This window comes from Felis catus, chromosome C1, assembly GCF_018350175.1.
Source record: "Felis catus isolate Fca126 chromosome C1, F.catus_Fca126_mat1.0, whole genome shotgun sequence".
Taxonomy (NCBI): Eukaryota; Metazoa; Chordata; class Mammalia; order Carnivora; family Felidae; genus Felis; species Felis catus.
This window is the reverse complement of record NC_058375.1, coordinates 82,154,877-82,299,055: the sequence shown is the minus strand read 5'-3', so window position 1 is coordinate 82,299,055 and position 144,179 is coordinate 82,154,877. Positions and strand designations below refer to the sequence as shown.

Sequence of the window (144,179 nt, the reverse complement as noted above, 5' to 3'; positions counted from 1 at the left end):
AACAGTGAAATCAAGAGTTGGAGGCTTAACTGACTGAGCCACCCAGGCAACACTGTTTAGAGATTTTTGATTACTGATTCAATTTCTTTGCTGGTTATGGGTCTTTTCAAATTTCTATTTCTTCCTTTTTCAGTTTTGGTAGTTTGTGTGTTTCTAGGAATCTGTCCATTTCTTCCAGATTGCCCCTTTTCTTGGCATATAATTTTTCATAGTATTCTCTTATAATTGTATTTCTGTGGTATTAATTGTGATCTCTCCTCTTTCCTATGTGATTTTATCTATTTGTGTCCTCTCTCTTTTCTTTTTGATAAGTCTGGCTAGGGATCTATCAATTTTATTAATTCTTTCAAAGAATCAGCTCTTAGGTTTTTTGATCTGTTCTACTTGTTTTTGTTATTGCTGCTGCTGCTGCTGTTGTTGTTATTGTTGTTGTTGGTTCCATATAGTTTATGCTCTAATCTTTGTTATTTCCCTTCTTCTTCTGGCTTTATGCTGTATTCTCTCTTCCTTTCCTAGCTCTTTAAGGTGTAAGATTAGGTTGTATACTTGAGACTTTTCTTGCTTCTTGAGGTGGCCTGTATTACAATGTACTTCCTTCTTAGAACCGCTTTTGCTGCATCCGAAAGGATTTGGACTGTCATGTTTTCATTTTCACTTGCTTCCATGTATTTTTTAAATTTATTTTTAATTTCCTAGTTAACCTATTCATTATTTAGTAGGCTGTTTTTTTAATCTTCTTCTATGTGTGGTCTTCCCAAATTTTTTCTTGTGGTTGACTTCAAGTTACATAGCATAGTGATCGGAAAATATGCATGGTATGATCTCAATCTTTTTGTGTCTGTGGAGGACTGACTCTTGATTTCAACTCAGGTTTTGATCTCATGGTTTTGAGATCAAGCCCCACATCAGGCTCTGTGCTGATGATACAGGCTCTGTAGCGTTAGCTTGGGATTCTGATTTCTCTGCCCTTCCCCCACTCTTTTTCTCACTTTCTCAAAATAAATACATAAAGAATAAAAAAATAAAATAGTGTTTGCATTTCATTTGGTAAGTGCCTAGTGGAATTACTGGATCACATATTTCTAGGCTAATTTGGGGGAAAAGCCTCCATATTGTTTCCCACAGTGGTTGCACCAATTTACATGTCCCACTAATAATGTGTGATAGTTCCTTTCTCTCCACATCTTTGCCAACCCTTGCTATTTCTTGCCTTTTTTTATTTTACCAATTCTGACAAGTGTAAGGTGACATCTCATTATGGTTTTGATTTGCATTCCCCGATGAGTCATGTTGAACATCTTTTCATGGTTCTGTTGGCTATCTGTATCTCTTCTTTAGAGAAATATCTGTTCATGAATTTTTCCCATTTTTAATTGGGTTATTTGGTATTGTGTACTTTTTTATGTATCTTGGACACTAACCCTTTATCGATTATGTCATTTGCAAATACCTTCTGCCATTCAGTAGGTTGTCTTGTTATTTTGTTGATTGTTTCCTTTGCTGTACAGAAGCTTTTTATTTTCATGTAGACCCAATAGTTTATTTTTGCTTTTGTTTCCATTTTCTCAGAAGAATTATCTAGAAAAATGTTGCTATGACTGATTTCAGAGAAATTACTGCCTATGCTCTCTTCTAAGGACTTTTATGCGTTCAGGTCTCACATTTAGGTGTTTAATCCATTTTTAGTTTTTGTGTATGTGCATGGTGTAAGCAAGTGGTCCAGTTTCATTCTTTTGCATATGGCTGTCCAGTTTTCCCATCACCATTTATTGAAGAGACTATCTTTTCCCCTTGTATATTCTTGACTCCTTTGTTAAAGATTAATTAACCATATAATCATGGGTTTATTTCTGGGATCTCTATTCCATTGATTTCTGTGTCTGTTTCCATGCTGATATCATACTGTTTTGATTGCTGCAGCTTTGTAGTATGTCTTAAAATCTGGGGTTGTGACACTTCCAGCTTTGTTCTTTTTCAAGATTGCTTAGGTTCTTGGGGTCTTTTGTGATTCCATAGAAAAATTAGGATTATTTGTTCAAGTTCTGTGAAATATTCTGGTGGTATTTTGATAGAGACAGCATTAAATCTGTACATTGCAGGGGCATCTGGATGGCTCAGTTGTTTGAGCGACCAACTTTGGTTCAGGTGATGACCTCGTGGTTCATGAGTTCGAACCCCACATTGGGCTCACTAGTGTCAGCATGTCAACACAAAGCCTGCTTCAGATCCTCTGTCCCCCTCTCTCTGCCCCTCCCCTGCTTTCACTCTCCCAAATAAATAAATAAATAAATAAATATCTGTACATTGCTTTGGGCAGTATGGACATTTTAACAACATTGATTCTTCCGATCCATGAGTATGGAATATCTTTGTTGTCTTCAGGTATTTTTTATCAATGTTTTATAGTTTTCAGAATACAGGTGTTTAACCTCCTTGGTTAAGCTTATTCTTAGCTATTTTTTAAATGTTTATGTGTTTGTTTTGAGAGAGAGAGCACAAGTATGGGAGGGACACAGAGAGAGATAGAGACACAGAATCCAAAATAGGCTCCAGGCTTCAAACTGTCAGCACAGAACCCAACATGAGGCTCAAACTCACAAGCCATGAGATCATGACCTGAGCCGAAGTTGGACACTTAACCGACTGAGCCACCCAGGCACCCCAGCTATTTTCTTATTTTTGGTACAAATGTAAATGTGATTATTTTCTTAATTTCTCTTTCTGATACTTCATTATTAGTGTATAGAAATTCAGTGGATTTCTTTATGTTAATTTTGTATCCTGCAAACTTAATGAATTTATTTATTAGTTCTAGTAGTTTTTGGTGGAGTCTGGTTTTTCCACATTCATGTCATCTGCAAATAGTGAAAGCTTTACTTCTTTCTTACCTATTTGGATGCCTTTTATAACTTTTTCTTGTCTGATTGCTGTGGCTAGGACTTCCAGTACTATGTTGAATAAATGTAGTGAGAGTGGACTTTCTTGTCTTGTTCCTGATCTTGGGGGAGAAGCTCTGTTTTTTCACCATTAAGTATGATGCTAGCTGTGGATTTTTCATTTAAAGCCTTTATTATGTTGAGGTATGTTTCCTCCAAACCTACTTTTTCAGTGTTTTTAACATGAATGGATGTTGTATGTTGTCAAATGCTTTTTCTGCATCTTTTGAAAAACATATGATTTTTACTATTTGTCTTGCTGATATGATGTATCATATTGGTGAGAATGAAAGAATTCTCAAAATGGAGAATTTTGAAACACCCTTGCATCATAGGAATAAATTCCACTTGATCATGGTGAATTCTTTTTTAAATGTATTGTTATATTCAGTTTGCTAGTATTTTCTTGAGATTTTTTGCATCTGTGTTCATCAGGGATATTGGACTGTAATTCCTCCTCCCCCCCTTTTTTTGTAATGTCTTTATCTAGTTTTTGTATCAGGGTAATCCTGACCTCATAGGATGAATTTGGAAGCTTTCCTTCCTCTTTTATTTTTTAAAATAGTTTGAGAATAGATATTAACTCTTCTTTAAATGTTTGGTAGAATTTTACCTGTGAAGCCATCTAGTCCTGGACTTTTGTTTGTTGGGAATTTTGTTTATGTTTATTTATTTTTGCGAGAGAGAGACAGAGAATAAGCAGGGAAGGGGCAGAGAAAGAGAGAGAGAGAGAGACAGAGTATGAAGCAGGCTTCAGGCACTGAGCTGTCAGCATGGAGCCCGATGCAGGGCTCAAACTCACAAACCATGAGATCATGACCTGACCTTAACTGACTGAGCCACCCAGGCACCCTGGGAAATTTTTTGATTACTGATTGAATTTCAGTGCTAGTAATCAGTCTGTACAAATTTTCTATTTATTTCTGATTCATTTTTAGGTTATATGTTTCTAGGAATATATATATTTCTCCTTGTCTAATTTGTTGGCATATACTTTTTAATATTCTCTTATATTCCTTTGTATTTCTGTGGTGTCAATTGTTATTTTTCCTCTGTCATTTATGATTTTGAGTCCTCTCTCTCTCTCACTTTGATGCATCTGGCTAAAGGTTTATTGTTAATCTTTTCAAAGAACCAGCTCCTGGTTTCTTTGATCTATTCTATTTTTTTGTTTGTTTCTATATCATTCATTTTTGCTCTGATCTTTATTATTTCCCTCCTTCCACTGGTTTTGGGTTTGATTCTTTTTTATTGTTTTTTTTTTAACCTCCTTTAGATGTAAGGTTAGGCTGTTTATTTGAGATTTTTCTTGCTTCTTGAGGTAAGCCTGTATCACTATAAACTTTCCCCTTAGAACAGTTTTTCCTGCATCTTGAAGATCTTGGATCATTGGGTTTTCATTTTCACTTGTCTCCATGTATTTTTTACTTCCTCTTTGATTTCTTGGTTGACCCATTCATTGTTTATTAACATGTTATTTAACTTCCATGTATTTGTTCTCTTTCCAGATATTTTCTTGTGGTTGATTTCTAGTTCCATAGTGCTGTGCTCAGAAAAGATGCATGATAGTATGACCAGTCTTTTTGAATTTGTAGAGATTTTTTTGTGGCCTATTATATGATATATTCTGGAGAATGTTCCATGAATGTGTGTACTCTGCTCTTTTTGGATGAATGTCCTGAATGTATCTATTAAATCCATCTGGTCCAATGTGTCATTCAAAGCCATTGTTTCTTTATTGATTTTTTTTTGTTTGGGCGACCTATCCATTGATGTACGTTGGGTGTTAAAGTCCCCTACTATTATTGTATTACTATTAATTACTTCCTTTATGTGTGTTATTAACTGATTTATGCATTTGGGTGTTTTCTTGTTGGGTGCATAAATATTTACAATTGTTATATCTTGTTGGATTGTCCACTTTATTTTTATACAGTGTCCTTCTTTGTCTCTTGCTACAGTCTTTGTTTTAAGGTCTATTTTGTGCAATATAAGTATAGCTACAAGGGCTTTCTTTTCACTTCCATTTGCATGATAAATGCTTTCTATCCCCTCACTTTCAATCTGCTTGTGTCCTTAGGTCTAAAATGAGTGTCTTGTAGGCAGCTTATAGATGGGTTTGCCCTTTTCTCTATTTGGTCATCCTATGTCTTTTTTTTCTTTTGGAACGTTTTTCCATTTACATTCACAATAATTATTGATAGGTATGTACTTATTGGCTTTTTTACTTGTTTTACACTTGCTTTTGTAGGGTTTTGGGGTTTTTTTTGTAGTTTTGTAGTTCTCTGTTCTTTTCTTCTCTTGCTCTCTTTTCTCATGATTTGCTTGCTTTCTTTAGACTTATACTTGGATTTCTTTCTTTTTAGTTTTTACATATTTGTTACTAGTGTTTGATTTGTGGTTACCATTAGGTTTATATACATCATCTAATGCCTAGAGAAGTCTGTATTAAGTTGATTGTTCCTTAAGTTTACCAATTCTTTACTCCCTCCCACTGAAGGTGGGAGGTTTTAGGTATAAGGTGTCATACTTCATTTTATTTTGTGAATCCCTTGACTGATGTTTATAGATACATTTAATTTTATTGTTTTTGTGCTTCCTACAACTTTCTATTTATGGTCTTTCATTTCTACTCAAAATATCCCCTTTAACATTACTTGTAGGGCTGGTTTAATGGTCATTGATTCCTTTAACTTTTGTTTATCTGAGAAACTCTTTATCTTTCCTTTTATTCTCAAAGATAACCTTGCTGGATAGAGTATTCTTGGTTGCAGGGTTTTTTCTTTCATCACTTTCAATATATTGTACCACTCCCTTGTGGCCTGCAATGTTTCTGCTGAAAACATCAACCGAGAGCCTTATGGGGTTTGCCTTGTAGGTGATTTCTTTTTTTCTTGCTGCTTTGCAATTCTCTCTTTATCACCATTCTTTGCCCTTTTAATTACTATGTGTCGTAGTGTGGACCTCCTTGGGTTTATTTTATTGTGGGCTCTGTGCCTTCTAGATCTGGATTTCTGTTTCCTTCCCCAGATTTGGGAAGTTTCCAGCTATTATTTCTTTAAGTACATTTTATCCCCCCTTTTCTCTGTCTTCTCCTTCTGGGATCTCTATAATGCAAATGTCATTGACTTGCTGTCACTGAGTCTCCTAAGTCTATTTTCATTTTTTTTATTATTTTTCCTATCTCCTGTTCATCTTGATTGCTTTACATTACCCTGTCCTACAGGTTGTTTATCTTTGTTTTGCTTCCTCTAGTCTACCATATATTCTCTCTAGTGTATTTTTAATTTAATTATTGAACTCTTCATCTCTGATTGGTTCCTTTTATGTTTTCTCTCTGTTGAGGGTCTCACTGAGGTCTTCCACTCTTTTCTCAAGTCTGGTGAGTGTTTTTATTACTTTACTAAATATCATGTCATAGTATCTATCATTACTTTAAATATTCTATCAGTCATAGTGCATATCTGTGTTTTAGCTCTCTTGCTGTGGTTTTGTCCTATTCTTTCCTTTGAGACATGTTCCTCTGTGTCCTCATTTTTTGTAATCTCTGTGTCTTTTTCTATGTGTTAGGAAAGTCAGCTATGTCTCCTGCTCTTAAAAGTAGTGGTCTCATGAAGAAGAGTTCCTGCAGTGCCCTGAAGTGTAATGTTCTCTGTTCACTAGAACATGGTGTTTGAGGGATGTCTCTTCTGTGTATTGTGTTCACTCTACTGTGGTGGCTGAGCTGTGTTTACTTTTTGTCCAGTCATCTGCTATGGCTCTCTTTGCCTGTTGTGGGCAGGATTTTATCCCCGTGTTGTTAGTGGCCAGTCTGAGGCTACCCTGGGCTTGAATTGAATCAGATCAGGCATTTGTCAGAGATACAATAGCACTGAACTACAGGGCACTTTCCCAGGGTTGTCCCCTGAGAAGATTTCATTGGTGGACAGGACCCGTAGTCAGACCAGGTGTCTGGTCCAAGCCCACTGCTGGCATCACAGTTGGACTGGTATGTGTTATTATCTTTCCCTCTCCCCAGAAGTGGTGTGGACTCCTACCAGGGCTGCTTGCACACTGCCAAATTTGTGGCTCCATTTGGATGGGCTCCGGCCAAGGATGTATTAGAGAGGGAAGTCTGCAGGAGAATGTCGAAATGGAGTACGTGTGTTATTAAGGTTTTGCAGGTCTGTTGTGGGAAGAGACCTGGAGCTGCTTTAGAAAACTGCAGTGAGGCTGAAGGGGGTTGATCTGCAGAAGAGGGGGGAGGAGCGCGGGGGGTGTTCACAAAGTTTACAGGAGTCGGCTGTAGGAGGACACCTGGAACTGAAGCTGGCTGGAGGAGGCATGTCCACAAGAGAATGTGAGGGCAATGTGCACTGTTAGCAAGTTAGGTGGAGAAAGTTGGCTATGTACTGCTTCTTACAAGTGTCAGTGTGAAGTGTCAGTGTGTCTAGGCTGGGAGACAGGGGAGGGAAATGGAGCCTTCCAGCTCCCTTATTCTTGTAGAAGTCTCCTAAGGATTTCTGCCTATCCAGTACATGATCTGAGATTAGTAAGTAAGTCTCCTTTCCCTATACCCTGGGTGTTTTCCAAACCTATTTCTATTCTGTATCTCTGTGGGATGGTTTGTTGTACTGTCTCTTTAAGGACAAGGACTCAGTTTCCTCTCACCCTCTAGCTCTCCCTGAGCTGAGCCTGCTGATTTCTAAAGTTCCAGGTGGTAAGCCCCAGTGATTATAAGTACTCATGAAATTAGGCCCCTCTGGTTTTCACAGCCACATGTTATGGGGATTTGTCTTCCCTATGCAGGTTCCCCTTGCCTGGGGTGCTAGGTTTGAGGGTCTATTTCTCTCCCTTCTATGTGCCTGTGGCATCCCTCCCTCCTATGGACAGTCCCATGGATCTGTTTAGCTCCCATCCATGGCTCTGATCTTCCTACCCTCTTTGATATGGCCTCTTCCCTATGCTTAGCTGTGACGAATCTGTTCTGCCAGGCTTTGAGTCATTTTCTGGGTTATTCTCAGTGATAAGTGTGTTATCTAAGTGTATTTACAGTATGAGGTAAGCTTAGAACCCTCATACTGTGCCATCTTCCCAGGAAGTCCCCAGTGAATGATTTTTTCAATATATTGTGTTTTTTTTTCTTTCTTTTCAACTTTTTTTTTTGGGGGGGGGGGTGGACAGAGAGAGACAGAGCATGAACAGGGGAGGGGCAGAGAGAGAGGGAGACACAGAATCGGAAACAGGCTCCAGGCTCTGAGCCATCAGCCCAGAGCCTGACGCGGGGCTCGAACTCAGGGACCGCAAGATCGTGACCTGGCTGAAGTCGGACGCTTAACCGACTGCGCCACCCAGGCGCCCCTTCAATGTATTGTTTAACTTGGTTTGCTAATACTTTGTTGAGGATTTTTGTATCTTTGTTGATCAGAAATATTGGCCTATAGTTTTCTTTTCTTTCTTTCTTTTTTGGTAATGTATTCTTGTGGTTTTGGTATTAAAGTAATACTCATAGAATGTATTTGGAAGTTTTCCTTTCATTATATTTTTTACAATAGTTTTAAGAGAATAGGTATTAACTCTCCTTTAAATATTTGTTAGAATGCAATGTGAAGCTGTCTGGTCCTGGACTTTTGTTTGTTGGAAGGTTTATTATTATTATTATTACTGATTCAGTTACATTACTAATAATAGGTCTGTTCTAATTTTCTACTTATTCCTGATTCAGATTTGGGAGATTATGTTTCTAGGAATTTATCGACTTCTCTGTTGTCCAGTTTGTTGGCATATACTTTTTCATAGTATTCTCTTATAATCCTTAATATTTCTGTGGTGTCAGTTATTATTCTCCCTTGTCATTTCTGATTTTACTTTAGCTCTTCTTGTTTTCTTGGTGAGTCTGGCTAAAGATTTATCCATTTTGTTTATCTTTTCAAGCAAGCAGCTCATGGTTTCATTGACCTTTTCTATTATGTTTTAGTCTCCATTTTATTTTTTGTGCTGAAATCTTTTTTATTTATTTTCTTCTAGCTTTGTGAATTGTTTCTTTTTTCTTTGTTGTTTTGTTTTTATCACCTGTAAGTGTAAGTTTAGGTTGTCTGAGATTTTTCTGGTTTCTTGATATAGGCCTATATCTCTAGAAACTTCTCTCTTAGAACTGGCCTTTGCTACATCCCAAAGAATTGTACGATTGTGTCTTTATTTTCATTTGTTTCCATGTATTTTTTTTTAATTTTTTTTTTCAACATTTATTTATTTTTGGGACAGAGAGAGACAGAGCGTGAACAGGGGAAGGGCAGAGAGAGAGGGAGACACAGAATCGGAAACAGGCTCCAGGCTCTGAGCCATCAGCCCAGAGCCCGACGCGGGGCTCGAACTCCCGGACCGCGAGGTCGTGACCTGGCTGAAGTCGGACGCTTAACCGACTGCGCCACCCAGGCGCCCCATGTTTCCATGTATTTTTTAAAATTTCTTAATTTTTTGATTGACCCACTGGTTTTTTAGTAGCATGTTTAATCTGCATGTGCTTGTGTTCTTTCCAGATTTTTTCTTGTAATTTATTTCTAATTTTATACCATGTGGTGAGAAAAAAAAAATGTTTAACATTATTTCAAGCTTCTTAAATTTATTAACACTTGTTTTGTGTCCTGACATGTGATGTATCCAGGAGAATATTCCCTATGCACTTGAAAAGAATATGTATTCCGCTCTTTTTGGATGGAATGTTCTGTATATAGCTGTTAGGTACATCTGGTCTAGTATATCATTCAAAGCCACTGTTTCTTTTTTGATTTTCATCTGGATGATCTATCTATTGATGTAAGTGTGGTGTTAAAGTACCCTGCTATTATTGTATTATTGTCCATTTCCTCTCTATGTCTGCTAATATTTACTTTATGTATTTAGATTGTCCTATGTTGGGGGCATAGATATTTATAAGTGTTATATTCTCTTGTTGGATTGATCTCTTTATCGTTATGTAGTGCCCTTCTTTGTTAATTGTCACAGTCTTTGCTTTAAAACCTGTTTTGTCCAATATAAATATTGCTACCTTGACTTTTTTTTTTTTTTTTTTTTTTGCTTCCATTTGCATGGCATGTTTGTCCATCCCTTCACTTTCAATCTATATGTATCTTTAGGCATAAAGTGAGTCCCTTGCAGGCAGTATACAGGTCTTGCTTTTTGATTCATTCAGTCACTATTCTTTTGTTTGGAGCATTTAGTTCATTTTTATTTAAAGTAGTCATTTATAGGTATGTACTTATCAGCATTTTGTTCATTGTTTTCTGCTTGTTTTTTTAAAAACTCTTTCGGGGCGCCTGGGTGGCGCAGTCGGTTAAGCGTCCGACTTCAGCCAGGTCACGATCTCGCGGTCCGTGAGTTCGAGCCCCGCGTGGGGCTCTGGGCTGATGGCTCAGAGCCTGGAGCCTGTTTCCGATTCTGTGTCTCCCTCTCTCTCTGCCCCTCCCCCGTTCATGCTCTGTCTCTCTCTGTCCCAAAAATAAATAAACGTTGAAAAAAAATTTTTTTAAATAAAAAAAATAAAAACTCTTTCTATTTTTTCTTCTCTTGCATTCTTCCATTATCATTTGATAGATTTTTATTTTTAAGTGTTGTGCTTGTATTCCTTCATCTTTATTTTTTATACATCCATCATAAGTTTTTCATTTGGGATTACCATTGGGTTAATGTATAATATCTTATGGGTATAGCAGTGTATATAGCAAGTTGATGGTTCCTTACATTCAAACACATTCAGTAAATTTTTACTCCCTGTTCCACATTTTATGTAGATGTCATATTTTACACCTTTTTTATTTTGTATGTTTCTTGCCTAATTTTTATATTTATACATGATATTACTTTTGTGTTTTAACCCCCATCCATTACTGAATTTCCAAGTGATTAGTCTACTACTTTTACTATTTGTCTTCTTTTAACTGAATTTTTTTTTCAAAATTTTCTTACTTCTAGCTACGACCCTTTTTTTTCCACTTAAAGAATTCACTTTAACCTTTCCTGTAGGCTGGTTTAGTGGTGATGAACTCCTGCTTTTGTTTAGGAAACTTTGTCTCTCCTATTCTCAATGATAATCTTTCTGGGTATTCTTGGTGCTGAGGGGTTTGTTTGTTTGTTTGTTTTTTCTTTCAGCACTTGAAATATATCATGCCACTCCCTTCTGGCTTGCAAAATTTATGCTGAAAAATTAGATGATAGCCTTATGGGGTTTCCTTTTTGTATGTAGCTGTTTTATTTTCTCCTGCTGCTTTTAAAATTCTCTATTGTTACTTTTTACCACTTTAATTATTATATGTCATGGTGTGAAGCTCCTTTTGATCATCTTGTTAGGGGCTCTCTGTGCTTCCTGGATTGAGATGTCAATTTCCTTTCCCGGTTTAGGGAAGTTTTTATCTATTATTTCTTCAAATAAGTTTTCTACCCTTCTCTCTCTCTCTCTCTCTCTCTCTCTCTCTCATTTTCTGGGGCCCTTATAATGTGAATGTATTACACTTGAAAATATCACAGAGTTTTCCTAACTTATTCTCAATTTTTATTCTTTTTTTTTTGGTATAAAAAAGTTCATAGCATTAAAAAATCATAACAGTTGTAAAGGTGGTAGAATTTCTTTTGGGATAACACCTTTTACTGTTCTATGTGTTGAGGATTCCAGGGGTGGAGAAAGTTATTCAATCTTGATGGATCAAAGCATCAAATTCCTGTCTGCTGTGATTGTTTCCAAGATAAACACACAACCTCAATTTGCCCAGGCAAAGAAATTCTATCCTCTGGCCATGGTATTCAACTCATGAGTCAGCATGTGAATCAAGTTGATCCTATCAGGCTAACTTCTGAGACTTGAAAAATTACCAGGAAATGAAGTTCCTTGTCTGAAAAACTGGGATAAGACTATACACTTAGGATGTTAGCAGATAAAATGCAATGATACATGTTAAGTAAAGTTGGCAGTTAGAAGGTCATTAATAGCGACCATTAATCATTTAGTAAGAGAAGTTTCTGTGGAATGTTGGTGGCAGAAGTCAGATTGCAGTTGACTAAAAAAGAATAAGTCATGTGAAATGTATAAATGACACCTGCAAGTGGTGTGATCATGAAGAGAAGATGAGATTAAATCAGTTAGAAGAAAACATGTGATCAAAGAAAGTATATATGTGTGTGTATTTGTGATTATTTTATACAATTTGCATATGTGTATAGGCTGAGACAGAATCCAAAGGCACGATCTAGAGATAGAGAAGAGAGAGTAATTCATAGAGGAGTTTCTAAAAGGGAGGAAGAAGGACATTGAGAGGAATTATTCTTGAATAAGATGGACTCATTTTCTGAGACAGAAGAGAAGGCTATCTGTGATTGTTATGTTGTCAGAGAGAGGTTGGAAGTTTTCACTTGACAATTTGAATTTTGATTATTAAGTGTTTGGAAGGGGGAGGGGTAGCACAGGATCATTTTTTCCCTCTAATTCAATAAATATTTTATTTAAAAATATCCTTTTAATTTAAGTTTAAATAAAGTGTAAGTGAAAAAATTGTATGGTATTTAAAGTGTACATCGTGGTAACTTAATATATTTATACATTGTGACAAGATTCACCCCGCCTAGTTAATACTTCCATTACCTCACATTTTTCTTTTTTCTTCTTTTCTCCTCTTCTTATACTTCTCCTCCTCCTTCTGGTGAGAACATTTAAGTTCTATTCCCTTTGCAAATTTCTATTATACAATACAATGTTGTCAACTAACCATGCTTTATATTAGATCCTCAGACCTTATTCATCTTATAGCTAAAATTTTGTATCATTTACCACTCTCTCTCTCTCTCTCTCTCTCTCTCTCTCTCTCCCTCTCTCACACACACACACACACACACACGTATGCATAGGTGTATCACATCTGTTTTATCGATTCATATGTTGATAGACACTTAGATTGTTTTTGTATTTTGTCTATACTGAATAATGCTGAACATAGGAGTGAAGATACCTCTTCAATACCCTATATTTGTTTTCCCTGGATATATACCCAGAAATTAAATTACAGGATTATATGGGATTTCTATTTTTAATAATTTCAGGAAGCTCCATATTGCTTTCCATAGTGGTTGCACCAATTTACATTTCCATCAATAATGCACTAGTGTTCCCTTTTCTCCACAATCTCATCAACACTTATATCTCTTGTCTTTCTCATGACATCTTGAAAAGGTGAGGTGGTGGGATGCATGGGTGGCTCAGGCAATTGAGTATCCCAATAGGGATAAGGGTTTATCGATTTTGTGTATTTTTCCAAGAACCACCATTTAATTTCATTGATCTATTCTACTGTTACTTTTTTATTTCAGTATCATTTATTTCTGCTCTAATCTTTATTATTTCCCTTCTGCTGGCTTTAGGCTTTATTTGCTGTTCCTTTTCTAGTTTCTTTAGGTGTAAGGTTAGGTTGTGTATTTGGAACCTTTCTTGCTTCTTGAGATAGGCCTAAATATATACTTTCCTCTTAGAAAAGCCTTTGCTATAGCCCAAAGGGTTTGGACCGTCATGTTTTCATTTTAATTTGCTTCCATGTATTTTTTAAAATTTCTTCTTTAATTTTCTTGTTAACCCATTCATTATTTACAGGCTGTTACTTAACCTCCATGTATTTGAGGGTTTTCAAATTTTTTCTCATAGTTGACTTCAAGTTTCATAGCATTATGATCCAAAAATATGCACGATATGATCTCGATCTTTTTGTACCTGTTGAGGGCTGATTTGTGACCCAGGATATAATCTATTCTAGAGAATATTCCATGTGCACTCAAGCAGAATATGTATTCTGCTACATTAGGATGAAATGTTCTGCATGTATCTGTTAAGTCCATCTGGTCCAGTGTATCATTCAGAGCTATTGTTTCCTGGTATATTCTCTGCTTAGATGATCTGCCCATTGTTGTAAGTGGGGTATTAAAGTCCCCTACTATTATGGTATTTTTATCAATGAGTTTCTTTATGTTTGTTATTAATTGATTTATATATTAGTTTCTTTCAAGTTGGGGGCATAAATATTTACAATTTTTAGATATTCTTAATGGATAGACTCCTTAATTATGATATAATGCTCTTCATTTCATGTTACAGTCTTTGCTTTAAAATCTAGTTTGTCTGAATAAGTGCAGTTACTTTGGCTTCCTTTTGACATCAATTAGCATGATAGATGGTTCTCCATCCCCTCACTTTCAATCTGCAGGTTTCTTGTATCTAAAATGAGTCTTGGGGTGCCTGCGTGGCTCAGTTGGTTGAGCGTCCAAATTCAGCTCAGGGCATGATCTCATAGTTTATGAGTTTGAGCCCCGTATCAGGCTGTGTGTGGACAGCTCAGAGCCTGGAGCCTGCTTCAGATTCTGTGTCTCTGTCTCTCTCTCTACCCCTACCCCCACTCTCTCTCTCTTTCTCTCTCAAAACTAAAAATAAATAAATAAACATTAAAAAAATTAAATGAGTCTCTTGTAGGCAGCATATCGATGGATCTTGCTTTTTAGGCATTCTGAATCCCTATGTCTTTTGATTGGAGCATTTAGTCTGTTTACATTCAGAGTGATTACTGAAAGATATGAATTTAGTGACTTTGTGTTTTTTTGTAAAGTTGGTGTTTCTGGTGATGTTCTCTGGTCCTTTGTAGTCTTTGCTGCTTTGGCCTTCTTTTTTTCCCTCCGTTAAAGAGTACCCCTTACATTTTTGCAGGGCTGGCTTAGTGGTCACGAACTCCTTTAGTTTTTATTTCTCTGGGAAACCCTTTATCTCTCCTTCTACTCAGAATGACAGCCTTGCTGGATAAAGAATTCTTGGCTGCATATTTCTCCCCATTCAGCACATTGATTATTTCCCGCCACTCCCTTCTGGCCTACCAAGTTTCAGTGGACAGGTCTGCTGCTAACCTTATGTGTCTACCCTTGTAGGCTAAGGACTTTTGTCCCTAGGCACTTTCAGAATTCTCTCTTTATCTTTGTGTTTTGCAAGTTTCTCTATGATATGTTGTAGTGTTGACCTATTTTTGTTCGTTTTGAGGGGAGTTCTCTGTGCTTCTTGGACTTGAATGTCTGTTTCTTTCCCCAGATTAGGGAAATTCTCAGCTTTAATTTGTTCAAATAAACCTTCTGCCCCTTTTTCCCACTCTTCTTCTCTGGGACTCCTATGATACAGATATTGTTTCATTTCACAGAATCACTAAATTCCCTAATAGTTCATGATCTAATAGTTTCCTTTCCCTCCTTTTTCAGCGTCATTATTTTCCATAATTTTATCTCCTATATCACCTATTCTCTCCTCTGCTTCTTCAATCCTTTCTGTGACTGTATCCAGTCGGTTTTGCATCTCAGTCATGGCATTTTTCATTTCTTCTTGACTGGTTTTTAGGTCTTTGATCTCTGCAGTAAAGGTTTCTGTGGTGTCTTCTATACTTTTTTCAACCCCAGCCAGTAGTCTTATGACTGTTTTTCTAAATTCTTAATCAGATATATTGCTTGTATCTGTTTTGAGCAAGTCTCTGGATGTAATACTTTCTTGACCTTTCTTTTGGGAAGAATCCCTCCATCTTGTCATTTTGGCTGTTTCTGTCCTTTGTGTATTTTGAAAGCTTATGTTCCCTGTATCTGAGAGTCATCCTATATTAAAAAGGGGTCATACACTGTCCAGGACCTGGCACTTCAGCAAGTGTTTTTGGTGTATACTGTGTACATTCTGCTGTTGTGGTTTTGGCTGCTCTTTCCCACTGGTCAGTCCTCTGCAGATCTCTTCCTTGCTTGCAGTGGGGGAGGAGGAAGGAAAGTTGACCTTTAACTTGTTGTGTTCTGATTTGTTTGTTAAAGTAACCCTGGAAAAAAGTGGGGGAAGGAACCTGATCCCCAAAAAAGTAAAGGGAACAATAAAAACAGAGAATCAAAAAACAAAGAGCCTGATTCCAAAGGAAAAGAAAGGGAAAAAAGGAAGAAAGAAAGAAAAGTAAAAGAATAAAAAAGGCTGATCCAGAAAGAGAGATATGGAAATGAGAAACAAACAAAAAAACCCAAAACAAACAAAACAAAAAAATAAGAAACTATAAGCTTGATTCCAAAAGAAAAGAAGAAAAAAAGAAAGAAAGAAAGAAAGAAAGAAAGAGAAAGAAAGAACGAACTTCAGGTGTCATTTTGAAGCACTCGATTTTCAGTGCACTTGGTACATTGGCGTGCTGGCTGTGCTGGTCTTCTGGAGGAGAGGCCTCTTGCATTGGCTCAGAGTCAGTCTTGCTCCAGTAAATAAGCAATTGCCAGGCATGGGGGGGTGGGGTTTGGTGTAAGTGGGTCCTGCCTCCACTGGGGGCCACTGTTTTGCTCTCAGAAATCCCACCTTGCTTGTATTCAGGGTGAAATGGGACCACCCAATCTCTCCTCCCTGGACCAGGGATCTCACACCCCTCACTGGCCTCACAGAATAGCAAGGGCAGTCAGCTCACCCTGCACCACAACTCTTCTGAATTTTTTCTTTGGCGCACAGTAGGGATTCAAAACCTGAAGTCTTAAAACCCAGCACTGCATGGATCTGTTCCCCTCTTCTAGAATATAGCCCCCCTATACTGTGTCTGAAAAACAGTTTTACACCTGCATAGTGGATGGAATCTATGGTATAGCACCACTAAAATCAGCAAATGTTATAGTCCCTCTGAGTACAACTTTGTTCCATGCTGATGAAAGGCTTATTGGTGTCACCTGCATGATCTTTTGTCCTTGGGAGGCAATATACCTTCTTCTAAAAACACCAGGAAGGGTAATGTTCTCTCCCAGTGTGCTCCGTGTATCCCTACACCATGCTGTGCACTCTAAAGCCAGCTACCTCCTCCCAAGGAGTGCACACCACAGCTCCACTCCAGGAAAGTCACACACTGCCAAAACCTCAGAGTTTGAACTACAAAAGCAAGCAAACAAAAAACCGATGGCAGTATTTCTTGCTCCCAGTCCATGGTCCAGAGAGGTTTTCCTCTTGTGTGAACTCAGTGGCACATCTTTTAACCCCTTCCTCTTTCTCTCCTTTTTGTCTCTCCATGGAAAGGGTTCCCTCCCCTTCACAGCACCACCGTTTTTCTCTCCCCAATTCACTTCCGCCCACCGACACCAGTTGTCTCCCTCTAGCCATGGAGATCCTTCTTCCAGTCTTCAGATCAATTTCCTGGGTATTCCAAGTGATCTGACCTCAATATAGCTGTTTTTGAGGGAGGAGGAAAGCCCAGGGCCACCTACTTCACCATCTTAACTCCTCTCCTAAAGATTTTATTTTTAAGTAATCTCTACACCCAGTGTAAGGCTGAGACTTACACCCCAAGATCAAGAATCACATGCTCTGCCAACTGAGCCAGCCAGGTGCCCTGTGCACTTTATTCTTTTTGAAGAAGTTGTGAATGGGATAGTTTTCTTAATATCTCTTTCTTATAGTTCATTGTTACTGTTTAGAAGCACAACTGATTTTTGTATATTGATTTTCTATCCTTTACTGAATTTATTATTTCTAACCGTTTTGTTTTTGGTTTTGTTTTTGGTGGAGGCCTTAGGGTTTTCTCTATATAATGTCATGTCACCTGCAAATAGAGACAGTTTTACTTCTTCCTTTCCAATATGAATGCCTTCTGTTTCTTTTTCTTGCCTAATTGCTTTATCCAGGACTTCTAATATAATGTTGAATAAAACTGGTGAGAGTGGACATCTTTGCTAGTTCCTAATCTTAGAGGAAAAGCTTTCAGCTTTTCACCATTGAGTATTATGTTAACCGTGTGTTTGTCATATATGGCCTTGTTATACAGAGGTATGTTCCCTTTATACCCAATTTGTTGAGAGTATATATTATGATTGGATATTAAATTTTGTCAAATGCTTATTCTGCATATATTGAGATGATATAATTTGTATCTTTTGGTTAATGTGGTGTGTCACATTGGTTGATTTGCAAATGCTGAACCACCCTTCCATCCCTGGAATAAATCCCACTTGATCATGGTGCTTGATTCTTTTAATATATTGTTGAATATCATTTGCTAATATTTTGTTGAAGATTTTTGCATGTATATTCATCAAGGATATTGGCCTGTAATTTTTTTTTCTTGTAGTGTCCTTATCAGGTTTCGTTACCAGATAATGCTGGCCTCATTAAATGAGGTTGGAAGGGATTCTTCATCTTTTATTTTTCAAAAAAGCTTGAAATCCAAACAGAAAACTAGGAGACAGAGGAAAGAAGATACTTCATAGAGGAGTTTCTAAAAGGGCATGAAGAAGAGTATGAAGAATTATCCTTAAATAGAATGGATTTCTCTGAGGCTGCAGAGAAGGGCATATGTGATGATACGTAGGCAGGGAATTGAGAATTTTCAGTAAGTGATTTCTATTTTGATTATAAAGTTGGGATAGGAAATGGGAGAGGTATCGTAAGATCACTTATTGAGTGAAATAGCACATGTATTAGGGCTGTGTATGTGTATATATATACATTTATTTATTTATTAAGTGGGGGCCTTGAGTAAAATGTGTTGAGGACAAGGGGAGGAAGAGTTCATCAAGGTCAATTAAAATGACTGATAGGGAGTATTAAGGACCAAAGTGAGTCCAGAAAGCTAAAAATTGTGAAGGCCGCAATCTGATAGTTGTAAGCCTGTCTTCATCTTTAAATCCTCAGCCCAGCTGTGTGAATAGAGAAATATGATTATAAGACTTCATTAACAGTGTAGGAAAACATACTATTAGACAACGGATATTTACAGTAAGTTTTGGAGAGACTTGCCATTTGGATTCTGTCTAATATACTCTTTAAAGAATCCCATGTCTCTGAAACAACTGTGTAGTAATGTTTCAAGGAGCTCTCTATCATCATTTTGTATTTAATGTATTCTAGGCCTCTGATGATATTAAGTTATAGATGTTAGATCTTAAAGTCCTGTAGAGGTGATTCTTGTTTTTTGGGGTTTTTTGTTTTTTGTTTTTTTTTTTCCTTAGGCCAATCATGATTTTAGAGATAAAAGCGTAAATTCTCAGAGTCATTACGCTAGTTAAGTGTAGAGCCCATTTTAGGGACTCAATTCTTCCAATCTAGATCAGTATTTTTCCCATGATATTGTAATTGCTTTCTTCTATTTACTGAATCTTTTTAGCGCTTTTTTCTTCCCAGAGATCAAATCTCCAAATAATTAAAAGCATTTCTTATTTTTCCAAGATAGAGTGATGTTTTAGCTTCTTGGCAACTGCATGAGTTAATTATAGTAATTGTATTCATAAGAAAATAGATCTCCTAAATGGTTAAATGATCTATTCAAAGTCAGACTTAAATCAGTGGCAATACTAGCTCACTCTCCAGGATTTTTAAATGTGTGTGTCGGGGCGCCTGGGTGGCCCAGTCGGTTAAGCGTCCGACTTCAGCCAGGTCACGATCTCGTGGTCCGTGAGTTCGAGCCCCGCGTCAGGCTCTGGGCTGATGGCTCGGAGCCTGGAGCCTGTTTCCGATTCTGTGTCTCCCTCTCTCTCTGCCCCTCCCCCATTCATGCTCTGTCTCTCTCTGTCCCAAAAATAAATAAAAACGTTGAAAAAAAAATTAAAAAAAAATGTGTGTGTATACTTAATATGTATAATATATTAATATAATATGTATTATACACATGTATATACACATATATACACACATATAATATATGATATATACACATATATCAAGTTCCAGTTTTTTTTTTTAATTTTTCTTTTCAATGTTTTTTATTTATTTTTGGGACAGAGAGAGACAGAGCATGAACGGGGGAGGGGCAGAGAGAGAGGGAGACACAGAATCGGAAACAGGTTCCAGGCTCCGAGCCATCAGTCCAGAGCCTGACGCGGGGCTCGAACTCAAGGACCACGAGATCCTGACCTGGCTGAAGTCGGACGCTTAACCGACTGCGCCACCCAGGCGCCCCCAAGTTCCAGTTTTAAATCTAAGAATTTTTCCTGATAGAACAAACATTTTGTAGATGGAAAAAATATATAATTGAAATAAATAAATGTAGTAAATTAAAAGCCGCAAAGTCTTCAGTTTATATAAATAGACTTCAGTATAGAATTAAACGTCTCAATAAATAAGCATTTAGTTAGGAAGTATTTATTTACTTTTAGGTTCAATTAATCATTTTTAATTATATCTTATTTAATCAGTTAAAAAAAAGAGTTTAGTTTAATACAATTATCTATGGGAGAAAAATGCCCTACGTTTTTACACTAAGTAAAATCCTTCCAGTTTGTCCTTTCTTCCCCATTGATTTTAGAAATTATATGTTCATTTTAAACTCTGTTATTTCAAACAAGTAGTCTTTTTAGGCCTCACAAAATTTTGCTACATCAAATATAAATGTAATGGAACTAACCTATACTTAAGAAAAGGTTTAGAATTTGACAAAAGAACTTGCACAGGCTTCTAGGAACAAAAACAACATTTAGGGGTGCCTGGGTGTCTCAATAGGTTAAGCGTCCAACTCTTGATTTCAACTCAGGTCATGATCTCACAGTTTGTGAGATTAAGCCCCTCATTGGACTGTGTGCTGACAGCATGGAGCCTGCTTGGGATTCTCTCTCTCTCTCTCTCTCTCTCTCTCTCTCTCTCTCTCCCCCTCTCTCCCTGTGGCCCTCCCCACTCATGCACACTCTTTCTCTCTCAAAACAAATAAGTAAATAACTTAAAACACACACACACACACACACACACACAACAGTTAGATAAATGCACAGAGAAATCCTGTTTTATTTTCAGTATTTTGGTGCATATTTTTGAAACAGGTCAGATTCCTCCATTTAAGAAAAGTACTTTAATAGTAATAAATAGCAGCATGTAAATTGTTTATATAATCATGCTTTTTTTTGAAAAGTTGTTTCAGTTTGAGAAATTAACAGAAATGAAGAGATTTTGTATGTACAAAAGAATCTCTTTTTTTAAACAAAACAGTATATAAGATTTTGAGCTACCAGTGAACAGTTTTAAAAGAGATATGTGTTTGTTCTTATTTTAGTAAATATTTGTCCTAACATTTTCATGGATATATCAAGTATTAGACTTGGCATCAGTAAATCATGGTTGTTATGATAATGAAGTTAATTCCACACTGGAAAACATTTTTATACTGAATATAATATTATCTCTTACCTCCATTAAATGGCTGAAAATCATCCATAACCACAGATTTTTTAGTTAATATGTATTATATTCAAATCTTTTTACTACCACAACACAACCAAAATGTGTGATATGCAGGATGTGGTAAACTTCCTGATGTATCTATAGTTAAATAAATGAAGATAAACATATGATAAAAGTAGCAATACACAGAGTACTTAGCCTCAGAGAATGTTAATTGAAATTTATATTAAAAATAAATATATAGGCAATAAAACTTCTGTGATTGACTGATAGGCATTCCCCAAGAGTAATGTGAATAAATTTGAACCCCAAAGTCAGAGCAGGATTTTAGCACTGAATGATTTCCTCTGATAAAATAGGTTTCCTGAGATTTAACTTGAGAATAAATGAAATTTCCAGCAGCTTCATTATAGCAATAAGACAACTTTAAGACAGTGCTTCTTGAAATTATAATCATGTTTGTGAATTTCAAACAAAGCTCATGTTGAAAATGCCTCAAGGTCATGATTATATCTTTTCCTTTAAAGTAATTTTAAAGATTGCATGAAAACCTGAAAGTCTATAATCTGAATGTTGTTTTGATGCCATAATATATATCTTAAAATATACTATCCTCAGAAAAACAGAATGCTGAGTAGGACAACTGCAAAGTTTTCAAATATTTTATAAATCAAATCACTATTAATATCAATTACACACTGTGAGTAGTCAATAATGGTAAGAAATGCACAGTTACTGGCCCTCTTTATTGGTTTGAAAAGTATGCAGTAACTAATGGTGAAATGCTTATTACAAACCTGATAGTTATACAGGTATATATTAAGAACTGGCACAAAAATGATAAACTGAAACATAGAAAAGAGATTTTGAAGCAATTACTAATCAGGAAAAGATTCTAATAAATCAATCAGCATTAAGGTTGCTCTTCATCAGCTAGATTCATGGTATTGAAAATTATTTACATTTTTAAATGGCTCACCTGGCTTAGCAATGATATTCAAATAATTTCCATAATATCTCCTGACAAGGACATCTTAGAAAATTGTTTATTTAACTCTAAGATTCTAATGGAACAAGGAGGGTGTGGGGGAAAAATAAAAGAAGGAAAAAAACAACCCCACCAAACCAGATAAGAGGAAAATATAAAGGGAAAAATACCAAATCTACAGGAATAAAATGTTAAGTATCAGCAAATATAGATTCAACCTATCTACACAGAATGTAGGTATAGATGTAGAATTGTGTAATTTCTTTATGGTAGAATATCTGTAATTTACATCACTACAGAGTAAACACTGGTAGTCTAAGCCCTTTTTCATACAGTTGGTGCAAACCATATAGTACATAAGCCTATTTGTATTTTTTAGCCTTTTTGATTAGGATATATTTAAGTCTCAAAGAAGAACAATAGAAGTAACAATACGTCATTAATATTGCTTTCCAAAAAAACTAGTAATTTTTCTATGTTCTTGAAAAGCCTCTAAGGTATAACTGTGTCTAGCATTGTATAGTAAGTTCTACAGAGCATTCAAATTTTTCCCTGTGGTGGAATTTCATTATATTATACACCTTGCCAGAAATTACTTTCCAAATTACTCTCTGTGCTGAATTGAACAGAGAGTACATAAGCAAAGCAAGATAAGTTCTTCCAAGATAAAAGATCAAAAAGGGGGAAAACTTAAGTGAATACTCATACTGTTTTCTTCTGCTGGGCTCTCAGAAGCATATGAAATTTGACTTAATCCCAACCCCCAGTGGGCACATGATTTGCTTGGACAAGAGGACCAATAGAACAAATAAAAATAAAAATCTCTTCCAACTCTCTGTACATGATCTTATCCACTCCTATTGCTTAAACTGTCATATATAGGGTATGGCCAAAAGACTTCCAGAATAGTATCTGTACTCCCGTGCTTCTTATATGCTTTTACAGCCTAAGTGGGCATTTCAACAGTTCTTTCAACCAATAAAACCATAATACAAGAGCTAATTCGTTTCCTACTTTTTTCTTAATACAAATAATAGCACAACACACTGGTTGTCAACTCTTCCTTTTCCTTCACATCCTTTCATTTAATTGGTTCCCTAGCCCATCTCTGAAAATATCTTCAAATTCTCTCTACTTACACTGTCAGGGGTCACAACATAATCTTTGGCTTACAATGTTCTGAGAATTTTCCCAACTGATCTCAATTACTCCATATATATATATATATATATATATATATATATATATATCACGTCTTCCTTTTTCACTTATCTATCCATGGATACTTATGTTGCTTCCATACCTTGGTTATTATAAATACTGCTTCAGTAAACACAGGGGCACATACACATTTTCAAAATAGTGTTTGCATTTCCTTGAGTAAAAACTCAGTAGAATTGCTGAATTATGTATTTCTATGTTTATTTTTTATATATTTCTATGTTTATTTTGGGGGGGAACTTCCTACTGTTTTCCACAGTGGTTGCACCAGTTTACATTCGCAATAATAATTCACAATAGTTCCTATCTCTCCACATCTTCACCAACACTTGTTATTTCTTGTCTTTTTGATACTATCCATTCTGACAGGTGTAAGATGATATGTCATTGTGGTTTATTTTTTTATTTAAGTTTTTATTTAAATTCTAGTTAATATATATTGTAACATTAGCTTCAGGAGTAGAATTTAGTGATTCATCACTTACATATAACACCCAATGCTCATCACAAGTGTGCACCTTAATATCCATCACCAGTTTAGCCCATCACCACCCCACTCCCCTCCAGCAACCCTCAGTTTGTTCTCTATAGTCAAGAATCTCCTATGGTTTGCCTTTCTCTCTCTCTCTCTTTCCCTCTCTTCTCTCCTTTTTTCCCTTTCCCCTATGATTCATCTGTTTTTTTTCTTAAATTTCACATGTAAGTAAAATCATATGGTATTTGTATTTCTCTGACTCAACTATTTTGCTTAGCATAATACACTCTAGCTCTATCCACATCATTGCAAATGGCAAGATTTCATCCTTTTTGATGGCTGAGTAATATTCCATTATATATTTTATATATATAAATATATATATATAATGTGATACTATATTACATAATTGTATTATATAGTTATATATATATGTATATATATATATATGTATCTCACATCTTCTTTATTCATCAGTCAATGGACATTTGGGTTCTTTCCATAATTTGGCTATGACTCATTGTGGTTTTGATTTGCATTTCCCTGAGGATTAGTGATGTCAAGCATCTTTTCATGTGTCGGCCAACTGTATGTCTTCTATAGAAAAATGTCTATTCAGATCCTCTACCTATTTTTTAATTGGATTATTTGGGTTTTTTTGTGTAGAGTTGTATAAATTCTTTATACATTTTCAATATTAATCCCTTATCAGATACATGATTTGCAAATATCTTCTGTATTCATCAGGTTGCCTTTTCATTTTGTTGATGGTTTCCTTTGCTGAGCAAAAGCTTTTTATTTTGGTTTAGTGTCAATAGTTTATTTTTGTTTTTATTTCCCTTGCCTAAAGAGACATACTTAGAAAAAATGTTGCTAAGACTGTTGTCAAAGAGATTACTGCCTATGTTTTCCCTGAGGAGTTTTATGGCTTCAGATTTCACATTTAGTCTTTAATCCACTTAAAGTGGTCCCAGATTCATTCTTTTGCATGTAGCTCTCCAGTTTTTCCCACACCATTTGTTCAGACTGTATTTTCCCTATTGTATATTCTTGCCTCATTTGTTGTAGAGTAATTGAAATATAAGCATCAGATTATTTCTGGGCTCATTATTCTGTTCAGTTCATCTACATGTCTTTGTGTCAATACAATACTGTTTTGATTACTATAGCTTTGTAGTGTATCTTGAATTCGGAGATTATAATACTTCCCACTTTGTTCTTTTCAAGATTGCGCTGGGTGTTTGAGGTCTTTGGTGGTTCCACACAAAATTTAGGGTTATTTTTTCTGGTTTTGCAAAAACTCTTATTGGAATTGTGAAAGGGATTGCATTGAATCTGTATATTGCTTTGGGTGATGTGTTAATTTTAACAATATGAATACTTCCAACCCAAGAGCATGGTGTATCTTTCCATTTGTTAGTGCTGTCTTCAATTTCTTTCATCAGTGTTTTACAGTTTTCAGAGTACAGGTCTTTTACCTTCTTGGTTAAGTTTATTCCTAGATACTTTATTCTCAGTACAATTGTAAATACAGTTGTTTTCTGAATTTTTCTTTCTGCTACCTTGTTATTAGTGTATAGAAACACAACAGATTTCTGAATATTAATTTTGCATCTGGCAACTGTACTGTATTTATTACTTCCATCAGTTGTTGGGTAGAGTCTTTAGGATTTTCTATGTATATATCATGTCATTTACATATAGTGACAGTTCTATTTCTTTCTTGTAAAGTTCATTATGTTTATTTGTTTTACTTGTCTGACTACTGTGGCTAGGACTTCAAGTACTATGTTGAATAAAAGTGGTGAGAGTTGACATCCTTGTGTATTTCCTGACCTTAGAAGAACAGCTCTTAGTTTTTTACCTTTGAAAATGATGTGAGCTGGGTGTTCATCATATATGGACTTCATTATGTTGAGGTGCATTCCCTCTAAAAATATTTGTTGAGAGTTTTTATTACAAATGGATGTTGAATTTTGTGAAATGCTTTTGCTGCATCTATTGAGATGATCATATAATTTTTATCCTTCATATGGGTTAATGTATTATGTTGATTGAATTTGCATCCTTGCATCCTCAGAACAAATTCCACTGGATTGTGGTATTATGGTAAATGATCCTTTCAATGTATTGTTGAATGCGGTTTAGTAATATTTTGTTGATGATCCCTGCATCTTGTTTATCAGGTATATTGGCCTATGATTTTCTTTTTTTGTGGTATCATTGTCTAGGTTTGGTAGCAGAGTAATTCTGTCCTTTTAGAATATATATGAAAATTTTCCTTCCTCTTCTATGTATATTTTTAATAGTTTGGTGACAATAGGTATTAACTCTTCTTCAAATGTTTGTTAGAATTCACCTGTGAATCTATCTGGTCCTGGAATTTTGTTTTTTGGGAATTATTTTTATTACTGATTCAATTTTGTTACTAGTAATTGTTCTGCTCAGATTTTCTATTTATTCCTGATTCAATTTTGGAAAATTATATTTTTCTAGGAATTTATCCATTTCTTCTAGGTTTTCCAATTAGTTGGCATATAATTTTTCATAGTAGTGTCATAATCTTTTGTATTTCTGTGGTGTTGGTTTTTACTTCTCCTCTTTCCTTTCTAATTTAATCTATTTAGTTTCTCTCTCTCTCTCTCTTTTTTTTTTTTTCTTGATATGTCTGGCTAAAGTTTTACCAATTTTGTTTTTTGTTTCATTTTGTTTTGTTTTCAGAGAATGAGACCTTGGTTTCATTAATCTTTTCTACTTTTTTATTCTCTGTGTCATTTTTCTGATCTGATATTCGCAATTTCATTCTCCTATTAACTTTGGGTTTTCTTTGTTTTTCTTTTTTTAGTTCCTTTAGGTGTAAGATTATATTATTTAATCAATATTTTTCTTTTTTCTTGATGTAGGCCTATAATGCTATAAATTTCCTTCTTAGAACTGATTTTGCTATGCCCCAATATTTTGGACAACTGTGTTTTCATTTTCATTTGCTTTCATGTATTTTTTTTTCTTTTAGTTATTGGTTGGCCCAATGATTGTTTTGTAGCATGTTGTGTAGCTCCATGTGTTTGTATTTTTCCAGTTTTTTTTCTCTTATAATTGATTTTCTAGGTTTATACCATTGTGGTCAGAAAGATACTTGATATGGTTTCTATCTTCTCAAATTTATTGAGACTGACACTGTGGCCTAACATGTGATCTATCCTGGAGAATGTTCTGTGTGCACTTGAAAATGTGTATTCTGTTGTTTTTGGGTGGAATGTTCTGTATATATATCTTATGTCCATTTGTCCAGTGCATCATCCAAAGACACTGTTTCCTTATTGATTGTTTTTGCCTGGGTGATTTATCCATTCATGTAAGTGGGGTGTTAAAGTACTATCATTGTGTTATTTTCCATTTGTCCCTTTATGTCTGTTAATATTTGCTTTGTGCATTTAGGTGCTTCAATTGTGGGTACATATATATGTACAATTGTTTCATCTTATTGAAGTGATCCCTTTATCATCTTGTAATGCCATTCTTTGTCTCTTATTACAATTCTTATTTATTTGTTTATTTTTATTGTTTTAGAGAATGCATGCATGGGCAGGGGAGAGGGACAGAGAAAAAGAATCCAATGCTTAACACAGAGCCTGATGGAGGGCTAGATCCGACAACCTAGGGATCATGACCTGAGTTGAAATCAAGAGTTGGATGCTCAACCGACTGGGCCACCTAGTTGCTTCATAGCCATGTTTTAAGGTCTCTTTTGTCTGGGGAGGAGTTAAGATGGCAGAGAAGTAAGGGGATCCTGGGCTTTCCTCATCCCTCAAATATAGCTGTATTAATGTCAGATCACTTGGAACACCCAGGAAATTGATCTGAGGACTGGAGAAGGATATCCACAGCTGGAGGGAGACAGAGTGGCAGGTGCAAGGTGTGGAAATGAATTGGGGGAGAGAAAAATAGTGGTGAAGCAGAGGGAAGGAAGCTTTTCCATGGAGATATGAAAGGGAGAGTAAGAGGAGTCTAGAGACTGTGGCATCAGGCTTGCACAAGAAGAAAACCTCTCTGGACCATGGACTAGGGAGTGAGAGGTATTGAGTGTTTTTGGCAAACAGCATGTGGAGCTCAAACTCTGAGGTTTTGGAAGTGTACCACTTTCTCCAGAGCTGAGCTATGGCTCCCACTCTTGGGGAGAAGGAGGGCACTGGCCCTGAAGTACATAGTGTAGTGTAGGAATCTCCTGAGTCACACTGGGAGAGAACATTCCCCTTCTGGAATACATTTGGAAGAGAGTATAATGCCTCTCCAAGGACAAAAGACCCTGCAGGCACCAGCAAAAGGCCTTTCATTGGCAGGGGACAGAGATACAGAGGGCAGAAAGCTGGTTGCTCCCTTTTTCAGTGCCTCACTATAGATTCCATGAACCTTTCAAGTGTAGGACTGTTTTTCTGGGACAAAGGACATAAGAAACAGCACAGAAAAGTCTCTAATAATGGGAGGGGGCAGGTCTGCCAGGTCCACTAAGATTTCAAGGTTCGAATCCTACCAGAGTGCTGAAGATAAAAGGGGAACTGTGGTACAGGGTGGACTGGCAACCCTACTTTTCTGTGAGGGCTTCCAGAACAGCAAGGGGTGTGAGATCCCATTTTCCTCCTCAATACTAACATGGTGGGACTTCAGAAAGCAACACAGAGGCCCCCAGTGGAGGTGGGACCTGCTTACACCAAACCCACACGCTGTGCCTGGCAACTGCATATTTACTGGGGCAGGACTGACTGAGCCAGTACAATGGGTATCTCCTCCAGAAGACCAGAAATGGCAGCACACTGCATGCACCAAGCATACTGATCGTAGAATGCTTCAACGTGTCACATGCAGTTCTGGTGTGAATAGGACTGGGCTTACTTTTATTCTTCTTTCTTCTTCCTCCTTCCTCATTCCTTTCTCCTCCTCCTCCATCCACTCCTCCTCCTCCTCTTCCTCCTTCTTCTTTTACTTTGGAATAGGATTATAGTTTTTTGTTAGTTTTTACATTTCATTTTTGCTTTTTTTTCTAAGACCAGGTTTCTTTTTTCTTTTCTTTTCTTTTTCTTTTTTTTCCTTTTTCTTCCTTTTTTTTCTTTGGAATAAGGCTTATGGTTGCTTGATTGTTTGGGTTTTTGTTATTGTTCCTTTCCCTTTCCTCTCTCTCTCTCTCACTCTCTTTTGATCAGGCTTTCTTTTTCCTTTATTTCCAGGCATACTTTAAAAACAAATAAAAGCTAACCTAGTTAAAGGCTCAAATATTTCCCACTGCAAGCAAGGAGAAAATCTGCAGAGTACTGATCAGTGAGAAAGAGCAGCCAAAACACAACAGCAGGGTGCACACAGCATGCAGGGATTCTCCTCAAAAGAAAAGTCAAGAAGAAATCATAGCCAGAAACTTGTTCAAAACATATACAAGCAATATATCTGAATAAAAATTTAGAGCAACAATTTCGAACTACTATCTGGGCTTAAAAAAAGTATATAAGAAACCAGAGAACCCCTTGTTGAGCGGATCAAAGACCTAAACCCTAGTCAGGCTGAAATAAAATATCCCATAACTGAAATGCAAAACTGACTGGATACATCACAACAAGGACTGAAGAAGCAGAGGAGAGAATAGGTGATATAGAAAATAAAATTATGGAAAATAATGAAGCTGAAAAAAGGAGGGAAAGGAAACTATTAGATAATGAAAGTAGACTTAGGGAACTCAGCCTTCCATAAAGTGAAACAATGTCGATATCATAGGAGTCCCAGAGAAGAAGAGTGGGGAAAAGAGCAGAAGGTTTATTTGAACAAATTAAAGCTGAGAACTTCCCTAATCTGGGGAAAGAAACAGACATTCAAGTCCAAGAAGCACAGAGAACTCCCCTCAAAACGAACAAAAATAGGTCAACACTACAACATATCATAGAGAAACTTGCAAAACACAAAGATAAAGAGAGAATTCTGAAAGTGCCTAGGGACAAAAGTCCTTAGCCTACAAGGGTAGACACATAAGGTTAGCAGCAGACCTGTCCACTGAAACTTGGTAGGCCAGAAGGGAGTGGCGGGAAATAATCAATGTGCTGAATGGGGAGAAATATGCAGCCAAGAATTCTTTATCCAGCAAGGCTGTCATTCTGAGTAGAAGGAGAGATAAAGGGTTTCCCAGAGAAATAAAAACTAAAGGAGTTTGTGACCACTAAGCCAGCCCTGCAAAAATGTAAGGGGTACTCTTTAACAGAGGGAAAAAAAGAAGGCCAAAGCAGCAAAGACTACAAAGGACCAGAGAACATCACCAGAAACACCAACTTTACAAAAAACACAAAGTCACTAAATTCATATCTTTCAGTAATCACTCTGAATGTAAACAGACTAAATGCTCCAATCAAAAGACATAGGGAATCAGAATGCCGAAAAAGCAAGATCCATGGATATGCTGCCTACGAGAGATTCATTTTAGACATAAGACACCTGCAGACTGACAATGAGGGATGGAGAACTATCTATCATGCTAATGGATATCAAAAGAAAGCTGGTGTAGCCACACTTATTTCAGACAAACTAGATTTTACACCAAAGACTGTAACAAGAGATGCAGAACATTATATTATAATTAAGTGGTCTAGTCATTAATAATATCTAACAGTTGTAAATACTTATGCCCCCAACTTGAAAGAAACTAATATATACATCAGTTAACAAATATAAAGAAACTCATTGATAAGAATACCATAACAGTCAGAGACTTTAATACACCACTTACAACAATGGAAAGATCATCTAAGCAAAAAATCACCAAGGAAACAATGGCTTTGAATGACACAATGGACCGGATGGACTTAACAGATATATGCAGAACACATTATCCTAAGCAGCAGGATATACATTCTTCTTAAGTGCACATGGAACATTCTCCAGAATAGATCGCATACTGGGTCATAATCAGCCCTCAACAGGTACAAAAATATCAAGATCATACCGTGCATATTTTTGGATCGTAATGCTATGAAACTTGAAGTCAACAACGAGAAAAAATTTGGAAACCCTCAAATACATGGAGGTTAAGCCAGGAAATTAAAGAAGACATTAAAAAAATACATGGAAGCAAATGAAAATAAAAACAGGACAGTCTAAACTCTTTGGAATGCAGCAAAGGCAGTCCTAAGAGGCAAGTATATTGCATCTCAGGCCTATCTGAAGCAGGAAAGGTCCCAAATACACAACCTAATCTTACACCTAAAGGAGCTAGAAAAGGAGCAGTAAAAAAAAGCCTAAAGCTAGCAAAAGGGAAATAATAAAGACTAGAGCAGAAATAAATGATAGGAAAACAAAACAAAAACGAGTAGAACAGATTAATGAAACTAAGAGCTGGTTCTTTGAAATAATAAACAAAATTGATAAACCCCTAGTCAGACTTCTCAAAAAGAAAAGGGAGAGGACCAAAATAGATAAAATCATGTAGGAAAAAGGAGAGATCACAACCAACACCACAGAAATACAATTATAAGAGAATAGTATAAAAAATTCTATGCCAACAAATTGGACAATCTGGAAGAAATGGACAAATTCCTAGAAACTCACGCACTACCAAAACTGAAACAGGAATAAATAGAAAATTGGCACAGATCCATGATCACAAAAAAAAAAAAAAATCAGTAATCAAAAGTCTCCCTAGAAACAAGAGTACTGAGCCAGATGGCTTTCCAGAGGAATTCTACCAGACAAATAAAGAAGAGTTAATACCTATTCTTCTCAAATTGTTGAAAAAAAAAAAAGAAAAGAAAGAAATGGAAGGAAAATCTCCAAACTCATTCTATGAAAACATCATTACCTTGATTCAAAAACCAGACAAGACCCCACTAAAAATGAAAATTATACACCAATATCCCTGATGAACATAAATGTAAAAATTCTCAACAAGATACAAACAAATCAAAATCAACACTACATTAAATAATTATTCACCATGATCAAGTGGGATTTATTCCTGGGCAGCAGGACTGGATTAATATTTGCAAATCAATCAACGTGATACACCACATTAACAAAAGAAAGGATAAGGACTATATGATACTCTTAATAGGTGCAGAAGAAGCATCTGACAAGCATCCATGCTTGATAAAAAAACCCTCAACAAGGTAGGGATAGATGGAACATACCTCAAAATCACAAAGGCCATATAATAAGACTCACAGCAAGTATCATCCACAATTGGGAAAAACTGAGAGCCTTTCCCATATGATCAGAAGCAAGACAAGGATGTATACTCTCACCACAACTATTTAACATAGTACTGGAAGTCCTAGCCACAGCAATCAGACAACCAAAAGGAATAAAAGGCATAAATTGTCAAGGAACAAGTCAAATTTCCTATTTGCAGATGACATGATACTCTATGTACAAAACTCGAAGACTACACCAAAAAGTTGCTAGAATGAATATGTGAGTTCAGAAAAGTTGCATGATATAGAATTAATGTGCATAAACCTGTTGCATTTCTATACACCAATAATGAGGCAGCAGAAAAAGAAATCAAGGAATCGATTACACTTATTATTGCACCAAAAACAGATACCTAGCAATAAATCTAACCAAAGAGGCAAAAGATCTGTACTCTGAAAACTATAGAACACTTATGAAAGAAATTGAAGAGGACACAAAGAAATGGAAAAGCATTCATAGATTGGAAGAAGAAACATTGCTAAAACGCCTACACTAACCAAAGTAATCTACACATTCAACGCAATCCCTGTGAAAATAATACCAGCATTTTTTCACAAAGCTAGAATAAACAATTCTAAAATTTTTTTTTAATTTTTTTTTCAACGTTTTTATTTATTTTTGGGACAGAGAGAGACAAAGCATGAACGGGGGAGGGGCAGAGAGAGAGGGAGACACAGAATCGGAAACAGGCTCCAGTCTCCGAGCCATCAGCCCGGAGCCTGACGCGGGGCTCGAACTCACGGACCGCGAGATCGTGACCTGGCTGAAGTCGGACGCTTAACCGACTGCGCCACCCAGGCGCCCCAACAATTCTAAAATTTTTATTTAACCACAAAAAAACCCCAAATAGGTAAAGCAATCCTGAAAAAGAAAAAAAAAATGGAGGCATCACAATTCTGAATTTCAAGCTGTATTAAAGAGCTGTAATCATCAAGACAGTATGGTACTGGCACAAAAACAGACACATAGATCATGGAACAGAATAGAAAACCCAGAAACGGACCCACAAGTATATGGTCAACTAATCTTCAACAATGCAGGAAGGAATATCTAATGGCAAAAAGAGTTTCTTCAACAAATGGTGTTGGGGAAATTGGACAATGACATGCAGAAGAATGAACCTGGACCACTTTCTTACACCATACACAAAAATAAATTCAAAATGGATGAAAGACCTAAAGGTGAGACAGGAAACCATCAAAATCCGAGAGGAGAACATGGGCAGCAACCTCTCTGACCTTGGCTGTAGCAAATTCTTACTAGACATGTCGCCTGAGGCAAGGGAAACAAAAGCGACAATAAACTATTGGGACTTCATCAAGATAAAAAGCTTCTGCACAGCAAAGGAAACAATAAACATAACTAAAAGGCAGCATACAGAATGGGAAAATATATTTACAAATGACATATTTGATAAAGGGTTAACATCCAAAATCTATAAAGAACTTGTCAAACTCAACACCCCAAAACCAAATAATTCAGATAAGAAATAAGTCATGAATAGACATTTTTGCAAAGAAGACCTACAGTGGCTAACAGACACATGAAAAGATGCTCAACATCACTCATCATCAGGAAAATACAAATCAAACCATGATGAGATACCACCTTAAACCTGGCAGAATGGCTAAAATTAACAACACAGGAAACAACAGATGTTGGTGAGGATGTGGAGAAAGGACACTTCTTGCACTTTTGGTGGGAATGCAAACTGGTGCAGCCACTCTGGAAAACAGTAGGGAGGTTCCTCAAAAAGTTAAAAATAGAACTGCCCTATGATCCAGCAACTGCACTACTATTTACCCAAAAGATACAAAATACTGATTAGAAGGGGCATGTGCACCCCAATGTGTAGAGCAGCATTATCAACAGTAATCAAACTATGGAAAGAGCCCAAATGTCCACTGACTGAGGAATGGGTAAAGAAGAAGTGGTGTGTGTGTATAATGGAATATTATTCAGCCATCAAAAAGAATGAAATTTTGTCATTTGCAAGGACGTGGATGGAGTGAGAATGTACTATACTAAATGAAATAAGTCAATTAGAGAAAGAAAAATACCATATGATTTCATTCATGTGGATTTTAAGAAACCAAACAGATGAACATATTGGAAGAGGGGGAAAAGAGAGAAGAAAGGGAAACAAACCACAAAAGACACTAGTGATAGAGAACAAACTGAGTGTTGATGGAGAGAGGTGTTTGGGAGATTGGCTAGAGGGGTGAGGGATATTAAGGAGGGCACTTGTGATGAGTACTGGGTGTTGTGTGTAAGTGAAGAATCAATGAATCCTACTCCTGAAACTCGTATGGCACTATATGTTAACTATACATTTTTTTTTAAGTCTATTTTGTCTGATACGAGTATTGCAACTCTGGTTTTTTTCTTTCTTCCTATTTACGTGGAATATCTTTTTCTCTTCCTTCAATTTCAGTCTATATGTGTCTTTAGGTCACAAGTCAGTCTCTTATAGGTAGCATATAAATGGGTCTTGGTTTTTTTTAATCCAATCTATCATCCTCTATTTTGTGATTAGACCATTGATATTTAAAGTAATTATTGAAAGGTATGTTTTTATTGCCACATCTGTCATTGTTTTCTGCTTGTTTTTGTTGTTCATCTCTATTCCTTTCTTTTGCTATTCTCTTATTATTCGATGGCCTTTTTTAGTGTTATATTTGTATTCCCTTCTCTTTATTGTTTGTATATCTATTATGGATTTTTGGATTTTGCTCACCATGAGGTTCATATATAACATCCTAAATATATAGCCGTCTGTATTGACAGTCACTGAGTTTCAAACACATTCTAAAAGAACTTGATTTTTATTTTCCCCTCCACATTTTATATATATGTTGTCATATTTTACATATTTGTATTTTTTTGAGTCCCCTTAAGTAACTTTTTAGATATAATTGCTTTTACTGCTTTTTCTTTTAACCTTCATACTAGCTTTATAAGTGCTACACTACCTTTCCTGTGTGTTTGCTTGTACTTATGACATTTTTTCCTTTCCTAATTTTCTTATTTCTAACTATGACCTTTTCTATTTTAGGAAGTTCCTTTAATATTTCTTGCAATAATGGTTTAGTGATAATAAACTTTAACTTTTTTTGTCTGGGAAACTCTTCAACTCATCTTTAATTCTGAATGATAACCTTACCAGGTAGAATATTCTTGCTTTTAGTTTTTCCTACAGCACTTTGAAAATACCACAGAACTCTCTTCTGGGCTGCAGTTTCTACTGAAAAATCAGATTATTTTTTATGAGATTCCCTTGTATGTAACTAGTTGCTTCTCTCTTGCTCCTTTAAAAACTCTGTTTAATCTTTGACATTTTAATGATTATGTGGTATGTGGACCTTACTGAGTTCATCTTGTTTGGAGCTTTCTGTGTTTTCTGAGCCTGGATATGTGTTTCCTTCCCCAGATTAGAGTTTTCAGTTATTATTTCTTCAAGTAAGTTTTCTGCCCCTTTCTCTTTTCTCCCTCTGGGATCTCTATAATGTGAATGTTTGCTTGATTGATATTGTCCAAGAGATCCCTTATTTTATTCTCATTTAAAAAAAATTCTTTTTGCTGTTCAGATTGGGTGCTTCCCATTGTCTTGTTTTCCATATCGTTGATCCAAGGTTCTGCATTTCCTAACATACTATAGATCTTTTCTAGTGTATTTTTAATTTTGGTTATTGTATTCTTCAACTCTGATAGTTTTTTCTCTTTGTTGAAGTTCATCCACTTTTCTCTCCAGTCTGGTGAGCATCTATATGACCATTACTTTGAACTATTTATCAGGTAGATTGCTTATCTTACTTTTGTCTGGTTCTTTTTTTTTTTTTTTCCTGAGTTCTTATTCTTTCATTTGCATATCTTATTCTTTCATAGAGCATAGTTCTCTACCCATTTTGCTTGACTTTGTGTTTGTTTCTATGAATTATGTGGAACAGCTATGTCTCCTAAGCTTGAAGGAATGATCCTGTGTATGGTCGTCCCTTGAGTAGACTATATGTGCCTGGTGACTTTGGGGAGATGTGGCTGACATGGGTTGGGTGTCCTAGGGCACTCTGTGCTGGAGTTTTCCTGGTGGAATGGCTGCAGCTGAAGCAGGCATGGGTTGTGGCACTCTCTATGCAGGGGACACACTGGCAGGACAGCTGAAGCTGAATTGGGTACAAGATGAGGGAGGGATCCTGTGGCTCTTCATACAGAGGGGGCCCTAGAAGGACAACTGAAGGTTAAGGGGACATGGGCTGGGGTGCTCCTAAGGCTTTCTGTGAAGAAAGCAACCTGGCAGGACAGCTGAAGCTTAATTGGGTACAAGACAGGGCTCCCTGAGGCCACAGAGCCCCTAAATATTCACAATTTCTATCTATAGGGAAGATTAAAATCTTCAGCATGAAAGCAGAAACTTACCAACTTTCCTAGACTTATCTCTACTCCCCACCTCTCATACTGTTTCAATACTGCACTATTCACATACGTGGAAAATAGCATGTCTTTGCATTACTCTGTGCCTCTGCACAAATCTTTCATCATACCTAGGATTCCTTCTTTATTCATTTCTCCTGGCAAATGCTTACTTACCCTTTAATTCTCTAGTCAAATGTCACATCCCTTGTGACATTAACTTATCTTTCCCATGTGTTCTCACAGCACAATTATATATACATCTCTATTATAACCATGGCAATATGGTTGTTTCTTCTTCATTAGAGTGTGGGTCATTTTTGTAATTTTTGCTTAAATAGAACAAATCTGGCATGTGCAGTGATAGAGATAAACAGTTGGTTAGGAGAGACAAAATACAAGTATGGGCTGAGAAATCAGGTAAGGATTTCAGTAGTACAATTCAGTTTTAAGAATAAATACAAGTCAGGGAGTCTGGCTGGCTCAGTCAGTAGAGCATGTGACTCTTGATTTCAGGGTCATCAGTCTGAGCCCCACATTGGGCATAGAGATTACTTTAAAAAATAAACACAAGTCCAGGCTAGGAACAAAGAAAGTTAGAATATCATGACAGGACAAATGTGTACCAAAAGTGAAGTTATGTTAAATGATCTCTCAGTATTTGCTGGAGGCAAAGTTGGAAATATGCAGAAAAAGAGAATTGACCTTGATCCATAAAATGATTAAAAGATGTTGCAAAGGACTCAGATAAGTTGAGCTATTATTTAAAGGTGTATGATTTTGTTCAACTATACTTGGTGAATTGAGCAATTTAGATTTTGATATGGATATGAACTGGGATTTGGGCAGGTATGGCATAAGTAGACAAGTATAAGGAAAATGAAGATTTTAGTGAGAGCAGTTCAGATGACAGTTCTTGGTTTCAGATGAGGTAGAACTGGGAAGAATCAAGGCACACAGGCTGTTTTCAAAAATCACATATACAGGGACTAAGAAATTAAAAGTTGCAATTTATGGATCTAATAGATATTTATTAAGCATTTACTATGTGCCAAATACTGTTTCAGGTACTGGAGATACAGCAGATTTTTCAAAAGACAACAATCCCAAGATATTTGTTGAAGTTCAAATTTTCAGAGGTAAAGTAGTTTTGAAGATTTAAAGATCAGACATGTCATGGGAAGGGATGACTGAAATGTTGTGGTCTGAGTCACTAGAGTTTAGGGAAGCAAGAAACTGTAAGGAAAATATATTCCATACGTTATAAACATGGATAGGAAATCAATCAGGACAAGTCAGCACTTGGGAGGTAAGAAAAAAAGCCAGGTGCCAAGTCTTCAATGAATGTGAAGGAGTTAACAGGAGGCTGCTACACTGTAGAGATGGAAACAGGCAGAAGGCACAGTGAGATGCAAAAGTTTCATTAGAGTAGTCATGTTTACTTGAAAGTAGAACATGGAGAGAAGTGGAGGTTGAGAGAAAAGAGCATGCCCTACCTTCTGGCCCTGTGGAATACATGTAAAATGAGAAGAATCAGGTTTTAATTAAGGAAGTGGAAAAAGCATTATATGAACTCTCTAAGGCTTGTTGACCATGGATTGAGGAGTGAAGTGAGGGTTCGCACTGAAAAGAGCAAGCGCAGAAAACTATGAGGATGAGTGTATTGCAAACGACAAATGACACGAGGACTTTCACTTTGGGCAGTGTTCAAAGGATGGCCCTAGCAGACTCAAGTGTTTCAAAAAGCATAGGTACAATAGGTTGAGTCCAGGTGCTAGACAGAGACTTCCTAAGTTAGATTTCTAGCTTTACCACTTGTATATAAACTCTATATGACTTTGGAAATTATATACATTATGTAGAGCTTACACAGAGCAATTCTTAATTATTAGCTATTATTAGTGTTCTGAAGCCTGAGGAAGTTGTGGGAGGTTAGACGAAGATAGTCACAGGCCTGTTTTATAACTGGTATAGGCTGAGGCCCTAGAAAACAAAGGTCTGATCAATGTCAACAGACACTGAAATCAATCTAAGGTCCCTGGTGGAAATGGAGGCAAGGGTCTTGAGAAACAGAAGAGTTGAGGCCTCAGTACACTGATGTCAGTAAAAACAGAAATAGCCAGCTTCAAAACTTAGTAGCAAAGAATCCCATCACCTGGACTCTTAACACACTCTCACTGAAAAGTGAGCCTAGTTTTGGGTTTATTTGCCCCATCACCTGCCTCTGAACTCCAGAGCCTGAGGTAGCACAGTGACAAGACAGGCTTAAAAGTATATGGGTTGAAACGATTCATATTTATGAAGGCATATGATAGTTATCATCAAGGTCTGTAGGCCGAGATGATGGTGGATTAGCATTTAAAACAGGGGCTCAGACTTTGCCATTCACTATGTGACTTTGGTAGTAACATCTGATCCTCACTTTCTCTAATGTGGAAATTATTTACTTCACACTGCTACCATAGGAATCAAATGTACAAATGTATAAAAATCATTTCATATGTAAATGTTACTAGAAAATCTTTTTTGAATTCTGCCGATGATTTACTACAGGACCACAAATCTAGACCTATTGGACGTTAGAATTGTGTTTTCTGTCACCACTGCTCCAACATTTCCTAAATGTGTACTATTTCCTAAAATCCCCCATTATCTGAAAAGGGAAAACAGATGTTCTCATGCTTGACCTGTGGGAAAAAGATGGAGGACAGCTGAGAGAAAGTTCAGGCTATCTAGTGCAAAAATTCAGTTAGACCCTATGATAAAAAGATTTACATCCAAAGGACATAAAAAATGTTAATGTAATTGTGTCAGGGGTAAGAGTTATACAGATAAATAACCAAGATGGATAGATTCAATAAAGATCTTTTCTTCATCTTTCTTTGAAGAGCTATCATACAGATAATTTGCTTTTTAGTTATGGTTGTATAGACAAATTAAAGAAATTTGTCTTCTTGTGGTGCTGTGAATCTAGCAGTTAGATTAGGTCCATGGTTGGCTCTGACCATGTCTTTGTCACAGGTTCTTAAAGAATACATAACATTTTCTCCCTTCCCCCAAAGGAAGAAAGGGCAAGAAAAGGTTCACACTGATTTCAGATCTCCATGCAGTAAAGTGTTGATTGTTGTGCATAGATACAAAACTGGAAAAAGACACACCTAACCATGTTTGTATTCTTTCAGAAGTTCTGTTACATGTTGTATGACTGCTGCTTCTGTATCTTTATAAGCTGGATTTCCTGTCATTTGCTTGCTCAATGAATTTATAAGGAACCATGTACTTCAGCTCTCCAAACCCATCAGAAGACAAGATTCTAACTCTTGAAAAAACAAAAAATTCTTGTGCTAGCATATAGTACTTGTGTATATCATGTTCAGATTTAGAATTTAATAAAAAGTGAGATGGCAAATGAAAACAAAATTTGGATTAATTTTGCCAGTTATTATGCATTTACTAGGCCACATGTTAGACCAAGATGGTCTAACTTCTCCTTAGGTGAAACACTATTAAACTATTTACAACTAAATTACATCTGTTCAGTATGAAGTCATTTAAAATATATATCAAAAGTTTGACAGTCTTTTGGAGTTTCTAAACTGGAATTTGGCCTGGATATCAACTCTATACACCATCCCAATTAGGAATAAAATAAATAATACAATAAATAAATAATAAAATAAATAATAAAAACAAAGAGAAAAAGATACTTGAGGGAGAGAGCATATAGTAGTAAGGAACCTCTCTACAGAGTTCCAGGTTAAGTATGGTAACTCAGTGATCAGAAAGAAAGCAAATGCTGGGCACTTGGGTGGCTCAGTCGGTTAAGCCTCCAACTTTGGCTCATCATCTTGCAGTTGTGTGTTCGAGTCCCGCATCAGGCTCTGTGCTGACAGCGCAGAGCCTGGGGCCTGCCTTAGATACTGCATTTTGCTCTCCCTCAAGGGTGAATAAATGTTAAAAAAATAAAAGCAAGCAAATGCTAACACAAGTATTTCTGGCAATTCTCTTTATCATGAAGCTCAATATTCCCATAGACATCTTGTTTTCTTGATTTCAAATAATTTTCATTAAACTCAATTACATACAGCTTTTGTATACAAAATGATAAGCCAGAGTAGATAGCAAATTCAGAGGCACAGGTGGTAAAGAAAAGTATGTTGAATTTTCAATCATTAAACTGGCTTTGAGTATGGTTGTAAACTCAAGAATATAATGCAAGTATAATTTTACTTGAACTAGTTAAAAGATAAAGTATGGTTAACATACTTCTATTAGGAAATAATATTTAAATTTTCTGAGACTTCAATTCCTTTTTGATTAAAACACTTTTATTAAGGGGTATTTGTCTACACCAATTCTTTTGACTCAACAAAATTGGCATTTCAGATTTAAAACTTCTATATTACTTAAGAGTAGGGATTCTCAGAGTTCCTCAAACCAAATAGCAGTCTAAACAGCAAAGGAGAGTGAACCGATATTCCTGGATTATCGTGATGCACAACCTAAAATGGTCCTTAAAGCATGGTGGCTAAAATACCATGGTTGCTTTGAAATTTCATTTTAAATCTTATGTTGTAATTTATAAGCTTTATATTTGCATTCTTCTAATGACAGAACATGATATGTCCATGTTTAATGGGAAAATATTTTTAATTACCATTTAAAAAGACAATCCAAAAACTTGCAGCATCCCATGGCTTTGTCTAATCCTTATTATATAGGAAAGCATGGGCATAGGGTTTAAACTGTCAGGATAATGCATTAGAGTAAGCGTCTTTTTAATTTATGGTATTCAACAAAAAATACTTATGGAAGCCTTAACTTTGTATTCTTTAATTCAGTATCATTTTGTTTGAGATTCTTAGATGGAACGGTTTAAATAAACTCAGTTTTTGTGTGACTTTTTTAGAATCAGAAAAAAAAAACTTCATATTTAAAAGAAGTATTTTTTAATAAGCAGGGTAAATTTACCAGTTTTGTCACATCAACCCTCTCTCCTCTCTCAAATCCATTTTACCAATAATTGTGTTTAAAAAATCACTAGTCTTAGATTCCAAATGCTTTATTTACCATGGCCCATAATCTGGCCTCTTACTATCATAACGCGTTTCTCTATTTCTTCTGTCTCATAATCTACAAACTAGTCATGTTAAATTTATAATTTCTCTAGGTGCCATAACCTTGATTCAGGTGTCTTTCTTTTAAACACACTATTTTGTCTTCAACCCTTCCCTTCCTCATTCCTCCCTCCAACCCAGCTCTTAAGTATAATTACCTCCAAGAATCCTTACCTGATAAAAGTTGAGTACGATATATATATGATAGCACCCAGTAGTTTCTCCATAAAACTCATTAAACTATGTAAGTGCTTATTTACTTATCTCACACCAGATTGAAAGCCCCATGATATGAAGGAACTGTTTTATGTGCTGTTTCACAGCATCTAAGATGGCACATGGTTGGCATGTAGTATTTGTTGAATGAAACAAATAAATGAATTCTCAAGAGGCAAAAAGATGTTAGCAGATAAAGTAGAAAATCCTTCTAAAATTGACTTATATTTCTAGTTGGTAGAAATCATAGTTTTGGGGGCTAGTATTTCATTTGAAAGCACAATACTGGATGTTTCATACTGACAATCTTTAAAACTGGAATCTCTCTTTTCAGGTGCTCTCCTGTAGTTAAAGATAAATAAATTCAGTTATTTAAAAACACACAAGTGGTAATAACCACAGAAACTTACATACATTGTGTTATTACTCACTGTAGTGTAAAGTAAAGAGCATGGGCTTTGAGGTTAAAAAATATCTCCATTAGCTCAGAAAATTTTTTATAATCACAACACCTTAAAATTGGCCCTTTTGGTAATCTTTGTACCATAAGACATCCCAAAGCTCTATTTCTACAGGAATTGGTATTTTATAAAGTGCTTGCATAAATTATCTTGGTTGGAACTAAAAATAACCCCCTGAAACAGAAAGAATATAGATGAGAAAATGGGCTCAGATAACTAACTGGCCTTGCTCAAGCTACCATGATTAGTAAATGGTGACGCCCAACATCAAGTCCTGTTTTCCAATGTCTATTGTCTAATATTTTGCCATATACTGTCTTGTCATAATGTGAATTAGACTAGAAGCTCCTTGAAAGTAGATAGTTCTACTATAACATAGCATAAACATTTCCAGAAACTTCCACATCATGCAAAATCACAAAATAAAAACTACAGGGCTATGGGAAAAAATGGGTTTGGAGAACAATACTCAAAAACTTCATCAGAAACTTTGCCAGAAAAATGGCAGTTTTACATATGGTAAGTGATTAAAAAATATATACTGTTATAAATAGGACTTTATTTTGAAAAAGACTTTACATTGCTTTTGTTCAAGTGGGGATGGCAAGCAGTTTGGAGCTCGTGAGTTATTATTGTACAGTGTTGGTTACCTCAAATTGGACAAAAAGTTGACACCAGATATGGGTTAAGTGTGGTACCTAATACATGTGGAGAACTGAGGTATCCAATAGATAGATATCTGAGGAGTGTACATAAACACATTTTGTATAAATTTCTACACAGATGGTTTAGCTGGGTGCAGCTTTTTGCTTTCATCAATGTTTCCCACGATGAAATTGCACACATGTAAATGTGAAATTCACGTAATGCTTAAATTATTCCCTAACACTTACCAAATATGTTGGAAAGTTGTTATAGAACTGACTGTATTGTGGTTCTATTTATTTTTGAATTCCCTGTAATGCACATAGCAAGTGTCCAATAAATGTCTTTTGAATAAGAAGTCCAATGTAATATTTAGGGAAAAAACTTCCATAAATGGAATGCAAAAAGTCTTTCCCAAGCAATGGAAAAGAAAAACTATCAATAGGATGGAACTGTATTCCACATACATCCCCACAGTGAACATCTGAGGTAGATATTATCCCCACTTTACAGATGGACGGTTAAGGCTTTTAAAGGTCTCACTGCTACTGGGTAGCAGAAGATAGCTTGAATACAGTTTAACTGAACATCAATGCCTACACCTTTCCCAGAATAATAAAATATAAATACCTCACATTATAAAATTCCAAACTTATGAGAGAACTACAGTAATGTTATTATCTCCCCTGGAGCTCTTTCACTTACATCTTTAAAAAATATAAGTAATTATGCCTTTGAACATACATGTTTTCTTTCTAGGTATCATGACTAAATGAACTGGAATCACCTTTTAGAATTTTACAAGTCTCCTTAAAAGAACTCTTTTAACAACAATTGACAAATTCCCCTCCACCAGAACTGAACAGTGATAAACACACCAATGCTTCCTTCATGTTTCTGAAAGACTTCCTAGTGATTTGAATCATCTGGAATTGTTATGATTCCAAAAACTAAAAAAGCAAAATAAAATTAGTTTTAGGAGCAAAAGGAGTTTAAGCTGAACCAAAAATAGGAAAACATCTAAATATTACATACAATGCACTATCATTTGTCGTTCATTAATCAGAAAAAGGAGTAATGTTAATTGGTTGGTTATGTTATAAAAATGAAAGTCACAGGAGCAAGAAGCTTAATCACAAAGGAGAGAGGAGGGATGAAAAATCAGAGAAATGAACAGTGTAAATGACAGCTAAAGCAGCAACAAGGTTTAGAGGCAGCAATAGGGGTGGTAAGCAGGAAATATTTAGCAAGACAGGACACTGGAGAAAACAGCTAGCCAAAAAACACTAAAAACTATACTAAGGGTAATAGTCCCCGAGGGCATGCTATGACAAAGCTAAATCTCTATTTGTACCACAGCTCTAACTATGGAGAGTACCAGCAACATCACTCAATGAGTGTTAGGTATTTTAACTATGAAACTGCTATCCAATTGGGAGTCGGGAAATGGATTGAAGAAGCATTCACTGAGTAGAAAAGCTATTTACTGAAATGACCCAAAGGCATCATTTTACCATTATTTTAATAGGGTCAACACTTAAAAGTGTTACTTTCTAATCATTTAAAATCAATTCACATGGAGTTTCTTTCCCTGTCCAGCTAAATTTGATGTTTAGTACTAAATTTAAAAAATTATATTGATTTCTACTATTAGCTTTTATTAGCTATTAACTTGTACATTATAGTTTTAATTAGCAGGCCTCTATGTCTTTTAATTGTTAGCACACACTGGAGGACTGGACTGGGAACCCAAGGACCTGTATTCTACGTACAGGTAAGTCAATATAAATATGTTGCTAAACGATTCATTTGACCTCTCTATAAGTTTGTATTTAAAACAAGGTTAGAAACCATATACATTTGTATCTCTACATATAGATATATGTATACTACATGTGTATTATATACGCGCACACACACAGTCCTTTTCAGTTTTACAATTATTCCTTAGTGTTACTAACAATATCTATCTTTCAGCAACTTAAAATACTAAAAATGTTCAACAATTTTCACATCAGAAAAAAACCCACATATTTTAAGCTGATCTTTATGACTGAAAAAGTATATTCTAGAGTGCTTCTCAAACTTTAATGTCCAAATGGATCTCACCTGCCAATCTTGTCAAAATGTATTCAGCGGGTCAGGGACAGGGCCAGAGACAGTTTCTAATAAGCTCCCAGGTGATACTAATTGTCGCTGGTCTGGGGACTGCATTTTGAATGGCAAGGTTCTAGGATCTGAAGAAACTGTAATGCTGACTAGTGAGGCTAGCCCAGGTATTATAGACTAGCAACTATGACCAGGAATCAAACACTACAAGGAAAATATACCAGAGAGTCTCATGATGATATAGATATGGGATCTGTATTAGTATGGAAGGTGAGAAGTTGTGGAGGAACAAGAAAGGCTAAGTTGGCAAATGAAACTCAATGATGGGGGCTAGTCTTCTTTTGTTTGTACATTTGAAATGTTTCACAATAAAGAGTTAAAATTCGTGGACTAAAAAATCTTACATAACAACACTAATGCCAATTAAGGGAATGAAAACAAAGATGCCAAGTACTCTTTCCATTGCAACAGGAGGGAGGCAGGAAGCTGCAAGGGTAGCTATAATGGGAAGCTAGAAAGGATGCATTTGTGTTTAAGACTCTTACACCTAATTTCAGCCTTTAAGATACTAACAATAGTTGTTTACTTTTTACATCTTTACATTAAGAGAAAGTTGAAACTCTAACAGCTTACTCAACATTTATTGAAAAAAGTGATTTAAAAGCCTTCAAAACTGGTTAAATGTCATGAGATTTTATAAGGGGAGTATCTGAATCTTAAAAAATTATAGTTTATGTGTTGGACAACAAAATATCATCCCAACATCATGAATAATGGGAGTATTTGCAGTATTTAGATAGAAAAATAAATTTAGGCTATAGAATACACAACAAATACCCTTTGAAAAGCAACCACTGAATAAAAAACCACCACTAAATTCAAGGTAATGATTGAATTACCTTGTGTAATTGAATTATGTTGGGTAGGGACTAGATCAGGAAGAGGTAGTTCAATCTGTAATGTTTTATCTCAAATATTAAAATTATAAAGTATGGAAAATGTCAAAAGAATCAAGTGCTAAGTGCACAGGTGTTCAATACATTTTGTCTGTATTCTTCTGCAGATCTGAACACTTGTTTGTCCTTAATGTGAATAATCTGACACTTCAACATTTATGCTTTTATTTGCAAAACCTAAAATGAAAAAAAAACAAACAAACCTGAAAAGGTGTATATTTAGGAGAATAAAGAACTGTAAAATTAAGATTTTTTTTGATGGGGCGCCTGGGTGGCTCAAACGGCCAACTTCAGCTCAGGTCATGATCTCGCGGTTCATGGGTTTGAGCCCTGCAACAGGCTCTGTGCTGACAGCTCAAGAGCCTGGAGCCTTTGGTTTCTGTGTCTCCCTCTCTCTGCCCCTCCCCCACTGGCGTGTGTGTGCTCTCTCAAAAATAAACATTTAAGAAAAATTTTTTCTAATTAACTGATACACAGATTCCAATACTGTGGCTTAAAATCAAGATTTTCTAGAAACATTTAACTACAATAGTATACAATGTATACTCAATTTCACTAAACAATACTCAGGATTCATGAGATCAAGACCCCAGAGTTGGGCTTTGCACTGAAAGCACAGAGCCTGCTTGGGATTTTCTCTTCCTCTCTGCCCATCCCGCTCTCTCCCTCCCTCAAAATAAATAAGCTTTAAAAAATCCAAACCAAAACACTCTATACCCTCTTTTCCTGAATGAACAAACATGTTTTCAGATTTATGTTCTACTTAAAATATTAAATCAGTGAGGAAACTTTAAAGTCCTATGCTACTCATGAGAATAGCCTTTCTTCCTTTCATAGCCTTTACGTGTTACAATTACCTCCACGTTTCACAGCAACGTTTAAAGTTGTACACATAAAAAAAAATGTTTTAAGCGGAGCCTATAATTATAAATACGTATCTATGTTTTTTTTAATGTTCATTTATTTTTGCAAGAGAGAGAGAGAGAGAGAGGGGATGTGAATAGGGAATGAGAGAGAGAAGAGAATCCCAAAGATTCCACGCTGTCAGTGCAGCACCCAATGGAGTGCTCGAACTCAAACTGTGAGATCATGACCTGAGCTGAAATCAAGTTAGATGCTTAACCAAATGAGCCACCCAGGTATCCCTACATATCTATGTTCAATTACATAGATATTATTATAGTAATAATAATATTACTGGGATATTAAATAGTTCAAACAAAATACAAAGCTAATAATAATAAATCCAGTCTTTCATTTGGCTTTGGGATGCATTATATATTTCCATTCTCCATCCTTTTGTTTTACCAGGCTGACACTTAAAAAATAATTTTAGATCATTAAAAATACTTCCCTGTGGCAAAAAAAAAAAGGCAGTAGGGTAAGATTTATTGTGGATAAAGTTTACTACTGGCAAATCTGGCAGTCCTAAAACTCTGGTGGTGTTACATTTTCTCCTATATAAGCAGTTTACCAATTACACAGTATTTCTGCTTTTGTTTGAACTTCACAATAACCCTGGTGAGGTGGGCAGAGCGGAATTACAGTCTCCACTTTATAAAGGCTACTGAGGCTTAGAAAGTAACTTGTCCCTCTAGAAACTATATGGTGATCCAAATAGAACTACAGGAACAAATTCAGTTTATTATAATTTGATTAGACTAACCTTAAATCTTAAACTGCCTCAAAAAAGCATCAGTTAATATATTCCTAACGTAACTAATAGAATGATTTGTTACCCTTCCTGGTTAAGTCAAACTATTCTTAGCGACTTTCAAATGCTAAATTCCATTTCTATCGTTAAATATAACATTAGATATACATATGAATCCATTCCTTTGAAACCCATTTCCAAATAAATATTAATGTCAAAACCAAGTTTTTCTAGCTCAGTTACAGAAAAAAATTCTCTTCCTAAATCTTCAAGGTAAGGCCTCTATATTAACAAGCAGCTAAGTCTTAAGAACACTTCCCTGTTAGCCAGTTCGCTGTAAAAGACTGCAGCATATAGTGGTACTACTAGTGACGACGATGACTGGGGTTAATTTAATGTACCAAATTTTAAATATTCTAGAATGTCAAAATTACCACTTCATGGACTTGGTGCTTTGGAAGGAAGCATGGATCACAGTGTACTCTTAAGAGACTGAAGAATCTGCCACTCCCTGGGTGGGAAGAACCTTGGTTGCTAGTCATGCCTGATCAGAGGTATTGTGAACTCCCCCAGCTCGGCAACTGGAGCAACCCAGTTCCTACGTGCATTTCAGGACTTCTCTTTCTTCTTCCAACTCAAACTTATCTTCTCAAACCACAGAAAACTACTTGAAACGTGGCAAGTACTTACTATCAGCTGTTTCGACCACCACCCAATATTTCTGAGAAAAAGTTCAGAGAAACTTTGTTCAATTACGATTCATTAACCATGGTGTTGGGTTTTTTATACACTTTAGGCACATCTGTTGCTCAGAGTGCTTTGGTAACACAATCCTATTTTAGGAAGAAAAGACACGAAGGAGATCATCTAGCTTCTAAATAACCTCAATGTTGCTGACTCACATGTAACTATTATTTTTATTTACTATATTCTTATTTCTTGGAGAGGAGTGAATTGTTGTATTAATATAGCACATTTAAAGTTACCTCCTACTCCAATTGTTGTTTATTCTCCTAAAGTAGGAGTTTTGCATTAATTCTCAGTTACTTTATACAAAACAAATCTATGCAACATGTATAACTCCAAAGTTACCTGACACCAACATACCTACTTTTTAAAAGTGGCCAAAAATATGCTGGGTAATGCAAATAGCACCCTAACTGGACTCCTTTAAAAAGTGAAAATTGTAACATCACAAATTACCCTGAAGTTTTTAAATAACCGGGCAAAAGTAGACTATATGTTACTGTTTTTCCCAACAATATCTAGTACCTTTTGTTAAAATCTCACAAGGTAATCTAAAATTAGTAGGAAATCTTTAGCAGACACAAAAGATGAGAGATGAAACTGCAGCGAGAGAGCATGGCAAATCCAAAAGGTCTAGTAGTGCATAAATCTACTGGAAAAAAAACAACAACAACAAAAGAGATAGAGAGAATTAACAAGATACAATAATAAAAGTTATGTCTTTAAAGCAGATTATAACAGGGTGGGAAATGTTTAATATGTGTCCTCCTGAAAAGCAGTTACTATCTTTTAAATTAAAAAAAAAAAAAACAGCTGGTATATTTTCACAGCATCTAGATTTATTTATGGTATAAAGCCATAGAATTGTAATATTATTACTCCTTTCCCACCCTGGCAGAGAATAAACATGAATTCAGAAGCACAGTGGAGTGAAAACAAAGAAGAGGAGAGAGAAAAGGCAGCAGAGAAAGACAGAAAAGGTGAATACAGAGCTACAGAAGTGTTTATTGAGCATGCTACAGAGGTAAGCAGAGTACACACAAAAGGAAATTAAACAACCATCAAACCTCCCAACTTTGTTAGAAAATTAATTTTTAATTGTGCCGCTTTCAAACTATACTGAATTTTACATTTCTAAAGATGTAAAAACTCAACTAATAGAAAATATACATGACCATTCTGTCTACATAGATAACAGAATCTATGAATCTTGAAACTAAGTACATCAATTTCAAAAAGTATTGGTCATTTAAACAGAATCAACAATTCAGATTGACAAGAACTGTTCAAATTAATTTGACCTGTAGATTCTGAGCCATGTTTTTATTAAAGTCAGATCTATTCCTAAATACAAAATATTTTGAAGATTTATTAAAACTGAATATTACAATGCAAGGTAAATTAAGACTAAAGGCACATAAACTTTGGTCCCACCTGGTTGTCAGTTTTAGAAAACTGCCACAAAATTAATCTTCCTGCAAATTTTCGCAGTACACTTTCTTTATCTTTGAAAAATACATGCACCAGTTCCTGAACTAGCTAGACCAGTCTGCACATGCTCAGAAATCCACAACCATATTCCAAATCTTAATTACAAACTAAGGATGGCAATATATATTTAAATGCACGTAAGTCATGTCAACTTCAAAAACATCTACGAAAAATATTCAGCCACAAACAAGACATTACTTAGTGCTGACATTTATATGATACGTCCCACAAGAGTGTGTACAAAAAGGTTAAGATTCCACAATGCTTTCCACATAGGGCTCAAACTTACAGAAATCACTTTGTTGTCTTAAGAAATTAATACTCTGCATCTTGTTAATTTTAACTAATGCCTACATTCATAACTGAATCTAGACCAGAATTGTGAGATACAAAAGGCCAATGTTTTTTTAAAGCAATAAAGCCTAAGGTAGTAAAAACTAAAAAATGCTGCTTTAATTCTCTCAGTATCATGTATCTTATTTGAGTAAATAGAAAGAAATGTGACAAGCCAATAATTCAAAATAAGTTCCAAGCAGGAGAAACAAAAACTTAACCTTTTTACACACCCCTGCCTAAACATATGGTAATTCCCATATAACAATGTGCCCTAGACAACCAATTCCTTTTTCCTAGTAAATGCACAATAGCAACACTAGTTTTCCTTTTTAAGGCACGTATGTCAACTAAGTTGAAAAAGGAAAGTATAATTAAACTAAAAATTTAAACAGACAAAAATAATGGCTTCCCTATAGAACAGATGAAATATAGCAGTTAACACTCTGCCTTTATGTATGCCATTTCATTTTATAACCAAGGAATGATAACAGCATGAAAAAAAAAAAAAGGAAACAAAAAAAAAAATCAAACTCTGGTCCCCACTTTTCTGAACAGTCAATAGGTGATGACACCAAACAATGTGATACACCCTCCATCTTCACCTCCCCCTTTTTAAATTGTTGACTTGGAGAAAGACACTCTCAGATGATGGTTTTCACCAAGGTTATAATTATGAAGATCAATCAAGGCCTGGATAGCTTCTTCCACTGTTGCCATCTGAAGAAGAGCCATTTTGTGATCTCTTCTGAAACAAAATTATAAAATTAGATACTTCATAAAAATTAGGAAGGGCTTAAATACTTGAATTTTTGCCCACTACAGAATCAAAAATTTCCATAAACAAAAAGAATAAAAACTACTTGAAGAAAATTTTTAACTTCTATCAAGTCACTAATTTAAAGATAAGAAAGCTTGCTTACTGAAAAAACTTAAATGCTTTCACAGTGCCCCCAGTGTTAGCAAACAGTGTTCGTAGATCCTCTTCTGCTACTGAAGGACTAGGAAAATTGGATGGAAAAAAGTAAAGATTAATAATAATTTTCAAATTTTATTTCTAAAATGTATACCCATTTAAAAATCTCCAGCTGTAATACTTACGGGATATTGGATAGGTGTAGGGTTGCAGAAGGAGGAAAAATGTTCTGAAAATTTTTGGATCCAGGTTTCTTAAAACGATGCAATGGGGAATTACCAAAATCCTTTGTTAGCCCTTGATCATCAAGTCCCTCTCGAGGTAGTTGTACAGTCTGATGTTTAGACAGAGTAACACGAATAATTTTGCCATACATTTTCTGTCCATTAAGATGGTTCATGGCTATAAAAAGAAAAAAAATATGCCTATTAAAAAACAATATTAACAAAGTTCAAAACAAAAAGAATTCTTCTTTTGGAATAGCTGAAATAACTGAATTCCATGATTTTTAAATAATTTTTTTTTTTTTTTTTTTGGTTAAGCTTATTTATGTTGAGCGAGAACATGAAAGGGTGAGGGGCAAAGAGAGGCTGGCTGCATGCTGACAGTGAGGGGCTGGGACTCACGAACCGTGAGATCACAACCTGAATCAAAACCAAGACTTGGACACTTAACCTACTGAGCCACCTAGGCACCCGATGATTTTTAAATAAATCTTGAGTTTTCAACAGTCACTGGTGACAAGATGATTTAAATTTATTTGCCCTAGGCCATTTTGGCAAAAAAAGCCAGCCTCTTTCACAGAATGCAAATCCTCATTATGAATCTTCTCTTCCTTGTCAATCCTGATAAATCATAGATGCCACAGAAAGAAACTTAGTACTCATCTGTAACAACTTCTCTCTCCTGCCCCATAACCTAACTGCCAAGTCCCACGATAATCTTTTCTTCCTAATTATCTCTCAATTCTCTACTTTTCACGGTCACAATTTTTTGATCTGCTAACTCTGTCTCCCAATTTGTCTTCCTGTTGGGATTTTTCCCTACTTTTTTCAAATGCATCCTATTACACAGAGCAGCTGGATGACCTCTATAAATTGCAAATCTCATGTTATTACCTGCTTAAAATCCTTAGGGTCAGACTAGGAAAGGTATAAAGCCATGTTGAAGAAATGAATTTGGACTATATCCTGATCTCCCCAGCATCTCTGAACATATTTATTGATGATATACAAAACCAATTACTTTGTTAGCGCTGAGAATCAAGTGGTAAGACAAGAACCATCTCACCCCTCATGGAACTTACAGTATTTTAGTACTGTACTCTTTGAACTTTACCCTCCAGCTATACAAAACCCTATCTTCCTTGAAGTGCCAATTTTTCTTACCTTTTAGCCCTGTGTGCATGCTGTTCTAGCTACAATAATTTTTCATCTGGTCATTATCCCTCCTAGTCTTTCTCACTGTTCTTCTCTGGAAAGGTTCATATTCCCCATGCAGAACTCTTTTCTTCTTCTTAAATTCATCACAATTTATTTTAATTATCTAACTACTCCTCCTTCCGACTGCAAAGGACATGAAGGTAGGAACCCCGGTCTCTATCCCAGCACACAGCACAGTGCCTAACACAGAACATTATTACATGCCTACTTTCTGCGGTAGCAGTTGGGTTATTTTTAAACTAAGCGAACTGGTCTGAGGTTACAGATAAGTTACATGTTTTATGTTTTACTCACTAGCCACAACAACTTACGACCATTTTATAAGTCATATACTTTAAACTGAAGGTCTGATTTGACTATTCCAAGTTTGTGTATTAACAGCAGAGAGATAAAGGCAAGGTGGAAGAAAAGGGAAATGAGGACAAAATCCTACTCACAACAGTACGTACACAGTCTGACACCAGAGATATGCCCAATTTATTAAATCCAAGCATCTTTTCCTACTTACTCACATAGAATATAAACCAGTTAAACCAGTTAAATATAAAACAGTTCTGAAAAGGAAAATGCTGTAGAAGTGTTAAGGTACCATTCAGAAAAGATTCAAAAGTAAATTCTTATTTCACTTACAGCTTCTCTAATTTGTAAAAACAAGTTTACTCTTCCCAATTATTTTACTGTAGTGTTATGTATTTGTAATTTTCTTTAGATTTGCAACTGAGGCCAACAGAAAAACAAACAAAAAAAAATCTCAGGCCTGAATTTTCTCACTTGTTTTACTGCATTTCACATATACTTCTAAATTTTCACTTACAAAATCAACTGCATTATTCAGAGATGGTACATAAACTCCTTTTATAAAACTTATTTGATTTATAAAATAAAGTTCTAGAATTCTATTGTTTTAAGTGAACAGTACTTTGCTTATGAAAAAGTGCTACTACATCATATAAGGCATGGATTATAAGGAATGAATCTGGGAATGAAGTGGTATAAAGAAGTAGACTAAGGTTGTTATAAGAAAGCTATCTTTGTTCATCTTCGAAAAGTCATGAAAAGACGGCATAAACAGCTGAGCTTTGAGATACTGAAGAGCAGATATAAGAAAACAATAAAAAGTCCTAGGAATAGCACCTGCATCAAGAGGAGGTGGATAACAGACTAATGGGATTAAAATAAAGCAAAATAACCAAAAAGCTATCTCTAGAAGTAGTCAGGTAATGAGAAGTATGTCGAGTCAGCTGACCTGACAAAAGAATATGAAGTGGATGAGGGCCGAAGTTGAGGGGTAGAATATCAGGGTTTTTAAGTATTCAAAAAAAAAAAGAAAAGAAAACCTTGTCAAATACTAAGGCATACATAACGATTAAGCAAAAAGCAGAAGAGTACTTGAATTACTAATTTAAGATGAATCAAGCTTAAATATTGGGACTCTGATATCTTGAAGCCTGTTACAAGAAATATGGTACAAATGGACAAAACAATCAATGAACGATAAAAGAGAAAAAGGCCAATGTCGCACAGTGGAAATGGCACTTTGGGTTGAGTATAATTTTCTACTTTTCTCTTAATCTCTGAAGAAGATATTAATGAACAATGAGAAGATGGTTAAAAAAAAAGTTATATATATATATATAGAGAGAGAGAGAGAGCCACAGGACAAGTTTATATGTGGAAATGGAGCTATGTCAACAATTATACCCTTTATAATTCAAAAAACTTAGGTGTGTTGCCTCTCTCGTTATTCCAAAAAATGAATCTTAACATCTACTTGTCTATTTTATTCAAAAACCCAGCTTCTAGCTTTTCTTTCTTTCTCTCAACTGTCTTCTATACCAGTGATTTCTAGTCTGGTCTTTATTCTTCTTTCCTTGGGTTTACACCATCATTCTTAAAGTTAACCTCCTGTCACAACACTGCTTTCACTGTACTACACATACCTAATTTTAGTATAGTAGTTTCATTATTTTACTTTTAAGTATTCTAAATTCTTATTAAAGTAACTTCTTTGATCCATGAAATACTGGGAAATATAAGTGTATCTTTTTGTTACTAGCTCTAACTTGACTGTGCAACAGTGAATATGGTCTACATGATACTTCCTCTTTGCCTTATAGAGGGCTGCTTTAGTAAATGTTCCCTATGTACTTAAAAAGAATGTGTTACATGTATAATTCTATACATGTGTCATTTGTGTTGTACCATTTGTATCCTTGTTGATCATCATTTTGTATGCCTGAAATAATTCAGAAAGGTGTGTTGACAATTCTTCCTCCAGTTTTATTCATTTATGATTTACATATTTTGAGGATATTTCATTAGGGGCACACCCACATAAAACTTTTGTTTTCCTGGTGATCTAAATTAATCTATCTTTTCTATATCCCTTTACTTTCAATCTTTCCACATTCTTGTGCTTTATATGCTTCTTGTAAAGAACTTTTTAAAAATCAGATCTGACGACCTGTCTTTTGACTGATGCATTTACTACTTTACATTTGCTGTTGTTGTTATTATTGATGTATAGGGACTTAGATTCTATCTTAATTTTAAAATTTATATTTTCCCCCATTATACTCCATACCATTTGCTATTTCCCTCCATTGGATGAGGGGAATCTCTTGAAATCTCAGCAATACCTCTAAGTGTGACTTAGAGTTCTTCACTATGCATGACAGTTCCTCTGTGAAAGCCAATATAGACATACGCTTAAAAATTGCTCAAATATCATTAACACTAGAGTTACAGGATTTCCATGCACTTTACAGCACACTTTGACAGATGTAATATAGCGGCTAAAGGTCTGTTATAAAGAACTAAATAAGTTTACTTTTGAGATGGCAGTTATATAAAAATACTCTTTGGTATTTTGTTAAAATTCTGTTAAAGTTCATTTAGGATAACACGTTACTCTTAAAACAACAATTTAAGAAAACGCTAAATTAAATAAGCCACGGTAGAAAGATTATTAAAGAAACACCTTAAAGTTTGCAAATTTTAAAACTCTGGTCTAAAATGATTTAGCATGGTCTCTGAGATTTGCAGCAATCTCGTTCACATACTATCTCTTAATGTTCTTTATTTCCCCCATACTACTTCCGAAACATAAAAATATCTGCCTAGGGGCGCCAGTCAGTTGGGTGCCCGACTTCGGCTCAGGTCATGATCTTGCGGTCCCTGAGTTCGAGCCCCGCATCGGGCTCTGGGCTGACAGCTCAGAGTCTGGAGCCTGTTTCAGATTCTGTGTCTCCCTCTCTCTCTGACCCTCCCCTGCTCATGCTCTGTCTCTCTGTCTCAAAAATAAATAAATGTTAAAAAAAAAATTAAAAAAAAAATTTATCTGCCTATACCATAAAACAATGAGTATTTCCAAATAGAGTCCTATGAAAACCAAAGGGAGAACAGGGCCCCAAAACAAAGCATACTAAATTTTTTAAATTCTAATTTTTTTCAACAGCACACCTTAGTTTTCTGTGGGATTTGAGTATGTGGGTGTGTATTTTAAAAGCATTAATGGTATGAATACATATTTTTCTGGTCATATACTTCAAAATCTACCCTAAAAGCAATGAGAAAAAATAAATTATTTGCTATTACATATGGTTTAAAAACTACAAATCATGCTATTAGACAGTCAAGGCTCTAGTAAAACATAAGTACTGTTACGCACTGAGCTGTATTCTCCCAAAATTCATATATTGAAGCTCTAAGGAGATAGTGAAGGTTAAATAAGGTCACAAGGATGAGGCCCTCATCCAGTAAGACCAGTGTCCTTAGAAGAAGAGGAAGAGAAACCCAGAGAGCTCAGAGGAAAGGCTGTGAGGAGATGCAGAGAAGGTGGCCATTTGTAAGCCAGGAAGAAAGCCCTTATCAGAAACTCAATCTACTGGCACCTGAGAAAAAAAATTTCTGTTGTTTAAGCCACTCTGTGGTATTGTTTTAGCAGCACAAACTGATGTAAGTATAGTAAAAACTAAAATGCCACTTATTTAAAATAGTCATTATATGTATATATACAAAATATCCAGAAGAATTTGATTAAATTCTACCTGAGGTACTTCTTAACCATGATAACTGTAAATCCTTTACATGAGGGTAATGTCATCCACAGCTCACACAGTGATGAGAAAAAAATGAAACATGTGAGAAATATTTTTTTAAATGCTACTTACAATGTACATAAAAGCAATGCCCATGACTACCCTTACCAGAGTACAGAAGTATACACAGCAGAGGGAGAAAAAAAGATTTACGAGGACACCCAGAACATGATTAGCACTTTTTTACAGATCTTTCATTAAAGACGGGTATCTCCATTTTAAAAAGCAGAGAGCCAGAGGTCTAGTTTTATACGTTGTCTGAGCTACCATGAAAGCTGGTAAGAAATAATAAAATTCAAATTTACTTCTATCTGATACCAAACGCCAAAAGGTCCATATGTCATGTTCAAGTTTATGACCTCCACTGGGCATAAGAGCAAAAATACACTAGTCATTACGTCATAAGTGACAAATTTCGAAATTAACGTGAAAACAACCACCCTGAGGCACCGAATGTCAATGAACAGAATTACAAGCTAAAGATCATACTGATATTTACAGTCTTATCACACTGTGAATGTGTCGTTGTATTCCAGATTTGTGATCTGACTTTGTGTATGAAGGCAAATGATGCATTAATTTAATTAAAATACTTACCTAAGTTAAGAATGTAAGTGTAATTTGACTACAGTACATTTTAAGATTCCAAAAGGGATTAACAATGGTGTATTGTATGTGGCACAAGGTTTTCATTTTGTAAAAACCTAGTACCCCTAAAATACGTTTTCCATGTGACTCTTTCCATTAAGTTTAGCAAAAATCTAGGAGAATTAAGATAACACCACATTAATCAGGACTCCATGGACTATATTTAGCATAGCAGTTAACTTCTATCACAGGGAGTAAGTAGGAATGAAAAACAGTAGGGATCTTTAATACAAATGTCATAATTCTTATGTGAAATTATTATTGCAATTCTGGAGCCTAAACCTTTTTCCACTGGATTGTACTTGAGGAATGGTAAGAGGACAGCAGAAAACCACAAACATATTCATCATGCATTAAAATACGAAAATTAACGTGCCATTTTGAGCCTTGGCTATCCAAAATAATAAATAAATGAATGAATGAATCAATGAATGAGTAAATAAAGGTTCTTACTTCCATAAAGGGGTTTGATTTTATTAACAGATTCAGATTTATAGACGTATGGGTAACTGTTTAACCTTACCAAGCTGTGATTGGTTTCCATCAGCCATCTGTATCAGAGCACTGTCTTTCTTATTGTACAAAATCTTCACACGCTGCACATCTCCATAAACACCTTTTTTGGAGCCACAGAGAGGTAATCCAAAAATGGAATTAATGTTACATGCAAGTCAGCTGAAGATTATCTTTCTGACATATTAATGAAACATTCAGACATCAACATGATCACTCATTCAAACTCATCATTCTCACAAATGAATAAAGAAGATCAAGATTTTGAACAGTGAATTTTGAAAAGAATAATTTTTGATAAACCCTCAAAGCTATGTGAATGATATTAAATTAAAGACCATGCAAAATAAATCAGCATGCATTAAAACAAATTTTGTGTCTATGGAGAGTTTTAAATAGCAAAGAAAAATAGCAAAAGATTTACTATTCAACTTTAAGCCAAAGTGCTAGCTACAAATAAGAATTAAGGTGAAACAAAAATCAAATCAATAATAAAAGTATAGTGCTAACAATAACATACCGAAGAGGGTAAACAGACTTTGGGGCGTAACCATCTTTAGAAGGAGAGAAGAGCAAGCAGCGTAAGACAAGAAGAGAGAAGAGTCGAGGAAGAGCGGAGATGAACAGATCATCCATAACGAAGGGTGGTTCCCGCAGAATGGTGAGGTGGTCATGGATCATGGTTCAAGGCGGTTAATTGGGGCAAGTTGGTCCGAGGAACATTTGTTCAAGCACAGAAGCATGAACATAGGGAATGGAGACAGGGAATGAAGACAAGGACAAGGAAAATAAAGGATAAGACAGGGAAGGGAATGGGCATTTGGGAAAAGACAAGGAAAGGGAAGGTGAACACACAAGGAAAAGGATGAAATGGGGAAGGGAAACAGCAATGCAGAAGAAAAAAATAAGGAATTGGGGAACAAAAAAAAAATAAAATATAGGTCAGTACATAGGAAATGCAGGAATTTGGTCAGAAAATGGTTGGTTTATGTACTGTACAAGAAAAACTGAGTAAAATGTAGTCATCCAAGACAAATATGGGTAAAGTACATCTATATCAAAGAGTAAATTACAGCATTTCATCTCAACATAGGGAAGGAAAGCATGCACAGGAATTTTAAACTTTGAACTTTAACTGCATAAGCATGGCTGGTTATGAAATGCAGGCAAAATTCTTAAAAGAAAAACAAAGGCACTCTGATTCAAACATTTTAGCATGCAGAACTGTGAATGACAATAGTATCAAATGATAAAATAAGCTTAATGTTCGTATTAACAGAGGCCAATTAAAAATGAAACAAATATTCAAATTAGACATTATAAACTGATACACTGAGCTTCCCACATTTCATACCAGCTTTCATAGCAATCAAAATAAAATATACCAGACATAAAATGTACAACTAAAGAAAATAACTCAGCAATAAATTTTATTTAACAAGGGGGAGGGGGAATAAAGTTGGAAAATATTTTTAGAAGACAATGACTAATAACTGCAAAGAAAAAATTACTAAGAAAGACTGGAAGAGTGCCTCGTCAAGATCTTTGGAAGAACCTTCAAAGAAAAATGTATTAGAGTAGTTCACATAAAATAAGATTTAAAAAAATGCAATGACACATAAGCATGAAATGAACAAGCAAATAATTAGAAAAGGCAAAGAACAAAATTGTTTTACAGTTAAATCTGCAAATTAGATCACATTTGCCTTTGAGAACAACAGAAAGAAAAAGCCATACTACAGTACTTCACCATATTTTTCTTAGGAAAAATAGGTAGTTAGGTTAAAATAATAATAATATAATAATAATAAATATATATATATATATAAAGAGATATGACTGCCTAGGGAAATATTACCTAAACAAATACATAGATTTTATTCAGAAATAGAAACGTACAGAAAATACTTTGACTAATGAATGTACATAAAAAGAAAGGCAAGTGCAAAATGAAATAAACATGAGAAACTTTCACAAATGAAATGGAGTTAAAGAATAAACATTACAAAATTATTTTACTAACCTCTTCATTTAAATTGCTAACCAACAGGACTGTATTGCCACCAGCTGAGACTCCAGGCATACCCACTCGGCCAGCAGCAGCTGCAGCAGCTGCTGCAGCAGCATTTGGAATAGCCAAAGGACTCAGAGCTCCTGGAACAGCTGCAACAGGAAGCCCTAATTTTAAAATAAAGCATATTTTACGAAACACACACAAGTCGTTTACAAAAACCAATTTAAGCACGATGGCTGCATGGCTTACGGCTGACCATTCCAAATGGTTCCTGAAAGTTAATTTTTATAACATTTAGAAAAATGGTTTACTGATAATGCATCAGAGAAAATTAACTGGTTTCAATGAAATCATTAAATATTAGGGCTAAGGTACATACCTGTATGTTAAAAAATTAAATATACCATATTCCATCTCCTATGAAAAAGCAAACAAAGCATAAAGGATGTAATATTTCTAAATCAGAGATTTGAAAAATTCACTTCCACGGTTTATAGCAAGAAGCCACATCTAAAATAAATATCATCTTCAACAAAACAGTAACTCACACTTTTTTCTACAAGTGCTATCATCTTCATAAACTCATACTTGAAACCGGACAGCTACAGCTTATGAAACAAACAGTTAAGTCCTTCAGTTCTTGGAGACCTATCACCCTGAACATCATTATTTCATTCAAATGACTTAAAGAAAATCTTACAGAAGTTTGTTTGCCTTAATTCCATACTCAAGCAGTCATAATGAACACAACAAATTTCTCAAACACATTTCCCCAGTAGAAGGAATGAGAAAACGTCACCGTATCCACACAGGCTTTCTCCTTCAGTATTTTCCCCACATTTTGCCTACCAGTTTTAACATTTCCTTCTCATTTCTATTGTTCTATTTTCCAGTCTTACTGTTGTTCTATCATCTTTAAGATATGCCAGTCTTCACTCTAGAGAGAATTCTCTTTTGTCTCAGCATCTTTTATCCACGTTCCAATTAAAAGAATGAACTCTAAATCCTTTCATCCCTGAAATTCTTACATACCAGCTGATTCCTCAATACATATTAGTTCACTAATGAAGTAAATTGTATGTTACTTTTATTCTTCCCATGAAAAAGGAAACATCCAACCTACATGAAGTTAATCCGTGACATACCTGGATCAAAATGGCCCTTTGTACTGTTGTCCCAAAAGTTCATGTTTTATTTCTCCTTTTCTCTTTCCATCAGCCTTCTTGTCTATGTCATAAGGATGTGCTGTTGCCTTTCGTTTCAGATCTCTCAATATTTTAGCCAAGTTTTTTTTTTTTTTAAGTCTTTTTATGTTATAGAAACTATGATGGCCTTTCACTGACAGTCTAAAAGGTTAAGATTCACAATTCTTAATCTCTTCAGTTTCTGACTTCTAATTTTTCCCTCCAATTTCTTTGTATCTCTTCTAAGCACTCCAACAGTGGAAAGATATTTTTCTCAATCTTTCTGTGGATAAGCTTATTTTAGTGCTTTTTGCCCATTTTTTGAGATTTCCCCCTTTTTTATTTCTCCATCTTATTTTTTAGATTCTACTTTTTGTGATGGAAAATATCCAACACAGAAAAAAAGAGAGAGTCTACAATAACAAATCCCACATACCCATCACACTGGTTTACCAATTACCAATTTATGGCCAATCTTGTTCCATCCATTCACCCATTTTACTTTTAAAATAGAAACTTCTCATGTTCTTTGATGCCTTTTTGGATCCATCGGTGTGAATCTTTTTAACCAATTATTCTAAAGTGTTACAAACTTCCCCATGCCAAATACTATAGCCCTCTGATTACACTTCATAGGTTGTTTCCATTTAACATTCAATAGATATCTTAATTTGCTGCCAAAGGCAAGTATGAGGATACATTCCCAATTCTTAGATATGCACTGATAGTAATTTTGTTTTTGAATACTGTTAGAAAGTGACCCCTCATCCTTTCTTTAAATATAGTATTCCTTAAGTATAGCTGTGGCTGAATGTACATACCATTCAACTAAAGTTGACAACACAATTATTTCACACTGGCAGAAACTCCAGATGCAGGCATTACACTGTCAAATTATTTCCTCATTTCCCTGACTTTAATTGGCTACTTTTCAGGGGAAAAAGTAACTTAAAATTCTGTTAAGATTCTTGGTCTTAATGGGATCCAGTCCATGGCCCAAAACAAATACTATTGAAAATACATGGTATGCAGAAGAGGTCAATATCAACCCTCAAATTCCCTTTTAGGAATAAAAGACTTTTTTTGTTTGTTTGTTTAATCCATCAAAGACATCTGAAAGCAGCTCCTTTCACAAAAAATTAAATCAGCTAAATTTCTGGTTTTTCAATTCTACCAGACAAGAAACAATTTTCAGGGCCCACTAAGCCAGAAAAATTTAACTGAAGAATTAGTTACCAACATTAATATAAAAATGACCTAATCCCTAGCATCTTCCCTGTACATCTCTACTCTTCACTGCCATCTTGTTCATTAAAATACTCCTACTTATCTACTAGAATAGTCTTGAACTTTGTATCCCACAATGAAAATGTTCTTTTAGTCTCAGGACCCCTTTATACTCGTAAAATTTACTGAAGAATACAAACAGCTTTTAAATGAGTTGTATTTAACATATCAGAAATTAAAGCCAAGAACTGTTTCAAAAAGAACAAGTATACATGATCACATATTCTATTATCCTTTAAAGCAATGTATGCTAGTGAGAATAAGTCAAAAGACAACATTTTAGTAGTGTTATGGATATATAGTTTGGACTTGTTAGAAACCCTAAGAGGCCTCCAGAGATCTCTAAACATTTTGTGAACCACTGCCATGTATTCTTGGTATGATGCTTTGTACATCTGTGGTTATCAATAAATAAAGAATCGGAAAAAAAAGAATTCACTTCCAAAAAAGAAAATGCTGTAACATATGATGGACACACACACACACACACACACACACACACACACAAAGAATGAGACATGCAATAGATTACACAGTACTGACACTTCCAGGATTAAGTTTGAAGTCATCTATTACTCGTCTTTCCTTGTTGACATTTCAAGCAATATTATTAATTCATGAAATATAAAATATCAATCTACCTAAATTCAATATATAAATCTAAACATGACAGTCTAAGCTTAATATTTCATTTTTTCAAAAAAGCTTCTTCTGAAATACACCTCTACAATGTCAATATACAATTCAATGATCTAATGAAAACTTCACCAATATACTCAAAGGTGATAGAAAATTTGTTCAAAGAAACTTCATTCAAGACATAATGGTTTTTGAAATACATTTCTTATTGAAATCTGGATGTTATAATGGAGTAACTTGGTGGCACATTATTTAAAACATGAAGACTTATCATGGAAAAATGATCACTGAGAATTAAAAGAGAACTGAAATTAATTTAAAATGGAAATTGAAAAAAAAAGTCTAGTCTTTTTTTAGTGTGACAGATCTGAGAGACTTTTTAAATGCCAGGGAGTGCCATCTTTTAACAAACAACATTGCACTTTGGTAAAAATAAGACTGCTAATTTTCTAGTGAGAAAATGGGCTCAAAGGAGATGCAACTACCGCCTTCTAGTACAGAGGTAACGGGAAACAAAAAGTGGAATGTAAGCTGTTGAGATCTTCACTGCTGTTACTACTATCCAAATGATACACGTCTCCCCACTTTTCTATTTATCACCAATCTGGGCCACTGTGCTATGGCAGGTGATAACGTTATTCTGCCAAATCATCTTTCTTCATTTTAGGTAGCCCAGGGTATGGCCTAAGAGTACTTTAAGAGATGAGGGCAGTCTGTCTTTAATGCCACTAGCAAGTAGTTCTCTTCCACTATATCCTCCCCCAGGCTGATAGAAAAGCTTACTTAAGCCATCTTTACATAGTTCTAAAATCACTGGAATTAGTCTTGAGTTTTTACTGGACTTTTAAAGTCTCTAACGACAGATTCTACAATTAATTTCTCAGTACACTCTTCTGTGAAAAATTACTATCAGGAAAAAAAAATTTCAGTTTAACCTAAATGTCTTCTACATTAAAAACAACCTACATTGGGGCGCCTGGGTGGCTCAGTCGGTTGAGCGGCTGACTTCGGCTCAGGTCATGATCTCGCGGGTCTGTGAGTTCGACCCCCACATTGGGCTCTGTGCTGACAGCTCAGAGCCTGGAGCCTGTTTCAGATTCTGTGTCTCCCTCTCTCTGACCCTCCCCCGTTCATGCTCTCTCTTGGTCTCAAAAATAAATAAAAAAAATAAAACGTTAAAAAAAATAAAAATAAAAATAAAATAAATAAAAACCTACAAAATATTTCATGATGCACTATTTACTTACACCATAATAAATTCTGAAAAATAATTCTGTATATTTATATTAATGTTAACTCCTAGTTGTAAATCAACAAATTTACAATCGCCCCTTCATAAAAATTACATAAAACATGTTATATACATTGGCTCCAGCAAATTATTTCTAGTTGTAGAAATACTTTTAATTTTAATAACGTACATCTTTAGCTATGGCAGCAGGTATGCTGGAAAAAAATATTGACACATGTTCATGATGAGACATAAAAATGCCTGTTCTACTTCTAGGATTGTTATAAGGATAAAATAATGTCAAAGAGCTTCATAAACTGCCACACAAAGGTGTAACAGGAATCCTTTTCATATAAAGTGATCTTCATCAGGTGGATCACCCAGATATTTTGAGTTGACTCAGCAATTTTATAGATTTCTCATGTTAGTTCTGACACATTACTAACCCTTCCACCACTGAAACGGATGAACACACAGCCATGTATATGATACAGGTTCAAAGTCCAGTGGGATGAAGTGATACTACTTATTTATCTTAAGGTCACACAGACATCCTTAATCTTGCTCAGAAGAATTAAAAAACCTAATTTATTTTTTTGTTTTTTATATTATGTATGTATATATGTATGTATGTATGTATTTATGAGAGAGACAGCGTGTGAGTGCGGTAGGGGCAGAGAGAGAGGGAGACACAGAATCTGAAGCAGGCTCCAGGCTCTGAGCTGTAAGCACAGAGCCTGATGTGGGGCTTGAACTCACGAACTGTGAGATCATGACCTGAGCTGAAGTTGGATGCTTACTGACTGAACCACCCAGCTGCCCCAAAAAACTAACCTTTTTGTTAACTTCCTTTAAATAATTTACAAATTTACCCATGGTTTTTAATAAGGTTTTTATTTTAGAACAGTTTTAGATTTACAGAAAAACTGAAGCTTCTACAGAGTTCCTATATAACCTGCACACTTCCTTTTCCCATTAACATTTTACGTTAGTATAATTATTGCAATTAATCAACTAATACTGATATATTATCATCAACTGAAGTCCATACTTTGTCAGATTTCCTTGGTGTGCATCTAATATTCTTTTTTGTTCCAAGAACCTCCAATACATTTAGTCATGTCTCATCCCCTTAGGCTTCTCTTGACTTGTCCTTAGGATTATTTTACCCATGATTTTTAAGGATGCACAATTTGTTTTATCCCTTCATTTCCCATTCTAAAACTTATATCCAAAGTCCATTAAATTATTTCTCTTGGTCTTACTTCTTTACCCTGTTTAGGACATCTGGTAGTTTCAAGTCTCACATACTACTGAACACAGTATATTGGAAGGGCCTTCTAATTCATAAAGTATTGGGTTTTCAGTGGGGAGGAGGTTTTAGAACATTTTATTTCCTGATTTGAAACTAAAAATTTTGCTTTTGACAAAAATGAGAAACACTATTCTATCCTCAATCCATGCCTCCTCTTCTACAAACCTACCCTTCAATTCCTTATTGTGCCTGCTGGAATCCATTCTTTTCTATCATTAACAATCAAATTTTTCTTTTTCAACGTGTTCCTTAGAGAAACTTTTTAATTAAAAGCTTGCTTTGTCCTCATGGAACTTCTCTTATAACCCTTTCAAAAAGTCATTTTTACCTCCCTAAACCCTGCCCCAAAGGAAAGAGAAAGGATGTATTATTCATCATTCTACCCCACCACCCAGTGTTTCTTTCAGACTGCTGTCCCACCATCATCAATTAAGACAGCTTCTGCACGAAATCATTTCTCATCAAAACAACCATCAGGTTACCGGGACATTTTCACTCATTATATATAGACTTTTTAAGCACCTGGCTTTATTCCTCCTCCTCTCTCAGCCCCTATTATCATCCTGTGATATGTCTAACACTCTGGTCTCACAATTTCTTTAAAACTTCTACTTTGATAATTTTTACATCAATCCATTTCAGCAACTTCTCTTGCTACATCTTTTTTTCTTTTTGTTTTGCCATCCATTTCTAACATTTAAATCTCCTTTCCCGACTTCATTCTTCCATCTTTCTCAATTCTACCCCATACAACCACTGAATCCACTTGTGGCCTTTATTTATTTTAGCCCTTTCTATTCTTCCTGGACTTGACTTCACAATGTAGCCTAAATTTCTTTGATATTCTTCAATGCCAGACTTGGATAAATCCAATTTTGTACTCTGGCTAAACTTTCATGTGGTTAAGTATTAGAGTGAACACAGAACACATAACATACCCCAAAACTGATTCACAAACATTTTGTTATTTAACATCAGCCGACTTCCTCATCTATTTTCAAGAGTTCTCTACAAATCCACCAGACTTAAGTTCAGAAAGTCTAAAATTGAGACCAGAATCCCCTCAGGTTTTCCAACCAATTTCAGAAGTCCTCCCTTCCTTCATCTGTTTCCCCTTTTCCTTTTTTTCATAAAAACACAATGGTGAGAGGAAAGAATATAGACTACACAAATGACGACTTCAGTTCTGGCTCTAGCTCTGCCCCTACATTGTTCCCTGCCCCCCCCCATTTCTGTGTGAGCTTGACAATAATCCCTTGTAGTTCTCACAGTGATCTAAACAAGTACCTCTTTATTTTTTAGGATCCAGCATTTTCACTATAATCTTGAGCCAATACACTACAATCAATTCTGGGACTTAATTCTATCTCAGCTCTCATTACTTCTTTTCTAAAAGAAACATCTTAAAGACTGAGAAATTAATATTTTGAAAATTCAGCCCTGAGAAAACAGAGGATAGTTCAATAATCCAAAGACTCGGGATCATTTTCTAAGAATGCACACATAGGGAGATAGGCATGTTCAACCGTAGTTTCTTACTTCTTAGATGTTAAGACAGAAATGAAATGAGAAAGCCAAAGATATGGGACAGTGAATTAGAACAGATATTCTCATATGATTTATGATTTATGTCTAATATGATAAAATACTGCTTTTCTAATTATATGGTTTTTAAAAAAATTTTGATGTCATGATATTCACCGATACACTTTAAAGATTTATGTAGTTTCATAATTCTGGGAAATATTTCTAGAATGTGTGTGTACTTGTAATTCTCTTAGTCTTTGTTGGGTGATGACTTGCAAATGTGTCTGCAGTAAATGAGTTATTTGGCTTGATTTTATGACCAGAATCTTCTTTGCTATAATTCAGTCTTATAATGGAATATTATAGACAGGCTTTGCTAAAATTAAGATTTTGGTATTTAAGTTTTAATGTGTATTTTGTAAAAACATAAAAGTAGAAATTCAGTTTGCTATATTTTGGATCCACTTTTGAACGGATATATGAACAATACTTTTGTTTTTGCAATCATATAATAAGCACGTTCAACACCTAATGGGCTGGGCAACAAAAAGCCAATGTCTTGGCAACACAAAACACCTTAGTATAGGAGGGACAAAAAGGAAATTAAAACTATAGGACTTACATATTTACTATATGTATGACATTATTCCATTTTAACTCCATGGGGGGAGGGGGGGGAGTTTAGTCAGACTAAGAGGCCCAACTAATCTACTGCATATTTTATTCAATTGTCTGTTAGGAGTATGAACTCTGGAGCCAGACTGCCAGCATCCCTGAATACCTCAGCCACCCACTAACTATAAGAATCTGAGCAAACTGCTCATCTTTTTGTATTCCAGTTTCTAAGTCGATAAAGCAGGCGGACAGTTAAGGGTTAACTTCATTTATGGACAATGTGAGGACTAACTCATAAGGGTTAGGAACAATGCCTGGCACATAACGCATATTCAATTAATGGCTAGTGATTAGTATCCATATGCATCAGACAATTTCATTCTAAGCCATAGTATTCCAAATATTTTTGCTACAAAATAAATGAAATGAAGAACTGCAGCAATATAGGTGGAATCTAAGTAACTACTTTTAAACTAATAATTTTCTAAATATTTATTCCTATCATGGGAATTATGCAAAAGATCTAGGCATTTTGACAGTGGAGCCATATTTTTCTAGGGAAAGCAAATAGTGTTAGGAAAAAAACAGCTTATCTCTTCTGTCAATACCCATCATCCAAAAAGACCCCACTTCTTAGAAAGTGGTATAAAGTATCCTAAAGACTCCTTTCCACAAGGATCTTTTTTAAAAAGTCTACTTAATGGCCTACATCATAATAATTAAATGAAATCAGACTAAGCTCTGAGGCTACTGAATGGTTCAGAAAAAAAACAAAAACAAAAACAAAAAAAAAACCACACAAGAATTTCTAAATAGCATTCAACTTTGGAGGATACTGTAACAACCTAAATTTATTAAGTAATATCTAAAAGACAATAATGAGTATCTCATTTTAAAACCACACACGGGAAAACATGGGCATCACTTAAATATATTATAAGAAAATAGATGAGTATTGGTCTATTGCTCATTGCGACATACTAATTAATTTCCAATTTGTCTGGATTTGTAGTTTTCCCCCTCATCACCCTACTGAAACAGCATATTGCAATGTTGCATAAAAGATGTTTGTTTTTACTGCATAGCTTATAGAACCATATTAAAAATGTATAAACAGACAGACTGCACATACCCACAGATACAAGGAAAAGAACACCTAAGGGATGTTAATCCTTTGAGAAAACAACTCACACTCATATCTGTGGGTCTTTTTTCCCTCATAAGTAGCTGCAGGAGAAGTGATTTATATTCTTTTGGTATTTAGTAAGGAAACACTAATGCTTCCCAGTTCTTTATTTTAGGGTGATGTATTATTTTTGGGGAGAAACATATTTAAATTTTAATTAGCTCTGTTTAGTCCTTATCCACCACCACCCTTTTCTTTTTTTGGGCCACTGGCTACGACCAAAATAAAAAATTATTATTACATAAATAAAACTGCTCACCTCTGGGCTAAGGCCATTATCTCAAACCACTCTGGGGCTACCAGAACCTACAGTTTCTGAAGTTTAAAGCAGAAGCAACCTACAGTTTCTGAAGTTTAAAGCAGAAGTTGGGAACAATCTAGGTTGTACCCATTCATAAACTGGTTTAAATAATTAACAAAAAACAAAAGCTGGGCATCAATTTCTTCCACCTAAAACTAGTAAATAAACGCAAGAATTTAACTGTCTAGAACAAACCAATTATAAGGTAAACAGCCTTAGTTGATGAAGGAAAATTCTACAAAGATTTTCAACTAATTAATGGAAAGGGATATGTGAATGGGGAGGAGGAAGGCAACATTTGCAACCCCCATATAGAATAAATTAAGGCAGCAATTACTGGTGGATTCTCAAACCATTAGATCAATATAATGAAGGATCATAACACCTAAACTACAATCTATTTTAAAACATGACTAAAAGTGGGATAACCAGATGTTTTATGCTTCCAATAGACATACAACATGAAACAAGAACACCTATGAAGTATTCCTATGAATATTCTTGAGAAATAGAAATAACAGAATCTAAATTTAATCAAGCTTTTGGAGTTAACTTCTGGTTCACATGGAAACAAGTTAAGATGACACTACAAAAAAAGAGCCACACCAATCCAGACTGTAGGACTTTCTCAAAATAATTAGGTTTCCTCATTAAGTCAATGGATCTGAGGGTGGGCATGAAGGGAGAGTACTACTACAGATTACCAGGGTCTTAAGAGAAATAACCAGATGTCATGTATGGCCCCTGAGAGGATATTCTGAACAAAGCAACTCTTAAAATACATTTTTTGAGAAAACCAGGGAAATTTGAAGATGGATTGAGTACTCAATGACATTAAGAAGTCACTGTCAAATTTGATGGGTGTGATAATCATATTATGGTTTGGTAAGAAAATGTCATTATTTTAAAGATATTATGGTAATGTTTGAGATGACATGACATGATGTCAAGGATTTGCTTCAAAATACAATAGAAAAAATGATGAACAGATAAAACAAGTGTGGAAACTATTGAATCAAGATGATGGGAATGTAGGATTCACTGTACTGGTATATGATGACTGAAATCTTTGATAGTAAAAAGTTTTTAAAACCTACCATATGAATAACCCATTCGAAAATAACAAAAGCTTTCAGAAATTACTTAAAAATAATTTTAAAAGAATGTTTTAAAGTTTACTTGTTGATTTTATGCATCACAAACAGGAAAAAAACCTCAATTTAACAGCTAAACAACATTCTATCAGAAAAATGCCAAAATAAATTTATTTGGCATGAATAAAGTATTAAAATACTGTTCAATAGCTATAAAGAATTTTTTTTGAGAATTCTGTTAACTTTGCTAACAAGCTAAATTTAGCATCTAAAAATTACTAACTTTTCTCTGTATTTATCAACTCCACTACAGAGTAAAACCATCTTGGGATCTTGAAAAACTACAAACTACTGGGACACACTCCTCATTATTTTCAGCGTAAGGGTAGGGCTTGGTGATTTCGACATGCAGAAAAATTTGAGAGACACTGTCCTACAGAACTACAGATTTACCTTTATGAACAAATGTTTGTTAGATCGGTCCTCAATTATCAATTATTTTGACATCAACAGATTTCCTATAAAAAGTTTTGTATTGCCTTTTGTTAAGGCCATATGAAGAAATGGATGACAATTACTTTATTCAACTCAAAATGCATGGAAAGCTCCAAAGTACTTTGTACACGGCACCTTCCCTAATTTTTTAAATGTAGACAACATGATCATGAAAAATTACTTCTAGCAATTTTTCTAAAAGTGTTCCACCCCTTAATAAATTAAATACACTTCTTAAACATGATATAATGATCATAGTAACAACGTCTCAATTTATAATCTCAAGGATTTTTATCACCTTGTTCTTTGAAGTAGAATACGTGAATAACTAATAGTCTGCTGGATTTGTGATTATGTATTTAGATGTCAGATTTCTAATTATTTACAAAGCACTAGGTCTCCCTTCTTGAAAGAAGTACATTTTCTGAGACACTGAGACACTGTAAGCCCTAGCACTAAAAGAAAAAGAGAAGCCAAGTATAAATGCTAGTCTTAATAAACCATTATGTAAAATAAACCAATTAAAATGTATAATATTGATTCCGAATTCAGCCAAATCCTTAGATATAAAATTATACGAGGTAAAGTGAATTCCCTAAATATTTGCAGAAAATATTTAGTACTTGTGTTCTTACAGAATCTTCGAAATAAAGGGTCATCTATCAATTATTTCATTTTGAACAAGTACTGCTTGAGGAAGTCTCAGCAGGAAACGGATCAATACCATCAATACCAGTTTGTTGTATGTTGAAGTCACCTGACATTAAATATCATTGCAGGCAAATAAACATAGAAAAGATTTAGTTACCATTCCAGAGGGCATGACCTTACTAAAGTAATATTGGATGTTGCTATAAAGGGTGCCTGAAAGCTACTATAAAAGGCAAAATAGTAAGTGGCTCCTTATAAAGATGACAATATCCACCAATGTGGGGGAAAAAATTAACTTCATGTCCGATAAATAGATATCTTTGGATTGAGATAAATTTAAAAATAATTTTTCTATAAACTGGCTAGTGTAAAATACTGTGTGAATCAAGTTGAAGACTCAGCTTATATGAAATATGGATAACCTTAAAACACATTTTACATGTACATCCCAATAGAAAGAAACCAATTCAGAGACTTCTGTCTAGTAAGCATTTAAAAATTACAAGCTAGCTCATAATAAAAAATTAAAATAACCTGACACATTCTTATCAAATTAATATCCAGTAAATCAAAAAAATAATACTCAATGCTAGTAGGGAAAAAAGTGGAATAGCCAGCCTCATGTACCATTCATATTAGTTTAATATCACCTTTCTAGAAAGAAATTTGCAGTAAGAATCAGGAGTCTTTAACACTTTTTTTGATTTAGTAATTCTAGCTCTAGGCATCTAGTTTAAGGGAATAATTTGAAAGACAAAAAGTTATGTACAGGGTATCTGTCACATGCCATATATACTAATAAAAAGTATAGAAGAAGATTCAATGTCCAACAAAGGTACTTTCAAAAATATTAAAATTAGTTTTCAAAAAAATTCTTACAAAATAACAATTAGAACATATCACAAAACTGCAATGTGATTTTAATTTTGTACAAAAATACATATTTACATAGAAAATAAGAGCAAAAATATTAACAGTGGTTACCTCTTATAAATGATCAAAACTATCAGAGTCCATTCCATTATCTGATTTTTGAATCTTGTAACTCCCCTAACATTCAAAAAATATCTGGGGATACTTAAACAAAACCCAGTTATAACAAAATGCAAAACCACTGAAATAGATAAACGATGAAATCATTTAGTAAAAGGTGAATTCACATATTTCCACTACAAAACATTTCCTTTTTCCTTACCAAGCAAGAGTGCAGAAACAAAGATATATTAAAATAGTCAAAACAGAGTGAAGGAGAAGACACTAGCCACATTTATTTATTAAGGAGTGAACTTTACTCATATGCTTTTAGTGCAAAAATACACAATACATGAAAAATGGATAATGAAAGTACAGAGGAAGACACAAGTTAATTATGCCAGTGCTTCATATTTTTTATGAGAAAAATGTTTTACTATTACTTAAAAAAAAATTTCATCAGGGCTATGAGGTTACAAGGAAAACAGTGATGAACTCCCTAGAAGAATCTTCATGACTTCTAACCTGTATTCCATCCAGAATCCAAACACACAGAGGCACATCTAACTATACCCAAATGAGCACACACACAAACTCCTTAAGAGTCCAAGGAACTGATTGTTATGGTCCTATGCTTGTCACTAGCTGGAATTTCTTGGTATTTTACCCTTAAATTGTTCAACGAGTTCCATGTGAATTTTTAAATTTCTCAAAAAAGAGACGTCATCTGCTTTGGTTATTTTAAGGATTAAATAATGTGACTGTACAGTGCGCTTATTAGAATGCCTAGGACCTAGAAGCTACTTGATAAATGTTGATGTTTCCTCTTCTGTAAAAATCGTATCATTTCTATCAGTAAAGAATTGAAGAATCTACAGTAAGGATTATAATCAAAGATCATGTATCACTGTCTCACTCTTGCCTTTACCTTTAAAATGGTACATTACGAAATAATCAATTTAAGAAGCCAAGTTAAGGGAGTAAAGGCTTAAAGTAGGCCCACACTGTGATAGAGATTCTGTCAGAAAAAAATATTACCAACCTTAAGACTCTGTTAAAAGTCATGATAGACAGTTAGGGCTTGTGCTAGATGTGTTAGAACATTAGAATAAAGGGTCAGTTTGGTCTGAAGTCACCAGAATTAATTTCAAATGTCAACTGCTTCTCTTGTGCATTAGGGTGTCTCTGTTCACAGATGTATCACTTATACTGCACTTTCAATGGAAAACACCATTGTTACATATCCACAATAAATATAAATCTATTTATAAGAATTACTTCATTATAATGCTTTTTCTGACTGAGGGACACAAACTAAACTGTAAGAGCTAGTTTTTAACTCCTCAATCTTGGGTTCCATATGGACACACTCTGATTTAAAGAAAATCTTACAAATATCAAATGTCAAGAACTTCTGAAACACAGCAAATAAAACTAAAATTTCATCCCAAGTTATAAATCACTCATTTTACTTACAAAGTAACATTTTCCCTTATTCTTCATTCCCTATTATCTTCATCTTTACTCCATCAACTAGTTGTTGCAAATTTTTGCGGTTTTTTTTATGGGAGGTGACTCAAATCCATTGTAGAACAAGGTGAAATATAAATGATTGAGACAAAATGTGAATACCAGAATAAATTTTCATAGCGAATTCTTCGTTTAAATTGTTTTTTAAGAGACAGATTATAATATCATTGAAAAAACCCATATGACTAATCCCATTACATGTTTCACCTGTTCACTTTTCACCGTTTCTGTGCAGTGCTAAATTAAAGCAATCAGAATTGCTAAAGACTAAAGAATATGCACAAAGACTCTAGACATAGACCAAGACAGTGTGTAATCAAGTTTAACGTGTAAATAACTCAACAGTATTTCTTTATTAGAGCTCTTCTTTTATTTTGACAGAGAAACTGAGGATGATGAAAGGAATATAGCTGATAGAACTGTAATTAACACTTTAAGCTTTTCTCCCAACAGCATTCATATACATCATAAAAAAAAAAATAACCTAACACAATTTCTTAAATTCCAAAATGGAGGATTTATTATACTTACTGTAGTTTTAATAGGCACTTTCCCATTTGGCAAAATGGGAGAAAAGTGGTATAGACAATAAAAATCATACCTAAGAGAGAGGTCTCCTTGGCAAATGCTGCAGCAATAGCTGGGTCCAATGCAGGTTGTCCATCCCCAGATGGAAGATCAGGTCGAGTATAATCCCTACTTTTATCATTGTTGTATTTTACATTCAAATTCACAAGTTTGGAAAAATCAATCCTTAGTGTACAGCAAGCATTATAAATATTCTGACCATCTAGGGCCTGTAAAAGTGAATAAAGTATATCAGCAGTCTTAAGGAATGAAAATTAGCAAGAAATAGGATTTCGACAATAAAACCCAATATTGAAGACCTGCACATAAAAGCCACCAGGAAAGGGACCAAGTATCATGCATCATTCTTCGTTATCCCAGCTGTACATTATTTGTTTCCACAAATACTATCTTCTTTAAATAGAAAGTGCTACTTAAATCTAAAATACAACCAGTTGAACACATTTGCTAATGCTTTTAATTCAAAATATCTGCAAATAATTTAAAAAAATAAACAAGGATGACAGTCCTGTCAAAGTCATACCATAATAGTCTGCATAATACTTTAATTTTATTATACACATTTTTTGCTGGATGGCAGTACTTAGAAGAATTGTTAGAATTTTGTAAGGTAACTTTTGTTTGATGACACATTTTATGAAGTGCCTCAAGCCAAGTAAGTATCACTATATGGCATAATAGCAAGTCCCATAAAACAGGGCAAAAACTATTATTTCCGTAACTTGAGGTGTTCAACCTGAATCAAAATAACTTAAATTAGAAAATCCAACATCATCCCAGGAAAGCTCTGGAATAGAAGAGTACAGGCTCTAGAGCTGAAAGTCTACATTCAATTACGTCATACTGAGCAAGTTACTTAACCTCTCTGAGTATCAGGATCTTTCTTAATCTGGAAAACAAAGATGGTAATGGCTGCCATGATCCTCACAGGTTACTTTGAGGATTAAACAAAAGATCACATATGTGTAAGTATAATGTGAGTTATAAAAGACCATGCTGCTGTTATGATTATTATGGGGTTTTTTTCCTGCTCCTATATAATCACAATTGCTACTCCAGCTGGATGTAAGCCTAGAAGAAACTAAAGAACAAGGGAATATATTAATTTTTCATTAGAAGAATAAACATTTACTGTATAAAACAATAGTTCAGAAATGAAGACTGTTTAGCTAAATCACCATGAAAATGAAACAAGTTCTTCTGATAATAGATCAATAGATTAAGCCTGATGTTTACATAGACCAAGATCCATTATATGTATACATCTAGAACTATAGTACTTTAGTAGACCAGTTTTTTTTTGTTTGTTTGTTTTTTTGCAGACGTTTGAAGACTGGACTGAAATATATATGAACCTTGGGACAAATTCAAGAGATTGTTGAATTTTTCCAACACTCACAAATGCTCCACTGTTAATCTGTTTTTTATATAGCCTTCATTGTCTTAATAAGCATAAAAATGTAGCAACTGAGGGGCGCCTGGGTGACTCAGTCCATTGAGTGCCTGACTTCGGCTCAGGTCATGATCTCATAGTTCATGAGTTCAAGCCCCATGTTGGGCTCTGTGCTGACAGCTCAGAGCTTGGAGCCTGCTTCAAATTCTGTGTCTCTCGCTCTCTCCCTGCACCTCCCCTGCTCACACTCTGTCTTCCTCAAAAATAAATAAACATTAAAAAAACTTTTTTAAAAATGTGGCAACTGAACTACAAAGTTTAGAACCAATTCACTTTGTAGTATACTGAGATATACAAGGATGACTGCAAAACAGGAAGAGATCTGTAGCACAGCAGGTGATGTTCCCCACAAGTGCTAGGAGAGTTGTGACACAGTATGAAAGTTCTAATACCTACAATGTGCTATACACCGTGCTATGTTCTAGGAATATATGTTCTAGGAACAAAGCAGAAGAGCCACCCACTCTTATATAACTTATAGGAAAACAAAATATAGACATCTCACAAGTAATTACAAATTTGATGTGTGGTAGTGAGAATAAAGGAAGGGATGTGATGTAGCTGGAAGTTTACGGAAGACTTCTCAGAGACTTCTAAACCTGAAAGAGGAAGACAGGTAGAGGTGGACATAAAAAGACAAAGAGAAAGCAGTAGAAGCAAATGAAACATCAGGTTCTAAGCCTGAGAAATCAGAGAAAATACAGCATATGCAAGCTATTTTACAAAGTCCAATATAGTTGGGGTGCCTGGGTGGCTCAGTTACTTGAGTGTCCAACTCTTGATTTCAGCTTGGGTCATGATCCCAGGGTTGTGGAAATGAGTCCCGTGTTGAGCTCTGTGCTGAGCATGGAGCCTGCTTAGGATTCTCTGTCTCCTCCTCCTCCTCCTCTGTCCCACTCCCCCACCTACGCACTCTCTCTAAAATAAATAAAAGGAAAAACTTTAAAAAAATTCCAATTTAGTTAAAAGAGGAGAGATGAGATTGGAAAGACAAACACTGAGGATTGCTTTAAAGTTCTGTAAGCCATGTTAAGGGCTGAGAAGTTTATACTAAGGACAAAAGTCACTGAAGGGCACTGAGAATGGAAGTAATAGGACTTTATGTTGAATCATCCTTAGTGCTCGGGAGAAAAATAAGTGTAGGGGAAGAACTCAAAGTGGTGAGGTGAGTCAGAGGCCTTCTGGGATTCTTGGACTAGCTGTCCAAATCACTCTGCATGAAAAGGAGTGTGTCAGAATCTGTATTAACAGCGCACTAAACACACTACTAGAAGTATGCTGACTTGTATTTTGGCAAACGCTCCTGGTACCATCAGAGACCAGCACTTTGAATAACACCTGGTTTAGACGAGGGTGGTGTGCAAGAGAGCTGGGAGACAAAAGGATAGATTCAACAGAAATTTAGGATGAGAATAAGATTTGGTGGTAGGATGAAAGGAAGAGAAATAAAAGACATGTTTTCTGGCTTGTTACTGACATGGAATTCGATACCCTGAGCTTTTTACTGACACAGGTGAGGAAGGGTTTGGTTTTTTTTTTTGGGGGGGGGGTGGGAAGAAAGGCTGAGTGGGTAGGTGACAGGAGCTGAACTGATCACACTAAGTCTGAAGGTGCTTAATGGTCCACTAAGTTCCTAGTCTGGGTCTCTCAGAAGAGATCTGAGCTAGAAAGAGCCACGTGGGCAAGTCAGAGTCATGAAGGTATAATTGAGCTATGGGAACAGGTGAAGTCCCCCAGGCAGAAAGAAGGGAAAGGATATGATGAGACAAAGAGAGGTGGAACATATCTAGGCAAGAAGTGTTGAGGCCAGGAGAAAAGAAGATTTTAAGAAAGAGAATGGCTCACGCTGTATCAAAGGTACCTAGAGGGTAAGGACTGAATAAGGCTGGTGAGATTTACCTAGTGTAGTGATCCTGGGGACACTGGGAAGAATAATTTGAGTAAATCGGGGCTGAAACCAAATTATAGTAGGTGAGGAAATAAAAAGGGAAAAAGTATACACAGCAAACAAAGAGAGCTTATTTAGTAGGTCTGGCTATAAATGAAAAGGGAGAAGAAAGGGTGATACATATGTGGAGTTCAGGGTAAATTCACTCAAAATGAGAGAAATTTAATGATGCTTGTGACACTGGTGACAAGTAGCCAACACAGAGAAAAATGTAAGAGAAAGAGGGGATGAACGATAGTGCAAAGTCTCTTGAAGGGGAGAAGAAGACAGGATCTGGTGTTTACTTGTCCTAAAGTTATCTATGCCTTTTATTAGAAGAGAATGATAGGTGTGGTATAAGTGGATTTTGTGAGAAAAGCTGATGGGCGTTTCCATCTGATACTTTCTATTTTTTCTGAGAAATAGTAGGCAAGCTCATAAGGAGGAGTGAAGAGAGTTGGTAGACTAATTTTCTGATACAGTCTTTGTGAAAAATGGGACAGCATGCTGGAGAAATGTGGTGACATTTGTCAAGCAGAATAGAGGGCCTATTTGTAATTAATGCTGATAAACTTCAACTGGTATCAACTGCTAGATTACAGGATATTCCCTAGGTACACCCAACAGTCTGGATACAGGCATGAAGAAAGATTACTAGAGTCATCAAAAGTATATGTTTTAACAAGGAATCTGGATTACAAGATAATGGGGCAAGCAAGTTCGGGAAACGACCTCTTTTTTCCTTCTCTAATAAGTGAAACAATGTTCAGTTCAGATACCAGAATAGTTAAATAACGAATATTAAATAATTACCTAATAACTCCCTCTGAATTACAACTGTAGATCTTTGTAGAGAAGACATGATTGAGTGTAACCCTCACAAATACTTGATGCTTATCATCCTACACAGACGACTGGTTAAATTTAAACCTCAAATATCTGATAACATAATTAAAGTAGAATCTTTTGTTCTCATTACTATAGATTACCTCAGACAAAACACATAAACTACTTTCCCCATTGGATTATACCCCAAATGCAGTGTAATTTCAAATTAAATTCCATTCCATTGCCTTCTACCAAATACTCTTCCCCTCTCCATCAGAAGGGATGACAAAAAATATTCCACATTAAGAAAAACATGCACTATATTTAAATATTTGGAAGCTGTGAAAAGTGCCATAAACATCCTGGCTTCTAGACCGTCTGCTACTGATCAAACCTCATACCACATGGATTTTGGTTACTCTTTAAATATAAAATATCTCCAAAGTTAGAGGTCAGGGACATGTAAAGAGAAATCAGTATTTTTGGAAAAAAGAATCCCAAGTGTTAATGTATGCCTGAAAAGGAAAATATAATAAGATTAGATCATGTAACTTAAGAACAAGTGAGTAGCAACACACTGGAGAAAATCAGACTGAAAATATGTCTACCTTACATATAGTGAACATTGTAAGTAATTTACCTCTTTAAATATTAGCATCCCCTTGTAACACAAGAATAATTCCTGTTCTGTTGACTACATATTAGGAAAAAAACGAGATAACAGCACTTGGTAAACATTTCAATTATGCCAATATAAACGGTATAGCAAAAATATCTGAAGCTATTTTTGCTCCCCAAATGATATGCTGAAGTTGGAAACACAATGAAACAATCAAAAATGGTCTGGGTTCAATACAATCTATCTTGATCTAGAGGAAGCACTGAAGTATTACAGACCATAATTATTTGAAAGTATGAGTAAAAGGGAAAAAAAAGAGGTAAGACAGAAGGTAAAGGAAGACAGCTGATGTAATGGTTTAATAATGAATATTTAATCATTTAACAACAGAATAATAATCACAATGAGATAACACGGCACAAGACGTTAAAGAGCTAGAGCAAAGGTAGATTTAAATACGATACACAAATAGAAGATTAAGGCAGTTGGTAGCAAAGATATGATATGCAGTTTTCAATAGTGGTCATGATATGGGAAGATATTTTACTTCTTTTAGTAGTTTCTTATCCTCCATATATAACAACAAAAAAAATGTAAATGATGTGAATAAAAAGCAGATCAGGAATCTATTCAAAAAAGCAGTCTTAAAAAAAAAGGCTTTAAAGAGAGTATTAAACATACTGTAGTCTTAAATACACTGAGAGCTTATCATAATATCTGAACCACGTGTGTGATGATTATTTCAGCCCAAGTGTCTTGATAGCTAAATTAATTACTCTGAAACTCCCACTGGAAAACACTCAAAATCTTTACTGGTGTTCATGCACAATATATCCTGCCATATCCTTAGGAGCATAAAACTTTGGACCTAAATCAAAAATGGACAGTAATAGAAGTCAATATTATAGATAACTATAGATAGAACTATCCTTAGAAATAAACATTTCTATCACAAATACTAAGCTTTTCTAATTGTATCTAAATGACACCAATTTGTGCCATCTACAATGCTACATGGTATTGCCAAGTTATGTCTGTATTAGTAACATCAGCAATATATGTGTTTATGTGTACCCACCATTGAAAAAGATCACTATCTATAAAAAAAAAAAAAAAAAAAAAGCAAGCTCCAGACTTACTAGTTTTGCTTGTTGAGCATTTACTGGATCACCATACTGGAGAAGAGCCTGAAACTGGTTATTTTTTGTAAATGTGATGATCTTTAATACAGCACCAAACTTTGAAAATATCTGTTAAAAAATTAAAATCAAAATATTATTTATCTACTGTTATCTTTATTTCTCCAATTTATAGGTAAACACGAAAATTAAGTTAAACTTACTTGGTGAAGAACATCAAGTGTTACAGGGTAGTACATATTGTCAATAATTATTCTAAGCACTGGACTCTGGGCTGGAGTCACTGCACTCTCACTAACTGTGGTGCCACTAAGAGGCGTATTTGCTGTCTGGACAGCTGTCACAGCTTGAAGAACTGCTTGAGCACGCTGAAAATTAAAAGATAAGCACTTTAGAAACACACTCTGTATTTTCATTTAAACTTTGCTACATGTTACACTATTAGTTCATTTTTTTCTACAACACACACAGATTAAACAAAATTTAACAATCATTCAATAAATACTTTGGAGCTCCTACCATGAGCCAGGTATTATCGGTTTATAATTCAAGTATCCTACTGGTATTTACTTCAAAACAATTATCTAAGGTTTGGGACCTAGATAATTGAACAAACGAAGAAAGGCAACGTAACTTATTTTCAAAAGAACAAAATATAGTTTGGCAGATTCATAACATCAGAAAATGTTTTAAACAGAAACTTTTAGAGAATAAAACTTCAACTTAACATTATTCACTCCATAAAAAAGGTACCCAGTAAACCTCAGCAAGGGGATTACCAGATTATCCAAAAGAACTCCTGTAAAGTTTATTAATTCTAATACAATCTTAAAGGAGGAATATTCAGGACATATATTAAGTCTTTTTCATAGTAGCATAACTTCTAAAATACTACTAATTAAACCAGACAAATCAACGACACTTAAGGCACATCTTAATTTCTGAGATTTTAAAATGTGAAAAAATATACATACTAGAGTATTACTACTATGATAGATTCACCAGTAAGGAAATAGTATTTCTACCTATCTGGGGTCAAAAAACCTATATAAAGGCAAATAATTGTTAAGTAACAACAACAAATAGTACTACATTGTTTTACAGTTTGAAAAAGCTGTACTGGGGGCGCCTGGGTGGCGCAGTCGGTTAAGCGTCCGACTTCAGCCAGGTCACGATCTCGCAGTCCGTGAGTTCGAGCCCCGCGTCAGGCTCTGGGCTGATGGCTCAGAGCCTGGAGCCTGTTTCCGATTCTGTGTCTCCCTCTCTCTCTGCCCCTCCCCCGTTCATGCTCTGTCTCTCTCTGTCCCAAAAATAAATAAACGTTGAAAAAATTTTTTTTTTAAAAAAGAAAAAGCTGTACTGGCAGATGAATAGGAATATAAACTGAGCATGATAAATGAAAAGGAAGGCGAACACAAAAGATAAGAGAATAAACAAAACTGGTAACTTTGAAAGCACATATACTATGGTAGAAATAATTTTGCAATCCGTAAGTGTGTCAAATCAACACAATATATACCTTAAACTTACACAATGTATCAATTTTTATCTCAACAAAGCTGGAAACAAAAAAAAAAGTCATTTCATTGACATGTCCCATAACCAGGAGATCACGCAGTTTGGAATTCAGAGACCACATGCCCATCTGGTCAAACCTCATTATGTAAATGCTAATTAAACAATAATATGACCTACAGATCTATATATTGGCTGAGGTGACTTGAAGTATTTTAAGTAGTGTACTGCAATATTACTTCCTTCACTAGTGAAGCATGTCCTTACATATATTTATGTTATTGCAAGCATGGGAATATCACAACTTGGGAAAATACTAACATCTCCTACTTCAAATAATGGAATGTCTTTTTAAAACAGGAGTCACATGATATACTATCCAAATGGAACAAAAGGTTAAAAGTTTCCTCTGCAACCCTGTCACCCTGTATCCTTTCTCATACCCATTCCATACCGATATTATCATGGGTACCCTTCCATATATCACCTAGGTGTGTGTGTGCGATATGTCTATTACATACCTTTCCCCCCAGTACTATTCACTTTTCTCCATCTTCTCTTTTTAGCTTAACAATTAGGTTTTCTACTATGATTAGCAAATAACTTTCCATATTTTTTTTAACTGATGAAACAGAGTTGGCTTGCCAACAAAGATTTTAACTGAACTTAGTGAACTATTACATATACATATAAAAGGACACAGATCCTAAGAGTATACAGCTCAATAAAACATCACAAATTGGACATATCTATAAAATGACTAGATAAAAATTGAGCATTGTCAAAACCCTAGAGGCCACATTCATGCTTTCTCCTAGTTATATAAAATGGCATCATATGTGTTCTACTTTGGTCTGGCTTCTTTCACTAAACATTATTTTTATGATATACATCCATGTTTTGCAAGTATAAGTAGCTTGATCATTCTTTTTGTATTCTAAGAAATTCCAACAAATGAATATGCCACAACATATTCTACTGCTGCTGAACATGTAGATGATTTCTAGTTTGGGACTATTATGTATTAGTGTTCCATGAACTTTCTCATACATTATCTTCTGATGCACATATTACATATTTTCTCAGGTATGTAACTAGGATAGATTTACTAAGACAAAGATTATGTATATGCTCAGCTTTACTACATATTTCAAGTTTTTAAACATAAGTCTACTAATTTACATTCTTAGCATGTATATATGAAAGTTCCAGTTTCCCAACCTTGTTACCAACATCTGGCATTACCCATCTTAATCATAGGCAATCAGACACAGTACATGGTAGTAGCTCAATGTGGTTTTAATTTATGTCAAAGTTTCTTTTTTTTTTTTTTTTAAGTTTATTTATTTATTGAGAGAGAGAGAAAGAGAGAAAGAGCATACACATTCACATGCTAGCAGGGAAGGGGCAGAGAGAGAGGGCGAGAATCTCAAGCAGGCTCTCCACTGGCAGTGCAAAGCCCAACATGGGGCTCAAACTCCTGAACTGTGAAATCAGATCCTAAGCCAAAACCAAGAGTTGGATGCTTAACTGACTGAGCCACCCAGGCGCCGGTGTCGAAGTTTCTTAATGCAAACCTCACCCACACTGTGGATCAAAAGATGGCTTTCTAGAGGAAACTAAAGGGAGACCTGAAGATGTCTACCAACCGGCCATGTCAAGTGTGGGTTGGAAAAGTGGCACAAGGGTAGGCAGGCCTTAATATTCCAGGCAAGAGTGACATCACAGAAACACAGTGGCCTCAAAAGACTGGAAATAAGAGAAAGCATGCCAGGTTGGAGGATTTACAATTACTTTTGGGTAGAAGCACAGGGAAACATACAGCCGTAAGACAGAAATAGTAACCATCTCTTCTGAAGGGCTTTATCCTGAGCATGAAAAGGATATGGCTGCAGGAGAGTAACTAAAATCAGATTTGTCTGTTTTACAAAAGTATATACATACTTAGGAGCACCTGGGCAGCTCAGCTGGTTAAATACCTGACTCTTGATTTCGTCTCAGGTCATGATCTCACAGTTCATGACTTCGAGCACCACATGGAGCTCTGCACTGCCAGTGTGGAGCCTGGTTGGGATATATATTCATTCATTCATTCATTCATTCATTCATTCATTCATTCTCTCTCTCTCTCTCTCTCTCCCCTCCCGCTCTCTCTGTCCCTCCCCTACTTGCACACACTCTCCCCCACTCTCAAAATAAATAAACCAACCATTAAAAAAAAGATATAAATATATATATTTAGAGAGAGGGACGGGGTGGGGGGAAAGAGACTAATAGGGAAGGGGAGAGGCGGAAGTGTATGGGAAGGGAGAGGAAGTAGGGAGGGAGAAAGAATTCAAGAGGGGAAAGCAAAAAAGCAGATCAATAAGAGAGCTGTTATCACAGTACAGCCAAAAGGTAACTGTGTCTGAGCTACTAAAGTAGCAAGAAAGATGATGAAAACTAGGCAGATATTAACAAGAGTGAACTGGTAAGACTTGGTAATTTGAGGAAGGATCATGGAAGAATTCAAGGTTGACTCATATTTACTGGGCTCTCTTCTATTTATGAAAGCCCAGAAAAATGCATATAAATGAGGTGATGGGGATTAAAGAGTACCCTTATCATGGTAAGCACTGAGTAACATACAGAATTGCTGAATCACTATATTGTACACCTAAAACTAATTAACACTGTTACCTACACTGGAATTAAAATTAAAAATAAAAATGCCTATAAATTAATACAACATGGAATAAACCCAAACACTGAATAGAGAGAATGTCCTCATTAGCATAGAATACTTTTACCAAAATTCCTGGAATGCAGAAAATAAATGGAAACAAATGGGAACAAAGAAAGCTTAGTGAACACAGAACAAACAGGGTTTGCACTGTTAACCGCCACATTATGTCAGATTAGAAACTGGCAGAGTCCTAGGACGAAAATCAAAGGGTTAATGGAAAGTCTGCCTAATGAACAAATTCCTCTTTCTCCCATTTCCTCATCATCTCTCTCCCTTATCATTAAAAACAAACAAACAAACAAAAAATCCTCCTTTAAAAGAAAGAAATTCTAAAGAGAGTTTTACAGGCCCAGAGTAAGGACCTCTTTCGTATTTATGGGATCCCAGAGCTCAGTGTCCAAACTCCTTATTTTACTCTAGAGGAAAGCATACCAGTCCAATAAAACCTAATTGTCCATTCTAAAATATATAAACACAACTAGGGGGAGGAAGACAGACAGATGGACAGAAGATAAACATAACAGCTAACACTGAAAGAATGAAATAATTTAGATAGAGTGAGGTATTTTTAAAAATACTATTAATTAGTAGTATCCTTAAAGAATTGTGAAATCACAAAACACTGACCAATTGTAACCTAAAAAGGATTATCAAAAAAGATTAAAGGGCTTCTGAAAATTAAAAATACGGCTGCAAAAACAATTGTTTTGTTTTGTTTTCCCAACACAAGCAACTGTTGCATTGACTGTTCCCTATGTCTGGAATAGTCCAGGCCAGAATAAGTGTATTTATTTCCAAATCACTTTGAAGTTTGTTACTGAAATGTCACCTGTTCATGGGGTTTTCACTAAGTATTCTATTTAAAATTATAAATCCCCTTCCCTTACATGCATTTGTCTATAGATGCCTTATCTTTTTTCATGTTCCCTGCAATGGAATCTTTTAAAATGAGAATGCATTCACAAATTACTTTACTAAAAATACTAATATATAAATAAAATTACTTTACTAAAAATACTAATATATAAATAAAATTGAAATACTGAATGCCATTTTAAATTCTGAGTAAAATAAATATAGAATATCTTCCTTTGGCATATTTCCTCATGATAAATTCCTAGAAGTACAATTTCTGGTTCAAAAGGAATGAAAATTATTACCAAATTAAAACAAAATCCAGCTGAAAATTCAGCCTTGTCTTTAGACAAAAAATTTTAAATATTTATTTATCAACTATCAAAATGATCTGGAAAGGTCAGTTTTTATGAAGGTTAAAATATATGAGGAATTATTTTCCATTACATTTTCAGTAAGACAAACAGCCAGATAGTTTATATTTTACTGAAACATAAAACATACAATTAGCTAAAAACTGTATTAAAAGAGCTAAAAGACCGTTCCTTAAATGCTATGTTTTTAGGTCTAAAATCATTCCTATACTATTTAAAAAATATATACATATTAATTTTAAATAATTGGTATCTGCTACATCACACTTAAAAAAATTCAATATATTCATACATTCTCAATTCTTACATTCCCAAACACCCCCACTCCCACCAGAAAACCATTCACACATCTTCAATAAAAATATTTCCATAAGACCTATAGGTCTTAGGTTTCTTATAGAAATATTTTTATTTCTAACATTTTTATTTCTAATTTTAGTTATTAATAACTAAAGGTATTAAACATACCTTAAAACTCTAAGCAACAGACCTATACAGTTTACGCTAATAGTAAGCCCAATCTCATGTACAGTTTCTATACAAAAATTTGAACTTGCAACATGAAAATGAACATTTTGACTAGAACCTTAAAGCTTTGAAAAAATATTATTTACTTCATCAAGTACCAATTTAAAACATGCACATAATAGACTTCACATACATTTTGTAAATTAACATAATATTTAATACTTAGGGACATACTGCAAGAAAATGTCTTTAAAATAACAAGAAAATGCCCATAGCTTCTGAATGGTTAAAAATTTTTACTTTCTGTTAATATGTTTCAGACTCTTAATATGTCCTAGGCCATTTTATTTGTGTACCTACACATACTCACTTGGTTTAATGTATTATCTGTTTTTAGTTCTTTGTGATTGGAGTACTGGATATAAATTGGTTGGTTACGGAGATGAGGTGTCACAGCAGAATAGTAATTAACCATAGTAATAGCGGCTTCCTCTGTTGCTAGTTCCAAAAATGCCTGAAAATTTAAATAGCAAATATTTTAATACCATGAATTATATTCAAATAAACGTAAGTATCTGTGTAATATATTCAGTTAATGAGAAAAATCAGTACAAGACTATAACCTTCCCAGTTACATTTAGATGTTCAATAAGTTATCCTTACTTATCCTTATTTTCCATATACCACAAATATAGTCCCCCAACAAAAGCTAAAGAAAATAAAATCTAAACGTTTTCTAACATCAGAATTTTACCACTCTTAAAGACATAAGAAAATCAGTCATTTTTAAAGCAGTATAACTCAAGAGAGAAAGAAAAAAATTAAGAATTAAATATCAGATTAGTGACATTCATTATATTTAAGAGCATGTTAAATTTCATAAGTTCTTCTAAATGATATCATTAGAAATTTTAAAGCAAAATTTTAATATGCCAGGACACCTCTGCAACAGATACATTTATTAAATGAAGAGTTATCTAGGATTAATGACTATTTTCTTCTAATGCTATCAGATAAACACTTCCATGAGATAAACTTAAAGAAGATGCTACTAGTATCCACACAGTTTTCTGATATCAAAGCCACAATAAAAGAAATATTTCATTTGTATTTTCCACAATCTCATTATAACAACTGTTCAATTAGAGTCCAAAGTGAATTCAAAAGGCGAAATTTAAAACTACAGTAACTCATTCATTTTGGCTCCCTAGTATTAATTTCCCAAACACCATTACCAGGAAAAGTCAAGAACTTCTGTCATACTCTTTTACAAAAGTTAGGACCTACTATATTCTACCCTTTTATTAGGAGATAGCTAATTCACACACACAGGATAGCTTGGGGCTTAACAGTTTTGTAAGTCTTGAAAGAAGCATACCTGATTTTTTCCTTTCAGCATAAGGATGTTGGTCACTTTACCAAAAGGTAAGCCTAAAGCAATAACTTCAGTTTCTGTCACTTCACCAGGTAACTTTCGAATATGAAGTACACGAGAAGGAGCACCATCCATTTTATCTTCTCCTTTAAATTTTTTACTATCATTACCATTGGCTGAAAGACATTTAAAAAAATAGTTTATTAATTTTCCCCATTTATGTAAAAAAAAGAAACCCCACAAAACAAAGTTTAAAAAAGAACTTAATTGAGCCCTGGGTCACATTGGGCTCTGTGCTCACAGCTCAGAGCCTGGAGCCTGCTTCGCTTTCTGTGTCTCCCTCTTTCTCCGCCCTTCCCCCGCTCATGATCTGTCTCTCTCTGTCTCAAAAATAAGCATAAACATTAAAAAAAAATTTTTAAAGGGGCGCCTGGGTGGCTCCGTCTGTTGAGCATCCGACTTCAGTTCAGGTCATGATCTCACGGTTCGTGGGTTTGAGCCCCATGTCGGATTCTGTGCTCAGAGCTCAGAGCCTTGGAGCCTGCTTTGGATTCTGTTCTCCCTCTCTCTCTCTCTCTACCCCTCCCCTGCTGTGTCTCTGTCTCTCAAAAATAAACATTTAAAAAAAATTTTTTTTAAATTAAAAAACATAGCTGAGTATACCTGAATAATTTCTAAAAATTAAAAAACTGGGCTTTCAAAGGGAGAGAGAATTATTATCAAATAAAATTATGTTACCAATTAAGGTAACTACTGGGTAAATGTTTCTGAACAGAGTGTGTGTAGGTATACACACACACACACACACACATAAAGAGTAATAAATGACAAGCAAAAATTGCCATTTCAGAAAGAAATTTTCCAATGGCTAAAGAACACAATTATCTTACAATTTAATCATCTTATTACAGACTAACAGAAATACAAAAAGTGTGAAATATTGACTTAGCAAAAATTAGGGTGATAAGAAATTATTAATGGTTTAATTTGGAAAATATTGTACTCAAAAAGTGGAATCAAAGAATGCAATGCTGTAAAAATAATCATCCAGTCAATCCACATGACAGCTTAACTACAATGAGTCTCTCCTAATTTACTAATATTATCACTTAATCCACCTAAGTATTTTGTCACTATCAACATCTATATAAAACTCATGGACTTCATTAACTTACTGTTATTCTGACCTTTAAAATAAACTGATATATTTTTATCCAACAAATTAGTTACCTGCCTTTATTCCAAAGCCTCACCAAAAATAAAGGTCCTACTAAAAACACAAAATTGGTGATATTTTATGTAAAACTGTTTGAAGGACTTGCAATCTATCCAATATTCCACAAGAGTAGTTCCTAATTGTCTAAAGACTAAGGGATATTTCTGAAACTAACTAAAATGAAGGATCCTCAATCCACTGAGAAATATGTATACTCCACTTGTGTATAATTTTAGGTACTTCATGGCACTCCCCAAATCAACACTACCCATAAACATTATATGTGTGTGTTGTGTATGTATATATATTCAACAATATCTATAAAATTCTAAGATCAACTTGATCTCTAAGTGGCTTTAAAATTCACTTACACACTGATTCTTTTTACTGAGTATCAAAAAAAACCAGTTACTGAGTGTCAAGAACATGTTTAGCACTGTTTGAGGCTCTGGGGGATACAGCAGTGAACAAAATGATCAGTAAGATCCCCAATGCTCTTACAGTCTAGTAGGAGAGGTGGACTAACTTACATGAACAAAATATCTCTTATAGTGATTAACTGCTATGAATAAAGCAAAGCAAAAAGTTGTTGATTAAAATGGACTTAGCAGAGAACTAGAAGAAGGTGGTGTGTTAGTGACTTTATTGGATGATTAAAGAATATCTCTAGGAAATAATATGTGAACTCACTCGATAATTAACTTATTAAGTTAAATTTAAGTCCTATTTTATGCTAAGAGCTTTACTGAAGTTTATATACAGGAATGGCCAGCCAATGCCTTTAGAAATCCCCTTTGGATGGCTTTGTACAGAAGAGTAGTAGGCTCTGGCCTCTGGATATATTACCATGAAAATCTTGCTGGCTAGCTCCTAATCACTCCAGAAATAAGAAAAACTAAAGGAAGCCCTCTATACTTCATAACTAAGGACGGTTTGTACATGCACAAGCACCTGAATATATTAGAAAGAAGAAAGAGGCTGAATTTTCTCTTTTGTGGCATTTTATTGAACAAAATCATGACTGGGTCTGTTAGCCGAAAATGTAAGTAAAGAAGGAATTTAAGGATATATGTATACTTTAAGACTTATAATTGGCATACAAACATATACTCTTATGTAAGACTACAGCCATTTCTTGGCAAAGCAAACGGAGTACAGAATCCTGATTGTGTTCTCATTTGTTCATTTGTTGGAATAACAAGAACGAATACTTCATAATCCAATCTAGAGCCCCGGGAGTTATAGGTTATGGTATCAGTAAATTTCAGTTTTTCCTAATTTAGTCTGTCCTTTTCTTTCTGGGGAAAAAAAAGCAAAAAAAAAGTACATCACAATAAAGATACTATCTATTACTGCATACATAAAGGCTTCCCTTTTTAAATTATTTTTAGAATATGATCCTCAAAAGGTTAACAGCCTGCATTTTCCCATTATAAAGAAAATAGGATAGTTTATTGTTCTGGATTTGTGTTGGGTAATTCCTGGGCAGTGTGAATTGTGAACGTTAGTAAAACAGTTAAATAATATGGAAAGGTGGAATCGTTTTGAAAAGTCAAAGAAAATAAATAACCTTATTTTTTGAAGCTACTTTTCTTCTACATCAACATTTAACATTCCCTGCAAATTAACTACATTGCAAACACTGTACAACTCTATAGTACAATCCCATTTATGGATAAGAGCTAGTTAAGTCGACCAAGGTCAGACATTAAGTAGTAAAAGACAAGAAGTAATAGAAAAAGACTGAAACTCAGGAAATAGGACTCCATGGCCTGTGGTCTTAACCCACCACACTATACAAGGATCCCAAAGACAAATATTGCATTATACACAATTGCCAAGAGAGGATCTGTCCTTTTCTTCCAAAGACCATGTAACATCAAAACTTACACTTTGGTCACACTCTGATATTCCCTCAGTTAGTTAATAGTTTAGAAGGGGTAGCTACTAAATATTCATACTTTAGTACTAAATATTCATATTTTGGTGTGAAATATTATTAAAGTTTTCAGTTTAGATAATGAGACTATGAGAACATGAAATTGGGAAATAAGGACTTCTTTAATCATACGACTAAAGCATACTTTCATCTATAAAAACACTCCAGCCCTAGAAAAGAAAAAGGGCACAAGAAAATATATAGCCCTTAGCTTATAAAACACATAGGCCATTTATTACCCTATCAGAGAAGTAAGGAAGATTGGGTCTCTCTGGGTTACAGATCTAGGATTCTTCAAAGGCAAAGAATAATTTGAACCTCTTTCCATGATCTTTTCCCTTCCACTCCTCAAGTAAATCCAGAAACTTCTGGTTTGTGTATGTAAAACCAGTAACAATTAAAATGATTTCTAAGAACTTAGGCAACAACAATATAGTAATACTTTTATTTATGCATACAGGTTGTATATAAATTGCAGAAACCTTTAATATTATTTTCCATATATTATTCAGCCTTCTTAAAGCCTTTTGCTTAAGATGTTCTTCTCAAATTTGAAACAAAATAATATGTAAAAATATGCAAAAACTGTTTCTATTTGAATACTTCCTCTGCCAAATTCAAAAGTGGTTTTCTACCACAATTCTAAAGTGACCATGTTCATTCACCTTTAATCAGTCTCTTTTTTCCCTTGACTGACCTTTGCTTTTTACTGGTGTTTATCACAGTTTTCACGTAACAGTCTCACCAAGATTCTGGGTAATTTGTTAAATCCATCCATGGCCAAAATACTGTAAGCCCTCTCATACTTACCATATCTCTGTTCTCACAGCACCCCTAACAATTCACATCTGGTTTTCTTACTTCCCTGACTCACTGTATAGTTGTTTGAACTTTCTGTTAAGCATGCATTCCCAGTAATGGTGGGAATTCCTCAAGCTGTACTGGCCCCAAAGTCCTATCTTTACTTGCTCATGTAAAACCTGGGTCTCAAAAACCACCTGCTCATTTAATTTGTAAATCTATTACCTTGGTCCCACTCATTCACCAATTTTCTAATTCTATACTTTCCACTGCATCAGCCTGAAGTGCAACATTACAAAACTTTATACTTCCACTTATTTATACAGTAGAAACTATTTAAGAAAAGATAAGTACATTCTCATTCTCTAAAGTCTTTCAGACCCAACCATGTATAAAAAAGCATTGGTAACATCCTTATCAAATGTGAAACTGAGAGGAAAAGCAGTTTCAATTCCAATCAGTTTTAGTTAAGGCTTCAGGGCAAAGCATGTTATAAAAGCTGTTGGCTTTAGAAAAATAAAAAATAAAAATAAACCTGAGTTACGAAAAATGAATGCTCATATTCTTTACATTCCTATCTGGGAAAACAGAAAACCCAAAGAAGAATTAACCAGAAATGCAGGTATATACAGAAAGACACTTCTGTTATTCTGCTAGCTGTTTAGTCAGGTCCAACAGCCACCACACAAAAAATCTTAGATTTAATGTAAAAACTGGCTATAACTCTGCATTTTCAAGAAGCTGCACTGCACAGCCTACTTGCCAGAAGTACCTTACGCATGAGCTAGGAAAAAATAGAAGGCTAAACTAGAAGACTCATGTGCTGGAATACTTCAAAGCATTATAGCAAAATGAAATGGCATTATATAAAAATGTCTTCACATAAAAATTAAAATCTCAAAGAATTCTGAGTAACATATACCAGAATCTATGGGATGATTTCAGTTTTTTCACATAAAGCAAAATATCACACTTTTAACAATATTTAAATCCTACTATTATAGAATAACAATCAGGATTACTGGCAGAAATATGTATACTTTAAAGGGACAGTCCATATCCAGAGCTATGAAGAAATGACTCAAAAAATTAAAGAGACCATATTTTACAACTGTCAAACCTCCTCTCCAATGAAAAACTAGTTATTCCTTTCAATAAAAGCCAAATCCAATACTAGTCAGAGCTAGGTTTTATTTAATGTTTCACTTTTATTTCTGAAGGAATATGTTACAAAATATTCTTTTTTTTTAATTTTTTTTTTTATTTTAAAAAAAAATTTTTTTTTTCAACGTTTATTTATTTTGGGGACAGAGAGAGACAGAGCATGAACGGGGGAGGGGCAGAGAGAGAGGGAGACACAGAATCGGAAACAGGCTCCTGCGGGGCTTGAACTCCCGGACCGCGAGATCGTGACCTGGCTGAAGTCGGACGCTAAACCGACTGCGCCACCCAGGCGCCCCCAAAAATTTTTTTAACATTTATTTATTTTTGAGACAGAGAGAGACAGAGCATAAACGGGGGAGGGTCAGAGAGAGAGAGAGAGGGAGACACAGAATCTGAAACAGGCTCCAGGTTCTGAGCTGTCAGCACAGAGCCCGACGCGGAACTCAAACTCACGCACCGTGAGATCATGACCTGAGCTGAAGTCGGCCGCTTAACTGACTGAGCCACCCAGGGGCCTCTATTACAAAATATTCTTAATGCACGACTTCTTAGTTACCTGAGACTAAAATTCTAATGACTTTAACTTTTCTCACTTCTAAATTTTTTTTTTTCCTGACACGAAAAACTGGCATGTATATAGAAAGAAAGTCTGGACAGATGAGGGAAAGGCCACTGAACAGACATTTTTAGAAATAGAATTCTATAGTAAAGTGATTTTGAGGAAACATTTTGGATAAAGCTGGAATAGAAGAATGAAATCCTCTTCTGTATCTGATAATCATAAAAGTTTCCTTGTAATACTGTCTGTAAAAGTACCTTTTTGAGACACTTGGATGACAATGGCATTTTTTTTTAATAAACTTTGTTAATGTTTTATTTATTTTTGAGAGAGTGAGGGAGGGAGGGACAGCATGAGTGGGGAGGGGCAGAAAGAGAGGGAGACACAGAATCCCAAGCAGGCTCTAGGCTCAGAGCTGTCAGCATAGAACCCAATGTGGGGCAAGAACCCACGAACCGTGAGATCATGACCTGAACTGAAGTCAGTTGCTTAACTGAGTCACCCAGGTGCCCTGACAATGGCATATTTTTCCAGGCAAGTAGAATCACAAGTTTTTAAAGGTCTTTAATGCTGTTTGCTCCTATAAGCAATCATATTCAAATTGGGGTCTGTGAGATCACATACAGACTCTCATCTTTTTTGTTAAGGAAAAAACATCTTAAAACTCAGGGTTTCCAATGTGAATGAAGGTAAAATAAATTGAAAGCATGTAAATTTCTTATGTTAAAACAAGGCTTTAAGGAATTTTATTCCATCAGAACACAAGACTCAATCATTCTTTAGTCACTGAAGTACATTGTCTTTCCTAAAGATACTTTTAAAAAGATAGTAACAAATTATTGTTTCTTTCCACCAAAACCCAATCTCCTTTTCCATGATCTTCCCTTTGTTAATGGGACTATCATCCATCAATCTAGTGATTATCTAAGCCCAAACGAATACTTCTCCCAAACCAGTCTACTTCCAAATAACTCAGAAGTTCTAATTTCTTGATACATTATTTCTTCCATATTCTAAGAACCTAAAATTCAGAACACCTTAATATCTCTGGAGATGACAGTACAGTGTTTGTCTACCCTGTGTACAGTAGTAACCCTCACTCCATACCCCACGAAACACACATGGAAGAAAAATCTTTTCTAAAATGTAAATCTGGCAAAGTCCAAGCTCCCTAACATAACAAATCAAATCTTATATGCAAACCTCTACCTATCAGAACTCAACTTTAGTCACTCCCCTTCTCATATTTCACATTCCAGCAAGATAAAACTAGGACTAGCTCATGGTTCCCAGAGGTATTCTACAGTTTCAAACTAATTTTGGACTTGTTTGAAAACTCTGTAAATCCATATAGAACATGTCCAACACCACAGAGAATTAATTTCCTTGTACTTCCTGTTCATCCGAACACCCACAGGCAACCCTTATTCTGGCTACTATACTAAAACTTGATTATCTGTTCTTTACAAAAATGGAACCACACAGTGAGTACTCTTGTGTCTAGCTTCTTTTGGTTCATAGAAGGTCTACTAATATTCACTCATGTTTTTGTGTTAATAATCATTCTTTTGTTATGAGTAAGCAGTAATCTACTGTTTGATTATACTACAATTCACTGACATTTTCCTATTTACAGACATTTGGGTAATTTCAAGTTTGGGACCATCATAAATCAAGTTTTTTATACACATTTGTACAAGTCTTACAGTGAACATGTTTACACTGGATAAAAACCTAGAACGGGGCGCCTGGGTGGCGCAGTCGGTTGAGCGTCCGACTTCAGCCAGGTCACGATCTCGCGGGCCGGGAGTTCGAGCCCCGCGTCAGGCTCTGGGCTGATGGCTCAGAGCCTGGAGCCTGTTTCCGATTCTGTGTCTCCTTCTCTCTCTGCCCCTCCCCCGTTCATGCTCTGTCTCTCTCTGTCCCAAAAATAAATAAACGTTGGAAAAAAAAAAAAAAAAAAAAAAAAACCTAGACCAGAAAGTACGAGGTCATAAGCTGTATTCATGTTTAACTTTATAAAATACTGCCAAAGTTGTTTTCCAAACTATTTTACACTTTCACCAGCAATGGCAAGTTGTTCCAACTGCTCCACATCCTTCCTCATCAACATTTACATTGCCAATCCGTTTAATTTTAGCTTAAATTCCAGTGGGTGTGACATACCTCACAGCAGTTATAACTTGTGTTTTCCTGATGACAAATATATTATTTTCGTGCATTTATCAACCATTCATATACCTTCTTTGGTCTATTTCAAAAAAAATTAGGCTGTTTGTGCTTACAGATGTGAAAGAATTCTTAAGCTATTTTGGATACAAGTCCTTTGTCAGATATATGCACAAATATGTGAATATTAGGATCTTTTCCCAACCCGTGCCTTGCCTGTTCATTGTCTTAACAGTGACTTTTGATGAGTTTTTCATTTAGATGAAATGTCTAGTTTATAAATTATTCTTTTATGGGTAGTGGTTTTTGTGTGTTCTCTAAAAAAAAATCTTCATTTACCTGAAGGTTAGATATATACTCTATATTTTTTCAAAATGCTTTATGTATTTAGTTTTTTAGGTTTAGATATACATCCATCTAACTTTTCTGTACAGTATCAGGTAGTTTGTTTCTTTTTTTCATATGTGTTTCTGTTTTCTGGCACCATTTCCCCAAATGAATGACCAAGGCACCTTTGTAAATAATCAGTTGATCATAAATATAGGAGCTTCTTTCTGCACACTATTCTATAAATACTAATCCTGTTAATATTAAACTGTTTGATTACCACAAATTTACAGTGAATCTTGAAATCAGATAGTGTCACTTTTTTTTTCTTTTGGAAAATGGTTTTAATCTAGGTCTTTTTATTTCCACATAAATTTTAGAATCAACTTGTCAATTTCAATTTAAAAGCCTGTTGAGCTTGAGTGACTTATAGATTCAATTCCATCCAATTTGGGGGAAAATGACATTTTAACATATTGAGCCTTCTAATTCATGAACATGGTTTCTTCCTCATTCAGGTCTTTAATATCTCTTTGTAGCATCTTATATAGTTACTGGTATACTTGTCTCCCAAATTATTTATTAAATGTATTCCTTGATATTTGTGTTTCTGGTATTTTTTGTAAATGGATTTTTTTCATTTCATTTTCCAGTAATTTGCTAATAATATCAGGAAACAATTTTTGTATACTGAACTGGCATCATATAACCATTCTAAATTCACTGATCAGTTCTATGCACCATTTTTTAGATTCCTTTGGGTTTTTTATTTTAAAAATTATGTTTATTGAGCAGAAGATAGTTTTACTTCTTCCTAATCTTTATGCTATTTTATTTGCCCTATGTAAACAAAAAGCAGGAGAAAATGTGAAAACAGACATTACTTCATTCCTGCTTTTAAAGAGAAAACATTCTGGCACAAAAACAGACACATAGACCAATGGAATAGAATAGAAACCCCAGAACTAGACCCACAAACGTATGGCCAACTCATCTTTGACAAAGCAGGAAAGAACATCCAATGGAAAAAAGACAGCCTCTTTAACAAATGGTGCTGGGAGAACTGGACAGCAACATGCAGAAGGTTGAAACTAGACCACTTTCTCACACCATTCACAAAAATAAACTCCAAATGGATAAAGGACCTAAATGTGAGACAGGAAACCATCAAAACCTTAGAGGAGAAAGCAGGAAAAGACCTCTCTGACCTCAGCTGCAGCAATCTCTTACTCAACACATCCCCAAAGGCAAGGGAATTAAAGCAAAAGTGAATTACTGGGACCTTATGAAGATAAAAAGCTTCTGCACAGCAAAGGAAACAACCAACAAAACTAAAAGGCAACCAACGGAATGGGAAAAGATATTCGCAAATGACATATCAGACAAAGCGCTAGTATCCAAAATCTATAAAGAGCTCACCAAACTCCACACCCGAAAAACAAATAACCCAGTGAAGAAATGGGCAGAAAACATGAATAGACACTTCTCTAAAGAAGACATCCGGATGGCCAACAGGCACATGAAAAGATGTTCAGCGTCGCTCCTTATCAGGGAAATACAAATCAAAACCACACTCAGGTATCACTTCACACCAGTCAGAGTGGCCAAAATGAACAAATCAGGAGACTATAGATGCTGGAGAGGATGTGGAGAAACGGGAACCCTCTTGCACTGTTGGTGCGAATGCAAATTGGTGCAGCCGCTCTGGAAAGCAGTGTGGAGGTTCCTCAGAAAATTAAAAATAGACCTACCCTATGACCCAGCAATAGCACTGCTAGGAATTTATCCAAGGGATACAGGAGTACTGATGCATAGGGCCACTTGTACCCCAATGTTCATAGCAGCACTCTCAACAATAGCCAAATTATGGAAAGAGCCTAAATGTCCATCAACTGATGAATGGATAAAGAAATTGTGGTTTATATACACAATGGAATATTACGTGGCAATGAGAAAAAATGAAATATGGCCTTTTGTAGCAACGTGGATGGAACTGGAGAGTGTGATGCTAAGTGAAATAAGCCATACAGAGAAAGACAGATACCGTATGGTTTCACTCTTATGTGGATCCTGAGAAACTTAACAGGAACCCATGGGGGAGGGGAAGGAAAAAAAAAAAAAAAAGAGGTTAGAGTGGGAGAGAGCCAAAGCATAAGAGACTGTTAAAAATTGAGAACAAACTGAGGGTTGATGGGGGGTGAGAGGGAGGGGAGGGTGGGTGATGGGTATTGAGGAGGGCACCTTTTGGGATGAGCACTGGGTGTTGTATGGAAACCAATTTGTCAATAAATTTCATATATAAAAAAAATAAATAAAATAAAAAATAAAAATAAATAAAAATAAATAAAGAGAAAACATTCAATATTTCACCATTAAAGAATGGAATTTGTTTTAGGCTCTTACTGGATGTCCCTCACTCAATCTGTGGAAGTTCCCTTACCAGTTTTCTGAGTTTTATCATGAATGAAATGCTGTATCTGTCCTATTGTATCTGTCCTATTCTCCTATTGACATTTTTTCCCCTTCATTCTATTATTGTGATAAATTACACTGAGTTCACTTTGAAATGTTAAACCTTACAATCCTTGGGCCCGCCTCAATTAATAATCATGAATTATCATTTACAAACTGCCAGATATGATAATCTAACATTTTGTTAAGAATATCTGCATTTATGTTAATGAAAAATATTGGTTTGAAATCTTGATTTCTTATATCCTCTTTGTTAGGTTTTGGTATCAGTCATAGCAGCATCACAAAGTGAATTTGGAGTATTCTCTGCTTCTCTTTTTCTAAAAGCAGTATACTGAAGATGGCTATTATTTCCTATGTTGAAGTTTCATAAAATACAACAGTGAAACCACCCATATCTGAGTAAACTCACCTATGAGTGAAATCACCTATGCCTGGAGTCATCTTTGTGAGAAGATTACTAATCTAATTTTTATAATAGACATAGAGCTAATCTGTATATATTATGGAGTAACAGTTTATGTCAGTGTTTTGCTAAGTTAGGTTTGTGAAGGATCTTGTCTATATCACCTAGGTTGCTGAATTTATTGGCATTACTACTCTTTGTGGTACTGCCTTATTTTCCTGTTAGTTTCTGTAGGATCTGTAGTGGTACCTCTACTTTCATTCCTGATATTGGTAATATAGCTTTCTTTTCTTGACTGATGAAACTTTTTAAAAAAATGCTTATTTGAGAGAGACAAGGAGAGTATACATATGTACAAGCAGCAGAGGGGCAGACAGACAGGGAGAGAGAGAATCTCAAGCAAGCTCCATCCACACTGTCAACGTAGAACCTGACACAAGGCTTGAACTCCCGAACCATGAGATCCTGACCTGAGCCGAAATCAAGAGTTTGATGCTTAACTGACTGAGCCACTCAGGCACCTCTAAAGCTTTTTCTAAAGTAGGTATTTTCTAATATGGGTATATACATAGACATTTTCCCCATGTACTTTCTCAAATGAGCCAACAAATTTTATTATATTTTCACTTTCATTCAGTCAGATGCCCTTTATATCTTCATGTATTATTCAGAATTGTGTAGTTCAATTTTCAAATATTTGGTGATTCTTACTTAAATTCTACTATGATCAGATACTATATAAGCTTTCAGTCATTTGAAATCTATTATTTTATGCCCTAATATATAGTCGATCATGGTGCTATATACACTTGAGAAGTTTTTCTGCAGTTAGGGTATAGTTTTGTGAATGTGAGTTAAGCCCAGCTGAATGTTCAGCACTGTTCAAATCCTCTATTTATTTTAAAGATCTGTCTTATCAATTACTGTAAGAAATGTTAAAATATCCAACAATGATTATAGACTGGTTTCTCTCTTTAACTTCACACATACATGTATTTTGTCATAAACTTTGAAGCTCTGTTATTACTGGTATAAAGTGTTTTTCAATATATTAACCCTTTAAGCACTACAAAATATGGTATTTTTATATCTGGTAATACTCCTGTCTTGAATTTTACTCTGAGGCTAATATAATCAGATGAACTTTCTTGTGCTTGTTGTTTGCACAGAGTATTATTTTCAATCCTCTTTACTTTCAGCCTATCTGTGTACTTCAACCTGACTCTAGAAGATACTGCAGTCAGACCTTGCTTTTTAATCCAGTCTGACAATCTTTGCCTTTTAATTGGACTTCTTAGACCACTAAAGTCCACAGGAAATATTCTGCAAGTCATGTAATTTTAAATATTCCATTAACCATGTCAAAAAATGAGGAGTGAAATTAATTTTAAGAATAGATTTTAGATCAATATATCTGAAATATTACCATATCAACATATAGTCAATATTTTAAAAAATGAAATATTTTACATTATTACTTTTGATACTATGTTTTTGAAACACAAAGGCATACATCTCCACACATACATCTCCATTAGGAACAGCACAGTTCACGGCCTCATACAGCTAGTGGTTACTACAGCAGATTAAAGGGTTTTTTGTTTTTTTTGTTTGTTTGTTTTTTGTTGTTTTTTTTGCTAATTTACATTTACACATTTATGTTTAACATCTGTTTATTTTCTTATTGCCTGGTGTTTTCGTGGTGTTCTTCTCTTGCACTGCACTAACAGAATATTTGATAATATTCCATTTTAATTCCTCCATAGGCTTTTTCCTTTTAAACAGCCTTTCTGAGGTATTATTCACATGCAATAAGCTGCATACATTTAAAGCATACAATTTGACAAGTTCTGACATATGCAAACATCCATGACATCTTCACCCTAAGAGAGTATATATATCATTCACCCCTAAATTTCCTTGTACCCTTTGCAACCCATCCCCCTGGCTCCTCCCCACCCCCAAATCCAATCTGCTTCAGTTTGTATCTCCTTGGGTTTTATATAAATGAATTCATACAGAATGTACTCCCCCCCCCCCGCCCATTTCTTTTACACAGTAGCATTATTTGGGTATTTATCCCTGCTATTACATGCATCAATATCTTATTCCAGGAGTGGCGGCTCAGTACAGCATAAGACTCTTGATGTTGGGGTCATGAATTCAAGCCCCACATTGGGCAGCTTTCATAAAAGAAAAATAGCTTATTCTACATGTCTGAGTAGTATTTCATTGTATCCAAAGGAATACAAGGCCAAAATTGCAATCTATTTATCCATTCATCTGTTGATGGACATGTGGATTGTTTATGGCTTTGCTTATTACAAACAAGCTATTATGAACATTCAACTGAGTTTTTTAGTTTTTTGGGTTTTTTTTTATTTTCTTTTTTTTTTTCAACGTTTATTTATTTTTGGGACAGAGAGAGACAGAGCATGAACAGGGGAGGGGCAGAGAGAGAGGGAGACACAGAATCGGAAACAGGCTCCAGGCTCTGAGCCATCAGCCCAGAGCCCGACGTGGGGCTCGAACTCCCGGACCGCGAGATCGTGACCTGGCTGAAGTCGGACACCTAACCGACTGCGCCACCCAGGCGCCCCTGGGGTTTTTTTTAAATGAACATATGCCTTCATTTTTCATGCATAAATGCCTAAGAGATAAACAGCTGACAAACGTCATTTGGTAGTTTAACTTTTTAAGAATCTGCAAGATTATTTTGTCCAAGTAGTTCTTCAAGTTTACATTCTCACCAACATGAGAGTTACAGTTCATCCACATCCTTTCCAACACTTAGTATGGTCAATCTCTTAAATATTAGCCATTATAACAGGTGCGTAATGTTATCTCACTTCAATTTGCATCTAATGATTAATGACATAGAGCATCTTTTTCATGTACTTATTTGCCATATGTTTTTGCTGAACTATCAAGTATTTTTGCCAATTTATTACACTAGGTTGTTTGTTGCCTTAAGTTTTAGCATTTATACAGTCTGAATTTATATATATTCTGGATCAAAGTTCCATATGCTCTGTAAAGATATTCTGCTACTCTATGGTTTGTGTTTTCATTCTACTATCAGTATCTGCAAAAGAACTTAGAGTCTAAAAGCTGATGAAATCCCACTTGTTCTTTTATAGTACTTTTGGGGTCCTATCAAAGAAACGTCTGCCTAATCCAAGGTCACAAAATTTTTTTACTATGTTTCTTCTAGGTCCACTCAGAGTGAATTCTTCAATATGGTATGGGGTACACATCCAAGTGTGTTTTGGTGTTTTGTTTTTGGTTTTTGCATACGGATACCTTAGTCAAAAACCAGTTGTCCATAATTATGTAGGTTTATTTCTGGATTCTATTCTGTTCTATTCATCTATTTATCTTTCTTTATGCCACTATGATACTGTTTTGATTACTCAGCTTTATTGTAACTTGAAAACAGGGAATCAGTCCTCCCAACCTTTTCTCTATTCACTTTTAACTGTACTTCCTTGTATGTTTTTTTTAATTATTTCAGTATGCAACCTTAATAGAATCTACTTTAAGTCAGAGTTAATATTCTATCACTTCATGTAAATAAAAACCTTACAACTGTAAAATTCTATTTATCTTCACTTAGTGCTGTTGTCATATAAACATCAACACACAGTCTCTGTGTGTTCACTCACTAATATTTTCCTTTATAGCTTTAAAAATATCTATAATCCTTGTGTGTTAATTCCACTATCTAGGTCATTTTGGTGTCCGCTCCTGTTGAATGCTTCTCTATTAGATGGAATGTTTTCATGCTTCTTTCCATAATTTGTAATTTTTGATGGTACGGGGGATATTATGAATGATAGTTCACAAAAAAAGACTCAGACATGTCTTCCTTAGGGGGTGTGGCTTTGTTTAGGCAAGCAATTAAATTACTGGTGATCCTTATTGTCTTGTCAGGCCAAACTATCTAGCTTCTTCACTCTTTGTTTTAAGGTTGGTGCTTAGTGTAATGGGTGATCCATTCTCTTAAGGACTGGGCTTTCTGTAGTCTAAATTGAATGCCTGAGGTTCTCTCCAAGATGTCTGCATTCTGACTTCCCAGAACTCCCAAGATCTCAGAGCACTACAGAACCTTGGGAATCACCACTTTAGCTCTCAACCCCAGAACAGGTACATTCTGACAGATCATGCAGAGTTCTCAACCTGTATACAGGCAGCCCAGCTATTATTCAAAATTCTGAATCAAGTGAATCACCATACTGAATTGTGACCCCTGCAAAATGCCCAAACCCCTGGAGAGCTTCTTTTCAGGACCTTTCGCAAATCCCAGATGTCTGAGCAGCTTTGAATTCCAGTCTGTCTTTCCAGCTCAGTGAGACCTCCATGCTCTGCTTAGATTCTCCTTTCCTGTGCTACAAGAATAGGGTAGCCCAAGGCAGAAAGCCAAAACGATCATGCGACTCCCCTCATGGATTTCCCTCTCAGGGATCTTTATCTGGTACTGTCTGCTCATCGATTCAAGACAATATATTTTATACAGTTTTGTAGTTATTATTTTTTTTTGGAGGGCACATGGAAGGAGAAGGAAAGGGTGCTATCAGTTATTCTGTCATAGCCCTACATACTAATTTTTAAAACATTTCAACTATTCATCACTATATGAATTGTTTTAAAAAAATCAAAGTGGCAAAGCAGCGTTAGACATTTGAACCTATTTGTTCAATTATTTGTACACAGTATTTTGACTATCAAAATCATGGCCTAGTGATTTTGTTTTGTAATCACGGAAAAGTCAATAATAATGATGTGTGGGCAAATTCATTATCACATCATTATGACTATGTTAAGTACTTCATTATAGTTTTTACTTAACTGAACTGCCAGGCATATGTATGTGTGTGCCAAGGCGCACCTATACATAAGCAATGGCTACCTGAAATAAATCAAAATGCTTCTAGTTTTTTACAATCCTTTTACTACCCAAAACAATTAATTCCTCAAGCAAGTAATTCAGGAAAGGGTTCAGAAAAAAGGAACTTCGGTTTTAGGTAAACAATGTAAAATGCAGGGGTATAGGCAGAATAATTAATTCATCGTCATTATCATCATCATTATCCCCATATCAAATTTTGATCCATAAAACAAGAGTCTAAAAATTAGTTTATATTTGTTTAGACAGACCTTACAACCAACCAACTTTATTTCAGACATATATACAATTTAAGAAAAATACCCTATGAAGATAATATGGAGAAAACATTAAAAAACCCAATTCAAAGAATTAAAATATTGTTATAGCAAAGAAAAAAAGGTTGAAAGCACACAGAAAAGAAAACTATCTAGCTCAATCTTTTGACTTTTATTTAGTTGGGCTTTAGAGCTTGTGGGATAGAGAATACTTCAAATATAGTAATTCCCTTTATCTGCTGTTTCACTTTCTATGGTTTCAGGTACCAGTAGTCAACCATGATCCAGAAGCAGATGATCCTCCTTCTAAAATACTGTCAAAAGGCCAACAGTACCCTAACACTGTATCACAATGCCTATACATCATTCACCTTGCTTCATCTCATCACACAGCCATTTTATAATCTCACACCATCACAGGAAGACAAAGGGTGAGTACAATACAATATTTTGAGAGACAGAGGGAGAGAGTATGCACATTCACATAGCTTTTATTACAGTTTATTGTTATCACTGTCCTATTTTTAGTTTTCGTTAATCTCTTAATGTGCCTAATTTATAAATTAAGCTTTACAGATATGTATGTACAGGAAAAAACACTGTATATATAGGGTTTTGTACCATCTACAGTTTCAGGCATCCACTGCAAATCTTGGAACACATGCCCAGGGAGGTGGGGGGAACTATTATAAAAAATTTTTCTGTAAGACACTCAAACACAAAAACTAAAAACAAAAGGATAAAAGGGGCAAGAATGAGGGGACTTTTAACATGAAAGGAAAAGGTTATATTTTTGTGATTAAAGAAAGGGCAAAAACACTTACTACTTGTCCACAAAAGTCACCAATTTTAGGTATTTTACTTGACACATATATACTCTAATAAAACTTCCTCTGTAGTGTTTCAACAAAAACATTTTTTTTTCTCCAACAGGAACATTTAAAACATTTAACATAAATTATAAAAGGCTATTCTGGTAAAGCAGACTAAATATTAGTTTTAATATTCTGACCCATAAAATGGCAAATAATTAAATTAAACACTGTTAAGAGAGTAACACTTACCTGTAACCACCATGCTGCTCATATTAGAGTTTGGACTACTGAGAACACTGCCTGAGAGTAGTTCGTCAGATCCTCTCTAGAAAAAACAAACACATTAACATAAGTTATCTTTAAATTTAAAAATATTAATCTATCACTTATCTGTATTTTCCAAGTATTCGCTGAAAAACAAATGTCAGGTGTTACATACACTACTGGCAGTATTTTAAAATATTTTAAAAGTTTAACCACTAAAATAGAAAATTAACTTTCTTGTCAATCTCTCTCTTTTCCACAAAGCCAACAGGGCTTCCTTTCTTCCTTTCACCTAAGTACTGGCTCACTACCAATAATAAAAATGTTTCCAAGCTTTCTTTTTTTTCTTTTAATTTTTAAGAGCAGATTTAGGTTTGCAAGAAAATTGAGAAGGCAGCCAACAGAGACTTCTATTTACTCCCTTCCCCCATACATACATAGCCTCCCTCATGACCAACAACTCCCACCACAGTGGTACAGTTTTTACCAAGGATCAACCCGCATGGACACATCATAATCACTGAAAGTCTGCAGTTTACCGGAGGGTATTGATGTTGTACATTCACCAGGTTTGAACAAATGTGTTAGGATGTATTTCTATCATTATAATATCATATAGAGGATTTTCATTGACCTAAGAAATTCTCTGTGCTCTGCTTTATTCATCCTTCCCCAACCCCATCCCTGGTGACCACTTAAGTTTTTACGGTCTCTAGAGTTCTGCCTTTTCCAGGACGTCATAAAGTTAGAATCATACAGTATGTAGACTTCGTAGAATGGCTTCTTTCATTTAGTAACATGGATTTAAGGCTCACCCTTATCTTTTCTTGGCTTGATAGGTCATTTTCTTTTACTTCTGAAAATTATCCCAGTGTCTAGACATACCACAAACACTTTTGGATGTTCCCAAGTTTTGACTATAAGGCTGCTATAAATATCTGTGTGCAGGGTTTTGTGTGTACATTAAGTTTTCAACTCCTCTGGGTAAATACCAAGATGCACAATTGCTGGATTGTGTGGTAAGAGTACATTTAGTTTTATAAAACTGCCAAACTGTTTTTCAAAGTGATTATACCATTTTGCATTCCCACTAACAACATATGAAAATTCCTGTTGCTTCACATCCTCATCAGCATTAAAGATTGTCAGTGCTCCACATTTTGGCAATTCTGATAGGTGTGTATCTTGTTTTAGTTTACATTTCCTCAATGACATATTTTGTGGAATATCTTTTCATATGCTTATTTGCCATCTGTACGTCGTCTTTGGTGAAGTGACTATTACGGTCTTTGGTCCATTTTCTAATTGTTTTCCCACTGTTAAGTTCTAAGAGTTCTTGGTCTGTTTTGTCCTTTATCAGATGTATCTTTTGCAAATGCCTTCTCCAGTCTGGGGCTTAGCTTCTAATTCTCTTGATACTGTCTTTTAAAGAGAAGTTTTTAATTTTAATGTGGTCCAGCATTATCAATTATATTTTCATGGACTATGTCGTTGGTGTTATATCTAAAAAGGCATCATCATACCCAAGATCATATAGGTTTTCTCCTATATTATCTTCTAAGAATTTTACAGTTTTGCATTTTACATTTAGGTTTATGATATACTTTGAGTTAATTTTTCAGAAGAGTGTTAACTGCGTCTGGATTCATTCTTTTGCAAGTAGATGTCCAATTATTCCAGCAGCCATTTGTTAAAACGCCATTATTTGCTCCACTGTCTTGCCTTTGCTCTGTCATCAAAGATAAGCTACGTTTACAGGGGGCTCTATACTAGGATCTCTATTCTGTTCCACTGACCTATTTGTCTATTCTTTCACCAAAACCACACTGTCTCAATTACGGTAGCTTCACAGTAAGTGCTGAAATTGGGCAGGATCAGTCCTCCGATTCTGTTCTTCTTCAATATTGTGTTGACTATTCTGGGGTCTTCTGCCTCTCCACAGAAACTTTAGAATCTGTTTGTTGATATCCATAAAATAACTTGCTGTAATTTGGGCTAGGATTGCACTAAATCTGTACGTCAAGCTGGAAAGAACCGGTATCGTGACAATACTGAGTCTTACTATCCACAAACATGGAATATCTCTCCATTTATTTTGGTTTTTGGTTCATTAATCAGAGTTTTGCAGTTTTCCTCACATAGATCTTCTATATATTTTGTCAGATTTATACCTAGGTATTTCACTTTCTGCGGTTCTGTCAGTGATATTGTGTTTTTAATCTCAAATTGCACTTGTTCACCACTGATATATAGGAAAGCAGCCGATGTTTGTATATGAACCTTGAATCCTGCAACAGTGCAATTATTGCTTCTTAGTTCTAGATTTTTTTCAGTTCTTTCAGATTTTCTACATATACCATGTCATCTGTGAACAATTTTATCTCTTCTTTCTTGATCTGTGTACCTTTTCTCTTTTCTTGCCCTACCACATTAGCAAAAGCTTCCAATAGGATGTTGAAAGGAAGTGATGAGATGGAATGTCCTTTCCTTGTACCTAATCTTAGAAAGTGTTGAGTTTCTCACCATTAAGTTCGATGTTACCTGTAGGTTTTTTATTTTTTGTAGATATTTTTCATCAAGTTGAGGAAGTTCTCATCTATTTCTAGCCTCTGTCATAAGTGGATATTAGATTTGTCAAATGTGATTTTTCTTTTTTCAGTCTACTGATGTAATAGATTAACCTAGTTTTCATTGTTTTTATGACAAGTATGCAATATTGCATTAAGAAAAGGGGCTCTGTAGTCTAGTTTCCACCTACCAGCTATGTAACTAGTAAATAATTATCCTAAGTTTTAACTTCCTCATTTGTAATATGAAGAAAGTATTTACATTAAAATCCTTGGGATTAAATGCTGTAACACACAAACAGTGGTTACCAGACAGTGTGCCTAGCCCACCGCAGCAGTGTTCACTATAATATTCCGAAGTGTCAACCAAGCACAGGGTCCATATATAACTGTTGACTAATGAATGAATGCTGATTATTAACAGTTGCCCAAGTTCTCAGAAAACACAGACTCCCATACTTTTCAAAAGTATACTTGACCTGTTTTCATGTATATATATATTATTAGTTTACTTTTTAGATGTTTGCGGGAGTCATAATCCTTCCATACCAGTGGGGGTTCATAAGTAACTCTGGAGATAAGGGGTGAGGAATCTTAGGTCTTCTGAAGTATAAAAGCCTGTAATTCTGATGTGTGGTGTGCAGAACACTCTCCTTCCTACAATATATGTTCATTAACGAATTAATTTTTTTTTTAACATTCTATTTGTGGTCTTGTTTCTCCCTCAAATGATTTCACACATGCTGCTAAACTACAGTAGGTTTAACAGCCTTCATAACAGAGTCAGTAGAATATAAAATTATTTGCAATTCTTGATATTTTTACCAAAATTACTGAAAATATGTTTATAAACATTATTTTTAAAAAAAGTTATGGGGTGCCTGGGTGGCTCAGTCGGTGAGCGTCCGACTTGGGCCCAGGTCATGATCTCACAGTCTGTGAGTTCAGGTTCCGCGTTGGGCTCCATGCTGACAGCTCAGAGCCTGGAGCCTGCTTCAGATTCTGTGTCTCCCTCTCTCTCTGCCCCTCCCCCACTCGCTCACGCTCTGTCAAAAATAAACATTAAAAAAAAATTTTTTTTTAAAGTTATGTTGGCTTTTCCACTGAATATAAAGCTTACCACTACTATGCCCAAAATAAGTGATTCTATAGTACTAATAACGTTAATGTTTCCACATTAACTGATAGGACAATTTTATTTGCTATATCTTGACACTGATGCTTAACTTGGAAAAGATATAAAATCAAATGACTCAACAGAATCGTGATTGATGGTTGTTCCACAATACTGGCTATGGAAACGAACTAAATTAGAACTTAAATTCGGAATAACAATCTCTACTAAAAATACATATTTTTATAATTAATTCATCTAAGATGGATGTCAATTAATTTTAGATTCCGTTAAAAGAAATGAAGTGTTAAGATACGCATTGACGTGCTTTTTAAAATCTGACCACAGAAACTTTTTCCTGTATAATGACCATTTCATGAGAAATTAGTATCCCACAAAAACAATCAGAAAAATGCTAACATGGAAAGATACAACTTATACGTCAAAGAAAAAATAAGCATAAACATATAGGATTAAGTATAAAAGCACATTTAAATGACATTTTACAATCATTCCAGTATTTGAAATTTTTTTAATTTTATTATTAGGTATTATGTTCATCATAATAGTACAATCCAAGTACCATCCATCACTCCCAGGTGGAAGAGCTGCTGAAACTACCAGGAAGGCGAGCAGTAACTGGAGGCTGAGACTGACAAGAGTCCTGGGCTCTGCCAGGTTTCAGGACTAAGAACTGCCCGAAGACTTTCTTTTCTGGAGAAGGAACCACGACAGAAAGTCATGGGGCAAGGATGCCAACAAGTTCCTGAGAAAAACTAGATTTTCAAAAGGAAGGAACTCACTCACATGACTATTCCTGGTGTCCTTGACAAACCTCAGGTTGAGAATGATCAAAGGAAAAAAATGAAACAAGACAGCACAATTATACATCACCAAACCATGCAGACAAGAACAAAAGCTTAGGAAATAATGAAGCCACAAGATGAAGCTGGCCTAGTGAATAACCTTTATGGAACAAACTGATACCATTTTAAGCCAGCAGGACTTTGGCTTATGAGAAATAAACTTGCCTATTTCTGCCACTATGTTCTGCATTTTATTACAGTAACTTAGCCTTCACCCTAACACATATTTACCTGTAATGTGAAGAAATGGCACTGCCATTTTTATTTAACTGGTTATCTCTATAAGGTCACAAAAATTGAAATTGGATCCCTATCTAATACAATACACAAAAAATAGTAATTTTCTGATGGGTTACAGACAAATGTAAGAGGCGTTAATTTAAAAACTTCTGTAACATATGAAGATATCTTTATGACCCTCAGGTCATGTAAGGACTTTTTAAGTTATAACACAAGAAAATGAACCGTGTGAGAAAATACTCCTAGAGAGTGGCCACAAAATTTCTCTAAAAGAAACTGTATCCCAACAACAGATGAAAACATAAAAACTATTACTAGAGATGGCTTTAAAGATTTCCAACAATCAACAGCAAAGATATCAATAAGAACAAGGCAAAGATTCAAATGGTGGAAAAAGAACACATAAATAATTTTAATTATGATGGCAATGGGAACTCATGGCCATATTAAAACTCTATACATTAAAATTAGCAGTTTTTATTCATCAAAACACAGTATTAAGTGAAAAGGAAATCTACAAACTAAGAAATGATATGAGTAACATAAATAACAGAGAATCAATAGCAATACATAAAAAACTATAAAGTTGGTTAAATTCAAATTTTTATTAGGCAAAGACATAAATAGATATTTCATAAAATTTCACAAAAGAAACACTAATGACCATAAGTATGTCGGGAGAGGGGCGCCTGGGTGGCGCAGTCGGTTAAGCATCCGACTTCAACCAGGTCACGATCTCGCGGTCCGTGAGTTTGAGCCCCGCGTCAGGCTCTGGGCTGATGGCTCAGAGCCTGGAGCCTGTTTCCGATTCTGTGTCTCCCTCTCTCTCTGCCCCTCCCCCATTTATGCTCTGTCTCTCTCTGTCCCAAAAAATAAATAAACGTTGAAAAAAAAATTAAAAAAAAAATAAGTATGTCGGGAGAAAATAAAGATGTAACGCCTCATTAATAATTAGGGAAATATAAGAAAGACCAAAGAAATTACTACATACCAAGATGGCAAAAACCAAGGAATTTAACACTTGACCAAGTGCTGATGAGAATCTGAAACAGTAAGAACTCTTGTATACTACTGTTAACATTAACTGGAGCAAAACACCAACAAATAATCTGTACTACCTTATGAAGTTTAACACACTGTACATCCTAGCAATACTTGTCCTTAGATATGTACCCTCAAAAACTTTTGCACACATGAACCAAGTAGTACAAATATGTTCAGAGCAGCATTATTCTTAAAGTCAAAAACAGTAAATGACCCAGAGGAATTCCAACAAGAAAAGAGATAGATCAGGGTATTTTAACGGATGAATACTACATTGCAAAGAGTTATTACATAACTATTTACAAAAGCATGGCTAATAATTAAAAACACTGTTAAAGTAAAACACAAGTGAGAGAAACAGAAAATAGGCATACCATTTTCACAAAATTAAAAATATAAAACAATACATTTTTGTCATTTACATGACAAAATACGAAAAAGATAAAATAATTCTGGGCAGTCACTACTCATAGCAGGGTAGAGGGATATTAAAAGGAACACATAAGCATATACAACAGCACTGAAAACATTCCATATTAATTAATTCCAAATATTAATTTAGAAACTTCAAGTCCAAAATGATGCAAACGTAAAGTTCTCCACAGTCCAAAATTTGTCCTTAAATTCAATACAATTCCTTTCCAAAAATGTATATATATCTACATTTTTAATATTCATACAAAACAGAATCACACCATACCTGCTGCTTAACACCATTCTCCTTTCATTTAATAAAACAGCTTAGAGATTTTTTTAAAAAAAGATCAACACTACTAATCGAGTTCATTTTATCAACAGCTTCGTAGCATTCTAGTATATTAGTATACTACGGTTTTTTAAATTCTCCAACTGATATGTTTCAGTTATGTGCAATTCATCCTTGTATTTAAATACCTGTGAAAGTCTCAAAAGCAGATCATAATCTATGTAATGAGTAACTCAATAAATTACATAAAGAAGAAATTGTGCAAACCATATTTGCTCAAACAGAATAAGATATTTTGAGGGGAAAAAAATTGAACAAAATTCAATTGTTTTATTTTACCTTTTTTTTTTTTTTTTTTTAAATAGAGAGAGATACAGTGGGTAAGGGGCAGAAAGAGGCTCGATCTCCCGACCCTGAGATCATGACCTGAGCTGAAATCAAAGAGTCAGACACTTAACCAGCTGAGCTACCCAGGCAGCACTCTGAAAATTCAATGTTTTAATCAGATGAAATTTTGAAATAGTTCCTATATAACTTGGATCAAAATGAGAATATAAACTTCAAATGCAGACGATTATAAAATTTTAGAAAGACTAGTTACCCCATTTAAAAAACTGGGCAAAAGATTAATATGAAAAGCTGTTTAACCCTGATCATAGAAAAAAATTCAAATTAATACTACATTTAGGTGCCACCTCATCTATCAGACTGGCAAAACCCCAATCACTGAACAATATACTCTATTCAACAAGCTATCGGGAATGGAGGCACTCATATATTTTCTATACAGCAGTACAAAAAAAAAAAAAAAAAAAAAGACAAAAATTTCCCTGTACAGCCATGGAGTGATCTCCAGGATAAACTTATCATTAAAAAGGAAGTTGTAGCTGTTATAACCTGTATACACTGTCACTCTCTCTAGGGTGATGGGAAGGAGAATGTAGGAAGCAATTCACATTTGTTTACATTACACAAAAGAAGGATAAGCCAAAAATTGATGAAAATGACACCTATAATGGGATAGACAAAGCAAAGGAGAGTGGACAGGAAGTATTAACCAGACTTCTATAAATGTAGTTTATTTTACTTTTGATTTGGGAAAATTTAGCCAAAAATGTTAGGGGGAAAAAAAATCCCTAAAAATCAAAACCAAATGAAAACATGAAACCTATCAGCTTGGTAGTAGAACCACACACAGAATTCTTTCAATAAACTTTGATATTCTGTTTTTATACTATAAGGACAAAAATAACTGCAAAGGAAGTTTAAACTGTATTCAGTAATTATAATGTCAGTGTAATACTGATGTTCCTTTTTAACTAGTGTATATATATGTACATATATTACAATTTTAATGTTAGCAAGCAAAATTATTCAATTTATACAAGAGGTAGAAATATAAAATCAGAAAAGTAAAAACTGTAAAGTTAAATTGGAAATAACAAATGAGCTCACAATATTATGTCTCCAAATTATTTGCTAGCTCTGTTCACTAAAAGGCCTTTGAAGTAATGACCACCTAACAGCAATTAGCACCTTTGCACCCACCTTACGGTAGTCTCTTAAGGACCACTACTCACCCAAAGAAACCAGGATTTTTTTTTAAAGAAATGGCTAAGATCTAGAACAAGAAATGATACTTCAAGCAAGTAAGTATCATAGCTACTGGTGTTATAAGCTCTCAATAGCTCAAAATGAAAAATTAAAGACTTCTTAAAGAATGATCATTGCAATAAGACTGGGAAATAAATGTAGAAGCCTGTTTTCTTATAAAAAGGGAATTCCAGTATGACAAAATACTGACGTAAAAAGTTAACAGAAAAATCTAAAATAGGCGGGGGCGGGGGGAGGAGTGGATCACCATTTTTGCAATACCCAACGAAACTGCAATTATTAACTAATAAAATCAAGAAGGTATGAAAGGATAATGGGAGCACTATACTGGATACATCATGCTAACCAAACCTGAACCTCCTGATAAATGTTAACGTCACAAAAAGATAATGAGATATGTTCCTCCTGGTGTGATACAACAGGAAAAACACACAGTGCATCTACAAAATATTCCTGCTAAAAATTAAACCTGAATCTGATCAAGCCTCACCTCAGGAAATAGGACATGAGGAACATGTAAAACAATGACATGGAAGTATAATCACCAAAATCAACAAAGTGGAAAACCGTACAGAATAGATGACCCAGTTTCTCTAATAAGCAATAAAAGAAAAAGCAATAAAGGGAATGGAAGGTAAACTGATTCATAGTTATCTTTATAGAGACTTAAAAGACGTTAACCAAACCAGATACTGACTTTCCTTGGATCCTGATTTGAAAGAGGAAAAAAAGACATTTTTTTTTTAAATGTTTATTTATTCAGAGAGACAGCACAAGCAGGAAAGTGGCAGAGAGAGAGAGGGAGACACAGAATCTGAAGCAGGTTCTAGGTTCTGAGCTGTCTGCGCAGAGCCTGACACGGGGCTCAAACCCACAAACTGTGTGATCATGACCTGAGCCAAAGTCAGACACTTAACTGAGCCACCCAGGCGCCAAGACATTTCTGAGGCAAATGGAAAATTCTTACTGCTGGAAATTAGATATTAAGAAATTATTTTAAATTTTATTAAGGTATAATAATGGTATCAATATCATCCTTAGGAGATTATTATGTTAGAGACACACGATAAAGTATTTAGTGAGGACATGAAATGATCTCTGAGATTTACTTTAATATTCTCCAACAGGAAGGATTTGTGTATTACTGTACCATTACCATTCACACTACTTTTTATGTATCTTGAAAGTTTAATAATGAAGTTTTAAAAAAATTTAAAAAGGGAAAAAAAAATTGACACAAATAAATGGAAAGACATTCTGTGCTCCTGGTTTGGAAAAAAATCAGTATCATTAAAATGTTCATACTACCCAAAGCAATCTACAAATTCAATGCAATCCCTATCAAAATTCCAACAGCATTTTTCACAGAAATAGAACACACAATCCTACTATTTGTACAGAACCACAAAGGACCCTGAAGAGTTAAAGCAATCTTGATAAAGAACAAAGCTGAAGGCATCACACTCCCTGATTTCAAACTAGTAATCAAAACACGATGGTACTGGCCTAAAAACTAGATACATAGATCAACAGAAAAGAAATGCAACCATACATACATATACATACACACACACACACACACACACACACACACACACACACGGTCAATTTATGACAAAGGAGCCAAAAATATACAATGGGGAAACAGTCTCTTCAATAAATGGTGCTGGGAAAACTGAACAGCCACATATAAAAAGAATGAAACTAGACTACTATCTCAAACTATACACAAAAACTAACTCAAAATGAATTAAATACTTGAATATAAGATCTGAAAGCATAAAACTCAAAGAAAACTTAGGTGCTAAGCTCCTTAACAAGAGTCTAGGCAATGATATTTTGGATTTGACACCAAAGGCAACCTGAGGACCTACAGAATGGGAGAAAATATTTTCAAGTCATATACAGTTGTCCCCTCTTACCTATAATTTCAGTTACTCATGGCCAACCATAGCCTGGAAGTAGATGATCCTTCTTCTGAGGTATTGTCAGAAGGTCAAGAGTATCCTAATCCTACATCACAATGCACCTATGTCATTCACCTCACTTCATCTCCTCGCATAGCCATTATTTCATCACAAGGGTGAGTACAGTACTATAAGACAGTCTGAGAAAAAAAATTTTTTAATGTTTATTTAGTTTAGAGACAGAGAGAGCACGCACGCAGAGAAGGGGCAAAGAGAGGAGACACAGAATCTGAAGCAGGTTCCAGGTTCTGGGCTGTCAACACAGAGCCTGACATAGGGCTTGAACTCATGAACCATGAGATCATGACCTGAGCCAAAATCGTACGCTCAACAGACTAAGCGCCCCCTGAATCCATTTTTAAACAAGAAAGTCAGTGAGTTCAGGATCTCAAGTAGACTAAAAGACAATAAAATAAATTTCATGTGAGGCAGAAAAATAAGGATAAAAGCACAGATTAATCAATTACAGAAACAAAAAAAAAATAAGAAAAGCTGATTCTTTTTACAGACCAGTAAAATAAGGTCTCTGACAAGAGAAACAGAATACAAATGATCAAAATTAGCAACAAAAAGGAATTTAAAAATGCTATAGAATTCTGAGATATCTGAAACCCAGTAAAATATAATTTTCTAAGAAAGCAGTAAATAAACTAGTAACTTTGGAAGAAATTGAACTATTTATCAAAGACATGTCCCTCTTTCCTCACCCTTTATATACAAGCTGCTTAAAATCTTTATAATATATAGAGGAAATGATGGGAAGTGCATACAGTGCTGATTAACTTTGGTAAAATCACTGGTGATTTAATTTACTTTCCTTTTTGGCTAACGCATTAAGCATAACCTCTATAATTGCAGAAAATATTATGGGGAAGAAAGAGGTAAATTTTTCAAATGTTACAGTTTCCTACCTTTGAGCTCAAGCACTGCCATCTTATTTTATTGATAATGTAAATATAATATTACAATTATCCTATAAACTTCTTTAAATGTTTGAGAGACAGAGGGAGAGCATGCACGGGAGCAGGGGAGGGGCAGAAAGAGAATCCCAAGCACACTGTGCAGTCAGTGCAGAGCCTTGCACAGGGCTCCATCTCACGAACCATGAGATCATGACCTGAGCCGAATCAAGAGTCAGATGCTTAACCAACTGAACCAGTCAAGCTCCCCAAACTTAGTGCAATTTAATCAAAACCAAAAAGTCTTCATGGAACTCAGCCAACTGATCTTAAAATACACATGGTAAAGAAAGTGCCAAGACAATTTTGAAGAACAAAGTTGTGAAATTCACTCTACAAGGTTCCAAGACTTACTGTGACGCTACACTAAATTAAGACACTGTGGTACTGGTACAGGACAGACGAACAATGAAACAGAACAGATAGCCCAGAAACAGTTCCATCCATCTATGGAAATCTGACAGGTGACACTGCAGATCAGTGGGGAAAAAACATGAACTATTCAATTAAGTTGGTACTAAATGGGTTATTCATAAGGGGGGAAAAATCATTAAACCTTTATCATATACTAAAGTTAAATTCCAGGTAGACTGAGGCCCTAAATGTGAAAACCAAAATTTCAAAACTTTCATGACAAAAACCACTATATATAAGATCTTGAGTTAAAGAAAAATTTCTTAGAACTAAAACATAAATGTGACAGTGAAATTTCCAAATTCTATTCAATTAAAAAAAAAAAAAAAAACACAAGCCACAGACAGGAGTTAATGTATGTAAGTAACATGGCTTTACGGCCCATAATGTATAAAACTCCTAGGAAACAATTTAAAAAAGGATAAAAACTACATTAAAAAGAAAATGGATAGACTATATCCATGAACAGGTATTTAACAAGAATGGCCTATAAATAAGAAAATGTATCCATTCTCAGGAAATTCAAAGTAAAACAAGAGATCTATTCACATGTTCCTCAGTCTGACAATTAAAAATTCCAACAACGCCAATTATCAGAGAAGACGTACAGAAACAAGAATTCTCATACACTGCTAGTAAAGTATAAATTAGCACAACCATTTAGGAATGCAACGTGTCAATATCAACTTGCAAACAGACACACAATATAATCCAGCAATTCCACTTCCAGAGAAACCTGAATAGTGGCATTTATTAATGCATGCACAAGAATACTCACAGCAGTAATTTATAACAGGAAAAAATTAGAAACAACCTCGATATTTGTCAGTAGGGTAAGGTACATTCACATAATCATATACCATATGGCAATGAAAATGAATTAGAGCCACATGTAAACGTGGGTTAAAAAAAAAAACAAAAATGGGGACCTGGGTGGCTCAGTTGGTTAAGCATCTGACTTTGGCTCAGGTCATGACCTATTTCACAGTCAGAGTTCAAGCCCTGCATCAGGTTCTGTGCTGACAGCTCAGAGCCTGGAGACTGCTTCAGATTCTGTTTCTCCCTCTCTCTCTGCCCCTCCCCTGTTTGTGCTCTCTCAAAAGTAAACAAACGTTAAAAAATTAAAAAATAATAACATTGAACAAAAAGAACAAGTTAGAGAATACAAGCAGCATGTGGCACATATACATAGTTTAAACATGTAGAACAAAACCATATATTGCTTATGACACAAAACATAAATAACACACACAGGGAAAGTACAGACATTCACAGGAATGGCAAACACCAAATTCAAGATAGCGGTTACCTGGGGTGGAAGTGGAGGGAAATATAGGATGCAACGAACTGAATGTTAATGACCACCAAAATTCATACATTCAAATTGTAATTCCCAATGTGATGGTATTTGAAAATGGAGACTCTGGGAGATAATTAGGGTTAAATTAAGTCCAACTCCATACCTTCAAAATTCTACATTTAAAGGCTGAAAGAAACCCTCCAACGAACCTTTCCTAACACCATTAAAATGAGTTCACTTTGTGACCTTTTTTACTTTTTTCCCCCCTGAATTCTTTTGGATTAGATGCTTTAATTTTAGTCACCCCCATTCTCCAATTATTTTAGAAGTTATATATTCTATCCCTATATTTACTGTGTTGACCCTTACAATTTTAAAATACACATTTATCTGATTCACTTTAGTCTTAAAATTTCCACCCTCCAGACTGGTACAGTCCAAAAGAAATGTAAGATGAGCATATAGGATGATCTTATAATGTAAGACGATCTTTTAAATGTTCTAATAACCATATTTTTAAAAGACAAAAAAAGAACACAATTTTATTGAACACAAAATAATACTAACATGTAATAAATATAAAATTACATTTTTTTTATACTAAGTCTTGGAAGTTTATGTACATTTTACAACTGGAGATCAATTTAGACTAGCCATATGTCAAGTGCTCAATGACTACGTATGACTAGTGGCTACTATAATGGACACCATAGCTCAAAACAATATTAGAAGCATCAGAACTTAAACATCAGTTACTCAACTACTCTCTTACACGTTGTTATAATATTTTTAGTTCAACTTCTTAAACCCCAAATCAAACAATCACTGCTATCACTTTCTCATACTGTCAATAATTATATTTACCCACAGGCCTACCAACTTCTTGGTTAACCTTACTTTTCCTACCCCAAACCTCCTTTCTGGAGTCATCAGCTTTCTTCCTACAGCATAAACTCTAGAAATTCTTCACTGAGTCTGTTGATAAATTTCCTCAATTGCCTTTTTTGGGGGAGGGTGAAGGGAAAAGGGGTTTCTGAAATAACTATTTTGTTCTTCTCTTTAAGTGATAATTTAGCGGACTACAAAATAACATGTAGGTAGTTATTTTCATTCAACACCTTGAAGATACTATTTCACCATCTTCTGGACCCCCATGTTGCTGAAGAAGCGTATTGTATCTTTACAGTTGTTACTCCTTCTTGGGAAATCTGGTTTTTCTATGGCTGCTTTAAAGCTCTTCCGTGTGTCTAATGGCTTGCTCTTTCACTGTGATGTGGCTAGGTTTTCTTGTGCTTCCTAAATCTAAGAATTCATGAAGCTCATCAATTTTGGTAAATTAGGAGGTTTTTAAACTTTCATATTCCACTTCCCTGCAATCTTTAACTTTCACTTTCTGGTAGTCTAGATAATTTATTAGAATTTCTCTTCCTTTCCTCTTTTAACCTCTGCTTTTTTGTTGCTCTGTGTTAAATTCTGAGTAATTTTTATGTTTTAATTTACTAATTCTCTCTGTAGGGTTATCTGCCCAGCTATTTTTAACCTGGACTCAAAGCTCTCTTAAAAACTTATGTACAGGGGCGCCTGGGTGGCTCAGTCAGTTAAGCGTCCAACTTCGGCTCAGGTCATGATCTCGCGGTCTGTGGGTTCGAGCCCCGCGTCGGGCTCTGTGCTGACAGCTCAGAGCCTGGAGCCTGTTTCAGATTCTGTGTCTCCCTCTTCATCTGACCCTCCCCTGTTCATGCTCTCTCTCAAAGATAAATAAATGTTAAAAAAAAAAAAAAAAAAACTTATGTACACTTGAGGGGATACCTGGCTGGCTCAGCTTGGAAAAGCATGCGACTCCTTTGATTTCGGGGTCTTGAGATTACTAAAGATTACTTGAGATTACAGAGATCACTAAAAAAAAATTAGTAAGCTATTGAAAAAAAAATATGTACACCTGAAACTAATACTATGTTTGTCAACTATACTTCAATAAAAAATTTAATTTGGGGGCACCAGTGTGGTTCAGTCAGTTAAGCATTTGACTTCAGCTCAGATAATGATCTTGCGGCTCATGAGTTTGAGCCCTGCATCAGAGACCCTGCTGTCAGCGGGGAGCTGGCTTCAGATCCTCGTCTCCCTCTCTCTCTGCCCCTCCCCTACCTGCCACATGCGTGCATACACTCTCTCTCAAAAATAAATAAACTTTTTAAAAATTTTAATTTTAATTTTTAAAGAAAAAATTTTGTCTCTAACAGCCAGGTAAAAAAGTTCCTATCTGGGAGTCCACTGTGGTGTTCCTCCCAAATCAGGTGTACAGAGTAAAGAGCTACAGTAACAACCATGATCCTCATTTGAGCACTTATGTGCCATTCTGTGCTAAATCTTACATGTTATTTCATTTAATCTCCAAAATAACTTTTGAGGTAAGTCCTATTAAGACCATTTAAAAATCTGTTAAACTAAAGCTCAGAGATTACCTTCAATGTTATAGAGAGGCCATACTCTAGCCTGCTAGCAAATTCTAAATCACATGCTCTTGACAAGACCTCCACTAAAAAATTCTTGTCTACCATCAATAACTACAATTTAAGTTGAACTTTAATACTGTCTTTCCATCATATAAATTAAGTGAACTTTAAGATACATTTCTTTTACATATCCTTTAAGAATACTGATAACAGATGTCTACTGAACTATGCTGAGCAGACAATGATGAACACAAAAAAGGTGAAAGAAGTTATTATAAGAAATATTATTGGGAATAACATTACAGACACACACAAAAATCAAATATGTCTTCTAATGTAAAAACATACCACCACTTATAAAATATTACCAAAAACAAACAAAAAGAATATGATAGTCTCTAGATCCAACACCAATTGACAGATACATGAACATTTTAAATTATAACATCAGAACACAATTAGTAGATGCAGACTCGGGGGGCAATTCTGTGGAATCAACAAGTTTTCTTCAAAAATAAAATGCAATGAGACGCCTGGGTGGCTTAGCTGGTTAAGCATCCGACTTCATCTCAGGTCATGATCTTACTGCCTGTGATTTCCAGCCCCGCATCAGGCTCTGTGCAGGGCTCTGTGCTGATAGCTCAGAGCCTGAAGCCTGATTCAGATTCTTTGTCCCTCCCCTGCTCCCTCTCTGTCTCTGTCTCCCTCTCTCTAAAAAATAAAACATGAAAAAAAATGTTTAATAAAATGCAATGTTAAAAAAAACAAACTTCACGAAAGGATAACATGCAGATTAAAAAAAAAAAACTAAAAAAAGGCTTATCAACCTATTGAATTTGCTCATCTTGTTTCATCCTGATCTCTCCTTCTCACCAAAAAAAAAAAAAAAACCACAACAAAAAACCCTGTAACAAATACTTTGACCTTTATGAGACAATTAAAATGTTTTTTTATTCAATTTTCGTTTTATGTTTTTATTTAGTTTTTGAGAGAGAGACACAGAGCACAAGAGGTGGAGGGGCAGAGAGAGGGGGATCCACAGAATCAGAAGCAGACCTCAGGCTCTGAGCTGTCAGCACAGAACCGGACACATGACTCGAACTCACAGACCATGAGATCATGACATAAGCTAAAGTCGGATGCTCAACTGACTGAGCCACCCAGGCACCCCAAAAATTAAAAATTTTAAAATTTGGCACTTGATAACATTAAGGAATGTTTTTTTTTTTTCTGTCCTTAACAGTATTCTGGTTATATCAAAAAAAAAAAAAAAAATTCTTATCTTTATGAGACACACCAAAACATTACAAGTAAAATACTGTATCTGCTACTCATCTCAAAATAACATAGGAGAGGGGCGCCTGGGAGGCTCAGTCAGTTAAGCATCCGACTTCGGCTCAGGTCATGATCTCGCAGTTCATGAGTTCGAGCCCCATGTCGGGCTCTGTGCTGACAGCTCAGAGCCTGGAGCCTGTTTCAGTTTCTGTGTCCCCCTTTCTCTCCGCCCCACCCCTGCTTGTGCTCTTTCTCTCTGTCTTTCAAAAATGAATAAACATAAAAAAAATTTTTTTAATAACATAGGAGAAAAGTACAGTGAATATCACAAATTCTAGCAATGGTTTATTGATGATTATTGGGACTAAGTGACAAATAGTGGTTCATAACTATCAGGTCTTTTTCTATGTTCAAATTTCACAATAGGTATAAAAAAATCATTGCTCAAAAACACATCTTTCATGATAAGTTTCTGTGATACTTTTACCACTTCTAAAGTAAAAATATTACTTAACCACCTTAAGGCCCTAATGCAGTATGTCCAAAACTAAATATTACACTTTAGCAACACAAAGAGACCACATAAGAGTTTAAATTTTAAATTTAGAGACTCATGATTCTAATTTATAGCACCCCACGTAATACCAAAGCCAGTCTTCTTGGAGTTAATTCTCCAAATTCTAACAAGAGGATAATAATGAGCTACTTTTTATGTATGGGAACTTACCAGTATTTACAGAATAGTGCCTACCAGATGAAGTACAGATTTGATAACCTGCACTTGAGACCTTCTACAACCTATGTGCCATCTTTCTCTCAAATTCATATACAAATCTGACACAAAAGCTATTCAGTGGTTCTCAATTTGTGCCAGCCCATCAACACAACTCTGGCCATGTCATTCCCTCAACATACACTACTCACCTCCTCTCCCCAACTATTTTTAATGTACAGGTCACAACTCACTACTTTCGTGAGGTCTACTCTGATCCTACCAAACCAGACTAATCTCTTTTATAACAGCCATAGGCACTTGCTTAAACCTTGTGTTATCTCTTTAACCAGATGAGGTCCTAGAAGACACAGCTCTTTTGGATCTCCAGCAAAAAGGAAGAATGTTATGAAATAAAATTGATGTTTATCTTTTCACTGATAAGTGGCTTGAGATGAAAAGCATACTGAAGCCAGACCCATTAGGAGTTATTAAATATTTAGTGTGTATGTACTACTTAACACATACTACTGATGATGGAAGAGCAATAAAACAAATAAGGTCCCTACCTCTACCCTCAAAGAGCACATATTCTCAGTGTTTCTGAATTGCCAGTTAACAGTGTTGGCATTTTGTAGACACACTATAAATGTCTGTAACTTGCAATTCAAATATAAACACCTAAGCATGAATATGTAGCATTTTAAGAAAAATCACACGGGGCGCCTGGGTGGCTCAGTCGGTTAAGCGTCCGACTTCAGCCAGGTCACGATCTCGCGGTCCGTGAGTTCGAGCCCTGCGTCAGGCTCTGGGCTGATGGCTCAGAGCCTGGAGCCTGTTTCCGATTCTGTGTCTCCCTCTCTCTCTGCCCCTCGCCCGTTCATGCTCTGTCTCTCTCTGTCCCAAAAATAAAAATAAAAACGTTGAAGAAAAAAAATTAAAAAAAAAAAAAAAGAAAAATCACACTCTAAAAGCCCAAACAGAAGTTTTTAATAACATACTTACTATAAACAACCAGTTATATTCAATCGTTACAAAAAGTAACATCTAGCATTATTTCATTGCAATTATCTAAAAAGCCCATGTTGGTGAATTCACATCTCAAACAGTTAAGTTCAGCAATTTACAAACAGTGCTTTCTAAATACCAGTGAGATCCAACATGGAAAATGCTAATAACTTATTTTAACAAATATGTCCTCTATTGTCCAGTTTTAAAGGCTTCATTTAGTAGTTAATTTAGTATGAGAGCTAGCACCAATTTCACTGTTTAAAATATCCATCCAAAAAGTTAACATTTTACCACAAGGAGTATAATCTTGAATTACTGTGCAATCACTTCATTCATTTCTGTTTTGCTCAGTAAAAGGCCGATTATACTGCGATTTCAGTGGCAAAATGGTTAAGAGTATAGAAATGAAACCATGAAGTTAATTACAAATTACAAAGAACAAAAAAACCATTTTACAGAAATGCAACAAATCTCTTCATTAAAAATTCACAAATTTCTGAGGCACCTGGGTGGCTCAGTTGGTTAAGCACCCAACTTGTGATTTCAGCTCAGATCGTGATCTCCTGATCATGAGATTAAGCCCCTTGTCAGACTCTGTGCTGAGTGTGGAGCCTGCTAAGAATTCTCTCTCCCTCTCTTTCTGCCCCCACCCAGAATAAATAAATAAATTTTTTTAAAAATCTTTAAGAAAACTCACAAATTTCTTTTTATACTCTCACTAAGCTAACCAAAAAGAAGTCTAAAATCAACTGAGTAGCGACATCAAATTTATAAGGGTAATGAAAAATGAAATTTCAACAAACCCTAAAGTTATAAAATTCAGATATTCTATATGTAGTGCAAATCAGTTAATATTAACTGAGGACCTGGTTTGTGAAAAATACTTTTTATGCATAATCACATTTAATCTTCAAAACTATTATAATCTCATCTAAAAAGTAAAGGACCTGAAGCTAAAAACATTTAAGATCAAATAAAAAAACTATACTCCTTAATAATACAAATAAATCTATATGTCCAACACTACATGAAGAAATTCAAAGTAATAATCTGTAAGAAAATGTACCTACAATGTGTACAGGAAATCAATTTTACACAGACGTGTAACAAAGATGATCATTAAAATAGGTCAGGTATACAAAAAGGCAGTTCACAGGACAAGATATATAAAGTCAAATTCTCAAAATCTCACCCATTTCAAAATATAAATTGTAAAACAATTTTTTAGCCTAAAATTAGGTGATACTCTAAATTGTTCAAAACCCAGAATTAATAAGGGTGTGGAGAAACAGGCATTCCCATACATAGTTGTGGAAAGAATCCTTTTGGCATTCTGGTTTTCATAAACTTTTAAACTGTAAATTTCATTTGACATAGGATTTTTACTTCCATTGTAAATATTTCCACATACTCTTTAACTGCAAACTAGAATCAAACTATGTCATCAACATAGAAACGACATTGTGGTGTAGCCATATAACAAAGAATGAGGCAGATCTAGAACTACAGACCACATTATGTAATTTTTTTTTGAAAAAAGGAAAAAGTAGGTGGACTTGTACTTCCAGGCAAGACGGTGTAATATGCACGAGTTTCCCACTGAAACTTAAAAAAAAAAAAAAAAAAAAAAATTACACAGGACATGTGTAACAATGGTTTTCAAGAACCAGACAATGATGGACAATGATCCCTGAAATTCAGAAAACAAGTAAGGTCAGTCCATGATTGCCCCAGCTTACTATCTTGAAAGACCAGGCCATGGCACAGCCCAGGTGGAGAAAATGGCCAAACTTCAAAAACTCCCTAAGAGGACATGAGTCCAAGGAGACCAAAGCAAGTAGGGTTTCTGCAGCAAAGTACCAAAGAGAGTTGCACAGAGGCAGCTCTGGGAATCTGTGGAAAATCCCCCCGAATATTCAATGCATGCACACAACTGTGTTGTGAGTAATACAGAAAATATTTTTCTTATTGTTTAAGTAGTATTTAAAAGATAATTGGCTGTTTCAACAAATAATATAGGACTTGTAACATATACAAAAGTAAAATATATGATACCAATAGTACAGAGGCCAAGAGAGAAGAAATAAGTCTTGAAGGAAGACTTAAGTTAGAGATGTATGATACAACTTCTAAAACCAGCCACCAATATAACCAGAGTTATAAGCTAATCAGTTAACAAGAGATATAATGGAATTAAAACAGTATCCATCCAAGATAGCAGAAAAAGGGAACAAAGAACACAAAGCACAAACAGAAAAACAGCAAAGTAGTTTTAAAACTAATCTTATTAGTCAAAACAAGAGAGTGTAAGTTGGATGTAAAAATGGAATTCCAACTTTATGCTATCTACAAAAAACACATTTTAAATCTAAGGACACAAATAGGTTGAAAGTAAAAGAATGGAAAAAGATATACCATGTGAACCCTATTCAAAAGAAAGCCAGATGGCTATATCATAAAAGTAGATTTTAAAGCAAAGAGTATTACAAGGATAAAATGGTCACTACATAATAAAAAAGGAGTCAATGCACAAAGAAGACATAGTAATCCTAAACATTCACGTACTAATCATAAACTTAAAAACATAAATAAATAAATAAATAAATACATACATACATACATACATACATACATACATACTGGAACTGCAAGGAGAAACTTAGACATGCACCGGTAAAAGAGGAAATTTCAATATCCTTCTCTCAATGTGATAGCACAATACACAGAAAATCAAGAAGGACAGAGATCACTTCAACAACATTATCAATAAACAAATGACATTTATAAAACACTACCCAGGAGCAGAATACACATCTCTATCAAGTGCACATAAAACTTAAGATATATGATATTTGGATCATAAAACAAGTCTCAACAAATTTACAAAGATTCAAGTCTTAAAATATGTTCTCTAGCCACAATGGAATTGAATTAAAATAATAGACACATTGGGGCATCTGTTGGTTAAGCACCCAACTTCGGCCCAGGTCATTATCTCACAGTTCATGGATTCGAGCCCCGTATCAGGTTCTGTGCTGACAGCTTGGAGCTTGGAGCCTGTTTCAGAGTGTGTCTCCCTCTCTCTCTGCCCCTCTCCCACGTGCATGTGCACATGTGCACGAGTGCGCGAGGGCTCTAGCTCTCTCAAAAACTAAAAAAAAAATTAAACGAGAAAAGTAACAAACATCTATGGAACACTCATAATATTTGGCAATTAAATAAATAACATACTTCTCATAACACATGGGGCAGAAAAATGTATTACAATGCATTCTGAACTGAATAAAAAGTATGCATGTCAAAATTAGAGAGATGCAAGGGTGCTTAGGTAACTCAGCTTGGGTAGCTCAGTCAGTTAAGTATGCATCTCTTGATTTCAGCTCAGGTCATGATTTCACGGTTCCCAAGTTCCAGCTCCGCACTGACAGTGCAGAGCCTGCTTGGGGTTCTCTCTCTCTCTTTCTCTCGAAATGAATAAACTTAAAAAAAAAAAAAAAATCTGAGAGAGGCCACGAAAGCTGTACTTAGGAGGGTAATATATAGGGGCACCTCGATGGCTTAGTCAGTGAAGCGTCCGACTTTGGCGCAGGTCATGATCTTTCAGTTCACAAGTTCAAGCCCAGATGTGCTAACAGCTCAAAACCTGGAGCCTGCTTCAGATTCTGTGTCTCCCTCTCTCTGCCCCTCCCCTGCTCACGCTCTGTCTCTCCAAAATAAATAAAAACATTAAAAAAATTTTAATTAAATAAAAAAAGGAAAATATATAGCACTAAACCTCTATGTTAGAAAAGTATCACGTCAACAATACCAGCTTCAACATAACTAAGTTGAAAAAGAACTAAATGCAAAGCAGAAGAAAATTAAAACAGTAGTTTTCAATAAAATAGGAAATAGAAAACTCAATGAAACCAAAAGCTGATTTTTGGAGACTATTAATAAAATCTATAATCTCTAGCTAGACTGACAATGAAAAAAAGAGAAAAGACACAAATGATCAATACCAGGAATGAAAAAAGTGACAGCACTACAGATTCTACAGACATCAACAGTATAAAAAGGTAATTATCATAAACAACTCTATGCAAATACACTCAATAACTTGGATGAAATGGACTAATTCACACGGAAGGCACAAATCACCAAAGTTCACTTAAGAAGAAATAGATAACCTGAGTAGTCCTGGATCTATTAAATAAACTAAATGTGTCATTTAAAACCTCCACAAAGAAAACAACATCAGGCCCACACAACTTCACTGGTGAACTGCCCAAACATTTAAGAAAGAATAGCATTTAGGTGTTCACCCTAATATCATCACTTCTATTCAGCACTGTACTAAGATATCACAGGAAAAAAACGGCATCCAGATAGGAAAGGAAAAAGTAAGACGGTCTATGTAGAAAACCTGATAGCGCCTACAAAAAAAGCTATTATATCTTAACAAGTGAGTTTGGCAAGAGTGAATAATACAAGAACAATACACAAAATATTTGTATTTTTCTCCACCACTAACTAGAAACTGAGATTTTAAAAATACCATTTATAACAGCACCAAAAAACACTGAAATAGGAATAAATATGACAAAATGTACAAAAACTGTACAATGAAAACTAAACACTGCTGGGGCGCCTGGGTGGCTCAATGGGTTAAGCATCCAGTGCCTGATTTCGGCTCAGATCATGATCTCACGGTTTGTGGGTTCGAGCCCTGCATCGGGCTCCTCACTGTCAGTACAGAGCCTGCTTGGGATTCTCTCTCTCCCCTTCCCTCTGCCCCTCCCTCATTCCTGCACACATGTGCACTCTCACTCTCTCTCAAAATAAATTTAAAAAAACCTAAACACTGCTAAAAGAAATTAAAGAAGATCTAAGTAAATGGATAAATTGTGTTCATGAGTGGGAAACTTCAACATTGTCATGATGTCAATTTACCTCAAATTGCTTTTTACATTCAAGTTACTTCCAATAAAATCCCAGCAAGCTTTTCTGTAGAAACTGACTCCTATAAAAACATGAAGGACATAGAAGAGCCAAAACAACTTTAAAAAAAAATAAAGAAAACCATGATTGCTTGATGTCAAGCCTTAACATAAAGTCACAGTAATTAAGACAGTATGTTTTTGGCATCTACATGGACAAAAATGGGTCAATGGAAAAGGATACAGTACAGAAATAGAACCACTCATACAGATAGCTGATTTTTGACAAAGGTGCAAAGCAATTCAATGAACAAAAGACAGCCTTTTCAACAGTGCTGGAAAAAGTTTAACTCCATACCCCCCAAAAAAGAAATGCACCATATTAAAAAAAGAAAAGAAAGAAAAAAAAAAACTCAAATGCAAAACCCAAAACTATGAAACTTCTATTACAAATCAAAGGAAAAAAATCTTTCTGACCTTGGGTTAGGCAAAGATGGCTTAGACAAGACATGAAAAGCACAAGCCATAAGAAGACAAAAATGGTAAAGGTCATCAGAATTAAAAATTGCTGTTCTTTAAAAGACACTACTGAGAGAATGAAATTACAATTGGCAAAAAAAAAAAAAAAAAAAAATCTATGAACCATATATCTGATAAAGGACTTATAACCAGAATGAAGGCTTCTTAAAACTCAATAGTAACCCAATTTAAAAAGTGGGCAGGCAATCTCAAGAGATACTTCACCAAAGATGATATGCAGCTGGCAAAAGAAAACACATGAAAAGATATTTAACACAACAGACATTAGTGAAATGCAAATTAAAACCACAAGATTACCACTTCACCCCCTCTAGAATGTCTAGAATCAGAAAGACAAGCATTGGAAAGGAGGCAGAAGGACTGGAAATCTCATACCCTATTGGTGGCAATGTAAAATTATACAACCACTTTGGAAAATAGTCTGCATTTTCTTAAAAAGTTAAGAACATATGTGTATCATATGATCTAACCATTCCCATCAAAGGTATTTCCCCAAGACAAACGAAAAGTTCACACAAAGACTTTTACAGGAATGTTCACAGCTTTATTTACAATAGTCAAAAACTGGAAAAAAACCAAATGTCCATCAAGAGTTGAATGATAAATTGCTGTATATCCATAAAATGTAATACTACTAAGCAATAAAAAGGAATGGACTATTGCCAGACAACACGGGTAAATTTCAAAATAATCACAGTGAAATAAGACCAAATAAAAGGGGAGTACATACGGATTCATTTAAAATTCTATAAAATGCCAACACCCTATAGTGACAGAAAGCAGATCAGTGGTTGGAGAAAGAAAGGCAGAAGGAAGGGTTACAAAAGGGCAAAATGATATGTTCATTATCTTGATTGTGATAATGGTCTCATAGATGCTGTATACTTAAAATATGTCCAGTTTATTTTATATCAAATTGAATCTCAATAAAGTTATGTTCTTAAAAGGCAAGATGTGGGCCAGTACATGTGTTATGAATCCATCTGTGTAAGTAAGCAAGGATGCTAATGTTTGATAATATACAAAATGGTAACACCTCAGAGGGAAAAAAAGCACCAAGAAAAATTTAACATAATTACCTACACCTGAGAAACAGGACTGGGATTTGGGGAGACATACCTTCCACTTTGAATTTTTTTTAAGGGCACATAGAAATATATATACAATGAGAACTCAACTACTTGTACGTATGCATGACTCCAAAGCAAAAATTCTTAACCACTGTCTCAGAAAAGTTCATAAAACAAAACTTCGGTTATTCAAAATTTATATTAAACAAAGGATAAAAAAAAATGGTTGGCAATTATTTTTACATCATTTTCCATTTTTTTTCTCCTCAAACCACTAATACAGAAACTGGTAGAACCAATAAACCATACCTGGACATCCAATCCTGAGTCTCCTCCTATCTCTGGGCCTACTCATGGTGGCTCCTGTCTGAATTCCTTCTCTCCTCACCCACTAACAGTGAACAACTCAGACTTGGGTCATTCATTCTTTTACAAAATTCCACAGGATACCTAACTATACATTTTACATCTTGCACTCTTGAGCTATTCCCGATTTCAAATCCTGCAACTACCTCAACTTACAAAATAACACTGCCAAATAAAAATGCCTTCTCCAGAAAAAGCTCTTTCTCCCCCAATGTACATAGTAGAAACTCAACAAATAAGCCTAAATATTAAAGCATGGTAAGTGGGGAGCCTGGATGGCTTAGTTGGTTAAGCATCCAACTTTTACTCAGGTCATAACCTCAGGCTCAGGTCATGATCTCATAGTTCATAGGTTCAAGTCCCGTGTTAGGCTCTGTGCTGACAGCTCAGAGCCTGGAGCCTGCTTTAGATTCTGTCTGTCTGTCTCTCTCTCTCTCTCTCTGCCCCACACTCCAATGGTGCTCTGTCTCCCTCCCTCTCTCTCTCAAAAATAAATAAAACATTAAAAAAAAAAATTTAAAGCATGGAAAAGTATCCAGTGTACTACAGGGCAGAGGACAGAAAATAAGCAAGGAAATACAAAATATTCCCTAAAGTATTCTAAAGACTATTACAAAAAATACTGTGAACAGTCACCATCACTATACTAAGGACACAGCCTCTCAAGACTACTCATATTTGAAAGGGGGAAATGTTACTGCATCCAACAAGTATTTGTATATCAGGTTTGGAGTATGTTGTGCCAGGCTTGAAAAATTAAAAAGACAGAAGACAAGGACCATGCCCAAACACGGCAGACAGGTTTGCAAACAAAAATTTTAACATATTATGCTGTTAAAATGTGCAACGATTCAAGGAAATCAAAGGCCTAAGTATTAGAACTAAGGTCTAAAGGAGTAGTTTTCCTGGCCAAAAAGTGAGGGAAAGATTCCAAATGATCTGTACTATAACAGCTATTTTCCTTTAATAGAAAGACAAACCAGCTCTTAACTTCTGACTCTAATTTGAAGCTAATTACTGAAACAAGTTTCGCTTGTTTTAAAGATCAAGATAACTGATTTCTAATGTGGCTCACTACTGACACATTTTAGTCTTCATAATCAAAAGTTAAAAAACACTTAGATTAATAAAATTATATGACTTATGTCAAATCACTTATCTGCCCACTTAAAACCATAACTTCCCCTCAGAAAATTGGGATATCATTTTTATATTCACAAGTCATGTCTGAAAGCATTTTTCATTCCCTGAACACCATTCATACCTAGTTTAGAATGTTCTCACAGACTTTCTAGAAAAACTTAGTTTTGTCTATTTAGATTGTAAATTATATAATCCAACTTTTAAAATTAAATGAAACACTTTACACTTGGGTTTTGTTAACTCTAACTTTCAAAAGCTAACTTAAAAATTTCCATTGATGGTAATAGTAGATTCAGCCATTCTGTTTTCATTAGTTGCAAACAATTTTTTCCTACCTTGACGCCAACTGCAACCTCAGTGACAATTCTGTAAAGAAAAAAAAATAGTTTCAACCTCTTATTCTTTTAATGATCACTGTTGGTCTCTAAAACTTTAGGGTAGTTAACCATTCATAAATCTTCCACTAACCATGCAAATGGAAAACAGATACACAGATGGTCAGTGACAATTCTTTGTACTATTTTAAACTCAGTTTTCTAAAAATTGCTTTCAAACTTAAGATGAAATCACTAAACTCCTGGTATTTTTTAATAACCTATTAAATACCAAAAAGAACAAAACCCCAAGAAACTATAATGCCATTTCCACAAAGCTAGTATACTTAGATTAATAGTTTAAAACTTAAAACAATTCTTTAGTTATCCTGACAGAATCAGAAAACATGAATTCCAGTGCCAACTTTTGCCGTCAATTTTCATGTTAACCTGGGGAAATAGCAAACTTCTTTAGATCTAGATTTCATGTGGAAAATTACCTCTAGATAACCTCTCGGACAACTTAAGTTTGGTGACTTTGTTCACTTTGATATGGTCTTCCCTTAATATCTTTTAAAAACACCAAACTCCAAACACTTAATTAAAATAAACTCATATCTTACAGGACTCTTCATATACTGCCACTGATTCTAATAGATGTACTTTTTAAATGATTCGTTTTTATACCCCCAAATGGGCCCAATACAGCTCTCTTTTCGCCCTCAAGGGTGCCTCCTTTCCAACAATTAAATCATTAAGAGTCTTTTCAGATGTAGAGCATTAAGTACCAGGGAGACCCCGGTCCCGGTCGTTTCCCAAAGCCCTTGCCCTCACCTCACTCAGCATTCTATCTGCACTAGGGCTCTCAAAGATGCAGCACGGTTCTGGCTTTTTGTTTTTCCCGAAACCGGTCAAAGTGGCTAAAAAAAAATGGCCCTGTGTTGACTATCTGCTCTTGTTTCTGCCATGGCTGTTGGCCTTTGCCCATGTGACTGATGCCGACCACAAACACTTGGGTTTTTCAGATGATTTAATTTCTGGGCCCTTTTGCCAAGCCTTGAACGTTTAGGCCCCCACAAAAAGGCATTTTTTTCGGTCTCCCGCCCCCACTACCAGACTCAAGTGAAAACAAAGGAGTATGACATCTGCCTTCCCCCTTCCTCCCGCCGCCGCACGCCCTCCCCGCCCCCCCCCCTTCCCCAGCGGCTCCCACTTAGCTTTCCCCCGAGCTCCCGCCACCGGCATCTCCCCCAGCCTGGGCCCGCCGGGCGAGGCCGGGCAGGTGGAGGACGGCTGGGGTGCACACAGACGCCTTTCTCCCATCCCCTAACAACCCCCACACAGGCCTCTCTCTTTGGCCACAACATTCGCTCCCACAGGCGCGGCTACCCAGGGTTCGGGTCCCAGGTTACGGATCGAAATGGCTCCTAGAGGGGGCAGGGACGGGCCAGACGTTCTGGGGTTCCCACCCCATCCCCCGCCGCCAAGTCCGTGCCCGCTCCCTCTCCGGGGTCGTCGCCCCCGCCATCGCCCCAATGCCTCTCCAGTCTACGAGCCCGCTTTCTTCTCATTTTCTCGACCAGAGCCCGCCGGGGGAAGCGAAGGGAGGGGTGTGTGCGATGGGGCGGGGGTTGGGTAACGGCAGCCCAGCCCTGGGAGGGGCCGCCGGAGGGTTTCTGGCCGACCCCGAACCGGGCCGAAGGAGGGTCCAAATCCCCTCTCACACACTTCCTTCCCGGCCCCATTACATACCCGTCCATTGCCGAACCGGACAAAGCTTCGCTCACAAGAACCGAGCCACGCAGCCAGCGAGACACACAAGCGGCTAGAAAATGGCGGCCAGGGCCCGACGGAAATTGCCGAAGGTGTCGGAGCGCACGGGGCAGCGCGCGGCAGCGGCGGCGGCGGAAAGAGCCGAGCGCGCCGGCGCCCGGCTGCGGGAGGCGAGCGGCGGGGCGCGGGGACGAGGGGGAGTGGGCGCCGTCGCCGCCGCCTCTTCCTCCGCGCGGCCGCGCGCCTGGGGCCCTCCGCCCTCCGCCCTCCGCCTTGTGGGCCCAGGCCTGCTGCGGTGGAGCAGGGCGGCCTAGCTTCTTTTTGCACGCGCCTCTGAGAAGTCCCTGATGTCTGTCTTTCTTGGGCAGCGTGGATGGAACACCTCTCAACCCTTCACACCCATTGCCCTGGATCTCACGGGGGTGGTCCCAGAACTGCACGACTGCCACCAAGCAGCCTCCACTTTTAACTCCAAACCAGGTCCCAACTTGGCCACCCTCGACCTACTTGGGCAAAGGAAAAACCATTTTATAGCTGTCCTCCTACGCCATCTTTTATTTGCAGACCCTCTCCATCCTCTCAAACACACACACACACACACACACACACACACACACACAAAACCTTTACCCCACTAAATGAAACCATTGCTTTGTACAAATCAGACTGAACCTAGATTTTTGCTTCCAGACCCTTGTAGTTCCCTGCCAACTGGGAGAGAATGTAATTCTCACCTCAGCTAATGATAATGAGCACTTACAGGAAACAGTCACAGTACCTTGGATGGAAAAGAACACAGGTGGAGCCTTGTAATAAAGAGTAGGTATGAAAAATGCAGCGATAGTTAGGATCTACCATTTGGGAGCTCGAAAGGGAAAGTGGGGATGAGAGTGGTGCCTCAGTCTTCATTGGTTAGGGATGGAAGGAACATTGAAATGGGCCACACAAATTGACTCCCTTTTCTGTGTATCTCACAGTCTTCATTTTAATTCTAATAGTATATTGGACCTTTCCTTTAACATGTTTTTCAGGGGCTCGACAAAATTTGAACAAGCATCCATTTTGGGGAAATGTGCTTAGTGGGGTGACTCTGGCCAGCAACTTACCGTCTTCTCCATCACCCCGAACTACAACACACACACACACACACACACACACACACACACACACACAGGACAAGTATTCTCTGTATTTCTCCAGTTACTCTCAGTGCCCACTCTGGGTCTATACCTCCCACATGCAACCCTGTTACTCCTTTATTGATTGGTATTTCACTGCACTAACCGGTACGTTCTATACAATTCATAAAATAATACTATTTTTAAGGTGGACAGACCTTAAAGAGCATCTTGTCCAAATATTTTCTATAGAACTCTTAAAAGTATACAAATGTTATTTACCTCAGCGGTTGGCAATCCTTAAAAAAAATCTATTTCGGGAGCGCCTGGGTGGCTCAGTCGGTGAAGTTGGGGTCATGATTCCGTTGGGGTCATGATCTCACGGTTTGTGGGTTTGAGCCCCGCATTGGGGTCTGTGCTGACAGCCCAGAGCCTGGACCCTGCTTTGAATTCTGTGTCTCCCTCTCTCTCTGCTCTTCCCCGCTCGTGTTCTGTCTCTCTCTCTCTCGCTCTCTCATTCAAAAATAAATAAATATTTTAAAAAATCTATTTCCAACAATGTCTTTGCCTTCACCATTGACTTACAATATATAAAGGACCCATTATCAGTCCTATCACTTTTCATATATTTGTGGTGTTGTACATGTATTTTCCCTCAACAATTAAATATGTAAGCTCCCAAAGGACAGGAACTCTAGCATAATTTTCTATATTCTCCATATTGACTCAATCAATATTGATGCATGGTCAAAGACAAACTGTCTCCATGAGGGGAAGCTTGTCCTTAAATGGCAAAAGATGTTATAATATTCACAAAACCACGTTTTTCTCTATTTTTTCTCCTAATAAAGTACAAGAGTATGAACAAATAATAGTCAATATGATTGTTTATTTAAACCCTCCACTTTCTAGAAAAGATTTAAAGTTCTTTACAAGTCAAGACATATAAAATACTAGACGAAATATCAAAGTCAAATAAGAAGGAGTAAGACAAATGGACAAAAATATAACATGGAGTCAAAAAGAGGCTAATGTAGCAATGTATATCACAAAAACATGTTGATCAAAAACTAGTTTCAGATTTGAGCTCTTTCATTTAGCAGCTGTGTGACATTAGGTATGTTCACTAACTCCTCCAGGAAAAAGTTTCTGTTACTGAAAATATGGGATTTATTACTGAAAATGAAAAAGGGATTTAAAATAGGGACTTCATCCTAGATGGTTGTGAGGTCCAAATGCCTTAATGTATGTAAAGTATCTCTCTAGTTCAGTGATGGGTTATGGTAAATATTCAATAAAGACTGCTATCATCATAGTTCTTTTACTTATTAACTGTTATTCACTCGACAAGAAACCGGTAACAAATTTAGCTCTTGGATTGTTAACAATCAACAGTATTCATATAAATAAATCGATATAGAGATTTTCACAAAGGTTAAAGATGTCATTGAAGTAATTAGATTGGCTGGTATCTAGTGGAATAAATCTGGGAAAATATCATAGATAAGTTTTGAAACCTCATCCAAATCTAAATTTACATGATTTTTATGAGTTAACCATGAGACAGATTATTAATCTCAACATTAGCACATGGCCAACCTTTGTAATATATGACAAGATTATATTAGTGTTTATGGATTCCTAAAAAAAAAAAGGCAATAAAAAGTGAGTGCCTGTACAGTATTATTTTCATACCCATATCTTTTTTCAGTGTAACAATTTGTTCTTTCCCTTCTGAGTGGTAAATGTTTTGACCTTTTACAGAGATTTACACTTATGTGAACAATGATTAAATCTAAATTTCAGTGTATGCTAAGACAAAACGAGGTCTAATATGGATGCAATAAAAGTAGGAAATAGAATCTTGTTCATAATGTCCTGATTTTATTCCTGTCTCCTCTCATCTGCATATAGTACCAAAGGCTTCCTTTAACGTTTTCATAAAGCAGTTTCTTCTTATGAGAAGAGAGAATAATAATGTGATCAGTTAGATCATTTATTTTTTTGATATGTATCTTTGAATAGGTGATATAAATTCAAAATAGATAAAGTAAATTCCAAAGGTATAAAAGCATATACAAAATGCCCAGAAAGGGTAAATACCTACAGACAAAATGGGTAATAATTGTAAATTAACATAGGTTTCTTTTTAGGCTGATGGAAATGTTCTGAAACTAGATTGTAGTGATAGTTGTACATATACCAAATATACTAAAATTTATTGAATTATATACTCAATATTGGTGAATTTCATATCATATAAATTATATATCAATAAAGCTGTTACAAAAAGAAAAAGCACCTATTTCTTCTCCCCAGCTGCTGTGTTACAGAAGCAACCCACCTTACCAGTTTATTGCATAATGTTCTAATGCATAAATTGATTAGATACATAGTATCTGTTTTTATTTCAAAGCAATAACTACAGTACACACTTCTGCAACTTATGTTTCAACTTTAAAAATATGTCATAGAAATCTTTCCTTATTGGTACATTTAGAACTGTCTCTTTCTTTGTATATGGCTGCATAATATTCCACCAAATGAGTAAATCATGATGTATTTCACTGGATCTCATTGATGAACATTTAGGTTGCCTCCAATTTTAGTATTTACAAATAATTCTGCAATCAATATTTGTCTTTCTAAGTCATTTTATACTACAAACTAAATTCCTGGGTAGAATGCATTTTTAAATTTTAAAAAATACTATCAAATTGTCTTTCAGGTTAGTGAGCCCTTGTGGGGAAATATTAGCAATTCCTATTGTAAGAAAGAGGGCTGATTTCCTTAATATATAAGGAGTTACTACAAATAAAAAAGTCAACAGCCAAATAGAAAAAATAAGTAAAGCATACAAGTAGAATCTGAACAAATATTACAGAAAAATAAAAACAAAAATAAATGCTCAGCCCCACTTACAATAAGAGAAATTAGAGATAAAACTGTACTCAGGTACTCTTTTTCACCTGTCAATGCCCATCTATCTCCTTCCCTAGGAAACATAGCACAAAGCTTCCTGACTACTGAGAAAAAGGATTCCTTTCAAAACTATCAATCTGTGTGAAAATAGAATAAACATGCTTCTAAATACACTAAATTTATATGTCAAAAAGTTTGTTCCCTATGCATTTCTTCTTTGATATCTTCTGGAAGATGTATTTCCCAATGAGGGAATATATCAGTAAAGAAAATATGGTATCCTGGAAGCCAGACATCCAACGTGTAAGAGAGGAGAAATAAATTAGATATTGATCAAAGAACACTCAGGCCAACAGCTACACAGCTATATAGCAGTTCTTGGGTTCCAATATGATAGGAGACCAGAGGGCCCCAGGAAAGATGTCTCTAAGACAAAACAAAGAACTTATATAGACCAAAAATGTCTGACTATATTGAGCAGTTTTGTAATGCTGTTGGCAAGCATAGGGTAAGAAATTAACTCAGATAAGTAAAAAGTTGTAAGGAAATAAGTCACAGTGCACTCTATGGATCAGTTGTAAAAAATAGCTATGTCTTCACACAATGTGAGCACTGAATATTAACAAAATTAATATTATGAAACACTATCATGAGAGGATAGAAGAGAAGTATGGATGTGTGCATGTGTGTATGTGTGTGTGTGTGGTGGGAATATGAATTCTCATACTCCAAAGTAGAAAGTCAACAGATAATGTCTAGAATTGATAGGTGAGAAAATAGCAAGTGAGTATATTATTCAGAAGCATAGAGGTAAATACCAGAAAAATCAGGGAAAAGAGTTCAAAGTGGTTGTTTCTGGGGCATGGTACTTGGGGATAAGGAAAGGGTGAGACAGAAGAGTATAGTTTTGGTTTTGTTTATTTTGTGATAAATCTTCCAGAACTATTTACTTGTTAAGCTTTGTGCATGTGTTACTTTGATAAAAATACATTTTACATTAAAAAACGAAAGGATTAGATGGCAGTGAGCAAAGGACTGTCTTTGCACAAACATTGCCTCTTTTGTATTCAGCAAAAGTGACTGCTTATCTACATGCTCACTGAAAAAAGCTCAGCATAGCTGGCTGTCCTTCCTATACTGTGCATATAATAGAGATTATTCTTGGAAGAGAACACAATAGTTTGAGTGGATCAGCAGTTTTTAGAATGATCATGCATAAAGAACTAAAGTAGGGAAGAGAATGAGAAAAGTAAAGAAAAATACACAGAAAAGTAAAAGGTGAAAAAACATGCTATATACAAAGGAAACAACATCATTTTGCTTTAAAATATTGTAAACTCTGAAATGTTATAAATATATTATAAAATCCGCATTATGATTCACGTAGCTTTATGTAAATAGCCACATAAATGATAACTGACAAGTGATTTGCAAATAAAAATGCAGGTTTTCAGCTCATTCCTGGAATGAGTAGCTCTTCCTGACTAAATTCTTCTTTGATAACTTCACAAAGAAAGAAACCAAATAACAGATGGAAACCATCGGCCTTTTCAAAATCTTTTAATATTTCTAAAGTTTTCTAAGTAGTTTGAATACATTTGCTCCTTAACACTGGAAATGAAAAACCGAGAAATGAGAGCTGAAAATAGTTCAGATTTGGTTAAATCTCTTAATTATTTTACAATAGATGTCTCTCTTGGAGCATTGTCACCTCCGTCCATGATCCCCGGACCCCCTACACCCACTTTCTATTAGAGAAACAAAGTGGCTTTTTAAGAAAAGAAAGAAGAATATGATTTTGTCCTTATTTAATATTCACAATGAAGTATGTTTACCAAATTTGCAAATGACAGATAACCTGTGTCAGGAAGATAGAACCCACATTCAAGATGATATTGAAAGGAATGTAAGGTCTCATATTTAGGTTAAAAGAAACAGCTAAAGGGGTGCCTGGGTGGCTCAGTTAGTTAAGTGCCCGACTCTTGGTTTCGGCTCAGGTCCTGATCTCACGGTTCATGAGTTCAAGCCCCCCATGCGGCTCTGCACTTACAGCGCAGAGCCTGCTTGGGATTCTCTCTCTCCCTCTCTCTCTCTCTGCCCCTCCCCTGCTTGCATTCTCTCTCTGTCTCTCTCAAAATAAATAAATAAACCTTAAAAAAAATAAAGAAACAGCTGCAAAACACTCTACACATTAGGGGATATATGGTTTGATGACAGAACCTCTAAAGAAATCATAAAGCATCGAGCAAAAACAATTACGATCTTAGGATTTGTTAATGGAATGAAAGTATTCTACTCAAATTTTGCCCATAGATTATGTTTACTTAGAATAAGTGCTAAGAAAACAGTAATCATTAGACCGGTATATTTCTGGAGGGCATTATTGTTGGCAGCTCAATGTTTCTTCTCTTCTCTACTGTGGAGTAGTTGAGCCTTTATTTCCAGCTTCATGGAGAAGCCAATCAAGGTAATCATTGGCCTTCCATAGTGATAGTTTCGGGTAATTCTTAGTTAAGGCCAATCAGAATATGGCATTCCTTTGAGCCCAGGGATTGGTTCAGGAGTGGGTCTATCAGCATGAAATTTGCTATCATTTGATGAGGGTAATAATCATCATCTCCCTCTTGATGGACACAAATGCGGAGGTATGCAGCTCTGATCATTGCAAACAACCACACTATAATCACAAAATGAACTTACCTAAATGTAAAACCTACAGAAAGACAGAAAGAAACTTTTACCTCCCAACAATCTATTTTGAGTAGGAGATAGGAAGACTCTTTTTAAATGTAGGTAAGGTCGTGTCACTCTTGTGCTCAGACCCCTGAAATGGAACCTGATTTCACTCTGAGTAAAAGGCAGGATCCTTATAAAAACTTATAATCCTAGATGATCTGGTCCCCTGTCCTCTGTCTTCAATCCTGATGACTTTCCCCTTCGCTCGTTCTTTCCCATGTGCTAGCCTTTTTTGCTGTTCCTGGAACATGCCAAGCACTGTTTTTCCTTAGGGCCTTCATTTAAACTGTTTCTCTGCTCTTCCTGCAAATACTTTTGCCTACTTCCCATGCCTCCCCCAATTCTCTCTTCTTTAAGCCTTTATTCAAATCTCAGGGAGATGCACCCTGATCACACTACTAAATACAGCCACCTGCCACCCTGCTCCAATCATCTCAGTCCCCTTTTCCTTGCTCTACTCTTTTTATTAAAGGCACTTACCACATTCTAATGTACCATGTAGTTTATTTTTTTATATGTATTGCTTACCATCTGTCCCCCTCTCATTGGAATATAAGCTCTAGAATGGCAGTTTGTTTTGGCCTCGATGTATTTCAAGCACCTAATACAAATGCCTGGCACAGAGTAGATGCTTCTCAAGCATTTGCTGAAGAATGAATGAGGAAGGGATCTGCTGGATCACCTAGTTTCTGAAGACTGACTCTAGTAGACTTGCCAGTGATGTGAGCCAGGGTGATTCCTTTATTGCTTTATACATTTAGAGTAGGAACGTCTTTTTTAGACAATCAAAAGCAAACTAGCTATTAAAATAGCAAAGGATGGGGGTTCCATATCAGAAAAAGAATGTTTGAAGGAGTTGGAGATGTTGACCCTGGGGAAAACCAGTGAAGAACATGTTAGTCGTCCTCAAATAAGTGAAGGGCTGTCATGTAAAAAGAGGACTTAAGCATATTATTTATTGTTCCACAAAGTAGAAGGGATTAAAGTTATAGAGAGGCAAATTTCAGCTCAGTGCAAGAATGAACCTTCTAACAATAAAACTGCCTCACAGTGGAATGAGCGGCCTCATGCTTTAGTCAGCTCTCTGTTATATGCTCAAGCAGAGGCTGAATGTATCCATCAGAGAGAGGATGTAAGAGATCACTGCACAGGGCAGTGGATTGAACTAGGTGATTTTTTGAGTCCCTTTCTACTACTGAATTTGGTATGAAGTGTTTTGATGGGGGCACTTATAGAATATTTGCTTAGCCCCAAAATACATGTTCTTTCTCTGTGAACTCTCTCTCTCAATTCCTTGACTCTCTTCACATGATGGGCTTTCAGCAGCCATATTTGTAATGCGAGAGCCCAGTTCCTATGGCCATAGCTAATTAGGCCAAGAATGGGCAGCCTAGCAAAGTATGTCAATCAAATTCTTCCACCTAGAAACTTAGATACAGGAGGAAAAACTCTCAGTCAGTGTTCTTAAGTGATTAGAAAGGCAACACCCTAACTCAGAAGTACTAGACAACTATATTCTACCGTGTGAGTTAGGAGTGGAGGTAACTGGTCTGCATGAAGGAATAAAAGATTGAAGCTGATACAAAGAGAGAGCAACACTAACAAAGCCTATATTGCCTGTCTATCAGGCTTTCCAGTTTCTAGGTCCAGTTCTTCCTAAGGTGTAATGATGTTCTCACCCATGAGTCTAACTAACTCTTTTCACTTTCTTTCTCTTTCTTTTCTGTAAGCCATTCAAGTTGTTTCTATTACTTGCAACCAAAGGGTTATAATCAGTAAACACTTTATTTTGTTTTTAACTACTGTATCTCTGTACAGGATCCCCATTTATAAACTAAATCTTCTATCATTTATATAAAATGGGTAAAAATAAGATTCTCTCTTATTACATATTACATATATACATGTACATATTACTTATTAATTGAAACTGCATACACTGTCAATTAATTGAAAAAAACAAGTTGTATGACATTTCTTTTAATGTATCAGTTGCCTAACTATCATTTCTATCATGTTAATACTTGACATAAAGCTTTAAAAACTGTGATAACAGTTCTATTATGTTGAGTATTTTGGGACTTAACAAATGCACTGTATATTTCTATTTGGGTACCTTAACGTTATTATTGCTATTATTATGCCCTACTCACTTGGTAGTATTTTCTGTTCTTGTCCTTTACTTAGCTTTTTTATTCTTTCAGGTTTAGCTGTTGGTGGTACTGTGAACATGATAAAACAGGTGTTATCTAAACGTTTTAAAAAACTGGGAGTGACACATAAGTGCAAGAGTAGGGAGGAAGGGCTTTTTCATTGATGCCATTTACCAATAACTGGGAGCAGTGACTACTAAGGTTACTCCCCCACCTCAAGTGTTGGGGTCCAGGAAGGGATACATAAAGAAACAACCAGAACCTTTTGGCTAGGTCTCCACCAAGAGAACTGATCTCACAGAAGTCAGATTTGGCCCCTAAGTAAATGGTTTCACCTCTACCAGTCTCCCCTCCCTCAGTGCATGGGAACAGAGTCTCTTTGGGAGAAAAACTCTGATTTGTTATGTTTGTTGATTTTCATGACATAAATACTTCCACAAGGTCGATTTCAAGCTACAAATGTGACTAAACATGGAAAAAGTGAGCATAGTTGGCTCTTGAGGGCATGTTCAAGCTGGCTCTAGCACACCACTGAGATAGGCTGCCTTGTATCTAGAACCCACTGCCAAAGACAGTTAGCCTCAGGCAGTGCCTTCTGTCTTGAATGCTCTTCTTCACATTTTTTAACTTAATGTTTATTTACTTTTGAGACAGAGAGTGTAAGTTGGGGAGGGGCAGAGAGAGAGAGAGACAGAGAGAGACAGATACAGAGAGACTCTAAAGCAGGCTCCAGGCTCTGAGCTGTCAGCACAGAGCCCAACGCAGGGCTTAAACTCACAAACCGTGAGATCATGAGCTGAGCCACCCAAGCACCCCTCTTCTTTACATCTTTACAGGGTTTTCTCCTTTATTTCATTCAAGTCTTGCTCAGAAGACTTCATTCAAGTCTTGCTCAGGTAGGCCTTCTTGGAGAGTTCTATTTAAAATACCAACTCTAAATAAATAAATAAATAAATAGGCGGCTGTATCCCATCACTCCATTTCCTTCCTCATTTTCTCTTCTTAGGAATTAACAGCCTAACATATTGTGTATCTATATGTTTAGTTGATTATTATTTGTCTCATCTCCCAAAATGCAACTGACAAGAGAGCAGTGAATTTGCATTTTTTGTTCTTTGCTGCCCTCCCAACACCTAGAACAATGCCTGACACAAAATACATAGTCAACAAATAATTATGGAATGAATTAATGGATAGACTTTGTTAAATCAAGTGGCAATCGTCTCTACATCCTAAGTGCTTAGCACAGTCCCTGGACCAGAATTGGCACTCAATAAAAATGTTTGAATATATGAATAAGTAATTACATAGATATATGAGACAAATGAGCAAGAGTGGGAAGTTAGAAGAAAGTTCATTTAGGAACACTGTATTTCTAGTGATATGCCTGCATACCAGATGGCAAATCTGTTCTTCCTTATCCTGTTTCATAGCATGGAAGACTGACATACAGAAAAACAAGTTGACTTTACCTACATACACAAGATGTGCTGTGTTTCTGTAAGGCTAGTAGGTCAACTCAGAAATGAAAGTTTGGATTTGAACCAGTCTGATGTAATGGAAAGAGCGATGGACTGATAATTTAGGAGAGTTTGCTCCTCCTCTAGCTGCCTAAACTGAGTAGGATGAATCATTTAACTTTTTTTCTTACATTAGGTAAAATATCCCATTCAAACAAAGTAATTTTCTATTCCAAAGGTTTTCATTCATGTTGTTGTTAGTGAGCTAAAGTTACTTAACTAATCCTAGTTTAAACATATATATATAATATAGCTTACTATATGAAATATAAGATATTCATTCATTCATTGAACAAATATGTATTATTCAATAAACATTTATTTATTCATAAACATTTATTTGACCACCCTATTTAATAGCGTAAACTGTCCCCTTCACACACCTGATCCTTTTCACTCTACATTCATTTTCTCGTAACATCTTCCAAGC

The 144,179-nt window shown here is 35.5% G+C and overlaps 1 protein-coding gene and 1 long non-coding RNA gene across 8 annotated transcripts; one reads left to right on the top strand and one right to left on the bottom strand.

The window, feature by feature from the left end:
* Positions 1 to 49,273: 49,273 nt before the first annotated feature.
* Positions 49,274 to 133,416, bottom strand: PTBP2 (polypyrimidine tract binding protein 2). 7 transcript variants are annotated; one of them, XM_006934931.5, is made up of 14 exons: positions 133,280 to 133,416; positions 131,549 to 131,579; positions 104,919 to 104,994; positions 87,642 to 87,814; positions 86,634 to 86,777; positions 80,530 to 80,694; positions 80,327 to 80,437; positions 74,374 to 74,569; positions 59,755 to 59,909; positions 58,252 to 58,285; positions 57,742 to 57,834; positions 51,214 to 51,430; positions 51,036 to 51,113; positions 49,274 to 50,860 (listed from the first exon to the last, which is right to left on the bottom strand). In XM_006934931.5, the coding sequence occupies exons 1-14, from the start codon at positions 133,285 to 133,287 to the stop codon at positions 50,728 to 50,730; spliced, it is 1,614 nt and encodes a 537-aa protein (XP_006934993.2). In that variant the 5' UTR covers positions 133,288 to 133,416; the 3' UTR covers positions 49,274 to 50,727. The 7 variants fall into 7 exon arrangements, with proteins under 7 accessions (XP_006934993.2, XP_006934994.2, XP_006934995.2 ...); XM_006934932.5 differs by having other exon boundaries at positions 49,274 to 50,857; XM_006934933.5 differs by having other exon boundaries at positions 59,755 to 59,894; positions 133,280 to 133,415.
* LOC123379708 lies at positions 104,128 to 109,660 on the top strand. Its single transcript, XR_006584576.1, has 2 exons — positions 104,128 to 104,285; positions 109,163 to 109,660. It is a non-coding gene; the product is annotated as an uncharacterized LOC123379708 (long non-coding RNA).
* Positions 133,417 to 144,179: the final 10,763 nt, after the last annotated feature.

Excerpts from the sequence above, each read along its gene's own strand:
- PTBP2 (XM_006934931.5), bottom strand. Across the intron at positions 87,815-104,918 it reads GAGCAGCATGGTGGTTACAG|CCAATGGTAATGATAGTAAA; the intron begins GTAAGTGTTACT and ends AATGTCTTTCAG. Across the intron at positions 50,861-51,035 it reads AAAGCATTTAAGTTTTTTCA|AAGAGATCACAAAATGGCTC; the intron begins GTAAGCAAGCTT and ends ATTTTGTTTCAG.